Source organism: Xiphophorus hellerii, chromosome 2 (assembly GCF_003331165.1).
Source record: "Xiphophorus hellerii strain 12219 chromosome 2, Xiphophorus_hellerii-4.1, whole genome shotgun sequence".
In the NCBI taxonomy this organism is placed as follows: domain Eukaryota; kingdom Metazoa; phylum Chordata; class Actinopteri; order Cyprinodontiformes; family Poeciliidae; genus Xiphophorus; species Xiphophorus hellerii.
In genome coordinates this window covers 6,043,725-6,145,970 of record NC_045673.1, presented here as the reverse complement: position 1 = coordinate 6,145,970, position 102,246 = coordinate 6,043,725, and the positions used below count along the sequence as shown (strand labels likewise).

General features: G+C 38.7%; 1 protein-coding gene and 3 long non-coding RNA genes across 4 annotated transcripts; 3 read left to right on the top strand and 1 right to left on the bottom strand.

Annotated features, from left to right (window-relative positions):
• The first annotated feature begins 8,593 nt into the window (after positions 1–8,593).
• On the top strand, positions 8,594–9,124 carry LOC116729002 (uncharacterized). Its single transcript, XR_004341052.1, has 2 exons — positions 8,594–8,818; positions 9,063–9,124. It is a non-coding gene; the product is annotated as an uncharacterized LOC116729002 (long non-coding RNA).
• Positions 9,125–15,885: 6,761 nt separating this feature from the next.
• Positions 15,886–16,902, top strand: LOC116729805 (uncharacterized). The gene is made up of 2 exons (XR_004341209.1): positions 15,886–16,594; positions 16,841–16,902. It is a non-coding gene; the product is annotated as an uncharacterized LOC116729805 (long non-coding RNA).
• Positions 16,903–24,931: 8,029 nt separating this feature from the next.
• tspan18b (tetraspanin 18b) lies at positions 24,932–91,363 on the bottom strand. Its single transcript, XM_032546680.1, has 9 exons — positions 91,142–91,363; positions 51,367–51,455; positions 35,379–35,474; positions 32,609–32,803; positions 32,282–32,356; positions 28,316–28,414; positions 27,932–28,108; positions 27,183–27,266; positions 24,932–25,234 (listed from the first exon to the last, which is right to left on the bottom strand). The coding sequence occupies exons 2-9, from the start codon at positions 51,367–51,369 to the stop codon at positions 25,187–25,189; spliced, it is 777 nt and encodes a 258-aa protein (XP_032402571.1). The 5' UTR covers positions 51,370–51,455; positions 91,142–91,363; the 3' UTR covers positions 24,932–25,186.
• On the top strand, positions 59,596–60,285 carry LOC116708720 (uncharacterized). The gene is made up of 3 exons (XR_004336753.1): positions 59,596–59,656; positions 59,739–59,795; positions 59,964–60,285. It is a non-coding gene; the product is annotated as an uncharacterized LOC116708720 (long non-coding RNA).
• Positions 91,364–102,246: the final 10,883 nt, after the last annotated feature.

Here is a 102,246-nt window from a genome sequence, read left to right as displayed (position 1 = left end):
TCATAGGAGCTACTTCTCAGTCCAAAACTTCTAAGAAGTGCGGTAAACGGCATAATGGAGTAGCATTGTGATGACTTGCTGAAGGCAGAGTGTTGGGAAGAGCAGGAGCTTCTTAAAGAGACAGAGGCCCAATTTTACATACAGTATTTTATTACAATAACTCAATGAAACATAGTTCATTGATTGTGCCTATATAATTGCCTGTAAAATACATAACATCCACCCATTAAAATACGTGTAATAGATCTACTACTGGGATTCTGATTGTAGATGACAGTAGATGATGGAATCACTGCAGGTAGATTTGGTGTAAAACAAACAATGTATATGAGAATAAAAGTGTCTCATGCCTATTATTAACTGCGGTATAAGATCTGTGATGCTGTGTATTTCTGTTCAAGTATCACAAACTCTTTGAAATCTGATATAGTCCACCAGAAAACTCCAACTGGGTCATGACTGGACCTTTTAACTAGATAATGATCCATAACCAGAGGTCAGTTCACATAGAACTGGCTTCACCAGACAGAATCAACCACCTAATATGAACTAAATCATAAAGGAAAACTTTAGAGTGAGTTAAAGAAAATCTTATGCTCCAACCTTCGGATATGTAAATAGAAGAATAAATAATTTTTTCCTAACATGGATTTTTCAGTGTGAGATTGTGCTACCGCAGTGAAAATGAATTCATTTTAAGACTTAAGTACATCTTTACAGAAGCACATAATTCCTTGATCTCTCAGTTTTACTCCCTTCAAACCATAATAAAATATCAGATCACACACTACAGCCATTTAAGATTCATGTAGCTTTTTTTCCTTTATTATATTTTCACTGCAGCCATCCTGCTGCACTCATAATGGATGCCTCTTCAGACTCTCTCCTCAGACTGCATAAGCTTGTTTAAGTGTGTTTCTAAACAAAGTTGTCATTTTGTAAGCTGTCTGAGAACAAGTCCGCTCACTGTGAGCATTCCCAGACGCACACACTGGGTGGACAGTTTACCTCCTGTCACTTTCCATTGCAAACTACAATTATGACAGAAAACAATCATTTAGCCCAAACCTGTAGCTGGGAGTTCATCTCCCTGCAGAGAAGGGCAAAGGTTTAGCGCAGTACGGTGAAGCTAATCAAACTAGAAACAGAAATGGTGCGTCAATCGAGTCTGGCTTTGTAGGCTGGCAGTAATTTCAAACCAAGCTGCCGTTTCCTCTCCCAGGGTCGCCTCCACGGGGCTCAGGCCTCCAGTTTCAGGAAACAGAGTGCCTGCTGGCAGACACGCTGCAGCAACCGTCAACACCAGCCTGCCATGCCAGCTTCAATCAGCAACCAACAGGAAGAGACAAACTTAATTAGCGTCAGCCGGCGTTGTCCCACCCTGTAAACACCAGGCTAAGTGACAGCCTGCAGGCCTGCAAACGTTCTTAAATGCTCAATTTATCATTAAATGTTGGTTCTTCAGAGCCTGCCACCGTGGCGCTCCTGAACGGTTTTCTGTAACGCTGGGATACCCAGATCGATAGCGTGGACCGGTTTGTGTTGTCATGCCAACAGAGGTTATAAGCGGAGCTGGGCTCCAGGATGAGAGTTTTAAATGATCTCTCTTATGACATGAGCTGAGCCACATTCACTCTTTACAAGTACACTGCAAAAACAAGAAATCTGACAAAGTATTTTTTGACTCGTTTCTAGTGTAAATATTTTACTACACTTGACATAAGACAAAACTAACTTACAAATAACTTTTCAACACGACAGGAGAAGAAATAGTTCAGTGTTTGTGTTTCTGTTTCTAAAAAAACAGCCAAAGCGCTTAAAAAAAAAAAAAAAAAAGACATACAGCTGGTTTTAGGCAATAAGTTAATATTTTTTGGTGTCTGGAAAATGACCCATTTCAAAATCCTCTGGAGTGTATCGTCACAGATCAGCAGGCAATGCCCGTTACCTAGCAACCCCAGCAAAGCCCAGCTCGTTACCTAGCAACCAAAGCTGTGCTCCAAGTCACCTTTAAGACTCAAAAATATTGATAAAATAAGTACTAGTTGAATTAGCAGGTTTTTAAAAATAAATATGTAGGAATTATTGACTTAAAACAGTCTCTTATATCTGTCTGAAAATGTTCTTTTATGCTAGTTATGTCTTATTTCAATTGTATTAAAATATTTGCAGAAAAACTAGACAAAAATACTTAGTAAGACTTGATGTTTTTGCAGTGTACAAACGTCAATGTATTTTATGAGGATTTCATCTAACCAACCAACATAAAATTGTGCATGTATGAAGGAAAATATTGCAAATAAAGTGTAGCATGCAGTCTGCAAAACCAGCTTTAGTTCAAATTAGTCATCTTTTGTCTCCCATTAATGTCTCTGGTGTTTGACATACAGCCAAAATGAATCCATGACACCAATTCATTTTTTATTTGTCATTTTGACGTTTTTCCTCAGTGCTCCTCTCTACTGCCGCTCCATCTATGTTGATACTACTGAATTAATGCAATGAAATTCAAGTTAATGACGCCATATTGTTTGAATGTGAACAGTATAAATAATATTGTTCGTTTATGTGTTCATGTGTTTTTGCTTCTCTTTCAAATATTGGACATCCAGTTCTAAACCAATGAAGTATAAGGAATAATGCTAAATGTGCCACATTGTTTTCGTTATTCTGAAAAATGCTTTTGTTTTCTGTGGTTTTAAGCAGCTTTTTTTGTATATTAATCATAAATTTTTACTTTTGATGGTCTTCATTATGCAATAAGTTATTGCACTTACTGTGCTTTTTTAAACAAGTGTTGCTGGGGCAGTTCTCTCCAACCTCAAGTCAAAAGTTGAGCAGCTTTTTGTCCCAGTTTTAAGCCCGTCCATAGTAACAAAAACAGGATCAGAGTGCAGTCCTCATGGTGCAGGACTTTGTACAGAATTAATACTTTGTTTTTCTGTCAATGTTGGTTGGAATTTTGAAATAAATTGTGCTTTAAAGAATTAAAGATTGAAGAATTTCTTCTTTAAAGGGTTAATTTTTTTCTACACTAAGTAGATCAGTCAAAGCTGGAAAAAATAAATTGTTTTAGTAAAGGTTGCCTTAATCTCTGAAACATAAAAAAAATAACATGGGTTGTTAATTCAAAAATAAACTGAAATATTTCTTCAGAAAAAGTTTTCTAACCTGAAATTGAGAACAAATTTAGTCCAAAAGAGTTTACATTTTGAACCTGGTATTAGGGACAAGAGGGAACTATTGCTAAACAAATAATCTATGTCAACCAAAATAATAATACAATAAACAACAAAATATACAATGAAGTTGTTTATTTTATAATATTTTTAAATGTTAATTTTTATCAAATTAAAACAAATAAAATAAACAATAAATATAATTTTCATGTGTTAGTTTGTATGATGGCGTAATGGGGCCATTGTAAGATGTTTTTTTTTAATTCCAAGAATAAATTAATATTTCAAGAATAAAGTCACATTTTAAGAATAAAGTCGTAATGTTAAGTCTTTATTCTTGCAGTACTACAATTTCATTCTTGTAATATTTTGTCTTTATTTCAGAATTTTATGACTATTTTTGTAATTTCATATATATATTTTTATTTTCGTAGAATCATCCTGAATGTGTCAGAATTGTATTGTGTGACCTCAACATCTTAAAAAATATCACAAATATTTACTATATAGGTTTATGGGAAAGTAAAAAATTAACATCTAAAAAAAAAATGTCTAGTTCAGGGTTACTTTTAGCTAATAAAAAATAAAGCATGCACCATTGTCTACTTTAGTAACTCTGTTCAACCGTGTTATAGATGCTGACCTCTTCCTCTGATCTGATCCAAAGAAGGCAATGCTTATTAAAGAGACTCTCCCCAAACCCTGTAACTTTTCTATTTCACAGCTAAATGATAAATAAATGCCTAGAATAAGGAAGAAGAGCAAACTACTGTGCCCTGAGAAGAACTCGTTAAAGCTGACGGGTCCCGCTGCTCCAGCTAGGCTCCATTGGCAACCCTATAATATAGGGCTGCTCGGTTAAAAGACTATGAAGACCATTAGGGTACTTCAAAGTTCACCCCTCTGCATTAGGGCCAGACTGATATAGCAAAGAGGGGAAATATCCGATTCCTCATTTACTGCCTTATTTTCCCATCAGTTGACCCGTCAGTCAGTCTGAGCTGCTCGTTAAGGGCCATCGTTAGCAAGACCTACGCTGTAAATCTGCCCTGATATCAGCTTTCAGCAGAAATGTTTTCTAGGTCATATTTTTGGGGCTTGCACTCCAGCTTCCAGTGTTAAATGATCCCTCAGAGGAACGCTGGTGCTTGCACTGTAAATCAGATTCTTTATTCTAATGAAAAGACTCCTAAAACATTAAAGGACTGGCGGCGAAGTGAAGTGACATAAATGAATTGGCACTGGCCTTGATGAAACCAACCGGCTCCTCAATCAAACATTCCCCAGTGACATGAGCTCATAAATCAAAAATCCATCTGACACGGTGGTGCTGTCCAGTGAGACGTCCAAGGAGGAGCGTCCTCCTGTTGCGGTCGTGGACAAACACCACAGCCCTTCTGTTTGGCCACATGCAGAGGAGTGGGTGGCTGAAGATGAAGGCGCACATAGATCTTTGCTCAGTCAAAACTTTCCTCATTACAGGGTTAGACTGCCAGAAAACAATTCATATTTAGCACTCGCTTTTGACATGCATAAGAAATCAATCACACAGAACAAGAATGATGACCGATCCTTGAACAGAGGCGTGTTATGGAAGAGTAGGCCTACAGTACTGTGCTTTAGAAAAGCCTTCACTGCAATTTATTTGGATTTTATGCATTTAAGTAACACAAAGTGGTGCCTAACTGCCACGCAGAAGGAAAATTATACATGATTTTCAAACTTTCAAACAAGAAAATGTTGATTTCATCTAACCAGAGCTCTTTCTGCTAGCTGAATTCCCAACATGCTAAACTGTAAATAGCACTTTTTATTTCTTTCAACATAGCGGTCTTCTTACCAGTCTTGCATAATGGCCAGATTTGCAGAGCGCAGGTCTGAAAGTTAACAGTTTTTCCCACTTAAATCTCTGCAGCTCCTCCAGAGCTACAATGGGGCAAAACTCTGGAGGCAACTCAAGATCCAATTAATGATCTTATTATGGCACGGTATCAGCACCAAAATTAGGAATTTATACTGAGATTTAATTACAAAAGGGTTGACTGTTTACTTCTGAAAGCAACTGGTCGCACTGGATTTTATGTAGGAATATTACAGTAAAGTTTTCTCTATACAGATGCAAGCCAATTTCAGAAGTGTGCTAACCGCAACAGTCAGCGTATGCTAACAAGGTTTATAATTGCAACACTGAGCATATGCTAACAGGTCAAAGGTCACATGGTGGTGTAGATTCTCACATTCATAACATGAGAATCTTCAGTTCGACCAATGCAGGTAATTTTAATGCTGATGCCAGTTATTTTTACATCAGTCTGACCAATCCTCCATATGTGCTGTATTGCTTTTTCTTCCTGCATTTACATAATAAAAATGACACAATGATGACAAATGTTACAAAAGTTTGAAGTGAAACAAAAGTAAATATTTATTACCTCCTACAAAGAGTCAGAAGGTAATAAGAGAATGTGAGGAAAAATAATAAATCTGTTTTAAAGGGATTTTCAGTGACAGTTTTCCACCACTAATAATGTTCCTATGGCAACCAGAAAATTACATTTTGGTCTCACCTTTGGTGTTTTCCCTACATGCCTTGTGGAACATTTTAAACAGGACTTTGACTTCCTTCTTGTCACTTACATAAAAAACAGATTTGTGGAGAGGAAAACTAGTGACTGTCTAATTTACAGATTTACCTTTTGGGTTTCTCTCTGATGAATGACTTCCTGTCTGTCCCTCCAGAAGAACGGCCGTGTCTCGGCAAGACGCCTGCTGAAAGAACATAAGTTGGTTGCTGTTACTGTTATTTATTTCATGGTGATTTACGCAGACATGCCGGTTAAACTGTAAACAAAGTAAAAACTAAATTTGCGATACTTAGTCTGCATAATATTAAAATAAACAAAAACTTTAAAAAACAAATTAAAATATTTAATGTAAACCATGAGCATATTATCAATAATTATGCTTAATTTAACCAACAAATAATTAAGTACAAACTTTCCTCTTTGAACACTTTGCAGTATAATAAACACCATTCAGCATTAAAACCCACTCGAGTTAGCATTGTGCTACTTAGCTGCTAACCACTAGCATTTTCATGAGCTTAAAGCTACTTTGCCAGAACCGGCATATGAAATAACAAAACATATCTCTCAATAACTTAATACATTCAATATACACTCACCAAGTTGGGCAACAATCAAAACCGCAAGAAATACGTAGTTTTAAGGTTAATTAAGCGCTTCCGCTGGCGGTGACATAAACCATTTCTGGCTCGCAATAAATCTACTTCCGGTCCGCCGTCAAGTCACTTAAACTAAAGTAAATAAACTGCAGAGCCCCCTAGTGGAATGGTAGGAGTGAATCCAACAGTTGCAGTTGTACCATGCTCTATTTTCAGATAATTGCTTAAAAAGTTCTCACTTTACCGATTTTTATTTGTAACAAAAACATTTATCACGTATCATTTTCCTTCATTTCACATTCTTCCCCTGCTTGGTGTTGAAATTTCAGATGAAATCTTTACATTTGGGGCTGTGATGCAATTTTTGATGGTGAGTTTCATCCCAAAGTCCTGAAGTTTGTTCAGTTTGTGTTTTCAACCCTTCCAGAGAACCTTGTCGGCCCTCCTCTTTGACAATATGCTTCCAATTATGAATCTCGTGAAAATGGGGATGGTAAAGCACGCTTGTGATTTATTGCTCATTGAAGTCCAGTCTTGCTCAGTGCGGTCGCACATGAAGGCCTCCTGCGGCAGAGCACAAAGGTCAGACAAGCACTACAGTTGACCTCCAGCGGATGACGGTGCACCATGTCACTCTGGAAGAGATTGACAGGCAGAGACGACGGCTCGAGTCCAAACTTTAACGTAAGTAAAGTTTCAGCTACGCCGTGGGTTAGCCTCCAACTGGGAAACTGCATCACAGATCGAAAAGAAGGGAAATAAAGTGACTCAAAAAATCATTGGGCTCATCGCTGACTTTTTACACAACTCATCTTTATTGTGACCAAAGATTACTTTGTGGTCTTTTCACATGGGACAGCCTCAGCTATTTAGTGACGTTCATTAGCTATACTCAAGTCCTGGGGACTGAAAACACATGCTCAACAACTGAGTCACCAGGCACAAGAGAGCTTCTCAGACAGCAGAGCTGCTCGGCCTGAGAAACAGCTCGTCCCTGCAGACCAGTTTTGTGTTCAGCTCACTTCCTGTTTTACTTGAGACCACCTCGTTCTGAGTCACAGAAATTGTCTGGTTGGGTCAAAAACCGCTGGATCTGTGGAACTCGGTACTCGCGGGACATTTTATGATGTTCTGCACCACAACAGGATGCCATTTAAAGCCGCATTACATTGGTTAAAGTTTTTCCTACATAGGTATTGACAATTTGGTAACAATTTGCGTTGTACGTATTCTTGTGCAAAAAAGAATAAGAGAAATTACTTGGAAAACACAAAACAAACAAAATGATGTAAAATGACACTCATGTTTAACCAAGTGAACATAAAAATTTCAAACAAACAAAATGAAAGATTTAGATTGAAGAATTACATTTTGAAGAAACAGAAAATGAACAAAAAATGCACACAGGCAAAAATTTTGAAACATAATCCAAAGCATGAATAATAAGGTGCAAAGCAATTGTGCAAAACTGTCAAGCAAATGGAGACTCCAGTCTGTTTGTTAGTCAACAGAATGAGAAACTGTTGTTGTTGAGGAGATGAGATGCACAAATACTAAGATAGATGCGCCGTGTTGCATGGTGACTTAGAACCAAACGCTGTAAAATAAAACTGGAGACGAGCTCAATGATTTGCTCTAGAAAGACCCAGAGCGCTAACTGTGACCTTATGTTTCCTTCAGCAGGTTAAGGTAAATCTACGGGCCATGAAAAACATCTTCATGTACTTTTCTTGCATAAAATCACTCTTAGAAAACTTTATTTTGGTTTGTTCATTTAGCTTCTTTCAGAGAGAGCTGTTTCAGGACCTCTTGTCACTTTAAACCCAAATAAGTCAACAACAAAACCTTTGTCATTTCCAGCAGCCATTGTACAGCTGGTTGCACACAGCAACCAGCTGACCAAATGTCCTTTGGGTTGCTAGGTGACGGGCTTTTCTCAGCTGGGGTTGCTAAGTAACGGTGCAGTCCTCCTCGGGAAGTTTTTGAAATGGCTCATTTTCCAGACACCAAAAAACATTAGCTTATTGCCAAAAACAGCGGGGTAGTTTTTTTGTTTATTTTGAGAGCTTAAGTTGATTTTAAAAACAGTTGAGACCCAAATAGAAGTAATAAAAATGTGTAAAGAGTGAATTTTGTGTAATAGTTCCCTTTTAAATGCAGAATTGGAAAGGAAACGGGATTACAAAAGGACTGGATACATACATGTCTGAACACTTGTAACAGAGTTACAAATGTGTTTCTTTGTTAAATTATTATTTCTTATTCATTTTATATTGAGAATTTGTGAATTTTATCTTATTCAGTTATTTTTATTTATTTTGTTGTTTTTGCCTGCGGGGGTCGCCCTTCTGCTCTCCGCCTCGTTTGTGTTTCCTGGGCTTCCGTAGTCTATTCTAGCCCTCGTAGCTCCTCTGCCCCCCCTTTTTCCTCAGAGCGTTGTTCTGCGCTGCTGTGGGTAAGTCAGAGGAAAGTTCGCTGCTGAGATGTTTGTTTTTCTGTATGGATGTTGTTCATGTTGAGGTCTTTACCATATGTTGTTTATTATTGTTTGTTAGTGTGTTATTTTGCAGTTTTGACCGTCATTGTGGGGGTTTTTTATAAACAGTTTTATTATAATTTCTTTTTTTATTTTGGCGCGAATGACCGGTGCTAGTCCAGCACAGCTCGGTTGAACATTGGTTTTATTTTCACATTTTTAGAGTCGGAGTGCAGGGAGAAGGAGTTGAGGAGGTTGTTAATTTGTTTTCCCTTCTTCCCCCAGGTATGTGTTTTTATTTTTAATTTATACTTTTTATCTCTGTTTATTTAACTCTGTCCCACTGTATTGTGTTGTTGTGGCCACCAGGTGGCGTTTTTCTCCTCTTGTTTTTAGTTTACGATTTTTGTGAGAAGATTTCAGTTTTTTTGTTAACTTTTGTTAAGTCTGAGAAAAAAAATAAAATGTTAGCTGAGAGCGTTGTTCTGCGCTGCTGTGGAGTCGGAGTGCAGGGAGAAGGAGTTGAGGAGGTTGTTAATTTGTTTTCCCTTCTTCCCCCAGAATAAAAAAATAAAATATCTGGTTGAGACCCACCTGAACGACTTCTGAGACTCATTGATGCCACCTGTTACACTGGTGCCGTGACCCTTTGGATCTACAGATCAGCTCGACGCTCTTCGCCGTGGTTGCTGTGCACCTGACCTGATCTGCAGTTCGGGATCCTTTTGTGGTCAGGTCAATAAGAGACTTGGAATTACAACACTTTATTTTACGATCACTGAGTAAATACAAAAAAAAAAAGAAAACAAAAAAAAAATTATTTTATGGTGTGCTACTTTTTTTTTAAATCCAATTTAAGTGATTGTTCTGCTTTGGTATTTTTCTTTGATTGGAAACAATACTGTGGTGCCTTTTATGGTTACAGGTAACTGGTGTGTCAGAGATGGATCAGTTTACTACTCCTAAATTACCTAAAGGTCGGGGTGTGTGGTTCAGCCGTACTGCTGACAGTGGAGATGTAGGACATTCAAAACTCACATATGATGCTAGTGCAGAATCAGGGCTAGGTCAGAGCCAAAGTTGTACTGCTATTGATGGGTTCATGAGGGAGAATCCCCCTACTTCCACACCCTGCAGTGATGTTGATGCCCTTCATCACCTTACAGACATGGTTGGCCAGTTAGGTGCACAAATTGGTGAATCAATTGTTTCTAAACTAATGTCAGCTGGTGTTGTAAATATGAACAGTGAACCTCAGCCTTCTTGTGTCACTCAGAACTCACGTGGTGACAGTGACAGACATGACTCATCTCATTTGACAGTCCATGTTAGACCTGATAGGGTACTTCAGACATACAGAGGTGACCACACTGACAAATGCTCAATCCGTGACTGGATTGACTTGACTAGAATGCACCTCAGAAAACAAGACATACCTACCTGTGGTCAAGGAGAGGAGATTATGTGCCACTTAATGGGCAAGGCAAAGGATGTGGTGCAGATTGCATTGCGCAGTGATCCTTCACTTGATGTTACAAAGAATCCTGAACTGATATATGATGTTCTTCTCCATTACTTCAGTGAAACCCCATCATGCCTCCCCCTCGCCGATTTCTATGCTACTCTGCCCAGACACAGGGAGAACCCTGTTGATTATTGGATAAGACTAAACAAGGCAGCAGACTTAGCTCTTGAGGGTCAGCGTAAGCGTGGGAAACAGACGGAAAGCATGAATGATGAAGTGGCTCTCATGTTCGTCAAACACTGCCCTGACCCGGAGTTATCCTGCATTTTGAAGTGCAAGCCAGCTCGTGAGTGGACTTCACGTGATGTTCAGTTAAGGATTGATGACTACCAGAGAGAGTTGAGGGCAGCTAGCAGAGCAACTGGTGTTCCACAGCTAAGAAGCCAGGTTGCTGCCATCAGCCCAGAGCTGCCTACTCCGGTGTCACCTGGTCTGGCAGCTTATGAGCCTTGTTACTCTCCTCCTAGCTCATTACTTTCACCCTCCTTTCTCCAATCTCAGCATCATTCTTCGTGCCAGTCTCCAGCAGTTTCCTGTCAGGGTGGTCTCCAGGATACTAGAAGCAAAGACTCAGTGCCAGTTGTTACACAACATATTCAGCAATCAGAGGAGAGGCTTCTCACTCGAATGGTCGACATGTTTCAGCAAATGATGGAGAGAATGCAGCAACGCAATACTTTTCATCCTACCCGGGGTGGGAGGCTCCAGCGTGCGCCTCGTGAACAAAGCAACAGAGTGGCAGGTTGCAAAGTCTGTAATGACTCAAGTCACACCACTACTTCGCACTGTATGTCTGAGAGGCTGTGTTTTGTCTGTTTTGCCCCTGGCCACACCAAACTGAACTGCCCCATGAAGAATCCTTCCCAGTCCCAGTCGGAGGGAAACTAAAGGACCTGTATTCGGAGGGAGGCAGTGCAGGTCACACTAATGACTCCCAAACTGATGACATGTCAGATGCTGAGACTGTGTACACTTCAGAGAAGAACTCATGCAGTAGCTCAGGAGCTGTTATTTATCAGAATATTCACAGAGTTAGCAGCAGTAACAGTCTTTTCTACACTTCTGTGAACGTGGGTGGGACATTTAAAATGGGCGGAATGCTGGACAGTGGTTCAATGGCCTGCAGCATCAGTGAAGCAGCTGAAATGAAGCTGAAAGAAGCTGGAGTGTTAACTGACCAAAACATAACTGATGTGGATGTGGTTCTTGTTGGATGTGGCGGACTTCGTGTTAAGCCTAAATGTGCTTTTGATGTGGAGATGGAAGTGTATGGCTGTAAAATGGTGGTGCCAACACTCGTTGTTCCAGGCCAGCATGATGACTTGATACTGGGCACTAATGTCATAAAACACATCCTGCATCAATTCAAGCAGTGTGATTCCTACTGGAAGACGGTGTCCACCCCGTGTCCTTCTGGGGATCCCGAAACTGAACGTTTCTTGTCCATGCTGTCTGGGCTTAATCCATGGAAGGATGGAAAGGCTCCTGATAAAATTGGTACTGTAAAGTGTAACTCAGCTACCTGCCTTGAGCCTGGACGAGAGTATCTTGTGTGGGGAAAACTACCCAGAAACACTTCTGTCTCTCCAGGCAGCACCATCATGACAGAGCACACGTCATCCCGCTCAGCACCCCGAGGTGTTCTGGTTGCAAAGCTTGTGACCACATTGTGGGGAGACAGGTGGGTTCCATTAAAGCTCATCAATATGTCCGAAAGACCTGTGTTATTGAGACGCAACACAAAGCTAGCTGATGTCTACCCCGTTGTGGCGCTGGAAGACATGGATGATGCAGAGTTCTCAGAGGTTCGACTTGCTAGTTCTGGACAATCTATCATGCCACCTACTGCGGATGCCAGTCTGGTCACAGATGCGCTGAGATCAGTCGGGCTCAGTGATGTTGATATCGAGTCTTGTGAAGTTTCTGAGGACTGCAGAACAAGAATGGCTAACCTTGTTTTGCAGTATGAGGGTTTATTTTCCCGCCACCATCTTGATTGTGGAGAAGCAAAGAGGTTTGTGCACCGTATAAACCTCTCCGACACCCGACCTTTCCGGCTTCCATACAGGCGAGTGCCCCCTGGCCAGTATCAGAAACTGCGGCAAGTCCTGAGTGAGATGGAAGAGAAGGAAATTATCAGAAAATCCACAAGCGAGTACGCATCACCTCTAGTTCTCGTGTGGAAGAAAAATGGAGATCTCCGTATCTGCACAGACTTTCGCTGGTTGAACAAGAGAACCCTGAGAGATGCCCATCCCCTTCCCCATCAGGCAGACTGTCTGGCAGCATTGGGGGGAAACAGTCTGTTCAGTACCATGGATTTGACCTCTGGGTTTTATAATATGCCACTTCACGAGGACGACAGGAAGTATTCTGCCTTTACTACTCCTATGGGCTTATATGAATACAATCGTCTGCCACAGGGTCTCTGCAATAGTCCTGGGAGCTTTATGCGCATGATGACCAGCATATTCGGAGACCAGAACTATCTGAGTTTACTGTGCTATTTGGATGATTTGTTGGTGTTTGCGCCTGATGAGGAATCTGCCTTACGGCGCCTGGAGATGGTGTTTGCTAGGTTGCAAAGCCACAATTTGAAACTGGCTCCCAAAAAGTGTTTCTTTTTGAGGAGATCTGTTAAGTTTCTTGGCCACATTGTTGACGAACATGGTGTTTCAACGGACCCAAGTAAGGTTGAGATCATCGCCAACATGACTGCGGCCCAACTTATGGAACCAGATGGCGTGACTCCATCTCAGAAGCGGATAAGATCCTTTTTGGGGATGATAAACTACTACCAACATTTCCTTCCCGGGTACTCTGCCATCGCCAAGCCACTGTTTGATCTGTTAAAGGGTGACAGGAGGAAAGGCAGACATCATCAGAATAAACTGCCATCCAGAAAGTTGAAAGCCTCTGACTGGACTACGATACAGGAACAAGCCTTCGAACAATTGAAGTCCTCACTGACGCAAAGCGTTGTGTTGGCTCACCCAGATTTCACTTGTCCTTTTGTGTTATCCACTGATGCATCTCTGGATGGCATAGGCGCTGTTCTGTCTCAGGTTCAGCAGGGTGAGACACGTGCTCGGCCCATTGCTTTTGCCAGCAAGTCTTTGTCCCGGTCACAAAAGAACTACCCAGCTCACAGGTTGGAGTTTCTGGCCTTGAAATGGTCCATCTGTGACAAGTTCAGCCACTGGTTGAAAGGCCATAAATTCACAGTCTGGACTGATAACAATCCATTGACTCATATTCTGACTAAGCCTAAACTGGACTGTTGTGAGCAGCGCTGGGTGGCTAAATTGGCGAGTTACGACTTTGACATCAAGTACATCCCAGGCCCGCAGAATATTGTGGCCGATGCACTGAGTCGTGAGCCATTTGTTCGAGAGACTGTCGGCCGCAGGCTGCTCGCTGAACCCTATGCCAATCTTCTCGCTGAAGTTAGAGATGTGTCATACTCCTCAATCCGGACTGCCTTTCGATCATCCAGTGGTCAGAAAGAACCCTCCGCAGTGAGTGTTAACGCTCAGTCAACATGCAACCCACTAAAACTGTTCCCCCAGTCTGTTGCAATGGAGGATGTGTCTGCTGTGTTACACTCACAAGTGGAGTGGGATGCTGGCGCGAGAACCCGTGCCATTGAAATGGTCCATCATCTGCCTCAGCTCATTCCATCTGGTCAGGAAACCTTACCTGCTTACACTGAATGTGAACTCCGTGACAGACAGTTGGAAGACAGGACTCTCTCTCGTGTTCTATACTATGTTGAGAGGCGTAGAAGACCCTCTAGGAGAGAGAGGTTTGCAGAGTCTGTCTCTGTGACAAAGTATCTAAAGCACTGGGATAAACTAACTGTACGAAACGGTGTGCTGTACAGGCTTTCTCGGGACCAGAAAACCAAAGCGAAAAGATTCCAGTACATTGTACCTGACTCTCTCAAGACCGAGGTGCTTCATGGAGTTCATGACAGAGCAGGTCATCAAGCTCAGTTCAGGAGCCTCGGCTTGACAAGGCAGAGGTTTTTCTGGCTGACTCTGGACAGAGATGTCAGAGACCATGTTCGACATTGTCAGCGATGCATTGTCAGTAAGACCATTGAGCCTGAGGGCAGAGCTCCATTGGAGTCTATAACATCAACCAGACCGCTTGAGCTTGTCTGTATTGATTTTTGGTCAGCCGAAGATTCCAGAAACAGATCTGTTGATGTCTTGGTGATTACTGATCACTTTACAAAAATGGCTCAGGCATTTCCATGTAGAGACCAGACAGCTAAACAGGTGGCGAGGGTTCTCTGGGACCGATATTTCTGTGTCTTTGGCTTTCCTGAGAGAATTCATAGTGATCAAGGAGCTAATTTTGAAAGTCAGCTAATAAGTGAGCTCCTCAGGGTCTCAGGTGTCAGAAAGACACACACAACACCATATCATCCGATGGGGAATGGAAGTGTGGAGCGGTTCAATCGCACTTTAGGTGGCATGATCCGTGCATTGTCCCCTGAAGAGAAGGCTGACTGGCCACGACGTTTACAGACACTAGCCTTCATGTATAACTGTGCGGTTCATGAGACAACAGGTTACCCCCCCTTTTACCTCATGTTTGGCCGGGTCCCTCGCCTGCCTGTCGATGTCCTCTTTCATGCTGTCCTTGATGACTCTGCTGTGGGGAACTATGACAAGTATGTGGCGTGTCTTACCAACGACCTGAAGGAGGCCATGACGATTGCTCAGGACCATGCTTCAAAAGAACAGAGAAGGCATGCTCGGTTGTACAACCGGAAAGTTAAGGGCACTGACATTGCCGTTGGTGACAGAGTGCTCTTAGCCAACAGAAAAGAGAGGGGTAAGAGGAAGCTTGCTGACCGATGGGAATCAACCATCTACACTGTGACAGATATTAATCCAACGACACATACGTACAAGATCTGTGACACAGTCACTGGACAGAAAAAGGTGGTTCACAGGAACATGCTGATGCTGGCCAGTTTCCTCCCAGTGGATCCCACATGTGAAGTATCTGATTCTGCTTCTGCCTTCTCACTCTCTGCTAATGCATCCTCAGTCCCAGAAGCAGATGACTTTGGAGGAGAGGAGGAAACGTTGCATGAGAGCTACAACAACACCATGCATGAGACAAGTGCTGGCTTTGATTGTGGCAGTGTTGGGGACTTACCTGGTGTTCTGGAAGGGGTGGTGAACCCTTCGCCTGATCCGACGCCTATGGATTCCGAGAGGAGAACCATTGAATGGATAACACAGCTGTCTGAGCCGAATTCATCAGTGGGGGAGGTAGCTGACTTACAGAGTATGACCTCCAGTCCCAAACACTGCTCAGTTTTGCCCGTGAGCTACACGACAGGTCAATCTGTGGGAGGTGACTCTGCTGCCTTGACTGCTGTGAACGTCCCGGTGGATGTAAGGGACCCAGATCCCAGCGTTCGTATGGTGGGCCATACAGATGGTGCTTCTGACATTCTGCATACTGTTGACCAGACCTCAACTGTGCACTGTGATGACTATACTGCACAGACGGAAGTTAGGTCCAGATTTGGTCGCCTAGTCAAACCTGTGAACAGGCTCATACAGACTATGTCCAGGCAGGATGTCGATCAGAACAAGTTCGATGTTAAAGCTGTTTGTAAATCAATGTTCCAGGCCTTTCCTGATTGATTTCTTCGCCAGCTAAACTATAATCTTCTTGGGTCTGACGTTTTTTTGTTTTGTCTGGACATGATATTTTCATTTTGTATTGTGTGATGAGCCTGTACTACACTGTGTGTTGGGGTTTTGTGGGGTGTACAAGGCACCCTGTAGGCAGTTGATGGATTGGGGGATAAGCGCTACCCTCATACCACTTCATCCTTATGGGATACGTTAGTTGTCTGTGTTCTTAATGCTGACCCCAGGTGATCTGTGATTTATGTTATTTCCGATGATGTATACTGTGTGGTTGATGCTCGTGTTCGATAAAATTCAGTGGGGGTGAGTGTAACAGAGTTACAAATGTGTTTCTTTGTTAAATTATTATTTCTTATTCATTTTATATTGAGAATTTGTGAATTTTATCTTATTCAGTTATTTTTATTTATTTTGTTGTTTTTGCCTGCGGGGGTCGCCCTTCTGCTCTCCGCCTCGTTTGTGTTTCCTGGGCTTCCGTAGTCTATTCTAGCCCTCGTAGCTCCTCTGCCCCCCCCTTTTTCCTCAGAGCGTTGTTCTGCGCTGCTGTGGGTAAGTCAGAGGAAAGTTCGCTGCTGAGATATGTTTGTTTTTCTGTATGGATGTTGTTCATGTTGAGGTCTTTACCATATGTTGTTTATTATTGTTTGTTAGTGTGTTATTTTGCAGTTTTGACCGTCATTGTGGGGGTTTTTTATAAACAGTTTTATTATAATTTCTTTTTTTATTTTGGCGCGAATGACCGGTGCTAGTCCAGCACAGCTCGGTTGAACATTGGTTTTATTTTCACATTTTTAGAGTCGGAGTGCAGGGAGAAGGAGTTGAGGAGGTTGTTAATTTGTTTTCCCTTCTTCCCCCAGGTATGTGTTTTTATTTTTAATTTATACTTTTTATCTCTGTTTATTTAACTCTGTCCCACTGTATTGTGTTGTTGTGGCCACCAGGTGGCGTTTTTCTCCTCTTGTTTTTAGTTTACGATTTTTGTGAGAAGATTTCAGTTTTTTTGTTAACTTTTGTTAAGTCTGAGAAAAAAAATAAAATGTTAGCTGAGAGCGTTGTTCTGCGCTGCTGTGGAGTCGGAGTGCAGGGAGAAGGAGTTGAGGAGGTTGTTAATTTGTTTTCCCTTCTTCCCCCAGAATAAAAAAATAAAATATCTGGTTGAGACCCACCTGAACGACTTCTGAGACTCATTGATGCCACCTGTTACACACTAATGAGCAAATTCAGTCATTTGACGTGGCAGAACGGAAAGCAGGGCAACAATTACGACACCAGACGGCAGAATGACAATGAGAGACCATCAGAGATGGGATATGAAAGGAACAATGTCCGAATGGAGAGTAGGTGGGTTTATCTTCCTTTATAGGCAAATATCCATGGTCACATGATAAAAGCTGTAATACCTGCAATTACGGCATGTTCTGATCCAACTTAGTTTATTCACTGCAGTATTTATACTCTGATTGGATTTAAAACTGCACAGATGTTTTCTGGAATGAGTCAGTCAGACTTTCTTGCAATATTTTTAAGAAGGTCTTCATCTAGTTCTTTAGGAGTTTTTAGTTTTTCTATGAATGTCAGTGTCAGTTTCAGTCTGTTTATGAATTTCTGCCTTGCTATTTACCATTTGTTTATTTTAATAAAGATAAATCGGACCTATGCAAGCAGGGTATGAATAAGGCTACATTCACACTGCCGCCCGAACTGAGCCAATCCAGATTTTTTGCCAAATCGGATTTTTTTTTGTCGTGGTCGTTCACATTTCCAAATATGTGCGACCTGTATGTGACCTCTCCAGCGTAAACTGCAAACGACCAGAAAGTGTCACGCATGCGCAGTAGAGGGCGCAATAACGCCACAGAGCGCGCGCTCAGTGTTTGCGGAAGTAAAAGTAGATGCTAACGTTGGAGCATAGCTTATGATTTTAAAGTTGTTATCCAACCGGAGCCAGCATATTAACAACTTAATCCTCACTATAGTCCACCATGGTTGTTGTTTTTCTTGCTTCTGCGAGTCAGAGTGCAGAATAGTGACGTTTGTCGGTATCAACGACGTTCAGGTGGGATGAACCCGACCTGGACGTTCAGATTCAGGTCACACAAAGATCAGATACGTATCGGACATCCAAGCGGTCTGGGTCCCATTCAAAAAAAAAATCTGACTGTTCAGACTGTCATGAAAAGATCCGATACAGGTCGCATTAAGAGAAAAATGTCAGAATTGGCTCACTTCGGGCTGCAGTGTGAACGCAGCCTTATTTACAGTATGCGGAAATCTTTTAAAGCTTACTTTAGATTCTCGTATGTTCGTAGTTTTGATGTAAATCTGCCTCTGCTGGGGGTGGATCATACAGAGAGCTTCTCTGTGCGCTACGGCTCCCTACCGGACCTAACACCTTTCATGCTGGAAAAACATAACACAAAGGAGAAGCCTAGGTTTTATGTTAGACGGATAGACGGAGGGTTATTAAAAGCAGGAAAAAGAACTCACTCTGATTCCCCTGGGAGGCTGACCACTCATAAATCATTAAGCAATGAAAGTCTCCTCTCCAAACAGAGGCCTAAAACAAACTCAACACGGAACCCCCACGAGTCTCACATCTTCGCCATCCATCACTACTCCTTCCTTTTTTCCCGGTAGGAATTTTTATGAGGTAAGAAACATTAGTTCAACTGCATGAAAATGCAAAACAGCACAAAAAAAAAAAAAAAGAACTTTGATCACAAAAAGGAACAACTTTGCTTGGCTTTAATATGTTCTCAATAAATAAAAATAAAAACTTTGGTACATCCTAAAAGACAACAATCACAAACCAGATAAGTCATAACATACGGGGGCTTGTTCATCTTTTACTAATGATTTTTCTGTCAGTTTAAAGGTAATCTACAAAGTTTTCAACTGTTTGTCTTGGCTGCAACTGTTACTGTGACATAAATAATGAAATACTTGCTGAAAGGAGTTTTATACAATAAACTGTCAAATTAATTCAACTGCTCAAAGAAAATGACCGTAATTTGTTTTTCTATCAGTTATTGAGTAAAAGTAACATTTGACAGGCTTATTATTTTGGTCAGGTTGATATTTACCAGACTTTGAATTACAGATGTTTTGTGTTTTTGGTGGGGTTTTTTTTTTTATTCAGCCGTTTTATGATGTAACTGTCAAATTCAACCCACAAGGGTGTGTTTGCATAATGATTTGATTTCAGAACCAGATATGAGGGACTGTGTGGAAGCCTGTCCTTAGCTGTAAACAGGGCAAAGATTCATCAGGTAAGAAAACTTATTTTACTTTTTTAAAAATTATTTTCATGTGTTTAGCATTAGTGCAAAACATCTGATGATGGCCACAGATTATGTGAAATCTGTAACAACTCTTTCCAGACAATCCCACTGCTGCCAACTCCTCAGCTCTCCTGAATGTTGCTACATGACGTCACCGTCTAATTTGCATATTTAGTCATGTGATCCAGGTAGGAGAGAGGAATATCAATGTTAGCGTGAGAAAACCTAAGTTCAGAAACAGTCTTATAAGTGAAATAATCTACCAGTTTTCATCATTATTAAGGAATTATTGACTTACAGCAAGCTTCTGTTTCTTTCTGAAAAGTTACTTTGTCTTATTTCAAATGTTTTAATATATTTGTACTAGAAACTGGACAAATACTTGGTAAGACTTTGTGTTTTTGCAGTGTACAGCGCTGGCAATTTCCGGTAAGTTTCATAGCGTTGAACTGGCGCTAGAAATGGTTTCTCAGCAGACCCTCTGTACGAAGCAAGTACTGTACAAGAAGACATTAAAGTGCTAATGGACATCACATTAATAATGCTGGTCAGAACTGGAGCAGAAATTAAAATGCTGAGAGTTTTTAACAAGAGACCATTGAGCTCTGGTGAATTATGGGCAGACTGAAATAATGGCAGAGCACTTTTAATTCCTTGCAGTTGCTGTCTGTCATGTCACTGTACAATTCACCAAATAATCTTCACTGGACTCAAATTTGAGAGAACTTCACCAAACGTAACATCATCTCCTCCCTTCCAACATTCTTCTGCATTACTGATTGTTCTTGTTCTGTTACTTCAGACCATTTTAGTAAAATTATTTTTATTTTTCATTACAATTTTGAAACTACCTACTCAAAAAAGGAAAATACATGCTTTTTACTTCTTGCAGGGTTGCACAGGGAATCCTGTCTATGTGGTTTAAAGGTAACGTTTCTATATTAACAACTCATATTTTATAAAGACTGTAATGATGGAAACTTTTCTACTTTGTACTGCTTAGATAAATGTCCGATTTCTGGTAAAAAAAAAATCTCTTCCTGTTGCACGTTGACACTAAAATCAGGTTAAGACTGAAGACTGGGATGCTACCGCCCTCTTGTGGAAGTGAAATGAAATACATCTTCCATTTAAATTTAATTGCTACTATATTGGGAAAGAAGTACAATGCAGTTTATTCAAAATGCAAACACAGAAGTAATACAAAAAAGGCAGAATAAAATCTCTTTAATTTGAGAACAGTAGTATCTTTGTGAGGTGATTTCTCATGAACCTGGGATCTCATGGATCTACTGCATCCTCCGTAGAGCAGCATCTCAGCCAACACCTCCGTTTATTGCCATTTCTCCGTTGCTGTGTGTGTACAGAGCACCAGAAACAAAGCTGCTCGGCTCCTTCTTGTTCAGAGTTACTCTAATGAGCTCCAGTATATGGTAATGAGGCAGGAAAAACTAAAAAAAAGAAGTCAGCTGCCACATTGTTCACTTCACTTTGACCGCAACAAGGATCCACAGCAGAACGGAGGAGAGTTTCTGGAAAGGCTCGTTAAGAAAATTGTGATCACATGTTTTGCTGTGTCGACTTTTCTCGCACTTTCTTTCTCCCGTCACGGGGCTGATCAAAAGGCCCGAACACAAACCTGTTCATGTAATAACAGATGCAATAAAAGTACACTGCATAACCTTTAATAGAGTATTATTGAAACAAATTAAGTTGGAACCGTGAAGAATGTAACACCTCATAAGAAGTGGCATCTATTTGCAAATTAATGTTTTTCCTTTTGTTTGGATTAAAAAAAACAACAACAACTAATGAACATCTTTTGTGCAACACTTAAGTTTGCTGATGTATGTTTACCATTCTTCCCAGTTTGGCCCAGTTGTGGAAAATACAAACTCAGGCTGAATCAATTTTAGGTTTTCTGAGGCATTCATAATCATAATCTAAAAAATAAGTGCGAATGTTTTCCGAACAAAGAGAGGAAGCATAACTTAGTAACTCGCTTCATCTTGCTTGGATATTTTTGTTGAAAGACAAAATTTAAGTACAAAATGTTTCATTCCAACAATCATTTGTGGCTGCTGGTGCTATTTAGATCCCAGGCAGAAATTAATTTAAATCTACAACCTGGGATGTCAAACTCATCTTCATTTTCGGTCATATCAAAAATCTGTATGTTGTTAAAGGGCCGGTTGTGCCAGAATGTATCCATAAAACCCATTAAATTCATAAATTATCAATAAATAGCTGTTTGTTTCAGCATTTAATAAATGTTTCTTATAGAACATCTTTTCCATCCAGGATTTTGATTGTTTTTGTTTTTTTGCCATCAAAATCACATATTTTGTGGCACTAACTTAGAAATATTTGGAAGAAATTTTTATAATATTTGCGTTAATGTGTGATGTTAAATGTGACTTTTTATTCATCGCCGTATCGATCACAGACTGTAACTTGGCATCTAGCAAGGTTGAGGCAGCAGACACTTAAACTCAAAGTTTTTCACAAATTTTGAGAAAAATTTGCAGTAAAATCAGAAAAAATGAGGAAATTTCTTGATTGTGTGAATTTTGCAGATTTGTGAAAAAGTCTAGAGGGCCACATAAAAATCTACGGTGGGCCAGATTTGGCCCGCGAGCCTTCAGTTTGACACCCGTGCTTTAAGCTAAGGGTCCTTCCCTCCCAAAAAAACAGGGGATTTTTTATTTCATTTTGAACATGTGCATATTTAATAAATTAAAACCAAAATATTTAATATGTTTAATTGTGACTAAGAAAGTAGTGAATGATTAGGTAAAATAAAACTGAACCATGATTTTTAAACTAAGTTGATTTTGAAATCATGGATCCTTCCTTCCTTCCTTCCTTCCTTCCTGCTGAAGGAAAAACTTCTCCACATCATGATGCAGCATTTCTAGATTTACTGTGAAAATGATGTGATGACGATGCAAAGTGTTGGTTTCTCACCACTAAAGACAAAAAGTGACATTTTGGTCTCTTCTGATCAGAGAATCTTCTCCGCTGCGCCCCCTAGATGTTTAGCTGCGAACTACAAATTTGACTCCTTTCAGCATTAGTTTTCTTCTTGATTTCCTCTCCATGGACTCCAGATTTGTGCATAACTGACATCCATCCTCCTAGACGGAAACGCTTACAATAACGAACATATTTGTTTTTCACAGAGGTGGATAAAATAAGATGGATAAAAACACCTCAGATGGGCAGCAAAGTAACATATTTCATAAATAAATTTAAGATGCAGCGAAAAAACAAAACGACTAAAGTGCATCACATTCATCTGAGGCAGGACGTTTTAAAGCAACAGCTATTTCAAAAATATCTAAATTATATCACTACGATTCCACTTTGAGGCATCTACAGTTAGTGTTAGTCAAAATAAAGCCAAAATATTGGCAAAATATCAAAAGTGACCTTTTAAAATACACGTTAAACACAAAGCCCGGGGGACACATCTGGCCCGCCGTTGCTTTTTATGTGGCAAAATCAACAAATTGCAAATATTGCTAACTTCCTTGCAAATATATTTGCAATTTATGGCAAAATTACAAAAAAAAAGACATCCTGAATGGATTGAAAAACTTAAATATGGTTTAATTTTAAGAACTTATCAAATGCAGAGACGGTTCTAACCATTTCCTTATCAGGTTTTCAGTACTTTCTAGCAAAACCGGCCCTTTAAGAACATTTGAGAAATACTGAAATAAATTAATGTTTGCAGAATCTAAAAGTTTTTGCTGCTATTCCATATTGTTCTGAATTTGCTCTATTGGTTTGATTTCCACAGGGTTTTTGAAATTACTTCTTCGTTTTGTTGCCGTTATCTTCCCGCTTTTCTCACACGAAGAAAAGGAGCGAATCAAACCACTAAGATAATCAAAGTTAAATTAATTTTGTTACAGTGAACCCAAGAGCAAATTGAGCACAGTGCTGGGATTTTTCTATTATTTGGCCCATTAACAAATATCACGGCCCATCATTTGTGTTTCAGTCCCTCAGATGTCACCAGAGAGCCTGAGAGGAATTACTTGATGAGGAAAACGGGCAAATCATCCATGCAGGGAAAAATAATATAACTGTCATGTTTGAGAAATGTCTCCTTCACTCCACACTGGCGTGAAAATAGATTTTACTATTAAGTTTGAGAGAAAAAAATCTAATTTTTACCTTTTTGTATTAATGATGGATAACAAAACATCTAAGCTGAAGAGGCAATAAATTAATCATTTTCTTAAAAGTAGGTCGTTTAGCTGTGGGATTGTGCAAACTGAACAAGAGACGAACAAAACCAGTCATTTAAAATGCCATTTATGTCACAGACTTTTCAACAATCTAATACAAATTCATACACATACATGTCACCACCTAAAAGCACATTTCTAATGCAAATAACAGTCACCATACAAACAGAAAAAAAGAGTTGTTGGCTTGGGAGGAATTATGGAGAAAATCACATGCTCACAAACATCCAGCACACACACACACACACACACACAGTCAATATGACCCTTTGCAACTGCGTCACTTCAAGGCGCCATGACGGACGTCGGACGTGAGGGACGGGAGTCTTGAACAGAGCGACTGAAATTGTTTTAGCCAGTTTATTCATGGTTTCTATTTGTTAGCGTTGAGCTAATTTGTCTGAACGTAACACACCTGGTTGGGGCTCATAGACGGCGATATTTACAAGAGTTGGAAACAGCTAGCTTAGAGACCGACCCGTACCGCATCCATCCTTCCTGACGTGTTGATCTAATTACCACTTTGTCTGAATTCACACCACATGATTTAAATCACTTTGTCATAAACGGCGTTTCTCCTTTACACCGGAGCATTAAAAACGTACGAAAGATGAAATGCTAACCAGTTTTTTTCCATACATGCTAGGCTACATGGCGGCGCGGCACTGTTTCCATGGTTACTAGTGGTTAGACCGAACCTTCTCCAAGTATCTTTCTAATCACATTTACTCAAAGTATATCAACGTTCTTGCCTTGTAAAATTGTTCGCTGCAAATCCGCGGTTACACCGACGAGGGCTGCAAGTCATTATGATTAACGGCTGCTGCCGTATTTTCCTCATTAAAAGTTATATAATAAAAAAGTAAGTTTGGTTTCTATCCTCTGTTTGTGCAGCCGACCGCGCAGCATCCTGTGACCATTTTTTAAATTGAAATCAACTAAATAAAAGCGATATATTAGATTACAGATGTCTGTTTTTAGACTGGCTTTAAAGGAGCGAATTGGTTGTTTTGACGTCCGTCATGGCGGAGTGGGCGGAGTTCTGGAGAGCGTGACGTCACGTGGAAAGGGTCAATAATTACGAGCCGACATGATACAGTATTTGAGAAGTGGCAGTAAAAAAGGGCATGTGGAGGAAGGAGGCTGCTTACAGTAAGAAAACGGGGACAGGTTGCCATTCAGAGTGTACATGAAACACGGTTTTTACAGTTGAGCCAACATAACTCTATATAAATATTCTTCATCCAAAAGTCAGTGCAGTGCCTTCTGCTCAGGCTTTACACCCAGTCTGTGCTAGACCTGGTCCACTAATTACTGCTTCCACTTTATGCACAAATCATTTTTTGTTTATCTTTGATTTTTAAACTTTCTCAGCGGTTTCCGTGTCTGGTTTTCTTTTTTTTTTTTTTTAATCACCCAGTACCTCAAAAGTCCAGCTGTGAAGTACGAGAGTTTGCCTTTTTTCTTCTTGTTGTTGTTTTTTAAACCAATTGGACAATTAAAAAAAAGGAGATCCACAAATTTACAAATGTCCGTTTTGTTGTTTTCTCCTGAATTCCCTTTTAGTTTAAAAAAAAAAGTGATTTGCAAATGAAGCACTTCTACTGGATTCCCCGGAAGAGACACATGGCAAAGACCATGGCGAAGAGCTGGAAGGAAAACAAAGCAAACAGTCACAAGATGCCATTATTTCAACCAAAATAACCCAGATTAATTCAATTTATCAGTAATCAAATCTCAATATTCCTTCTGGAACATATTTGTAGAGGTTTTTTTTGTCTTTGGTCTTCATTGCTACTTTGACAGAAAAAAGATTTTTGTCCAAAGTTATGAAGAGGCGACTTTAAAACAACTCCAAGTAGCACATATTGTGAAAAAAAAAACTTGTATAGGGTGACATGCATTGTATTCAGCCCCTAAATAAAAATAATGACACCAACTGTTTATAAAAATCACATATCTAGTAAATTTAACTAATTGCAAAAAAACATTAATAACATGAAATTTTATGTCCCTAAGTCTTCATATAAGTTCTGCATATGTGCACAGATATAAGAATATAAACTTACATAAACCTACATATACATCAATGTACCAGCAAATACAAATTTACTCTATAACCAAAACATCAGAGCTTAATATACATAAACACAAAAAACAGAAATAAGTAGTTACATTTACTTTAGCAACCTTTTTGAAAAAATGGACTTTTATTAGTTTATTACTACGCTGTACTTTTTACTCTTACTTGAGTAAAATTTCTGGATTTTCTCCCCACTGAATGAAAAACATTTGTTTTAACCAAAAACTCACCAAACACCTGCAATCTCTGTTAAAGTTTCATAAGATTTTTTTATTGAAAGAAACTGGTTTGGAAAAATATTCTTTTGTTTGTTATTTTTTGTTACTTGTATGAATTATTGTCATTTTTGTCCTTAAAATACCAAAATGTCCAGAAACTTTATATTTTGGTTTTTCTGTGTAATTTTTAAACATTAAATGATGATAATTTGATCAGTTACTCAGAACTTGGTTGACTTTTTACCAAATACTTTTTTTCTTCAGTAATTTCTTGAGCGTCTATTTTTTACCTTTACTTGAAGTAGTGCTACTCTTACTTGAGTACAATGTTTGGGTTTCTGCTTTTTATACACATTATTGATGGTTAGTCACATATTAGAATGGTCCAGTCAAAGTCCACACGTAACTTCAAGCATCAATCTGTGCTAAAATTGATGTCAAGAGACATTTTCCATCTTATGATGCTGCATGACAGATTCAAACCCGACTGTAATCAAACTTAGTTTTATACTTTTAACACTTTAATTGAGAGTTTTCCTCTTTTTCAAACTTTTATTTCTTCCCTCTTTTGGGGGAAAACAGTTTTTTTTTCTTGGATAACTGTTGCTTCTTGTTTTGGATGATGTGCAGTTGGACTGATTTTGTCAATATTTTTTATACTTTTCCATTTTGTTGTGATACAAACAAACAGGGTCGCTATGGTAGGATTTGATTTTCCTTTGGGATCAATAAAGTATTTTTGAATTTTGAAAAATGATTATCATCTTTAAAATACAGCTCTGGAAAAAATGAAGAGGCCACTTTAAATGACCAGTTTCTCAAATTTTACTTCTTTTTATAGGTTTATGTTTGAGTAAAAATGAATATTGTTTTACTCTATGAACTACTGACAACATGTCTCTGACATTCCAAGCAAAAATTTGGTATTTATTAGCAGAAAATGAGAAATGTTCAAAATAACAAAAAAGATGCAGTGCTTTCATGAAAAGAAAACAAGTTTATATTCATTTAGAAACAACAATATTAATGTTTTAACTCAGGAAGAGTTCAGGAATCAATATTTGGTGGAATAACCAGGAGGTTTTCAGTGGGGTTCAGTGCAGTGGGCTCTTTGATTTGTCCAGTGGTACGTCTTCCTGTGATACTGAACATCACCACAAGATGGCGCTCTTTCCACAGCCAGATCGTTCTCTTGACAGGCTAGGTGTCTTAAATTTAAAAGCACAGTGATGTCGTTCACAAATAGACATCCTGATCATTTGGGCAGCAGGAAAACATTTCAAAAGTCCCTCCTACCTCGATGGTTAACACCACAATAGCCAGCGCTCCGGCGACGTAGATGTACAGCTCGAAGTAGTCGACTACGGCAGAGTAGCAGCCCTAAGGACACACATGTGGACGACATGCTCCGCAGTGAATCAACAGGCTATAAATTTGCACAATTACAGAGATAGTTAAGGCGACATCACGGCTTCAATAGAGCGAGGATCGGAACAAAGGCCTTGCTGAACGAGTGGGAAGCGGGGCCTGCAGCCTTTTAATGAGGGCTCTTTGTGTGAATAAGCAGAACGAGTCGAACACACACACACACACACACACACTCTGAACATCTCTTTATCATGATGGCATGGAAACCAACAGGTGGAGGGAAAAGGCTGCTGTTTAAAACCTCCCTATACCTGTTATCACTGTAACTACACGCAAAGCTCGCTCTTGCACACATGAAATACCAGATTTAGGAGTGAATTCTCACATATTTTTAATTCTCAGCACGCTTTATTCTTATATTCTTACCAGGCTTTATTTTTGGGCGGATATATCCTCCACAAAACCCTCCAATTTAAGCATGTATGCACAGGCTCATCTGAAAGCTGCCATCTGCGTGCTGCACATGACCCACCGTGACACCCAGACAGAACAGCACTAATAAGACATGGCAGAGTCAGGCAGTCCCCGAGTGCATTTATCTACTGTTTTATGCTCTAATTAGGCCTGGAGGAGGTCTAGAATGAGGTTGAGGGGGGAAAAGCGGTGCCAAAAGTTACCTTGTTGTTGCGGAACATCATATTGCCTGATAGGCACTGCTCCTGGCCGGAGTAGACCCTCTCTTCGCTCTGCAGAATGCGCTGGCAGCAGGCTTCTGGCACCATGTGATTCTGGTTGTTGAGCCTGAACAGGCTGTCCTTAAAATCCTCTGGGCTGTTCACTCCACAGCAGTCAAACTGAAAGGGAGAAGAAGAAGTTGCATTTGCCGAGCGCCTATTTGTGCAGTGACCTGCGGTCGGCTGTGTGTGGGCGCCGACCGAGCAGAAATATTGACCTAAATATAAAGGGTTCGTCTTTAAAATAGCCGGCTAGCTCTGAGTCTGTGTTTCCATGGACTGTCAGCAGAGTGTCAGGTGGGAGAAATGCTGATGAGTGTTGCTCACTGTGATCATGATGGCGTTCCATGTGGAGGTGAAGACGTCGCTGTTGTTGTAGCCCTGATAATGACTCTTCAGCTCCTTGGTGAAGTACTCTCTGGTCAGCTAAATAAGCAGTAAGAGCAGAGGTTAATCAACGCCACTAAAGATGAAGCCTGAAGCAAGAACGCATGATGAGTCAACATGAGCTCAATAAACTCCATTCTGAGTTTATTACATGCTGCTGTGACTTTGAGTGTTTTCACTTTGATTGTCTGGAAAAACTACCAACTGGGGACCAAAACTGGAACATTTGTTAAATTTTCAGCTGGTGCGGTTTGCTTTCACACAGCACTGAATCAAACAAACTAAACCCTTTAAAAAACCTGTTCCCCTCCTGGCCTGTGGGGGCGCTGTAACAAGAACCACTGAAGGAAACAACACAAAAATCTCTGAAGAAGACACTGAGCTCAACTTCCTTCATCATAAGTATCTGATCTTTTCAAATGTGAGTCTGAACGCGTTCATCCAACCTGGCCGCTTGGAGAACCAGAGAACACTACAAAGGCAGGAAGTGGACAATCGATACTCGACCAACGTCACTATTCTGTGTCCTGACACGCCCAAGCGGGAAGAAAAACAACAACAATGACAAATTGTTATGAGGATTAAGTTGTTAAAGTGTTGGCTCTGGTTGGATAAAACCTTTAAAATCATAAGCTACGCTCCACCATTAGCATCCATGTTTACTTTTGCAAACCCTGAGCACTTCTTTTTCTTCTTCTTCTTCTTTATGGCGGTTGGCAAAACACAGAGCACGCTCTCTGTGTGACGTTATTGCGCCCCCTACTGCGCATGCGGGACACTTTCAGGTCGTTTGTAGTGGAGATCGCATACAAGTCGTATAGAGGTATATCTGGAAATGTGAACGACCACGGCAAAAAAAAAAAATCTGACTTGACAAAACAAAAAAATCAGAATTGGGTCGCTTCAGGCTGCAGTGTGAACGTAGCCTTAGATTTGTAGGGGAACCAGAGTTAAATTTTTTGGTCGGCATCAGAGTTCGATTCAGACCTCCAAAAACAAACCTGACCTTCTGGGAAAATGATCCACATTTTGATTAAAGCAAACCAAACAGGAACTTTGTGCCTTTCACCAACACGTCAACACAAGATGAAGCACTCTTTTCTTTTTCTGTCTCTGTGTGTGTTGTTCTGCCGGGGGTAAAAATCAGCCCACCTCTGTTACAGCCCTGACATGCCATGTCACAGCTGATTACGTTCAGCAAAAGCTGACTACTCCGCCGGAGTGGGGTAGTTATGACGCTTGATTTGTGTGACCAGCCAGCAGCAGAATTTCAAACCAAAAAAAGACTCAGAAGTAATTTCATCAAGAAAACTAAAGATTTATAATTCAAATTTGAAGAATTTTATTTAGTTGGTTTTTTTAGATGTTGACAGGGAGACATCCATCACAGATTTATGTGTAGAGCTGACATTAATGCTGCACCAAACCTCCTGTTCCCCCCAAACTGCCAGCATCGTTTCTAAAGGTTTCACAGCTGTGCAGGAAATTTCTGTCTCCACTCTGGGATCTGTGAATTGTTGGTAGGAGCTTCACAACTTTATGATTGAAAAGTTTGAGAAAGGAAGAGGATTAAGGCTCTTTGAACCAAAAAATAACCAGGTGAGGCTGGAATTAAAAACAGCAGGAATATGTGAGAAACTCCTCGTTTCCAGCAGCAGCTGCATTTTCATTACAGATGGGCGTAAAAATTTGTTGTTATTCTGCTAATGTAAGAAAAACTATTTTGCAATCCAAATAATTATTTCACAATATGCAAGAAATAAAATCTGCCCTCACCGAGTTAAAGAGCCACATTTCTGTATTATTTTACTCACAATATCAAATTAAAATAAATACTTATTTTACTTTAGAATAATTTACATTCTTGTTTCAAACTGCAGGAACAAAATTTCTGATCTGATAATGAATTTTATTAAACATCCCAATGAATTCAGCTCAGAAACATTTAGTGTGAACAGGACATTATCCTCAAGCTTTGCTAACTGAGAATTGCATTAAAATGAACATTTGCCTTAATAAAACACAAGAGTCAGATCAATGTAACGCACTTCCATCTCAGGAGACAAAAACATGCCGCTAAGCATTCTGGGAAATAGTTCCCACTCCTGTCTTTTTCTTCTTTCAGTTTTTTAAGTGCTAACCTAAAACCTCTAGTTTATTCAACTCTTGGAGGTTTGACTAAATTAATAAAAAGTTAACACAACTTACTGCTGTAAGTTTATCTTTCACAAACTCACATTTAGGTTCAAAATCTAAAACTGGATACATTTATTTGACTTAAAGAGTAGAAGATAGTAGACACAACTAAATGTGGCTCAAATGTTTTACAGTGCTCCTGTCATTTTTTTCTGCCGATATTTTAACATCGGGTCGATGATCTCGACTCTTGTGATCAAAAACAGTTTTGTGAAACACACTGATTTTGATAAAGTTGAAAAGCCGAATCAACTTAGCGCAAAAACTTTAATCAGGTAAGTTTTTCTTAAATCGGAATGGTTCCATTTAACAAATTTATTTTTGTAATTCCATTTTATTGTTAATAGAAATGCAGATCCTGTTAACTAAAGTGGAGGACCTGCAGGTCTGTCTGGTTTTCTTCTAAAAGCTCCTGAATCTTGTTGGACAGGACGTCAGAATGAACTCTTTCATATACCAGATTTTAAAATTAAAATCTATTGCAGTACACAGTAACAGTCCTTCATTCATTTAAAACCTGCAGGTTGAGCTGAAAGAACAACACACCAGGATAATTAGAGAAATGTAGATGTATAATCATAGATTTGTCTCTCTGTCAGTTGGTACAGCAGAAGATTAAATGCTCTCCTGTTGGCGGCGCGGCTGCTGACACCAGCGGCACTAACTGGTAATTTAGTTAAAAACTGTTATTTCCTAACACAGGATTTTCTTTTTGTCACAGAGTGAAATTAAAGGTTACATTTCCCAGGTAACACTGAAATGACATGACTGAATTCAAAGTGTATTTCAGTTTATGGTCTTATTTACATTAATCTCACTTAATTCATTTGGTTTAGTGATGGCAACTTCTTTAACTTAAAGGAACTTTTTACTTTGACTTTACTTGAAACAATTGAGGTCAATGAGTTTCATATCCTGTCTGACCAACTTAATTTATTATGTTTTTATAACTTAATTCATTAAGTGTGTTTAATATGACAAATTTAAGTCACTCTTACTCAAATTATTAATTTTTTCCTAATAAATAATTCAAATCTCTTTTGACTTAATTCTACAGAAAGTCAACTCAAATTTTTACGTTCTTCCAAACTAAAAAACTAAAATACTTAAAATACAGCTAGAATTAAAATTATTTTAAATGTATGTTTTAACATGTTATTTTCAAAGATCCTGTACACTGAAAAAAATCTAATAGAATCAACTTAATTGAATTACTTGTTACCAATTGAAGCAATTAATTTAAGTTGATTCAACTAATTTCTTTTTTCAGTGTAGGACGATGAATACTTCTTCTTTTGACAACATTTGTTTGAACGAGGCCTAACATCAGTGAGGAAGCCACAGCTGTGAAAATCCTCCCTAAGAAAGATGTGAGGAGTCTAATAAAGAAGTAAAAATGATGCAAGCTGGTGCAACATCAGCTGGGAACCAAAAAACATTTAATGGAGGAAAGTGAGTTATTCGACAAATCGCTACTCTGCTTTGTCCCATAGAGCCGATGGACTAAGCATCAAAGGTAACAAAATATCCCTGGTTTAGAGAAGAAAAAGGAGTCCAGGGATTGAAACTGCGATCTCTCTCCCTGAGTAATCACTGATGTATTTCCTGAATGCAGAAATGCTTCAAAGTCAAAAAGAAGTGAGAAGAGCTTCGACTTCAAGCTCGTTTGGACTCGTGATTGAAGATAATAAGTTCCCTAAAGCGACTTACGTGTTCCCGGAATATGAAGGCGAGGATGGCAGCGGCCAGCTCTGCCAGGAAGATGAGCAGGATGAGCATGAAGAACTGCAATAAAGTTAAACAACACAAAACCAGATAGTGTGAAAATTACAAGCTAGGTGAGTCAGGAAAACTGCACTCCAGGTTCTTGTAAAAAAAAAACAAATTACACGCCGTCTGTGCCCTCTGAAGTCATCGTTAAAACATCACGATGTACCAAAGCACACAGATGGTTTCGCTTTTGGTTGTTTCAAACTCCAAAAATTGGAACCACCCCCCCCAAAAAGACCGGAGTTGCACATGTTTGCGTGAACTCACGAAGAGAAGCAGACACTTGTTCTCCCGAATGGCTCCGCAGCAGCCCAGGAAGCCCAGCAGGAACAGCATGCCTCCCATCCCCAGGATGATGTAGACGCCGGTGAACAGCAAAGGGTTGGCCGCTACAATTTCCCTGAACCCAGTTGGGTCCACCAGAACCCACACGCCCACGCCCAGGAGGAACGAGCCGCCCAGCTGCAGGAGACGAGAAAAGAGGTCACTTCATTAAAAAACTAAAATTCAAACAAAATATTAGCCATGGGCTGGTTAGTGAGGTCAAAGGTGATCTATTATGCTTCATTGAACAAATTAGGATAGGTCTATGGCATAGGTGTCAAACTCAGGGTGCGGGGGCCAAATCGGGTACACCGTAGTTTTTATGTGGCCCTTTAAAAAATTACATCAAGAAGTTTTTCACAAATCCACAAAGGTTTTGCTGATTTTATTGACATTTTTTCTCAAAATTGGTCAAAAACTTTGGGTTGAAGTATCTACTGCTTATGCCTTACTTCATGTCAAATTACAGTCTGTGATCGATATGGTGAGTAATAAAAAGTCACATTTAACATCACATATTAGCGTAAATATCGTAAAAATTCCTTACAAATATTTCAAAATTAGCACCACAATTTTATTTGTGTTTTTGATGGCAAAAAACACAAATAATAATGATAATAAAAGAAAAAAAAACACAAAAACAATAAAAATCCTGGCTGGACTGATCAGTGTCAAAAGATGTTCAATATTATTTTATTTTAAGAAACACTTAATGAATGATGAAACAGCTATTTACTGATATTTTAGCAAATTAATGGGATTTTATCGATACATTCTGGCACTACCGGCCCTTCAACAACATTCAGATTTTTGATTTGGCCCAAAATAAAACTGGTTCATTACATTTTTTGCACAAATTCTTCTTTGATAAGATTTCAGTCTGCCCAGTTCTGCCTATCGTCTGCCAGAACGAGCTGCTTCAGGCCGTCTTGTCACTTTGAAATCCTAACTCAACGTTTAGACTTTCATGTAAAAATGCAAACGGGAGAACATTTATACGGCCATACATCTTTGAAAAGCAGAAGTGGAGCCTCCTGAACAACCAGCAAGAATGTAGTGAGTTGTTTCTGAATAGAAACTCAACGACAAAATACTTTTCTTTTCCAGCAGCCATTGTAGAGCGGTAAAAAACCCAGTTCATTTTATTTATTTTGCACCAGTTCTCAGCAGTACAGTTAGTCATTCAGAGTAGTTATAAACTTTCTATGTAAGGAAACCCAGCAGATTGAACTGAGTCACTGACTTACAGCTCAGTAATATAAATGTCTTCCAGGGCTAAATAAGAGTTCAGGGTGAAAGAGCAAAGGTTTAGTTTCTCCAGTCACTATGGCTTAGAGGGGGGAGTGTAGAGATATCAGCCCTGCTTCAAACCCCCCCCAACCTGCTAAAGCTCCCATCCTCCACCATCCTCCGTCTCTCCAAAACCCCATCCACCTCCACCACAGGCTAACCCCTCATGTGATTAAGAAAAGTAGATTCTGAGGTGAGGAAAGATCAGAGCCTCCAGCATTTCTCCTGCAATCCTCTCCTTCCTGCAGCGTTTTATGAAACCTGGCTGTTATAACAGTTTTTCCATTACAGTTTAGTTTCATTTAATTTTTTGTTTGTCGAATTCAGTTGAGTTAAATTAGTTTTTATTAGCCATCATTAACTGAACGTTTAGTTTCAGTTTAGTTTTGATTGGTTATAGTAGTAGATCATATTTTGGTAAAGTTTTGGTGCAGAATTAAAAAGATAAAAGTATTGTTTTGAGATTATGTGATTGGGTAATGCTCATCAGAAGAAAACCATTTAAAAAAAAAAAATTAATTATTGTTGAACGACCAACTGACTCTGGCGTTTTATAACAACTTCTGCTGTCGCCATTTTGTGACAGGAGGATTATGGAGCATCATAATTTAAACTGCTTGATTGAGAAAAAAATAATAATAAAATTTCACATTGTGTAATAATGTCACCAGACAAAATGTAACATTTCAATTGTTCTTCCATTACTTTTTATGATGTAAAGCACTTTGAACTGCCTGGTCGATGAAACGTGCTACACAAATAAACTTAATTGATTGATTGATTGATTGACTTCACATCAGATAAACGCATCATATAGTTCCAGGTAGTTATAGTTTCTTCCCATTATTTATTTAAATTAACAAAATATGTTTCCTCGATTTCAGTTTTTGTAATTCTGTTGGATTTAGTTAACTAAAATAACCTTGCTTAGCTCAAATATACTGGGGAATTAATGAAAACTGGGAGTCATTTTCAAAGCTTTGGAGGTAAAAAAAATACATAAAGCAAAATAAAAAAAAGAAACAGAAAACATCCCCCTTCTCTGCTCTACTGGCTGCATCATCAGCCCAGCCTTGAACAATCACATGTGAGTGGAGTCTCTAAATGGTTTGGATGCGCCTAATAAAGCAGGAAAAGACACAAACCTTCCCCACTCTGACTCCCCCCACCCCCACGCGGCTAACGGGATTACCCCTGATTGTCTTATCAAGTCTGATAAACTCAGGTGTCAGTCACCAGCTCCATATGGCACAGTGAGCCTCAGATGTGCGTCAGCACACGAAAATTTAATCAAAAGAGAATTTGATGGAATCAAGATTGCTTTGTCTAATGAAATGCAAATGCGGCTCCATTAGTCAGAGGCCCATCTTAAATCATTAACTTCAGAGGTAGCCACTTTGAGAAAGAGATGAAAAGTACTTACAAAGATGAGAAAATTGAAGACAAACATGAGGTACTTGATGCAGCTGAGGCAGTCGCCCTCCATGGTCGTCCCCCGAGCTGAAGCCTCTCCCTGACCCTGCAGGGAAAAGCAGAAAACGCGACGAATAAATCCTCCATATTGGACGGTTATTAGGCTGATGACGCTCGGGTTGGACCTGTTCACATTTTCATGAGTTCAACAAAACACCGAACATAACTGTAAAACATCTGAGCCACATTTAGTTGTGTCTATTATCTTCTACTCTTTCAGTCAAATAAATTGATCCAGTTTTAGATTTTGAACCTAAATGTGAGTTTGTGAAAGATAAACTTACAGCAGTAAGTTGTGTTCACTTTTTATTAATTTAGTCAAACCTCCAAGAGTTGAATAAACTAGAGATTTTAGGTTAGCACTTAAAAAACTGAAATAATAAAGACAGGAGTGGGAACTATTTCCCAGAATGCTTAGCGGCATGTTTTTGTCTCCTGAGATGGAAGTGCGTTACATTGATCTGACTCTTGTGTTTTATTAAGGCAAATGTTCATTTTAATGCAATTCTCAGTTAGCAAAGCTTGAGGATAATGTCCTGTTCACACTAAATGTTTCTGAGCTGAATTCATTGGGATGTTTAATTAAATTCATTATCAGATCAGAAATTTTGTTCCTGCAGTTTGAAACAAGAATTTAAATTATTCTAAAGTAAAATAAGTATTTATTTTAACTTGATATTGTGAGTAAAATAATACAGAAATGTGGCTCTTTAACTATTTTTTCTTGCATATTGTGAAATAATTATTTAGTTTAAATTGCAGCATTAAGTTTAAACTCACAATTTAAGATTAATGAAGTTAAAAAACAATGTTTAGACAACTTGTCTCTTGTTAAATCAACTTCATGAACTTTAATTTCTGAGTTAAAACCAAAACTATTTTCTTGTTGACTTAAATTGCATTTTCAAGGCAGCAGGTGGACTTTCAGTTAAACCACCTTCAAATGTTTTACAGTGCGTCAGCCGGGTTGCTTTAAATTCAGGTCTTTCTTTGCCAGATTTAATCACCAAACGTTTTCTAAAGAAATTAAACTCTTTGGAAATGTCATGATTCTTATCTTTTCCAAGAATATAAAAGTGAATTAAGCTTTAAAATTCATTTTCAGAGTCAGATGACCGGCTTCCCTATCAGCACTTGACATATGGTGTTATCCTAGTCTATTGCTGAGCGTTTTAAGGACGTAATTCCTGACCGAGTCTCCTTGTGCATTAACCCAATGGGGATGGGCTTTACTTCAGAGCATCTTTTTGTTAATGTAATGAAAGGCAGAAGCTCCTGTGCACCCGTCAGCTCACCCTCTACCTGACATAAACACACTTTACTTGATGAAGGTCCTTCCTCAAAGCACTCCTAGATAATGAAGAGCCCTTCTTGTGCATTAAGGGACGACATGGCGGTGTCTCCATCCCTGACCCCACACATAAAGTCAGCCACTAACTTCCTACATCAGAGGAACTACTTGAAATTTCTTAGAATGGAGAATAATATTATGATTGAAAAATTCAATTGACATTCACTGCAAAAATACAAAACCTTACCAAGTAATTTTGGTCTAGTTTCTAGTGCAAATATCCAGTACACTTGAAAAAACACAAAATTAATTTAAAAGTAACTTATCAGCAAGATATGTGAGCTTGTTATAAGTCAATAATTCCTTGATATTGATGAAAAAGTTCCTGTTCTTTCGGCAGATAAATTCACTTACAACATGGAAAAAATGTCTTGTTATAAGTTAAATAATTTGCCAAAGGAACTAAAACTTTTTTAAATCAATATTAAGGAATTACTGACTTAAAACAAGATCCTATATTTTGCTGAAACATTACTTGTAAGTTAGTTTTGTCTTATTTCATGCGTAGTAAGATATTTGCACTAGAAATATCTTACTACACATTGGTAACTGTGCAGTAAGATATTTACCAAGTAAGTAAAGTTGTTGAAAGTAACAACTATCAAAGACGAGGTTGAGGAAATTTCTGTGTTGGAGAAGAAATTGGTTTGTATTCTGGTTTAACTACTTTAGCAACAGCGCCACTTACAGGTTTGGGGGAGTAAAAACAGCATTTCGGTCCATCCTGTGTTCAGATGTTTTTGAAATAATTTCTGGAATCAGTCCCACGTTGATGTCGGTGTTCTTGAAACCGACAAGCCGCTTTACAAAATAAATAAATACATGAAGGGGGCCTGAGTAAGTTGTTGCTGGGGAAATGGGAGATTTTAGTTTTGTCATGAAATAATGTTCAACATCTTCTTGCTTGCATAAATTTAAGACATTTGTTTCAGTAAAGTGGATAATTTTGTAATATAACTGATGCTACAACAGAACCGCTAACTTTGGTTATCAGGGGAAAGGTTTATATTACATCCTGTTACAATATATTGATAAATTATCAGTACATTTCAGCAATGTTCTATGCTTTAGTCAAAAATACTGTTTCTATTTAGTTTCTTTAAAAATATGAGTGACAACTAGATGGGTAAAAATGATCTTTATAAATAGATATCAACTAATTAAGTTTATTTATCTCACTAATTCAGTTTTATACTATACTACCAGAACACATCTAGTATTGTTAGTCATAAATCTGTAAGCTTCTTTTACAGCTTAATCTTGCTGTTTCCAACATGAGCTAAATGAGTTCGTCTTGCTGAAATAAACAAATCTTAATTGAAGTGGTTGTTGTCCGAATGACAGAACAATTTGCTTCAAACCCTGCATGTGTCAGTCAGTGTTAATTACATCTTCACATCTGAGTGGGTTTCACACCGCGTGTGCACTAATGCTCCCGTCACGCCTCACACCAGCGTCCCAGATGCTGCCTTTTGATCTGCGCTGTTCGTCCATCTGCAATTAAGCCTAAAGAAAGCAGCATCCACGAATTGACACAAAACGGCATTCAAATGAGCCCACAGAAAACGGTCTCTGCAAGTTGTTTATAAAAGTTTAATTCATTTGGTCTGCATCCCTAAATGTGAAAAAACGTCTTTGTGATTCCATGTGTTGAGTTAATTTGTACGGAGTCCCATAGGAGTCATGGGCTATAAATTCATTTTGCGTTACCTCGCCAAAGTTTGGAGGACCAAAACTGACATGATTAAAAATAAAAGCAGAAATCTATATTACTTGTTTTTCCTTGTGCATGGTGTGAAAATAATCAAACAATGCTCAAATGCAGCCACCACTAGGGGGAGTGTTAGCTTCCAGTTCCTGCGCCGATGTTGGAGTTAAATATATTGTGTGAAAATATCAATTGGTTTCATTTTAAACCACTTTCCATCTGCAGTTGAATTAGATTTGTGTTTCTGAGTAATTCCAGTACATTTTATTGATGCTAAATTTTAGCAATTAAACAAAAGTATTTTCTTCTCCTCCAAGGATTTCTCTCTATGTATTCTGCTAGGACTGGATGAGAAGCGATCTGTGGGGCAGCTGTAATTGCTGTGACTTTAAGGGAACACAATTAATAATTTGTCAGAATCTAAACGACTCCCTGCTTTATTAATCTGTTGTTTTGTTGGGGTTTAAACTTTGTGACAACCAGATAAAAAAGCAGCTTCTCAAAGGAGTTGTAATAGATTTAATAACCACCCATTGGAAGCCTCTCAGCAGAAGAAAGAAAACAAAAAACGTCTTCTTTCATTCCCTTTTGTTGGGCAGGCTTTCCACTGCTCTGGCTAAATCTCTCTGCAGAACTGACACCTGGGTTATGATCAATGCTGGTCTGTTTCCTGTCAAATATGATCTCACTTTACACACAGAAATTCACCTTTGAGGTGATGCAAACCAAAAGCATTTGCCAAACATTTGCCTCAAGTCCAGCACTCACAGAGAATCGAAATTGCATGAATAATTAAGCAGAACAAAAGCCTTATCTTTTTGTCTTTTAATATTGCATGCTTGTGTTGGTTTGTTTTTAACTTGCTGCAGAGTATTGATGTGTTTTGAGCCACAGAGAAAGCTTTTTCTTTGTCTCGCTGCCAGCTTGTGTAAGTTGCTGTGACAATCAAATTGAACCAATCTAAAGATACTGCGTGTCTCTGTCTGGTTTGGGGATGATTTAACATATAATGAGAACTATTACTTTCCTCAGTAGCCAGAGGGTGTATTATGTTTTTTCCATGATTTAGGAATCTGATTTAGAGTGACGCTTAAATACTTTCTGTAAATCATAATAATATGCTTTCGTATTGATTACCCTCGGAGTGGTACTCTGAGCTACCAACCACCTCATTGCCTGAGAGGGGTTTTAATTAACTCCATCCTTTCCTAGATCCAACTGAAAGGTCTAATGAGGTCACAGTAGGTTTTAATTGAGATCTGCATAAATTACTGTCTCGCAGAAAAGCAAGTGAAACGGTCCGTTCTGTCAATCCCTGGGCCTTAAGAGAGCAAACAGTATTTTCCACAGCAGGGGATGAGGAGACGGGCTGCTGGAAAACCTCTCAGTTTTTATAACCACAAACAAAAATGTCTGATCTCTTTTCCAGCCTCACCCTTTCTCTCTGCTCTCCCATCTCAGGGTCGGCCCAGCTGTCAGATGTGGGGCCAGTTCTCTTCTGTGCATTAAAATTCATTGCTTAAGTTCGCTTTTACTGTATTTGCCTAGCGAGGCTCCCAGAAAAAGGTGGAAACCAGCACTGTATAAATCAAACTGCCACAGCGAAAGTGCAGAGTAAACAAACTGGCCTTTCCCATGACTCCCATAAGACTGCTGGCCCTCATCGATCACAGTTCAGCCTCACAGATCAGACACCCAAGTCTGCAGATTCTGTTATCTGGAAAAGGGCAACAACACAGAGGCTATGTTCACACTGCAGCCTGAAGAGATACAACTTGGAATTTTTTCAAATCGGATCTTTTTGGCATCATAGTTCATACTTCCAAATATGTGGCTTGTATGTGATCTCCAGTGTGAACTGCAAAGAAACTGAAAGTATCCCACATGCATAGTAGGGGGCGCAATAATGTCACACAGAGAGGGTGCTCAGTGTTTTGCCAACCGCCATCATGGTGCGTTCACACCAAACGCATTATGCCCATCAAAAATGCGTCCGACGTTTCCATTTGGAAGCACTTTGAATGCAGACGCTTGACCGTTTGCTCCACCCTTAGCACTTCGCGCATCTAGTTTACATTCAGAGTCTATGCGGAGGCGCGTCAGATGCGTCAAAATCGCTCTGCCATTGTTTTCTGTTGCCGGCCTATTTGTCGGACACGTTGGACGCACTTAAAACGTCAAACACTGAAAGTGCTCCAAATCGCACTGCGCTAGACATGCGATACGCGGCGCAATGGGCCCTCAACATAGACTTTGAATGAAAACCAGACGCGTCTGACATGCAAAAGCGGTTGGTGTGAACGCATCGTAAAAAAGAAGCAGCAGCGCTCAGTGTTTGCGGAAGTAAACATGGATGCGAACGGTAGAGCATATTTTACGATTTTAAAGATGTTATCTCCAAGCGGAGATTTTCGCAGAACAGTGACGTTTGTTTAGCATCAATGACGTTCAGCTCAGATGAACCATTCAAGCCGTTCAGACTCAGGTCACATTTGTAAAGATCAGATACGTGTCGGATATCCAAGTGAATAAAAGTTTGATCTGTGTTGTTCAGACTGTAATGAAAAGATCAGATACAGGTCAAATAAAGGTAAAAAAAAAAATGGAGTCACTTCAGGCTGCAGAGTGAACGCAGCCAAAGTTTGTGTTTGTGCTGCTTTGCAAAAATGCATGAATTTATGTTGGTATGACAAAACGCAGATATTATAATTAACCAACACCGATGCAGAAAGAAATGCTGTGCTGATGAGATTAGAGAAATATTTTCTTAGAAAGAAACACTGCATGTCATTGATGTGACAATGTAACAACAGTCTATGCCCTGAGGTATCCTGCACAAGCCAACTCAATTTACATCAACTGCTTCTTACGTTACTGACATCATTAAATGCCGCGCGGCTCGAAGAATCCCTTTGTTTACTCCTGGAGATCCCCGGCTGCGGACCTCAGAATGGTGGTGTTTGATGGCGGATTAATGAGATCCGAAACCCAAATCAACTTTATGATACTAGCAGAAGCCAGTGCTCTGTAATGAGGACAAACCCACCCGACCTACATTCCTCCCAGTGGGAGCGTTTTGAAGCGATGCCTTGAGCATTTTTCCAAGCCGATCTTAGATACCAAGAGCTCCATTTTCTTTGCACCCACAAGATCAACAACTATGGCTGAAAAAGACAAAGATTAAAAAAAATCTATGACGACAGGAAAAACACATAAAAGGTGGATGGTTGTTTATCTTGACAATCCCTTTATGGATGCAGTTAAGCGTACACTGCAAAAACACAAAATCTCAAAATCTGTGGTCTAGTTTCTGGTGCAAATATCTTATTACACTGGAAACGAGACAAGCTAACGTAAAAGTAACGTTTCAACAAGAAAACGTGAAAAGATTGTCTGGTGGTGAATAGATCTCTAGGCTACTTTTACAGCAAATTTGGTTTAAACGTTAAACATTTTTTATGTTTAAAACTGGAGTTTTGTTACAAGTCAAAACAAAGATGTTTTTAAGCAGACATTGGAAAACACTGGTCTACAACTCAAGACCTCTAGATTACAAATCCAGTGTCTTTTCAATTGAGTAGCATTATTCATTTATATTTTATGCAAACGATCTGAGTGTTGCCTCTGGTGGTACTCAGGAAGTATCTTGCTGAGATTACTAAAAAATCTGATTAGATTAGATATAAAGTATGTCTTTTTTAAATATGCAACCACAGCAAGAAATATTAAATATCTAATCATATTTATCCATTTTTAATACATTATTCCACTCAAATACACATTTTAAATATCACTGCAATATCACAACTGAAAAAAATAACCTAAATGAATTTTGGTTCATTGTTTTTGACATGTTTTAGACTTTTAGACCAGGCACTAGTTGGTTTAAACATAAACAAAAAACATAGTTCTAGACTAGATGCATTATTAACTCATGTTGAAATTAAGTGTACATGGAAAAATGTTCTGGTTTATTTATTTATTTTTTTGTTTCCAGTCTTTATCTGTCATGAAATAAGCAGGATTTGGGAAAAATTGGCACTCTTTTCGAAATGTCTGAGTCTAAGTAAGGGTTTATATTCATTAGGGTAATGTTTCATAAACTTTTTACATGAAGTATCACCTGGGTAAATACTGAATTTTTCAAACACAACAATACTGTCTGACATTTCAAAAACACAAACACAAGAGGAATTAGAAAATGGAAAATATTGGTACTGATTGCAATGTAACAATGACTTACATCTTTACTCAGAGATAACATTTTCAAGATTGAAATTGAGAAAAATCTATAATCGTCAAAGGTTTCTCACCAATACCGTCCACAACATCCAATATGGCCGCCTTGCTTAAAAATGTAGGGATGCCTGCATTAAATAATAGTTTACATGCATTTTTAATGATTCGTATGTCATTAGATTTTTCAGAGTATATTTAGTATGCTGCTCAAACGCAACGTACAGAAATACTGCATTAGTTTAATTACTGTTAATTATTGCTAACAATAATAAGCTTAGATGTTACAGAGTAGATTTTTTAAAGATCCAAATGATTTCTGTTCAATTGGTTTTGAGCTCATTTGCAGATCCAAGATCCAAATTTTAATCAAATCCAATAAATGGAGCCTCCAGAGCTGCAATTTGTTTTTATTTAGGTGCAAATAAAACCAAGATTTCTTCTGAGTATAATAAATGCGGCACCTTTGAGATCCATGGGGACCAAACATAAAAACCAAGGTTTAATGCAAGCTGCAATAATTGTGCTAATTGCTAATATAAGATGGTTAATCGACTTTAAAATTACAAATCATTTTGTCTTTGTTTAAAGACCAATTCTCTGTTTTACAGTGACTGCTCCCTCTCTCACACAGTGTGCGGTCACCTGAGCTCCTGACATAAATAATTTAATGTCTGCTCACAGAAAAGAGCTGGAAAAAAAATATTCTGAAAGCCATAATAGGTCTTAAAGAGAAATCACACCTGGCTTAATCAGCCATTTGCAGGCCAAAACCTTAAAAATGGTCACAAATGTCTCATTTGGTACAATTAATAAGCTGAATCCATATGCCTCTGCTCCAGCAGGCTCCCCCCTGGATAAATGGATTACATTGACAAGGACATCCTGTCTGCACCTCCACCAACCACATGTTCAGCCAGTCTACTTCATCTTGGGTGCAGGTCTGCATAACAGATAATCATTAACAATGAAACCCTCTTGAAAATGTAAGAGGTAAAACTTGACCTGCTCTAATTCCATTGACCCTCTAAATGATCACCTGTAATTGAACCCTGGGGTCCGCCCTGGGGTCCCAGGTGCCTCGATGTGGCGGGGCGCGCTAATGCTCCCTGCGCTAATACCCTCAGACGACACTGAGGGACCGCACGCATGCCGCATCACCCTTTATCTCAATTAAAAACCCATTTTCCCATTTCTCCGTGACTTCCTAAATCATCCACAAGTAAACACCCGAAATCCTCTAGCAACGAGCTTCCCTAGAGGACCAGCATGTCCCTTAATGAACCTCCAATTAGGAGGGAATGAGCCCTGGGCGGGGCCGTCGCACCGAAGTGCTTTGAAGTTCACTGAAGGTAAAGCAGCTGTGAGAGTTTTCTGTGAGCTAAAAATGAATAACTGGGGTTTGATCCCTCCCGTAGTTCTAAGAGGGTTGTTTGGATCCCGCCTGAGCGGGTCGCCGGTTTATGAACTTTTTTTTTGTGGTTTCGCAAACTGAAGAGCTGATGGGTCACCCAGTTGGTCGACCGTGACATCTGCCACACTCTTCTATGAGCGTTGCGCTAATAGTGCGGGTTAAACTGGTAGATCTAGTCAAAATGTTTGCCAAGAGAGTAGAAAAAGCAAATACAGTTGCTTCACCTTCTCCTCCTCTGGATGTCAGACACACCACCTGAATCTGAGAATCTCCATCTTCCTCTGTGGATCACACGGGTAGGCTTTGCTTTTCTGTCTTTGTTATTTAGCATAATTGACAAGCAAATACCACAAAAGAACAACCCTTGGGTCTGAGAGTCCAGGAATCTGCCAGGCTATATGAATATTTCTTATGCTGATTAACAGCTAAGGGACACATATCAATAGTTCATTCTCAGTGAACCTTTGCCTAATGAGTCTTTTTACAGTATGCATAATATAAGAGTAGTGCAACTAATTGGCTATAATGAATTAGCTCCAATCCACTAGATCATCTATTATTTAATACTGTTGCTCCTGTAAGAGCTGAGCGGCACACATCCCATCCATTCACATGGGAATGATGTTATAGAAACCCTGAGGGCTGAAGTCCTCTGACCAGGCAGCTGATGCTCTCCTGAATTACCGGCTGATTAACCAGAAAGCACATTCAGAACGAACAAATGCACAGACAGAAACAGAAGGGCCATGGAAGTCAACATTACCGCCGGCCACATTCCTGACATCCCAACTGGGCGCGGATCCAGCTGTTAGTGCAGGCCAAGCTGTTGCTAAGACTCAGCGAATCGATTTCCCAGATCCTTGGATTAGAAAGATAGGGCCAACGTAAAAGGCATTGATTTCTTCTTGATATTTAACATAAGTGGTTGATTTGTGAGGTAAACAAACAGATTTTTTCGTCTACACTGAACATGTGTTTGTGATCCTCACTTTGTCTTACCAAAGACTTTTATTTAATTGCTTCACCGCCTCTATCTGGGTGAGTGAAGACACAAGCTGGGATCGATAACAGCTGGTCATTGATGCATTGATCGCCTGGAGCTGCAGCTCCGAGTCGGCCGCTGGTCCTGCAGCAGTGAGGGCATGTAATACTCCACATAAACACTTCCACTCTGACACTTCTGAACGCTTTTACAGTTTTTTTCCTTTTTTAATAGAGGGGGAGGATGACACATGATCCTGGGGGATTTCCAGAAAACTGGGTTATAACTCAATTCAAAATGAAGTGATTCATAATTACACAACATGGGAATTATTTCTCTGCAGATCTGCTTTTTCTTTTTTGCCAAATACTACTTTCAGTAGCTTATTCTTCGAGTTCCTGGTATTATGCATTTTTCCCCTCCATATCAAGCACGTCAAGATCACCAATGCTATCAAATGTCGATTGTGCCAGAATGTATTGATGAAGCCATTAACAACCAGTTCAAATATTAATAAATAGCTGTCTCTGGATTCGATAAGCGCTTCTTATAATTAGTACTGAACATCTGTTCACAGGATCTTGTGATTATTTTTAAATTTTTTATGGTGCTACTTTAGAAATACTTGCAAGGAACTTTGTAATATTTCCACTTATGTATGATGTTAATTGTGACTTTTTGTTACTCGCTAAACCGATAATGGACTGTAACTATTTTGCATAATATGCCCTCTTTCAGAAACTGCTAATCTTACCGACAAATTGAACTCACGTCAGAGTAGCACTATGTAAACATATTATTACTGAAGTAAAAGTAAAAATGTATTTGGTAAAAAGTCTACTGAAGTACTGACTGACTAATGAAACTATCAATAATTTAATATTTAAATATTACATTATGAAATGGACCAAAATGTAAAGTTAAGTGGAATTTTTGGTATTTTAAAAATGAAGATGACAATAATTCATAAAAATAACAAAATCATGCAAAAGAAAATGTTTCCACATAAGTTTCTTTAACTAAAAAGAAATGAAAAGTTGACAAAAACTGGACGTGTGTGTCTGTATTTGTTGATTTATTTTTTTGGCTTGTTTTTCATTCAGTGTGTAGAAAATACAGAAGTTTTACTCAAGTAAGAGTAAAGATACATCATGATAAAATTAATCAAATAAAAGTAAAACATAATAAATTCTCCTTAGAGTACGCTTTTTAAAAAAAATACGCAAGTAAATGCATTTGAGTAAATGCAATTAGTAATTACCCAACTCTAATCTAAAGGGACTTCCGCAAAAAAACAAAAAATCAAAAAATCAAAAAAAACTCTCAGGTTTGCAAAGATTGGTGCAAGAAAAGAGAAAATATCCAATAAGCAACATTTGTGAGAATAAAATGATCCGGTGACGTCAGAGTCATTTCTGAACAGACTATCTTTGAGCACATCTTCTACCAGCAGAACAATCCACCATGTCACGAAGCTCAAATCATCCAACACTGGCTTTCGAACATGATAATAGGTTCACCATGAGCCAACAGCAGCAACTGTGTTGCCATCATGTCGATATGAAACAAAACCTCTGGAGGAATGTTTCTGACATGTTGTTCTGAACTGCCTCCGAAAAACAGAGGCAGTTCTGAAAGCAACAGGGGGTTTAACACGATACCAGCAATAAAAGTGGCTGGTGAGCATATCCTCACAGCAGACCGACTTTCTCACAAGCAGGGAAGGCTTCTGATGGCTGAGCTCTGCAACAACACAATGCAGGCTCTCATTATCTAGTGAATGGCAGAGGAAAAGTGCTGCTACTTCAGTTTTTCCCAGTCTACCATTATAAGATCAGAGTGTGGATGATTGCAGGTGGAACTTGTATTATATTAATTACCCATATTACAGAAACCACCTGAGTAACACCCATACTAAGAAATACAGAAAAGTGTATCATAAGATACGATAAGATTTTAGAAGTGCAAGCTAACCCAACTTCCAACATCTTTGCTGGACTCAAGATGTTGCCAAATGATTGTGAGTGAGTTGCTCCTCTTCCTCCTCAACACTTCAATATTTGAAATGTTCTCCTTTTTCTCAACCTGAGTTGCTGTATCATGCAACCAAGTCCTCTAAAAACTGTAGCTATCACTTCCCTGGCAACATTTGCTCACCTTCAAATGCTTGCTTTCTCAACTTCCATGTTGCTCTCTATAAAAAGTAATCTCTAAGGCCACCCAGTCATGCTGTTAAAGTGGCCTTTGTCTGCAGGACTGTGTTTGGCATCTCCTCCTAACGCTAGTTCCTGTTAGAAAACAAAAGGGAGCACAGGGGAGCACTTTACAACAGTGGGGGGGAGCACAGTTTGGCCCGCCATTTGTCTAATGAACAATCAGTCACACTTTGGTACAAGGCCATATGTTAGTTTGGATACAGCTCGCTCCCTTGTGTAGAGAGACTGAAACCTGTTTCATCACTCACAGATGGCTGCGTGCCACGCACACATATCCAAAACCTTGAGAATGAAAGTTAGTGAAGGTTCAACAAGATAAGGGAGAGGGGAATAGAGCAACGGCGTAACCCAGTTTCTGATACGAGTTGGAGTTTAAAGCGATCAAAACAAAGCCTGGAGGGTAACGGTTCTGAATGTGGTTTAGTGGGAGATGAAAGAGATAACCGTATAAAAACCAGTCTCTGCTGCTAATGTTTGCAGAAGAAAACAAAGTGGGTTAATGTCTCTGGGTGGGTTAATAAGCACTGACAGCTTGTACTGTCAGTGCTTATTAATATAATGCTGAGACAGTGTGATAACAGAGCAACTGGTTGGGGTAATTATTATTTCCTGTATAACAGCATTTGATGAATAATTCAAGTTTGTTGGTTTGTGCATTTTATGTTCACAGTTTATTCCTTATGTTCGACCCACTGGTCTGAAGCCTGGAGCATTAATGCGCCTCTCAGCACTGTATCAGACATTTCTCTGCCCCGTGTGATTATAGGTCCATATTGTTGCATGGGGCGGTTCTGCTGCCGCTGATTAAGCCTCATAGAATATGGAAATGACAGGAGAAGTTTCAGATGCCTTTGTGGTTACGCAGATGTCTGGTGTCTACCTATGACAACAAGCTTGGCAGCTTCAAAGACGGGGACGTAATTAGGTCTGTCATGATTACAAATTTTACTGGACGATAAATTGTCCCAGAAGTTATCGCGATAAATGATGATATTGTTTTGAGACCATTTTCAAGTGATATAATGGTAAGGGCATAATAATGCAAGAACACATTCTCAAACACCAATAAACTTTAAATTCTAACTAACTTTTAACACTGGAACTAAGACATTTTAAATATCCAAAATAAACTAAACAAAAGAAAGAACAAATAAAATGAATTATAAAGTCTGGTGCAAATATCTCAGTACGCCCACAACTAACTTTTTAACAAGAAATAAGAGCTTGTTTTAAGTCAACAATTCCTTAATATTGACAAAAAGTACAGGTTAAACTGAAAAAGACATTTATCCTGTATTATAAGTTAAATAAATAATCTGCTAGTGGATCTTGTATTTTTAAAAAAATTACTGACTTAAAACAAACCACCGTTTCTTGTTGAAAAGTTACTTGTAAGTTACTTTCATCTTATTTCAGGTGCCAGGATATTGCAGAGGAAACTCGACCAAAATTACTTGGTAAGATTCTGTGTTTTTGTAGCGTTAACAGTGTATTCCTATAGAAATGACAAACAAATACTCATTTAAATCCCTGAAGAAGCGACCTTCCTCCTGAGTGCTTCCTTTTACTTTCTGCATGAAATCATCAGAACAGCAGCGCTGTCATTATGATTCCCTTCCACTTCTCTCTCACTTTTTTCACACTTTGAATATATTAAACTTCAAACGTGTCAAGAAAGGCACTGACTGAGGGGAAATGATGAACTGCGTCAAAGAGAAGCCAACTCCAACCTGATTTATCTGTGTCGAGTGAAGCTTGTTCTTTTGAATCTTAGGTGGTAATTTAGACTTTAATTCAGTGTTTTATTGGAATTTCAAAGCAAGTCTGAATGTATTCATTTCAAAGAAAATGACAATCGCCCAATTAATTTTTAATGGTAAGGATTTATTGTTCAGTACACTGTTTGTAGTGTGTGTTCTGCTTGTAGTTTTCAAAACCAGAACAGTGACATAAAACCCGATCCACCACCTGGGACTGGATCCCTGAAGGTTCCCAGTAAGCCAAAAAGTGATGGCTAAAACTTTAAAAGCAGCAAAGGGACGTTTAAATAACAAAAATCCAGCTGATTTAGACAGAAACAGTCTGAAGATCCAATCTTTTAGAACAAGGTTACCGCTTTTACCAGTTTTTAAAAAGTTGCAGTTTCAAAACTGCTAAAACTTTAGTGCCGCAGTATATTAATGATTTCCATCTAATGAGAGACCAGAAAGTGCAGGAGGGAAGTGCTGAACTGGAAAATCCACAAGTGGGTTTCCAGTGTCAAGTTATCCAGAGATTTTAAAATCCAAAAAAAGAATTTATCTCATGGCGTTCCAGATGTTGAGATACAGTCGAAAGTGCTGGATGGGTGTCCAGCTCCAGTCCTCGAAGGCCGGTGTCTTGCCAATTTTAGATGCATCTCTGCTCCAACCCAGCTGATTTAAATGGTCCAACTACGATCTGAGCATGTTAAGGTTCTGCAGAGGCCAGGTAATGAACCGTCATTTGATACAGGTGTGTTGAATCAGAAAAGAACTAAAATCTGCAGAAAATCAGCCCTTGAGCACTGACTTTGGACACCACTAGACCAGAGCTTTGTAAGTTTTTGGGTTAATGCTGAAAAACCGCACTAATCATATCTACTTATTTTTTCACGAATCAGTAAATCATGGATTATACATTGCAATTTTAAGAAAAACAAAATGACATTAAATAAAAGAAAACCTTTTAAAAGGATTCCTAAGAGCTAAATGACAAAAACTCATAAATAATTCAACAGAACTTTAATGTTTTAATTTAAATGCACCATCAACAGAATGTTGATGGTGCATTTTCACCATCCCTGTTTAGTCCGCTTTGATCAAACTTTAGTTTCTTCATAGGAAGTCTGATTTGTTTGGGAAGGTGTGAATCCACAATCAAACTCTGATGCAAACCAAAAAAAGCTACAAACGTAGGTTTTGATTCAGTTGAAGTGAATTCTGGTGCGGTTCGACTGCATATGTGAACACCAAGTGGACCGGACACCACTCTAAAAGCAGGAAGTGGACTACAGTGCAGGGCATTCTGGGTAAAAACAAATGCGAGAGTCTAGAGTTAGTAAGAGAAATGGCTCGTCACCTTTTACCGAAAACAAAAAAGAAATCCTACAACCGCCAAAATCTGACATTACTCCATTTCTGGTTACATTTCATAAAGAAGGAGGTTGTTCCCATGTCTTCTCCAGGTGTTTTTGTCTCATTTCCTTCAGTGGTTCTTGGTGCAGCGCCACCACAGGTGAGGAGGGGAACAGATTTTTTAATTTGTTTAGTTTGTTTGACACAGTGCAGTGTGAATCCAAACCACACCAGCTAAAAATTTAACAGATGTTGAAATGTTGGTCCCCAATTAAACTGAGTCCACCAGATTGTCAGGTGTGAAAAGTCAATGTTTAGTCAGGCGTCTGTAACAAAAGTAAACACTGAAAAGACCAGCATTGTTTGTAGTTTATATTATCATCAGCTGACTAATGTCAATAAATTTACATGCCTTAATGCATGTAGCATTTGTCTGTTATGTCTTACGGCTGTTAACAGCTGATCCATCCAGACCTGAACTCCCCTTTAACCTCTCAGTCTTTACATGTCTGCTGCTCAGCCATGCCTGGAATACTAATGTTGCAAATGTCAATGCAAATCAGAGCCTAACAATAAAGCAGCACAAGCCTGCTGTGATGGTTAAAGGAAGAAAGCCTTTCTGTCTGTTTTGCAGCCGCAGCAGCAGCTCTCGCTCCGGCGCTCTGCCTCCTGTCGCTGGTAACAATGGCTTTTCGCTTGTGCTGTCAGCATCTTGCTGAAAAGAGTCTGTCAACAAGCTCTTTCTGCTGTGATTCTCACTGATTTTACAGATGTGTGCAGAGGCTGGAATCCCTCAAGGCAGCAGCTATGCATTACTGCAGAAAACCAAAGGGCACCAGTATGTTTGAAACACAAATGTGTGTTGGAGATGAAAGTGGTGGATTTTCTTTTTTTAACGTCACATGCGCAGCATTTGAAGATGAAACTCAGCCATACCATGCGGATCCCTTTGTTGCTCGTCTTTGTTCAGGTGAAACTGATTGTGACTTGTCCTGCTTTTCTCCCCCAGCTCCCGTTTTCATGGGCTGTAGGACAGAAACACAAGACAAAAAAAAGAACCACAGGTTAGGACCGAGCTAACGAGGTGAATAAATAGCAAAGGAGTGGAAAGCAGAAATAAATGTGGCAATTCTTTCTTATAATCGATCTGAGCAGAATGAAAGTGGGAGAAAAAAAAAACACAGAAAGGGAAATTCTGGGCCACTTAAAATGACAGAGTTTGCATTTATTATGTATGAAGCTTTAGCCCCGAGCGCCGCTCTAATATAAGGCAGAAGTGCTTCATCTGTGTGAATACTTCACTTCTCACCAATGTTAACAGCATTAGAAGGAATAAAAGACAACTTTAATAGCAACAGTTCAGACTAATGTTGCTTCCAAATAAAAGGCTATTAACGGTTTTGCGGTACTAAAGTAAGGTTAAGGTTAATTGTCCATTATTAGTAAACCCAGCACACCAAACTATCGTCATACGGCTTCTGGCTTGACCTTGAGGAGCGTCTGAACTCATGCATTATTCACTTTCCTTCCTAAGCACACGTTGCTGACTTTAACTGTCAATGCAAGTGTCTCCAGCCATGTGTGTCTAATGAGCATAAACGCTTTAAACTTTTTCTTGTCTTTAAATTGCTTTTTTTTGCCACAACTGTCTCCCAGCTGAAAATAACGATACGGCAATGAGCGCCAATTAAACCGCTGCTCCTCCAGCCTCTGTGTGCAAAAATAGTCGGCAGCCCAATTTTTTGACTGACTACTCTTTGGAGCCAGTTTCAAAGCGCTGGCACTGACAAGCTGGTACCCAATAATGGAGAGTGCTGCCTGTCTTTCTGAAAGACACGAAGCAGCGCGCAGTTAGCTGGTGCAACCAGCTGGCAGGGCATTTTCATCCTGACGAGGAACAGGACGGGAGAAGATCCCTGGAGTATTCCTGCACATGGAGTTATTGTTTACATCCGGAAATATCTCGCATGCGCACAACGCCAGAGGGCAAAGAGACGATTCTCTTACATATGCTGTCCATAGCCGTGCTGCCGGGTTAGAAAAGCTCTGTTAACTAAATGAAACCTGGAGATATTGGTATTATTAATTTATCACAGTGAGACAGCAAAGGGAAAATAATGCAGAAAAACCGTTAAAGAACAACTCAAAACCACTTTTTTCTCGCTCTTTACGCTGCACGCAGATTTGTTGTCATAGCAACTGACAGCAACGCCACTCTACAGATCAGGATTCAACACTAAAAACTCTCAGACGTTTCTCACACAAAGAACAGAATATTAAGTCCGTTAGTTTTATATTTTTAGGCTTCGTGTGTATTTTGCGATTATTAGAAAGCGAACGTTGTGGCAGATTAGCTTCCGCTGCTATTAGCTAAGCTAACACTGCGGTGGTTGGTTAGCTAACTTAAACACCTGCTCTACTGATGATACGTCAGAGTTGTTGTTTAGATCGTCTTTTTAAAAATCTGTTATCTAAACCGAAACACACCGAATTCCACATCACATCTACAAGATACGATTGTTAAAGTCAAGCTAGCCTAACTGAACTACTTCCCTCTTCCTCACAATTTTTTTTAATTAAAATTTTATACTGACGTTATCTAGTAATCTTAGTGTTGACAATTAGTTGCAAAGCAGCACTGTGTCCCTTTTTCTTTTATATATCAGGCGTACATTTAAGATTTAGCACGTTATATTGACAACTTGACAGCTAAAACCAATGCTAATCATTGGTAGCCAGGAGCTTTTTGTCCTCCAGCAGGGAGGTGCTCGCTTGACGTTTCTCTCCAAGGGTCCATTTCCAGCTGACATCACATTCGGCAGGACACTAAACCCGAGCGACAGTGAAAGCATCACGTCCTCTCCTCCCATGGAGAATATGTGACTCTGATTGCATCTGGAAGAGGCAATCAAAGCCAGAGTGACGAAGAGGGACAAATCTCAGAAGTGGGGAGATGCACTGGAATGATACAGTCTCTTATCGTGGGAGCTTGAAAGCGCCCACGCTGAGAGAATCAATAACACCGGCTTCACACATGCAGGGAGGGTGAGGATGTACTCTGTACGCTGAAAGAGTCATTTACAAAAAAACAACTGTCTTTAAATCACCATATGGCCCAGCTATCATATCCCCAGGTAGTGGAGTGCAGTAATCCCAGTGCCAGCTTGTTTCAGACATTACAAAAGCAGCAGATGAGTAAGTAATTGTCATTATCTCGGTCTGTAATGGCACTGAGCCACCGCATGATCAGATTTTACCCTGAAGCCTGTTGCAGAGGTAGGCTCTCTTGAACCCTCTGTTTAGGAGGACTATCAGTGGGTGGAGAGCACCAGTGCGGAGGGTCCTGCAATATTTTCCCGGTTTCCATGGAAACCCCTTCATATGAAAGAGGAGAGCCGATGAGATGCGGCAGCCCTCATTGAATCGGTTATGGGGGTGCGAACGGAGATCGGCGCAGACGGCTGAGAAAGCACAACAATAGGACGGAGTCTCTGGGGGGGGAAAGGCCAGGCCGCCCGGGGCGCCAACAAAGGTTTCATCTACATCCATCCCAATGGCGTCGCTTCTGAACAAATCACTCTCGCCAATTTGCCAATGACATTTAAGCTCAGGAGTATTGTGGGCGATTGAAACACCAAGGCAGGCAGTAATTGATTAGAGTCTGCTGATATTTCAGGTTCTGACAAAAGTATTGCATCATTAGGGTCTGTCTGTCAACGTGGTTAAAAGCAGGAGCTTCCGCATTTTTTTATTCCCAACAAATCAAGAAAATATCCTTTTATTGTCACGGTAGTGATTATATTCCATCAATCTTTATAAGCAAACAGGATCAACCCTCTGTGTCATCATTACGGTGTGGCGTCTGAATAGAGATTTTATTTGCTTAAAGCAGTTTTTATCTTGTTTCTCCACTGAAAACATTGGAAATTAAAATAATTCATCCTAGCTCCCACTACCATTCTCCCACCAAAATATGTGCCGCCCTCAAAATCCCATTAATTTTCATTATGCAGGGTTTCCCCCGGTGGTTGGGACGCAAAGGCAGTCATTCATCCAGCAGCCCACCGTGTTTTTGAGTTAAAAATGTTCAAAGTTTACAGGAAATTTGAAAATATCACTTGACAATTATGTCTTATTGGAATATTAATACCAGAACACCAAATGTAAACTCCAAAAAATGCAAACATAAAAAAACCCTGAAATAAATAAGCAATGCTTAGCCTGGTGGGGGCAGAAGTAAAGCCTGGTGGCCAGGCCTATAAAACCCTATTATAATAAACCCTATGGAATAAAAACCCAATACTGGAGCTAAGCTAACAGCATGAAGACAATAAAAACAGTTCCTTTGGCACAACCACCTGTTTGACGTCTTGGAAGTAATTGAGAGTCAGTAAGTCTATTGCTGAGCTGCATTTTTTGCTTGTTTTTATAAGTAGCATGTTTGCTGCTGATCTCCTTTAACAAGCATGAAGGTCAGGGATGCATGCTGATGTGTGCAGTAATCAGGGGGTTGCAGTTGAGTAAAACAAGAAAAAACTTTAACAATTTTGGCAAGAAGAATAAGGATTGTTCCTTTTAAAGAATCTGTGCAGAAATATATGTTTTGTCATGAAATGTATTGGGATTTTTCCTTGATTTTAAATGGAGAAATAAGAATTTCTCCTAGTTAAAGGAAAAATGTATTTGTTCGCTTAGAAATATTTCATATCAGAAGATATGTCTTTTTTTTTAACTAGTCAGTAAATAATAAAAACATACTTTTGAAGGCAGAATGTTGAAGCAGTTGCTCAACAGACCTTGAGGTAAATGATGTGTTTTTTATGTTATGTTTTTATGCTTGTCTTTTTATGTTATGTTTTTATGCTTGTCTAACTCCAAGTGGTGCTCACCTATAAGAGGTTTTGTGGGAACAAAGCTCTAAAATCTCTCCTCCAGGTCACTAAAACACTGCAACATAAACTATTTAAAAGAGAAAGAGGTTTGTTCACCTTATTATCAGCCAGACCAAATAGTAACAGACCGTTTTAGCCGACTGTCAATGAAACAACTCTAAAATTACGTCTGTATTTCAAAATAGAAGTCTCAAAAATATTTACAAACTTATAGCACTCACTTTAACAGCCTGGGCGCCATATTACTGGCTCAAAACAGAAATTATAAGGTCCTTCATGCTTTTTGTTTGACAGGGAATGTGATTGTGACCAGTGTTGTATAAAGTACTGAAATCTCAGAGTCAAGTAAAAGTACAAGTACCTCTCCAAAATATGACTTTGGTAAAAGTCGAAGTCACTGACTGAAATGTTACTTGAGTAAAAGTCTTAAAGTATTTGAAACTTCTTGTACTTAAGTATGGAAATTACTGTAAAAATGGATGTACTCAAGTAATGTAATGAAAAGTACAAGTAAAAAGTAAAACAAAGCAAATGCAGTTTGAATGACATTTTTTATATTTTGGTAAACTTGTCAAATACACTTAAAATAATGTACACAACCAAGTGCAGGCAAAATTAAACCTGCTAATAGATATACCTGCAGGCATCATTTAGTTAAGAAAATTAGGTGCTTTACCTATAGCACAAGGTTAACTTAACCTGCTTTACAACTGAACCAGCTTCTTAGTATACCCTCCAGGACAGAAAATACAAAGTTTTTGTAAGCCTTAAGTTTTCCCTTCAAGTAAGGTCAGTGCTGAAAATGAGAAAAATAAATAGTACAGAAAATGCGGCCAACATGAAGAAAAAGAGCTGTTACGATTACTCTACTTCACAAATCAGTGAATCAGTCAATCCTACAGTCAGTAGGTGGTGCACACAACTGGTCATTATGCAAAAGAAAAAAAGAATTGGGAGGGAAATGCAGCTTATTGGCTGTAAACCTGGTTTTGAACTTGCATGCCTTTCCTATATTCGTTAAATTTAGTCTAAATTGCTATCGCTATGGCTTCTGTCCCCCTTGAACAGAGGAGTCTAGGTAGCCTGCTACAGTCAACATTAGGCCTAAGCTAAATACACCACATGTGGAACTGAAACAATGCCAAACAAAGTTCATTTATGGTCAAGATTTCACAATACAGTAGTGCCTAGTGACCAAGCTATAGTTACTGAAACAGGAGGATTATAACCATTTCATAAGAAGTTACCTCGATGTGTTTCTTCAAGTTGGACGGGGAGTTTTTGTAAGATAGAATTTCCATGTGACTGCTACTGATTGCGAGACTTGCTTTGTGTTTAATGGGAGAAGCGAAACAGGTGTATCCTAATTGAAAGTAAAGAAATCAAGAAATGGCAAAAAATGTGGAATGAAGATAAGAAAGGAAGAAGATTATATGAAGTACAAAAGTCAGTTTGAATTCGAAGCATTAATGAACGAAACAGAAGAGAAGAAATAATAATTAGTAGATTAAGAGTAGGTCATACCTACTTAAATGACATGCTTTATAAAATAGGGAGGAAAAATAATGATAAATGTGAGAGATGTGGAGAGAAAGAAAATGTAGAACACATATTGATGAACTGTAAGTCAAATGAACTCGAAAGGGAAGAATTAAAGAGAATAGTTAGAAATATGGGGCATGAATGGAATCTTAAAGGTATATTAGGAAATGAAGGAAACATAACAGATATTCACAAATTAAGGAAAGCATTGTTTATTTATCTTAAGAATACAAAATTAAAAAGTAGAATTTAATAGATATGAAGTAATGCTTCTACACACTCATGTACAGTAGGTGGCGGTATGCACCTTAAAGTTGCTTGTGATCCGCCATAATAGAAAAGAAGAAGAAGAAGAAGTATCCTATTGGTGGTGATGAACAAGCCCAGGCAAGCAGGCTACGGACTTTGTTCGGTAGCCTGCTTGCTACTTGCTAATCAGTAGGTGGGGTCAAAACACTTGCGTTTCTCTCTCTCGCTTTTTTGTAACGAGTAACTAAACCACACATTGAAAATGTATCGGAGTAAAAGTACGCAATTAAGTTCGGAAATATAGTGAAGTAAAAGTGAAAGTCATCAAAAATTTTCATACTCGAGGAAAGTATGAAGTACTCCAAAATATACTTAAGTAAAGTAGTGAAGTATTTTTACTTCATTACTATACAACACTGATTGTGACTTCACATCTCCATGCTAACGGCTAAAAGTTCTCCCATACTTCACCCAAAACCGACAGTCAATGCGCCATCGATCACGTGGTTGAAGGATGTTCGTATTCACACACATTTTTCACGCACACGGGGAGACATTTCACGATCTTTGTAGTAGTGATGTTACGTGATGTGCCGAGGCTCCGAGGCGTGTGTCGAGTAATGGAGGGGGCGTTTCCGTAAAGCGCGTATCGAGGCTTGCTTCATTTAGGGGAGGAGCCGGAAACGATGACGTCCGAAGCCTCGCTGCCTGGCTGTACCACGTGACTGCTTCGGGAAGTGGCTCAGATGTTGGCGCGGGGTTTGACAGCTTTAGAAACCCCACAGGCTCCATTCAAAATGTGGGTTGTTGTAGGCGAGTTGCGGTCAGTTGAGAGAGTGGATAGAGTTTTGATAGTTTGGATAGCAGAGTTTGGATAGTGGTTATTTAGTTTGAGACAGTTAGTTTGGTGTTTGGAGAGTTTAGGAGAGAGATAGATAGATAGGAGATTTAGGAGCGCGAGGACAGGATAGGAGTAGGATGGAGCCGGCGAGAAAGAGGAGGATTTCCCCTATGTGGGAACATTTTGATTTGATAAGCCCTAACAAGGTAAGGTGAACTGAACATTTGCAGATGCATTATGTTTGCTTATGAGGAACTGTATTTTTCACTGTTTCTTATTTTCTGTAAAGGTGAGGTGTTTATTGTGCTCCAAGGAGTTGGGGTACAATAATAACACCTCATCCATGTAGTGTCAAAAAAGAGAAATCGTTTGAAACCAAAAACTGTGGAGAAATTGTTGTTTCTTAATAAAAATGCATGAAATCATCCAAGTTACACAAGCATTAGCCTATTCACTACCCCCTCCCTAGTTCCACAAGCACTTTCACTGTCCTCTGCCTGATTAGGCCCAGGCCATTTTTCTAGAGTCACAGAAAAACTTTATTACACAACATGCCATATCACATGACACTACTATTTTGGGAATAATTACACACAGAGGATACATTCAAACAATATTTTATTATACACATATGTGTATACATAATTTATGTAGACAAATGATTTCGTCCTACACCTTTTGTGAAGTCATTCCCAAGAGCCATAATAGACAAAAATTCAATGCATCACACGTGTTAAGATACAGCTGGCTGTGATTATACACCTGGCCAGTAGGTGGTTTCGTGTGCACATGAAGCCTCAAGAAATGAACCCTTTCTCGAACCAGTTGGCTCAAGTGGTTCAATGCCTCATGAGGCTTCATCTCACCATCACTACTTTGTAGGTATTTTATGAAGAATTATACAAATGTAATTCCTCATCATATCTGATAAATCCTCCGCAAAGGTATTCATGTCGACTGGTTATTGTTTACAAAGAGGTTGAAGCCAACGGTCAAAAGACGCCATTGACTTGATAAACTCACAGCGCCATCTGGTGGCCTGGCATGACAACTACAGCTGACTACATCAATGAGAATTTTTATGTTTCAAATAAAACCTTATTTTATTTGTAAAATAAATGTATTTGTTTCATATAGTAAACATGAATACTATAAAGCTATAAAGGTTTTTTTTATACCACCTGCAGTTTTTCTTAAGAGGTACGAAAACGTTTCTGCTGCTGAGTGTAGTAAGTTATAAAATATTAAACATATAGTTACATTAAACCATATCATGACCTTTTCTGTATATTTTGGGACTGAACCAAGAACTTCACACTGATTTAAGCACAGAGGTTTTTCTTGAAAGTTTCATTAGTCTCATCAGTCGAAGTTATTTAAAATAAATTCTTGACAGCAGAAGGAACAACACAGCACTGTAATCACTAATGTAACCAGGATAATTTTTCTATATTAGATGTAGTTTAGTTATTTTATTTTCTATTTTGTTAAATCTAATTTTATTTTGTTTTATTTAAAGATCTAATTTAAAAATCCTCCTTTGTTTTACTTTTTCGACACTAACCGGGCGAGAGCAGGGTTGTTCTCGCGAGGGTTTAACATCATATGACAGCTGCACGTCAGTCCTAAATTGACAGCTACTGCTTATATTGCTGCTAAATCGCACCTTGGGTAGCAGACGCTGTGGGACTTTGACGTGCAGGTAGGCTTGGGTGTTGTTCCCAAAGCGGTTTTGCTTTTGAATGTCGATTATACATCAATCGTATACCTCTGTTAAATTACAGACATATGGTCGCTCATCTGAACGCTGAAACGATCTCTGGTTGTCAAAAGAGGAACTGGTAAGTGTTGCTCGGGAGCTAGAATGCTAGCGCTAGCCTCCCAGCCTGTGATTACACACCTACATAAAAACACATTTGGATTGAAATTGCATGTAATTATGTAGGCTCAGATTCGATTATTAAGAAATGCATGTACATGTACATTGATTGTCGGGCCTGTTTGCGCAGGCCAGGTGTGTTCCAGATCCCACCCCCGCTCGGAGTAACTGAAGGATCTGGGACACATTAAGAATTGTCTGGTTTTTGTATACTGACCGGACTGGCGAGCTAACCATAGCGGATTCAGAAAGTCACCCATAATCTGAGGAAACATCTCCAAACCGGAAGGGAAATTCAACCAACCACTTCACAGCTGGAACTAAATGACTATTTTTGTTTTTTCCCTTCCGTCACCGACAGAGACTTCCTTGGTTTAAGGAACTGGACTTTAAAGCTGTGAAACAATTTGTATATATTGTAAATATAAATACACCTCATTGATTTTGCACTCTCCAGTTGTATGTGTCTTGCAATTTGCCACTACCTCCAGTAGACGAACCTGGAACCTAGTTTTTCACTTAGAGTGACGTTGATTTGGGTTTTTTAATAATCTTAAAATGTAACTCGGGTTACACTAAGTAAGACAGCCAGATCCCTCCAAAGATTAACAACATCGTGACAAGGAGAAAATCAATTCGGCTTCAGATAGAGCTTTTCATTTGTGGCCAGTCATCATTAGTTTCGGACCATCCAATTTCCAAAACTGTCAGCTGCAGGTATAACAACAGTTGATAAAAGCAGATAAAAAAAAATGCTTACTTAAAGATGAAGATGTATTTCCAGTTGACCCAGTATTCTGCCACTCTGTCTTTATATTAGCTGCCACCTAACAGATCGTTTCCACTGAGAAATTCTCCAACAGACATTTATAACATCGGTTTTTAGCAAAAAGAATGAAGTTAATTTAAATCTGTGTGCCCATTCACAGTGGTTGTATTTTCTCTGGGTCTCACTCTGATCAGGCAGGAAGCTTTGTCGGAAATGTCAAAGGTCACACAACAGCAGGTAGTTTGGTCAGTTCTCTTCCTCTGAGGACAGGAAGTGGCAAGGAAACAGGCAGGAAGTGATTGATGTTTGGTCTGGAATCAGCTTCTCTCTAGTCAAAAACAAACTCTTAAATTTTTCCACTTCACATCCATGGACTTATTTTTATGGTTATTGAAGGCTGAACAGTTCTAGCCTGGAAAAATGTGTTGAAAATTAGGCTATATTTCATCTATTTAATTAACCCGACATTGTTTACACACAAGGTAAAGTTATCCTTTCTATACAAACTAAACAGACGCTTCCCCTGGGGTGTAATGCACCTTCACTGTAAAACATTGGAGCAGCATGTAGTTGTATCTACCATCTTTTACCTTTTAAGTCAAGTCAAATAAATTTATCCAGTTTTAGATTTTGAACCTAAATGTGAGTTTGTGAAAGATAAACTTACAGCAGTAAGTTGTGTTAACATTTTATTAATTTAGTCAAACCTCCAAGAGTTGAATAAACTAGAGTTTTTAGGTTAGCACTTAAAAAACCGGAAGAAGAAAAAGACAGGAGTGTGAACTATTTCCCAGAATGCTTTGCGGCATGTTTTTGTCTCCTGAGATGGAAGTGCGTTACATTGATCTGACTCTTGTGTTTTATTAAGGCAAATGTTCATTTTAATGCAATTCTCAGTTAGCAAAGCTTGAGGATAATGTCCTGTTCACACTAAATGTTTCTGAGCTGAATTCATTGGGATGTTTAATAAAATTCATTATCAGATCAGAAATTTTGTTCCTGCAGTTTGAAACAAGGGTTTAAATTATTCTAAAGTAAAATAAGTATTTATTTTTAACTTGATAATTTGAGTAAAATAATAGAGAAATGTGGCTCTATAACTTGGTGAGGCCAGATTTTTTTATTGCATATTGTGAAATAATTATTTGGTTTAAATTGCAGCATTAAGTTAAAACTCACAATTGAAGATTAATGAAGTTAAAAAACAATGTTTAGACAACTTGTCTCTTGTTAAATCAACTTCATGAACTTTCATTTCTGAGTTAAAACCAAAACTATTTTCTTGTTGACTTAAATTGCATTTTCAAGGCAGCAGGTGGACTTTCATTTTCAGCTTAAACCACCTGTAAATGTTTTACAGTGTTCAATAAAATCTTATTAAACACCTCAACAAAGAAAAGAGTCTGTAGCCATTTGGGTCATTTTTCTTCAGTCTGGTCTCACCAACCCCCAGCAGTTCATATCTATCCAACTGCTGTATTATAGAAATGGGAAAAATGGCACATGCCGGCAGCTATATATCTCCTGAATGTCCGCTTTAATGAGGGCAATGCTGAGGCAGAATTATCGCCTAACTCCATCTGGATTTATTGATCCAACAGTGTAAGTCAGCCACAGGAGATAAAGATAAACTACCACAATGGAGAAACAATCCCCACACTGATCAGAGGGCACCACACTGATAATCACTCATTCTTCCCTCTCTGGCCTTCGCTCCCCACTGTTTTCTTTGTTCTTTGCTCCACTGCAGACTCTGGGGGGTTCCACACAAATAGCATACAGAATCACTTCAGCTAAAAGGTGGAAGTTGGACTCGTTAAGCAGTTTCCACTGTTTTCTAGGCATTAATCATATTGGGCTGAATGAAAAGTTGAGGAGGTTGTGTTGCGAGTTAGGTACTGTGATGCAAATGAAAGGACGTTGTTGTGTCGACCCCTTTGTGGTGAGCGTTGGCCAGATCGCTCGTCTGGCTGGCAGGTTCTTCATGCAGCAGATTGTCTCTCACCTCTGCAAAAGATGCCTTCATTAAAGCCCAGCACTCAGAGAAGATATGGGTGATAAATCAATTTAATCAACTCATTTAATCTTTGGTTTTTGAATATTTTATTTTTGGAAAATCTGGATTTTTTCCCCCCCCATCAAGTCACTCCTTGGGTTTCCATTGTTCTGGCCGCCATCTTGCTTGAGAAGCATTTCTTATTCAGGTCAACTCTACAACAAAACCTAATACAGACGTGGCAATGTGAGAATAAGGTCTTAAAATCATATGATATTAGAAGAATGAAGGAGTAATTTTATGAAAACTCCAACACAAAAAATTTTTAAAAATTAATTATCCAAGCTATTTTCGTCTCAACTTTAAGACGTTCTGGTAAATTTTCATCTAATGTTATGACTCACAATTAAATAGAAATTCCTGCAGTCTGGCCTTGACACTTCATCATACAGGGTGAAATAAAAACACTTTTCAAAAATATTTTCTGTCATTTGTAATTTCTTTTTTGAAAAGAAATAGAGAAAAAAATATCCACTGAATTCAGAAATCAGCTCTGGTTTGATCCACACTTAAGAGTCTCGTAAATATGTTCAACTTGCTTCTAAACCTACACCAACGTCTCTCTTCACTGCAAAAACACAAAATCTCACCAAGTATTTTTGGTCTAGTTTCTAGTGTAAATATCTTACAATGCTTGAAATAAGACAGAACTAACTTACAAGTAACTTTTCAGCAAGATATAGGAGCTTGTTTTAAGTACAATTCCTTAATATTATTTTCTGGCAGATTATTTCACTTATGTCACTATCAACGGGCGCTTCATCGTTACCTAGCAACCCCAGCCAAGCCCAGGACGTCGCCTAGCAACCAAGTAAAAGTTCCACTGGCAGATTATTTCACTTATAACGAGACATTTTTCCCATATTATAAGTGAAATAAGCTGCCATTTGAACTAGTACATTTTCATGAACATTAAGAAATTACTGACATAAAACAAGCTCAGATTTCTTACTGAAAAGTTACTTGCATGTTAGTACACTTGAAATAAGATAAAGCTAAGATATTTGCACAACAAACTAGATCGATATTACTCTGTAAATTTTGTGTTTTTGCAGTGTTGTGACAACATGATGCAACCAAGCAACTTTCTGTTAATAACTTTGGCTGTGGCCTCATGTAGCATCACACCTTCAGCCAACTTCCCAGGCCCGTAAGATTCGCCCCGAGTCTCTGAAGAGCTCAGCGCCCCGGGGGCATCACAATGCCGCTTTGAAGTCAGGCGATTAAAGAGGAAAGACCTGTCGAATAGGGATGATGGGGTTAAGATCGGGAGAGGAGGAGGATCAACGTGAGGGACAGGAAAGGCTGTGAATACCAAGCGCTCCGAACCCGAGGGACGCAATTAAGAGCAAGGCCTTTTTTAGCGAGGGTTACGAAAACACAGCGAGGATATCAGCGCCGCTGCCTTCCAAGCCAAGGTAAGAGTTCATTACTACACACACGGTGGGGGCTGTTAAACCTGGTTTGTTCCCTCCCGCCCACACGCCCCGCAAGCTGTCCAACAGACGCACGATAACAATTTCCATCTCTGTCAAATCCTGAAGCCAGGAAAGCTTGAGAGCTGCCAGCGAATTCAACGGGGCTAAAGATCCCATCCGGCCTGTCTGCATCTCAAACACAACAAAATGTTTTGTATTCTGTAATAATAAGCAAATAAAGAGAAAATGTGATGTATTCCTGAAAATAAGAAAACCACCTAAAAAACATCCCTTATTCATCATGTAGGTCAACATACGCCTTGAACTTAAACCTTACAGTGAAAAATGAACTGAATTCCACGTTTATTTAAAGAGAGTTGAGTAAGGTGAAGTAAGGCATAAAATGTATGCAGAAGGCAAATGATAAGTGCTTTTTAACATACAAAAATATATGAAAACTGTTCAATTCAACCCCCCACAGTCAGTACTATGCACTGTAAAACATTTGAAGGTGGTTTAATTTGAAAATGAAAGTCCACCTGCTGCCTTGAAAATGCAATTTAAGTCAGCAAGAAAACTCTTTTGATTTTAAATCAGAAATAAAAAGTTTATGAGTTAAAACATAAACAGAAAAGGTGTGGTAGACAAATTATTTTACTCTTGGTTAGGTTTTCTTTGTCCTACTGAGTGCTTGTTTTCAAAACCCGGTTTGAAATAAATAAATCACAATCTAACCAAACTATCAAAATGTCTGAAAGTCAGAGCTGTTTGAATACCTGCAAGGCTGACAGACTTTTAGGTTTTATAGATAGTGTCAAAATAATGTATTTATAAAAAATAGCTGCCAGAATAATCAGTCATTTTCAACTCAGATATGAAAGAGTTTCCAGAAAATTACCTCTTACACAAGTGATGATTGTATGAAGAGATTTAGCACAAACCAGCAGCCATTAAATCCAAAAATACCGACATGGCTAACTATGGGACATTTTTCCAAACACATCAGATGTAGAGATATGTGGTCTGCGCTATTCTGTAAGCCATGCCAGCCACTTACATGTGTTAAGAGCACATCTGGTAACAATTTCTAGCTCTCATTTAAATGATGCTAAAATACCATAGAGTGGTTGGGTTTCCTGTACAGTTGCTGAAATCAGATTGCTTAGAAAAAAAAGAACACTGTAGCATTAAATTTTAAGGAAAAACATTTTAGCAGGAAATAAAGTGTTCTTTGTCTGCAACATAAACTGCAAAACAACTGTTATGTCATCACACAATCTACAAAGCTGCTTAGTGTGCTGACAACAATAAACAGTGGAGTTGTGTGCATAAGAAGTAGAAAGAGACAATTAGCAAAATGCCACCAGATTAAAGCTATTTTTTATTATTAAAAACTACTAAAAGCCATTGAGTCTGGGCTCCTGCATAAGTTTCTCTGAAATGTTTATGGGCTGAACAACACGAGCCAAAGCTCTGATGTTTGATTTGTTTTTATATTGCCGAGGCTCCAAGGCCACTTTCCAACAGACTGTATATTAAATAATAGTGCATGAAGGGAATGAATGGGGAGTATAAAATATAAATCCTGACACAAAGGACTCAACATAAAAAAGGAATAAAGATACTTGGACGGCTGCCTGGTGGTTACAGAATGAGTCTGGCCCAAATTGCAGGCTGGGGTCCAAATCCTAATGGTTTACATTCTGAGTTTGTTGCCGAGAACATCCAGTGATACAACAATGTTCACAAATCCCTCTGAAATCAGCTGGTTAGCAACGAGTACGACTCACAGCTGTGGCTGACAGAAACGCAAAACAACTTTACACCATATTCATCCTAAAAATGCCAAAAAATACAAGAACTTCAAAACAGTGGTTGAAGATACAACTGGCTGCCATCACAAGAAAACAGTGTTAGGTTGTATGTGTGTGTGTGTGTGTGTGTTTGTTTTTAAGGTGACCAATTATGTTTCCCTGAGCAGGTCAGGATAGGTTCATACAAAACATATTTATGACATTTTTTGCACAAAATCATTGTTATCCTACATTCACACGTAAGTGACCCAAATCCAATTTTTTTTTCTTTCTTTCTTTTTTTTGGCGTGGTCGTTCACATTTCCAAATATATGCGACTTGTATGTGATCCAGTGTGAACTGCAAACGACCTGAAGTGTGTCGCATGTGCAGCAGAGGGCGCAACAACGTCACAAGTAGCGAGCGTGCATAAAGAAGAAGTGCTCAGTGTTTACGGAAATAAACGTGGATGCCAACGGTGGAGCACATCTTATGATTCTGAAGTTGTTGTCCAACCAGAGCCAACACATTAACCTCTTAATCATCATTATCGTCCGCCATAGTTGTTGTTTTTCTTCCCGCTTGCGCCCATCAGGACGCAGAATGGCGACGTTCTGGACGGATGCGACCTGGACGTTCAGATTCGGGTCACATGAAGATCAGATACGTATCGGATGTCCAATTGACCTGGGTCATATTTGAAAAAAGTCTAATCTGTGTTGTTCAGGCTGTCATGGAAAGATCAGATACAAGTTGGATTAAAGCGAAAATATCGAAATTGGGTTACTTCAGGCTGCAGTGTGAACGTAGCCTTAAATACTCTCTCTCTCCCCCCAAACCACACACAAAATGTGTGTTAAAAATTGACTCACATCACCCGACATCAGCCATCAGCCGATATATACTTCATCTCTCATTCAGCTCAATGCTGTAGCATTGCTTAGCGTTTGTTTAGAGGAAGTTTTACGTGCAACATTCCTCATCCCCAAGACTGGAAGGAGAACAAAGACGAGGAAATGTTAACATTTCTGGTCAAAATATACATTTTGGTCTCCAAAGTTTTTACAACAGCTTTCCATAATCTTGATGTCTAAGAACTATTTGCGTGTTTACGTCTTGATGGTTTCCAAAAACATGCCAAGACAACAACATATGGAAACTTTATGTCGCTGAGCAGTAATTAAGTTCTACTGAAAATCTTCAATCAGTGCTAAGAGGAAAGCCGGTACACAAACACCACAGATGCTTCACAGAAAATCAAACTGAACCTAAGAGCGCCTCGCTGAGAGCAGCAAGGTGTTTGACTGTGTGGATTTATCCTGCGGCAGCACAGGAGCAGCAGAGCAGAAGTCCCACTGGGTTACAAGAGCCAGCAGCTCTGCATCTGGATCATTTCCTCGGCACAAAGACGCCACACTGGGACCTCCTCATAAAGCTGCACCTTTTCTAAAACCCCAAAATCCCTCAGAATCTGCAAGCGCTGTCAGATGACGCAGCAGCTTGCAGACACAGTTAAATTACAGCCAAAAACTAAGTACGTATGTAAATATCATTTTTTACACGGTAAAACATTTGAAGGTGGTTTAAGTTGAAAATGAAAGTCCACCTGCTGCCTTGAAAATGCAATTTACGTCAACAAGAAAATTGCTTGATTTTAACTTAGAAATTAAAGTTGATTTAATAACAAGAGACAAGTTGTTTAAACATTGTTTTTTAAGTTCATTCATCTTGAATTGTGAGTTTTAACTTAATGCTGCAATTTAAACCAAATAATTATTTCACAATAAGAAAAAAAAACTGCCCTCACCGAGTTTAAGAGCCACATTTCTCTATTATTTTATTCACAATATCAAGTCAAAATAAATACTAACTTTACTCTAGAATAATTTAAATGGCAAAATAATTATTTGATTTGACTGAAAATATAATACCTAAGCACACAACGGTTATACTTTCATGAAAAGAATTGATTGCACTGGATTGAAGTTGGCTGAAAACAAAAGCATTACGCTACTTTGTGTTGGTTTATCATAAATTGTAATAAAATGTGAAAAAGTTCACAGGCTGCAGGTTAAACTTAACAGAAAAAGGGAGAACTAAATGAATGTTTATTTTTTGGTCCCTTACCCTGTCAAATGTATGTACAATAATAGCCAAAAATTCAATAATGTGCTTCAGCGACACGAGGGAATAAACTGGATTTATCACTTGGGCAGGGTGTGAAAGGATGTGGAGAGGAAGAAAAATGAATTCTGGACAAAGACAAACTCTAAACTGTGAAAGCATGAACTCTGCTCAGTCCAAAACCTCAGGATACACTCCTTCCCTCTACCAGTAAGCTCCGCACTGGAGAAAGAGTTGAAAGATTTTCTTTGACGAGATATCCTGCCTCTAGTTAGTCCCCAGAGCGAGCCAGGAAGACGCTGAAATATGGGGGGAAAAACTGGAGGAGCGAGGGGAGGGTGGGGGTTTTAATCTTGTGAAAATGCAGGAGTACTTTAAGAAACATTTGTTCAAACAGCCAAGGGAGCCGCAAGCAAGGAGACGTCAGGAGAAATCAGGCTTGGCTCGACACAAAAAGCACTCAGAGAAATGAGATTTAATCTGCGGAGCTTAGAACGTATTAGCTGCCTGTAAACAGTCAGTGCTGGCTGTGAGAAAGTTCACTTCCTCAGCTGTGCTGCCTGAAAAACACAATGCATAAAACATCAGGGGTTAAATGGGAATCTGAAATGCGAGGACGTGGGGGTGTCGCGGTTTTAAATTGAAATGGATGGGCTGCGTTGTGTGTGGATGCCAAAATGTGACATCATCTGGAGAATGTAAGGAAACTAGCTGACAAAACCTTCTGGTTTGGTCACTAATTGCAGCCGATTTACAGAGCCGACATTTGTGTTTGAGTTTTTATTGTTGCTGTTGGTGCGCACAGTCAGCGCAGCCACAAAAACCCACAGACAGTCCGTTTACAGAGGAGGAAATACTTTCACAGATGAGCGTGATTATGCAAATCTAACAACATGATGACCTTCTAAAAATATCATGGAGTCAGTGAGGGACGACCAACAAACACACAAACCTGAACTTGTTGCAAAAGGTTTGGACACCGTTGGTTTAAGATGCTTTTGGTGCTTTTTAACGGGAGTCTCAATTAGTTTGTGGGCTGTTGTGATCCACAGGAGTCCACTGTAGCAGTTCGAAAACCTCAACAGAATGATATTTCCAAATTCCTAAATGAATCGTTTTGTTGTGCTGATTAAAAAGTTTTATGAGACTAATAGCGATTAATCACTGCAAAACACAAAATCTTACCAAGTATTTCTGTGAACTTTCTAGAGCAAATATCTGTGCACACCTTAAATAAGACTAAACTAACTTGCAAGCAACTTTTCAGCAAAATACAGGAGCTTGTTTTAAGTTAAACAGTCATTAATTTTGATTAAAAAGTTCCACTGGCCGACAAATACTTATAACAAAACATTTTTCCCATGTTATAAGTGAATTTATCTGGCAGTGGAACTTGTACTTTTTCATCAATACTAAAAGACTATTGATTAAAAAAAAGCTTCTATTTGTTATTGAAAAGTTACTTGTAAGTTAGTTTTGTCTAATTTCTAGTGAAATTAGACATTTGATCTAAAAACTAGACCAAAAATATTTGGTAAAGATTTTGTGTTTTGCAAGCTTGAAATGTAAAATGCATATTTTTAAATAATCATCTCAATAAGATGATTTTAAACTCCAAGAAGAAAATCAGTGGAAATGATTTAAACTCAAACCTAATGATAAGATATAAGATAAGATATAAAATAATATCAGAAGGCAACAAAGTTGGTTGGAATACACTGTAAAACATTTGAGCCGCATTTAGCAATAAGATTATTCTGCATTATCTTTTTCTCTCAGGTTAAGGAACTGCCTTGCGCAGCTAGGCAGTTCATTAGCATTAGCCTTTTAGCTTATATAAGCTATTAGCTATTTTTCTGACTTATTAGCCTTGTCTAGTAGACTGAATGGAGTAAGTGAAGTATAGACAACATGCTAATGATGCCCCACATGCTACTGAAAGCATTCATGCTAACATTAGCATTTTCGCTAATTTTAGCTGATACACTTACTTTATCATACTGAATGGTGCAAGTCCATGTTGGTAAACATTCTTGTCAATCTCCTCATGCTATTGATTACATTGCAGCTTTCTTTAGCATTGATGCTAATTTCTAGCATCAGAACGCAAACCGACGGGCACATTTTGGCAGGCCCCGGTTAAATTTCTTCAGGAATTTTCTAGTTGTGTCTACTATCTTCTACTCTCTAAGTGAAATAAATTTATCCAGTTTTAGATTTTGAACCTAAATGTGAGTTTGTGAAAGATAAACTTACAGCAGTAAGTTGTGTTAACTTTTTATTAATTTAGTCAAACCTCCAAGAGTTTAATAAATTGAGTTTTTAGATTAGCATTTAAAAAACTGAAAGAAGAAAAAGACAGGAGTGGGAACTATTTCCCAGAATGCTTAGCAGCATGTTTTTGTCTCCTGAGATGGAAGTGCGTTACATTGATCTGACTCTTGTGTTTTATTAAGGCAAATGTTCATTTTAATGCAATTCTCAGTTAGCAAAGCTTGAGGATAATGTCCTGTTCACACTAAATGTTTCTGAGCTGAATTCATTGGGATGTTTAATAAAATTCATTATCAGATCAGAAATTTTGTTCCTGCAGTTTCTTTCTTTGCGTTCCTGCTTTCCTAATTCTTTAATTTAAAGGTGATTGTACTGGCAATATTACTATCGTAACGGTTGCCGTGGGAACAAGATCAAGTTTTAAACATCTGGAGGCAAAAGGCGATTTGTGAATTAAAGGTTTAGGAAATTGCTACACTCTCCTAGAAAGCAAACAGGTAATATTGGTTTATCAAAAACCTGTGGTTAAAGTGGGGATGAGTTGTCAGGATCATGTTGTCATAGAAACAACTAAAAAAAAAAAAAGAAAAGCATCTTTTTGAGAAAAAGCTGGTAGGCAGCGAGAGAGGAGAGCTGTGAGGATCCACACCTGCATTTTCCTCCCATCCACCCGTCACTCAGCTGTCAGCCTTTTTTAAAATAAATAAATAAAAAGGAGACTGTCTGGCGGTGAACTGAGGTGTGGGAGTGTTTTTACTCCAGCACGGTTTACGAAACTGGGTAAAAAATTTTTTAAAAACTCTCGTTTACAACTGCTAATTATTCCTTTAGTCACACAGTTTAAAGCAACGTATAAAAATGGAGCGCGTTAACACGGCTGCTCAATGATTCGAACGACTATTTTCACAGGAAAATCACCAGCAAGGCAAAACAAATCTCAAAAATATCAAGGACGAATGGCTTTCTAACATTTTTACACATAATAATCTAAAAGTGTGAAATCCATTTATTTTCATCCATTTTAAATCTTTTACATCTGCAAATCCTGCAGGGTTCATTTATCAGCTCTGACCTTCTGGAAGTTGAAAATGCTGATCAATCTTCTGAAAACAGCTCAAGCTTCATCAGTTTAGACAGAGGACCATTTTAACGTTTGGCACATATTCTTAGATGGATTTAGAGCTGGACTTTGACTAGGCCGATAAGGATAAATTCACACCAATCTAACTCTAGTTTGTTTTCCTCCAAAGTCCGGTTCGTTTCGGAGGTATGAATCCCTAATCAAACTCTGATGCAGTTTTGGTTTGATTGAAGTGAACCGATGCAGTTCGAATGGATATGTGAATGCCAAGCGGACCAAAGTCCGCTCCAAAAGCAGAAGTGAATTACACCGCACTGCATCCTGAGTAAATACAATCAAAAGAAATGGATGAGTTTAGAAACAGTAAAAACATTTAATCTTGTTCTGTTTTGAGCAGAACTCCTTTCCTTTAACAGCCGTCTTCGACCAGATTAGTGCAGCGCATCATTAATAGATGTCACATTAGCATTTTCTCCAGCCTGACCTGCAGCTCTGTCAGATTTCCCATGAGCCTCTTGGATGGTTCTGTGATGAACGCTCTGCTTGGCTGACCTGTCAGTTCAGGTGGACGACTAACGGTTATATTTATTCTCAAGGTTAAATTAAATAAAACTCTGATCTATTTAATATTTAGTTTAAGGTATTTGGTTGCTTCGGATTTTGTTTAGGGGCATCAGAGTAAATGTGGGTAAATACAAACTGGTCGGATTTTATTAACTTTGTTGAAAACATTTCTGTTAGTTCACCTCAAACAATCTTGTTAAAATAAAATGTGGTTTTAGTGTGGAAAAAATGTAGAGAAGTGGATTACAGCCACTCTTCTTTATTTTTTCCCTGAGGAAAACAAAAACTTTTTCTCAGAATTGTGACTTTTTTTTTTTTTTTAGCATTTTTGACTTTTTCCTCAGAATCCTGACTTTTAGAATTTCATAATTCTACAATTTTTTAAATTTCACATTTTTTCTCAGAATTCTGACTTTTAGAATTTCATAATTCTAAAAAATTTTAAATTTCACATTTTTCCTCAGAATCCTGACTTTTAGAATTTCATAATTCTAAACATTTTTAAATTTCACATTTTTTCTCAGAATTCTGACTTTTAGAATTTCATAATTCTAAACATTTTTAAATTTCACATTTTTCCTCAGAATCCTGACTTTTAGAATTTCATAATTCTACAATTTTTTAAATTTCACATTTTTTCTCAGAATTCTGACTTTTAGAATTTCATAATTCTAAAAATTTTTAAATTTCACATTTTTCCTCAGAATCCTGACTTTTAGAATTTCATAATTCTAAACATTTTTAAATTTCACATTTTTTCTCAGAATTCTGACTTTTAGAATTTCATAATTCTAAACATTTTTAAATTTCACATTTTTCCTCAGAATCCTGACTTTTAGAATTTCATAATTCTACAATTTTTTAAATTTCACATTTTTTCTCAGAATTCTGACTTTTTTGTTAGAATTTTCTAACAAAACAGAAAATTTTTCAAAATTTTTTTGAATTCTTAATCAGACTTTAAGAATTCCAAGATTAAAGACAAAATTCTTAGAATTCTTAGAATTCTAAAATTTTCGATAATTTAAAACTTTTTACTCAGAATTCTGACTTTTAATATCGACAAATTAAAGTCAGAATAATTTTTCCGTCAGTGTTTCCTAATCCTCTCGCGTACAAAATGTGAAAAGTTCGAGCAGATCCTGTTACGGCACCTCATGATGTCATGAGGTGCATGCTTGGCCCTGAGGACCTCCCTGACAAACTGAACAAATGCTAAACACCGCTGGAGCAAACACACTTGTTCTTAAACAGATATTTAAAGAGCAAAGTCTGTGTTTCACAAGACGGGGACAACAACACTGTGGGAATCAACAGGCTGAGGTTAGCGGGTCACGCTGAATCACTTTCTCCCTGAGAACGTTGTGCCTCCAGTTCAGAGCTGTGGGAAAAGGGAGTTTATACAATTACATCACATTGATTTACGGGGGCCAGAGAAACGATGGGGAGAGGATGAAAACCGAGCTGCTTGGAGCGGCTCCAAAATGAAGTCCCTACAGAAACACAAGTCAATAGATTCAGGCCACAAAACATGATGGATCTGAGGCAGTTTGAGGGTCAGAGATACATTGGCAGCACGATGAGAAAACAGTCTAAAAAGGTGCCTTTAGGATTTAAAGTAAGGCGATTAAAGCGTGTAATAAACTAGAATAAACACAAGATCATCTCTGTTGATTTTCTTGAGGTTGTCTCAGCAGATATAGGAGGGAAATGATGACAGTTCTTGCCTGAGCAGATCCTGCTGATGCCAACTTTAGTAATTATTGGGCCGGTGATGAAACTGTGAGCAAACGCTCCAAAAGGTTGAGCTGCAGCTTTACTCAAGGGTAAATAATTCAATCAGCCTCACCACAAACATAAAGTTCAGAATAAACAAGCCATGTAGCGCCGCATGGCCATAAAACAAAGACCTGGGATTTTCATAATGAAGTAAGTTTTTATGTAAAGGTTTAAATCTGACCTGGTGTATTGTTTAAGGCTGCCTGTAAAGCTTCAGCCCCAAAAGATGTTCATCCAGACTGCTTTATAGCTATTCTATAGGAGAGCATTACTCTAATGCAGCGGGTGTATTATTGATGTCAGAGGAAGGGAAAACAGACGGATTACCATAAAGACAAAGCAAAAATAAAATTGATCCCGCTGATCTGTATTCACATGCAAAGGCAACAAAAACGAACACGACTTCTGGTATTTGAAAAGAAATTGTTTTTCCGAGTCGACAATCGCAAGTGGATAAAAACAAAAACAAACAATCTTAGTCTCAAACATCAAAAACTATTTATATTTTCCCAGAAGAAATGCAACTTTTCCACAACTCCACACAAATTTAGATAATTCAGTTGATGTAAACATAATGCTTTAAGGTTGTAAATAAGTTTTAACCCTTTCACGCACAGCGGTCGCTGCAGTGCAGCTAATTAAAAGACATTTTCTTGTGTTTCTTGTGGATTTTTATGTTATAAATGCACACGGACCATAATACACTGCCAACTACTGGCCATCCACTGCAAGTGCAAGAAAAGTTTTGTTAAATCCAATATGGCAGACAAACTCAACTCAGAAACATCCAGTCCCTCCGTCCACAGTAGCAGGTAAAAAAATATCGTGACATCATGTAACCCCTAATACTACTGATGTATTTTCCAAATTACTTGTGCTTAGAGAAAATTACAACCGATCCCCTAGAAAAAAAAAAAAATTTTACAAAATATTTTTTCCACCTTTTTGTATGCCTTAAGAAAATCAAAAACATTTAGTAAACAATAATAAATCATAATTCATGCATGGAAGGGTTAAAATGATTACGATATAAAATGTTAGATCATTTTTCCTCCTAGATGATGAATGTTTAAATAAAAACCGGTATGTATTTGGTACCACAGGCTGAAGAACTGCAGTGGGAGATATGTCTTTCTTTCTTTTGTTTCCTTTAAAATCTCCAGCTGTCAGTAATGTCTCCAGCTTCTTGGAAGAACAACAGACCGGCAGTTTGAGCCAAAAGCAACAGAATAAGTGCAGAGAACTGGAGAGCGGGCTGAATACTTGAAGTGGGTGTTTTAACAAGCTCACAGCACCGACTGCACGGATGTTTGAGACGCTCCTCTAGATACAGCTTCAGAAACTGCAGACATGTGCTCTTTATTAAATAAATAGTGAGGTGTCCATTTTTCAAACTGGAGTAAAGCTGCGTTTCCAGCTTGGATTGGTTTCCTTGTGTTATGGTTTGTCTTTGTGGAAGAAATCAGCTCCAGGTTTAGGAATCAAACAGATCCATCTGAGTAAATGTCTGTTCTGTCATTTGTCTCGTTCAAACAGCAGCTTGGATGAACGAGCTGGATGATTTTTTTTAATGCGTCTCTTCATAGTTGTGAAGCCAAAAGAACATCAACTCAGCTGAGGGGGGTGGGTTTTCAAAAAGAAATCAGCAACAAAATTACTTTGGCTTCAGCATCCGAGCATTTCATCTGGGATCTGCGTCCTGCCAAGTGTTATTGGGAAACATAATCTGAGCCCATTTCTTACAGGCGCACGCTTTTGGAGGCATTCCCAAAGCGAGCGTTTGCTTCGGGAAACACTTCCGAGAAGCGGAGACAGGTGGCCGCCGGCGGGAAGCTGGACGACTCGACACCTGGTGCAGGTGAGAAATCAGCAGGAAGGCGGCCAGGATCACCTGATGTTCTGCTGTTATTTTTTTTTTTTTTACCTTCCTTTCATTTTTATTATCAACTTAAATCAATCGTCACGGCAGCCAAATTAAATTCAGCGAGTAGGGACACCTGTCGGTGCTGTGCAGCCTCTGATAAACACGCGCTGGAGCAAATTTCTGGGCTCTAAAGCGTTTCGTGATAAAACCAAACTCCGTTAATAAACATCAAACGGTTTATTAAAGGCTGGATGCGTTTCCAGTGCAGTGGATTCTATTTACTGCGCGCTTCAAAGGAAAGAGCGCCCAGAGAATTGTGGATTAAGTGAAAAAAGGGAACCGACTTCACAGTTCGAATGCATTTCCTCCAAAAGCTATTAGGAAAGAAAATGAACTGCATCTCTTCTTGGAAAACCACAGTTCCTTGAGGAAGTTTGAAAGAGGGAGCTAAAATGCGAGCACGCTCCCTCCTTGCACGCTAATGGCATGGTTTGCTTGTGGCTGTAACACTTCGGCTGGCGCTGACCGACTGTTTGCCCAAAGGACAGAGGCCGTGTTTTAGTGCGCTGGCCCGCGAACGCCGTCTGGAGTGCCACGCTTTCAGAACGAGCGGAAGGTTAAAAATTTCATAAGCCACTATCAAAAAAGCATGAAGCAGCGTGCCACTCTGTCTTTCTGTCGAATTGTTTTCCCCTGTGAGAAGCAGAGAGGGAAAAAAAACAAAAAAAAACCATAAAACAGAGCATCTTTTGTTAAAAGGCTCTTATTTAATCAGACTATTCAGATAAAATAATTCTTGAACTTTTAAAAGCATGTCCTGAGTTTGTCCCAGAATGCTCTCAGTAATCTGAACAAAAACCTCCCAGCATCACTGGAGGATGCTGGGTCACATGAGGAGTCTCATCTGACTCCTCCATGACCCTGCAAGTTCCTCATCACATGCAATCTGAGGCGAAGCGCTGGAAAAAATGGAAAACAGCAGAGACATTCACGCAATCACGCACACACACACACATGCACACCCACACACCCACACACACGCCCACACACACCCCTTCACACACACGCCTACATGCACAGCTACCAGTTCATATCCATTAAAAATCCTCAGTTCTGATCCTTAAGGGTTTTAACTGAAGAACACTGCAAAAACATAAAATCTAAAATCTCTACTGCAAATACCTTAGTTCACTTGAAATAAAACAAAACTAACTTACTAGTAACTTTTCAGCAACAAATAGGAGCTTGTTTTAACTAAATAACTGAAAGTGAAGTAATCTGCCAGTGGAGCTAGTATTTTTTAATCAATATTAAGCAATTATTGACCCAAAATAAGTTTATTTATCTGCTGAAGTTATTTAGTTTTGTTTTATTTCAAGTGAACTAAGATATTTACACCAGAAACTAGACCAAAAATACTTGGTAAGATTTTGTGTTTTTGCAGTGAAGAGAGATGTTGGTGTAGCTTTAAAAGCAAGTTGAACATATTTATAAGTGTGGATCAAACCAGAACTGATTTCTGATTTCAAAGGATTTTTCTCCATTTCTTTTCTAAAAAAAAAAATTACAAATGACTTTTGAAAAAGTGGCTTTTATTTCAATCTTCTATTCTTAGGAAGAATAAAGACGCAAATTTATCAGTGTCTTAAAATTAAGAAAAAAAGTTATTTTAATTTCAGTTTTTACTTAAAACAGAGAGAAAATGTCTTGTTATAAGTGAAATAATCTGTAGACCTGGTGCTTTTTCATCAATATTAAGAAGTTAGCATTGATGAAAAACAAGCTGATATATCTAGCCTAAGTTACTTTTAAGTTAGTTTGTCTTATTTCAAGTGAACTGAGATATTTGCACTGGAAACTAGACCAAAAATACTTGGTAACATTTTATGTTTTTGCAGTGAATTCATCATTTTACATTTTCATTTCTGAGAAGGAGGCATTTTATCCTCTCATCCAAGTCTTTTTTTATTTTTTTACCTCTGATCAAATTTACTGCACATAAAAGACTGAATTCTTACAAACAACATTAGCCTCCAATTCCTACTAACTTAATCAAGTTAACAGAAATGAAAAAACAAGACAACACAAAGAGACTACGTCTAATTCTACAGACTATTACGGCTCCACAGGAACGTTAAAAAAAACATTCAAAATATTCTCTAAACTGGGGCGTGCTGTGGTGGCGTAGGGGATAGCGCGACCCACGAGGCCTTGAGTCCTCGACGCGGCCGTCACGGGTTCGATTCCCAGATCCGGCAACATTTACCGCATGTCTTTCCCCCTTTCCTGTCATAAAAGGGACACTAGAGCCCACAAAAGACCCCCTGGAGGGGAGAAAAAAAATCTCTAAACTGATTGTCGTATCAACCTTCCAGAACCTCTCAGGTCTTCTGGTTCTGCTCTGCATCCCCAGAACCAGAACCAAACATCATTCAGCTTCTAAGCACCAGAAATCAGGAACAGACCTCCAGAAAACTGCAAAACAGCCGAAATACTGAGTTCCTTTAAATCCAGACTAAAAACCCACCTGTTTAGAAACATCAATCAACATTCAGATGTTCAACGAAGGCAAAATGTTTTTTTGAGAGATCTTACTGCTGAAATGTGCTACACAAACAAAACTGGTTTGATTTTAAAGTATTGTGGTGCCAAGTCATTGAGCAATATGTAAACTAACACTATTTAAAGTCTATTCTCTGAGCACATCTACTCTGAGGGCTTGTTTTTAAGGTATTAGGTAACAATATGAACTTCAAAAGTTCTTGAACAACGTCTAAGTGGGATCATTAGTCTCCTTCTCTCCGCCAGATTCTCCAGATCAAGGCTGCAATCTGATGAGGGACAAACTCTGATCTTTTCCTCTGATTCTGTTGATCCAACAAAGCAGCCCATGTGCGCATCAGACCTGTGGCAAGTCTCACTTTGTGGGAGGGACCGAGGCTTTGCTGCGATCCCAGCGGAGCTGCAGGGAGCCGCGCTGTGGACGAGGTGTGCGGGCTACAAAGGCAGCAGAAAAACGCAGCAGGCCTAGAGGAAGGAAAATTCAGAGCCTTTTTATAGCTGCTCACCGGCTTCAACACATACCGGCAAGACACGCAAACACAAACGCACATAATAAGTTAGAATAAAATTAGCCCAATTACATCTGCTGAGGTTTGAAATATTCACTTTCAAGTAAAAACGATCATGTCTTAAAACATGCAGCATAGATTGGGAGTTTTAAATAGAAAAGCACGCCGGTTCCAGTTGTTTCACCCGCAGGCTGTAAGGAGAGGCAGGGGGGGGATCATTATCACTGCCTGAGACATTAAAGTGCTATTTACCAGGCAGGATGCACCGCGAGTCATCCTGGAAATAAATCCCTCAGAAGGACAAGTGAAGAAAGCTAATAAAGCTGCATCATTTATTCACAGCGACTGTCCTCCCTGTGTCGATACGTCCGCAGCTGATTCATATCAGAAACAAAACAATGGGTAAACATCCAGCATCAACCTGCATTTTATTGGTACACGAAGATAACGACCTCATTACCGGTGTCACCATTAATAAACCCGGCCCGACTATATGTTCAGTCCAAATGACCCAATCAGTTTGTGTCAGGAGCAAGAATCATCCTGAGTACGCGATCTTCAGTGGATTGAAATCAACAGGATATTTTAAAGAGTTCAGATCCCAAACTGGAGCAAAAAGTGAGACATGAAGTAAAATTGATCATTTTATGAATTCATCTGATGACCAGACAGAGTACACAAAAACTGTAAGAGTAAGAGTAGCGATACTTCAACATATTTCTACTCGAGTAAAGTCAAAAGTATCCAAGGTGTGACTCAAGTAAGAGTAAAAAAGTATTTAGTAAAAAGTCTAACCAAAATAGCAATCATTTAATATTTAAAAGTTACATAATCAGAAGAACCAAATTATAAAGTTAAGTGGAAATTTTTGTATTTTAAAGACAAAATTGCATAAAATTCATAGAAATGACAAAAAATAATAAAATCAGGAAGACAAAAAAGTTTCCAAATCAGTTATTTTCAATATAAAACTTATTAAATTTTAACAAAAGCAGACACAGATACAGCGTCTGGTGAAGTTTTGGTTAAAACATGTTTGATTGAAAGTCCAGAAATTGTACTCAAGAGTAAAAAGTATTTGGTAAAAAAATCTACTCGAGTACTGAGTAACTGATCAAAGTATCAATCATTTAATATTTAAAAATTACATCATCAGATGGACCAAAATATAAAGTTATGCGGAAATTTTTGTATTTTAACCACCAAAATGAAAATAATTCATAAAAGTAACAAAAAAATAACAAAATCAGGCAAAAGAAAGTTTTTCCAAAATCTGTTTCTTTCAATATAAAACGTATTAAACTTTAACCAAAACTGCAGGTGTGTCTGTTTTTGGTGAATTTTGTTTGTTTTTCATTCAGAGGGTAGAAAATCCAGAACTTTTACTCAAGTAAGAGTAGAGATACTTCATAATAAAAATTACTCAAGTAAAATTAAAAGTACAGGGTAGCAAAAATACATATAAAAGAAAATGTTTTCAAAAAGTTACTCAAGTAAATGCAAATAGTTACTACAGCACTTCTGTATTCACATTTAGTGTTATTTCAGATAGGAATGTGGAGGAGAGTCCAGGCGCAGGGAGGGACAAAGAGAAAATTTTGGACCCAGTTACGGCTGATGCAACCGTAAAAAGCCAGAAGATTGGAGAGAGTCCCAATTTATCTGGAAAATGCTTGAGTCAGGAGAGGAGAAAAGCTCTGGGCCTGGTGAGTCACAGCGAGAGTAGAAACGGCTCAAAGCCAAGCAGCGCGCCGGTGTCATCCCTCACAAACAGCCAAACAGCATCAACAAAAGGTTGTTGTTCATAAATTTTCATCAATTTTATTCATCCATAAACCTCACAAACCTTTTCCCTCCTCAGAGAATCCCCATCTTATTGAATTATAATATATATGATTATTATTTTGATCCAGGTTTTGTGCTTACATTTACAATACACTATAAAGTCGATCTTTCCATATTTTCTTTATCCAAATGTGGGATTTACAGACTGTAAAGCAACAAAACAGAAAACAAAAAAAGGCAACGTTCATTTGTTCAAAGCAAGAAGTTTACAAAAATAAGAGTTTGAAAGTCATCAGAGACGGACAAGAAGCTGAGTACAGAGAGCTTAATTTGGATTAATAAAGGATCTTTGTATTGAAATAAATTGAATACCATACTTTTGTACAATTACATGCATGGGCTAAGACATATTTTTCAACAACAGACACTATGCTCTTGTCAGCAGATTGTGACCCTGATATGAAATGATACGAGTTTATAAGGACTTAAAGAAGCGTTGAATTGCATAAATCTTCCAGTGTGAATTTATGACAAGGATCATCATAAAAGTTTTGATAACTTTTTTATCCAGATCGCTAAACGACACCTTTAATCTCTGAATTTAGCTTCCAAAGATCTAGCTGCCTTTCCAGCAGCAGCATCTGGTTGGACAGGAAGTTAGCCAACACACTGCTGCAAACACCCCATAAGTGAAAAACTGTTTATAATATCTGATTAAAACTATTTAAATCATAAACGGTTAGAGATCCTTTCATGGTGAATTAGCGGTTAGCTGCTTGAGTTCAGCTGCTGGGTAAATTTGAAACATTGGACAGGAAACAGAAGCTTGAGATCACATTAGTGCCAGCAAAGACTCGCCTTGTGAAGGACGTCAGTCAAGTTAAGCATCGATGCAGCATCACAGTTTCTAACGTTTCTTTTTTGGCAGGGCAACAATGAAAAGAGACTAAAGAAAACATCCAAAAAGGGAGACTTTCATGCTCAGAAAAGCTTAAAACTCTATTTATGTTGCATTGTTTGTTTAGATTAAACACTCCAAATAAAGGTATGTGCATACAGAATTTCACAGTAAAGAAGCTAAAAACCCAACTCCAAGCCTTTTCTTTTTTAATCTCATTGGACTGGGCTTTCTAAGATCCAGAGTCCAACGAAATAACAGTTACGATTTATTTTCTTTACCGTCACCAAAAAATAGAAGCAAAAAATCTGCATGCGGTGTTTTACAGAGTTGCTCTAAATGGTTTTAGCTTAGTCACAGACATGTGTTAATAACCGAGAACTAATCTATTGAGACTGTTTACTTGATGAATCCAGGAAACTACATTATTCATTCTGCAAACAGATTTTCCCCTTCCCAGTCAGTTCATAAGCAGAGCACAAGCCTCCATATTGGGTAATAAATAAATCATGTGACAATGGAAACCAGTTAATGTATGCAACAAACACAAGCAAGAAGCAACTCCTAACAGGGCATTGAATATTGAAGGCTGAGTGTTAAGCAGTGCAGAAAACAAATAAGAACAATGAGATGAGAAGCTTTTTCATGGAGTTCCTGCACATTATTTCACCTCTGGGTTTAGAAGGATGCAAACTTTAGCAAAATCATTCAAGATTTTGTAATGAAAACAAGTTTCTACCTTTAAATCTCAAACTTACCCCATTTAACAAACACTCGGCTTGAAATTGCCCCAACAATAACACAACAAATTAAAGTATTAGTCTCTTAACGTGTTGTCTTGTTCCTCCTAATGTGAAGGGTGGCGCTGTTATGTAAACGTGACTAGCCACAATGAAACCATGAACACGTCTATACAGTGTTTTGAGTTATTCCTAATATGGATTCTAAGCTTTCCGATGAAAACGCATGGAAATCAAAAAGGTTTCTTACTATAACTGTTACTGCTATTTTTAATTTAGAAGCATAATAAAAAGAACATAGACTTAAGTTGCTTTGGAAAAAACAAACATTATCCTTCAGCTAGTAGCTAGTCCAACATAAATAATTTTATTTGAGGTGTTTAGATGCAGTTAGTCAGCGCGGGGCGCAGCTCTGTTCACCGCCTATTGAACTCAGCACAGCTGCAGACTGTTACGATACGTAGCAGTCTGCTTTGTATCGTAATGCTGTTCAAAAATAACGATTCTGGAGCTCACCCTGAGAAACTTTCCACTTCAGGTTTTCTTTTTAGTAAGCTATTTATGCATTTTTATTTTTAAACACAGTCCTCTGGTAAGCCAACTGTAGCGTCGCACTTTGAGCTCACATCCTGGCAAACAAACGGTTGTTTACATGCAGTAGCTCGCGGACCACCAGTGGTCCAGGGACCACAGTTTGAGAAAGACTGCTTTAAATCACTGAAGTGACCAGATGGAACATGGTTTATCTCTGTGGCGCCCAAACTTCAGCATCATTCAGTGCTTCAGAGCCAGAGCTGGGTAGTAACTAGTTACATTTACTTAATTACATTTACTTTAGTCGATGTGAATGTCAAATCTATTTACATACCACTTTAAAAACTGCACCAAAGTTCAAAAAGGAAAACACACAAGATTAAGTTGGTGAAAACAGAAAGAAGACAAAAAATAATAATTAAAAAATAGTAATACATAACTAGTGCTGAGTATCGTTTTTGAAAACAAGATGTACTTTTAGGAGTATTTTTTTTCCATGATGTATTTTTTACTTTTACTTGAGTAATTTTATTAGTAAATTTCTGGATTTTCTACCTACTGAATGAAAAACAAACATGTTTTAAGCAAAAACACACACCTGCAGTTTTTGTTAAAGTTTCCTAAGTTTTTTTATTGGAAAGAATTGATTTGGAAAAAAAATTATTTTGCCTAATTTTGTTATTTTTTGATACCTATAAGAATTATTGTCATTTTTGTCCATAAAATACCAAAATTTCCACTTAACTTTCTTTCTGGTCCATCTGATGATGTAATTTTTAAATATTAAATGATTGATCATTTGATTAGTTACTTAGTACTTGAATAGACTTTTTACCAAATGCTTTTTGAGTAATTTTTTGGATAGCTACTTTTTACTTGAGTAAAAATATGCTTGTTATTCTTCCTGGAGTATAATTTTTGGGTCCTCTGCCCGCCTCTGATCAGAGCTCCTGAGGTAATTCCCCCCACACGTCAGACCCGTGTCACGAATCCCGACAGCTGGCCCGCTTTAAGCCCCTCGCAGAGCTTTGAATACATCTTGGGGATGAAAAGAGCATGAGGTGATGAGGAATCCTTACGGGGAAAAAACCCCTGAGATTTACCGAGCGTGCTCGCTCTGTGCAATGACCTCAGCCTTTAATGGATACCTGTGTAAACTGGTTTATTAGTTCTGGAAAAAATACGTAAAGGAAAATATGGCTGTGGGGAAACGTCGAGAACATTTGTCGCATCCTGAGATGAAGCTGAGAGTTCCTCCCCCCACCGGAGCCGAATCCTAAGCCTATTGGAGGGTCCGCTATCTCCCGCCGCAGCTTGTCGAATACATACCTTTTACCTCATTACCTGCTCAGCACAGCCGTTATTAAGGGGAAAAGGCGTGAATGCGAGATAAGCACAAGGAATTCTTGGGTTGAGCACAAACAGCCATCCTGCTTCCTCCTGATAAAAAGGAAGCGAGGCCCCTCAGCTTCCTGCCCTCTGTGAACTCTGGAGCTGCCCCGTGTTTGGGTCACTCACAACTTCCAGACCCTCATGGAGACAAGCAGCGAATAAAGATTTCCGTGGAAGCGTAGATATATTCTAAAACAGATTATAAAAGCAGAAGTCCTGCAGTGTGTAAGATTTGTCCAAAATGCTTCATATATCAACTGTGAAAGGCTTCAAAATCAGAAATACCGTGTGTGTTTTTGGGTGCTTATAAGGACTTTAGATTACATTAAGTCAAAAATAAAATCCTTCATGTACAGATGAAACCTGAGATTTATATGCTGCATTTATTTTTTTCTATTTACGTGACTTTATTTATTTTTGATAATTGCCAAAGCAGCATTTTTTCAGATTTTGTTACAACTGCCAGTGCACAGCTGGGGAAAACTCCTGTGACTCTGACACATTATTTGTCAGTTCATTAATCAATCAAGTTTATTTGAATAGCACATTTCAGCAACAAGGCAGTCCAAAGTTTAGATAAAAGCATATCACGACGTATGGGTTTCATATAGGTCAATATCTTCAGTTATTGATTAGTTTTTTGTTTTAAACATCTGAAATACTGACACACTGATGGCCTGACTTTTCCTGTTTTATCCACAGTTTTCACTCAAAGCTGTTTTTTTATTTTTAAGCAGTTCTGAGGCATAGTGGACAAACCTTAAACTGCTGCTGCGCAAGTTACGGAACAGTTTGTTGCTAGGTAACCAAAGAATGAGTGAGTTGCTAGGTAACCAGAGTGAGTGAGTTGCTAGGTAACCAAAGAGTGAGTGAGTCAGTTGATTCCACCAACCATACTTAGCAAAGTTGAGCGTTTCTATTTTCTCTGCCTACATCTCCCAGAATGCTGTGCGGTTCTGGATCAAAGTTCAGTGAATATTCTATATATTAAATATTCTAACAAAAGTGTTATCAATTGATCATGTGTTTATCATGATACATATTGTTATTGATTTATTGTCCAGCCCCTGTAGACTGATTAAAATTTGTTGTTGTTTTGAAAACTTAGATGTAACCAGGGTAACAGGTAACCAGGTCATGTCTAACATTAATAATTTTGCCTGTCTGTTAATGTTACAGCAGAATTAAATTGACCAAGTAGCATCAAGCTAAACATAGACTGTTTAACTGAGTAATTGTTCACAAACAGGGAGGGTTTATGAATTTCCAGGAATAAGATTCCAAAAATAGGGAAATAAAATGCTACTTTTCACTCTGTATCCTCCTAATTATGTCAAAAAAACAAGAAACATCTGAATCATTTAACCAGTAAAACCTCTAGGTAGACGGACTTTCTTCTGTCTACATTCTTCCTAAAATTATTTGAATAAGTCTGTCATTAAAATCTTCCGCAAAGTTTGCAATTAAATATTTTAGGAGGAAGTTAAAAACAGGAAGGAAGACCTTAAGGAGGTTTCTGCGAACGGAGGACAAAACATGTGAGGGAGAAAAGGAGCTGGGAGAAAGTCTCTCTGAGCTCTGAGCGAAAGCAAATAAATGAAAAGCTTACAGATAAGATGGTGCCAGGATAACGTTTGTGGTCGATCTCATTTGAGATGTGCTCACATTTCAGCCAAACACACAAAGGCAGCAATGAAAATGATCTATACTCACACGGTTGATAAATGCATGAGTGAAGCACTGACACGTTTTATGGAAGACTATTATTTCAGGCATGTCAGCTAATGAGGGTAATGGAGGCAAACACACAGGCTGGTTTACAGTAGAGCGACTGGCAGAGCAGTAGAGTTTGGTGGATGATTTTACATGTTGATGCAGATTTAAAAGTTCAACGTGTTTAATTTGAGGTATCAGTAATAATTTGTACTAGAAGAAGAGGCAAAGTCACACTGTGTGAGTTGGAGAGCCGTTAACTAGTGATTATGACTCAGTCTTGTTCTCTCTTGCCTTCTCTCAACCACAAACATGCATACATGTCATAAAAATACATTTTCTATGTAAATTGCTTCTTACAATTTTAATGAAGTTTAGTTGTGGTGTATTCTCAAGTTTTTGAGTTTTCAGTCTGTCAATGAGGCTAAAAATCACACCTTTCCAGTAACTGGACGACTTCACTGCAAAAACAAAAAACTAATGGACAAAACTAACTTCAAAGTAACTTTTCAGCAAAATACAAGTTTTAAGTCAATAACTTCTTAATATTGATGAAAAAATACTTCCACTTGCATATTATTTCACTAATGCTACTATCAACGGGCACGTTGTGGTTACCTAGCAACCGCAGTCAAGCCCAGGACGTCACCTAGCAACCAAATACTAGTTCCACATTTTCCATTTATTATAAGTGAACTAATCTGCCAATGGAACAAGTATTTTTTCATCAATATTTAGAAATTGACTTAAAACAGGCTCCTGTATTTTGCTGAAAAGTTACTTGTAAGTTAGTTTTGTCTTACTTCAAGTCAACTAAAACATTTGCATTAGAAACTAAACTAAGGGAGGTAAGATTTGGTGTTTTTGCAGTGTTCTCAGGGAAACTCTAGCATGTTGACAAACTGTTCTGGCTCCAATATGGCAGCCCAGAGGGTCCTGCAGGGGACAGTGAGGGGAGCTGAAAAGCTCATTAGAGTCCCTACCTTCTGTCAAACCCTCAAACCTTTTGAACTGCTATAATCAAAAAGTACTACAACATTAAAATAGAGAATTGCTTCCAGTGTAAATAAATAAGCTGAACTTGCTGTTATTTAATTTCTTCCATTAATTTTTTACACTTTTTACTATAATTTGAGGTTTTGTCGCTATTGTTTATATGCTTACAAGATCTGTTAGTCTGCTGTATGATCTGAAAATCTTGTTTCCTTTTTGATTAAGTGATGGTAAATTGATCTGGTTTGATGGAAGATGCATGACAACATGCAACATAAAAAACAGACACCATTTAAATCAAGGCAGCAAAGTTTTTCCCTCTAAAAACATTCTTTGGACTATTTCAGACACAAACCCTTAACACGTAGCTCTGCTGTGTGCATGCTTTGGACCAAAGGGTGAACAAAAACAAACAACTTAGATCAACTTCTTAGGCAGTTGCCCGACAACACCAAAGCTTTGATAAATAAAGAAAAGCGCTGCTGCATCGAGGCGCTCAGGCTGTAGAATCAGACCTTGCTCATCTCTTGGCTCCTGCACAGCTGATGAAAAACACACCTTTCAGAGAGTAAATTATTTCTGCCAGCTGAAAAGCAAATTTCATTTTCTCCTGTCTCTCGACAACAAAGATGCTGAACCCATTACGGGCCAAGGCGCGTGCATCACACACATTAAATGAAGGGTCCTCTTGCAATTGAGCAAAAAAAAAAAAAAAAAAGCTATTTTCTCATTTAGCCAATAGATACTCCATTTAGTTGTGGCTCTCTGTGGATTACTGCTGCTGTAGAGTAGAGAGGATGATTCAAAGAGAAAGCGAACATAGAGAACTGACCCTGTCTTGTTTTCTCTACACATTTCTGGTGCTCCAAAGGCTTCGGTATGAATACAGACGTGCTCTGCAAGTTGGATGAGAGAGGATGTGCAAGTTTCTAGTGCAAATATCTTAGTTTGCCAAACTAACTTACTTAAAGAGCTTAAAAAACACCAGGCTTGTTTTTTGCTATTAGTTCATGTTTTTGGTGTCTGGAAAACGAGTCGTTTCTAAAACCACCTGAGTGAAACGTCACAAAATCAGCAGGCATTGCCCCTCACCTAGCAACCCCAGCAAAGCCCAGTCTGTTACCTAGCAACCAAGGCAGAGCTCCAGCATGTTTAGTCACACAGCAAAAACACAAAATCTTACCAAGTATTTTTGACTTAGTTTCTACTGCAAATATCTTAGTTTGCCAAACTAACTTACTTAAAGAGCTTAAAAAACACCAGGTTTGTTTTTTGCTATTAGTTCATGTTTTTGGTGTCTGGAAAACGAGTCGTTTCTAAAACCTCCTGAGTGAAACGTCACAAAATCAGCAGGCATTGAATTTTGTCTTATTTCAAGTGAACTAAGATATTTGAAGTAAAAACTACACTGTTAAAAAAAAAACTGTTAGTCTCTAATTTATGCTGGTAAAATACAGACAGAATTTTACCATATATAAAATGGTAAAATATTTTATATTTTATATTTGGTAAAATACTCTCTTTTCTATATTTTACAGAAGAGAATTTTACCAAATTTCTCAGAATTTTACCATTTTAATACGGTAAGATTTCATCAACCACAGCTGCCGGTATTTTACTATAAATTAGAGACTTTTTTCTTTACACTGTAGACCAAAAGCACTTGGTAAGATTTTGCCATTTTGCAATGGAGTCGTAACAGAAGACAAAGTGGAAACAAGGAAAGAAAGCTGAGAGAGGATCTGGTTAAGTCGTATTAAATGTCCTGCCAAAAAGAGATCCACCTCATCTGCAATCATGCCAGCTGAGATCAAGAAGGGAAAAAGTGGGAAAATGACGCCGAACGGAGAGACCACTGGCTGATTAACGTCAGGCCTTTAATGCTGTGCCAGGTCAGGCGGTGTCACCTATTTTTCAGCGGATTCTGCCAGGCTAGCTCATAGATTTTGCAAAGACCTGGATGAAACGGCAGCTTTGAACTTATCACTCCGTCACATCCTGAGGCGCGTTTTTGCTTCATTGTAATGTAGACGGTAAATCAAAAGCAGCATATCAACAGGGATACTATTAACACCCTAGGTGTTGTGTGTGGGCGGGTGGAGAGAAAAACCCACTGGAATCAACTGAAATGTTGAACCGTTTAATTTGTCGCATTTATAAATTTCACTACCAGTTCACTAATGCAGCTGTTGATGTTTATTGTGTAAAAACTATTTCTTTTTCCGTATATATTCTTTTAACAAACGGAGGAGTGAAAAGCTGCACGCAAAGTCTAGTCATCTGTGTTGGCAGCTCCTCCAAACACATCAATTCAACTGTTTCTTTATCTTTTTCCGCCTTTTTTTTGACAAAGCAATTGTTCTCCAGCAACATGGTGAACAAACAGATCTCTGTTTTCTTTCTGTCTCCACCAACCTCTTTGTACTTGGTTAGGAATAATGATATTAGACTAAAGAATAGCAGAGAACAGAAGGAAGCAGAGCTCTTCTCTCAGTATAATGCAGCAGTGCTGACAGTCTGTCTGTCTGTCAGTGTGTCCAAACTGACTGGCTGTGATGTGATTTTCCTCTCCTCTGACATGCAAACGTCAGGGAGCTGCAGGGCCCCAACTCCAGGCACACTCACATGGACACCGCTGTGTGTTAATGAGTCCCTCGGAGACAATCTCCTGGGGCAAAATGTGATTAGATCCAGATTCCTAGCAGTTACTGTAACCAGAATAAATGCTTGAGTGGAATATAGAAATATCACTTTTTTACCCTGACGAAAACAGGGAGAATTCAATCAATAAAATTGGAGTAATAATTGGAATTGGACACATTTTGATCAGCATTTTGGTCATAAATTACATAAAATAAAACAGCTGATAGGTAGTTGAATAAATTAAATTCAACCAATTTTGAACAAAACTGGTTAAATTGTAGGTAATTATCAAGATCACTACACTCAGCTTCACCTTAAAAAGAAACGTATATAAGAATTGGGCCATGATTATTTCATAAAATGTTGGTGAAAGCTTCTAAATTTGTCCTAAGATGGCATGTAAAGGTTCCTAGCAAATTTGACGTTAGCATTAGCATTGTCATTAACTACAAGTTAAAGCTTAATACTAATACATTAAATCTATTTTAACAAGATGGCATGCAGGCCTTTCAACTATCCTAACATAACAGCAGATTAGATTCTGTTCATTGGTAATAATTGCCTAAGGGTTGACAACCACAGCTGGCTAGATATTTTGCTTTAGTGTTAGCATTGTTGCTAACCCACTTCAAGCTGGATGCAAGTTTTTTAAAATCAATTCTTACAAGTTATTAAACTTTTCCTATCCCCTGAAAACCAGATTTAAACTGTACTATTAGTGTTAGCATTGTTGCTAAAGTAGTGGAAACCTGTGGTGAATGTGGACCAGTGGTGGTATAGTGGTCTTGTAATTGGAAGGTTGTAAGTTTGATTCCAGCTTCCTCCTGTGACATGTTGACAATAAGGTACTAAACCCAAAATTAGCATATATTGACCTGTGTATCAAAGTGTGTTGGGATAGACATGCTCTGAGTGAGTTCGATCCAAGTAACATGATACAAATTTAAATTCAAAAGCTTTCCGAATTAAATATAAACTCTGAATAAGTTGATATAATGATTCATACCACCTTTAATGTTCTCTGTTAGACACAGAATAGCTAATTGTTGACTAAACCATTACCTAGTGGATGCTAAAATACTGAAATTATTTTCATACTTTTGTTTTGCAATGTATTCTGAATTTGAACTTTAGCCCTTTTCCTTACAATAAAGCAGCTTTCTGAGCCCGGACACTTGGATAAGTCACATGTCTGATGTATAAGAAGTGACTCTGTCCTTAAAAGTATTGACTTTCTCTCTCTTTTTCCTCACAGGACGCATTGCGCTCGCTTCAGCGGAGATCTGACAAGACAGAGGGGAAGAGGCTGCGGAGGTTTTTGGATGATGCATCTCTCCGATTAATGCAAACTGACAGTGAAGTTCTGCCCTGCAGCAAAGGTAGTGCCGTCAGAGACATCCATCTGGTGACCCCCCACGTCCCGGCAGACAGCCTCTTCGGGTTGGGGCTGATCCGCCGTGGGAAGGGTGCCAGCTTGGAGAGGAGACGGACGCACGGCGCTCCGGACCGGACCGGACCGGACCGAGCGCCTCCTGCCCGGCTTCTCACCACGCAAAAACACAGAGTTTACGGGGAAATAGGAAAGACTCGCAATAAAAAAAATAGAAGAAATGCGATTTGAACTGAGTCTGCACGGACCCGAAACATGAATGTAGAGCTATTTTTTTTATTAACTATTCATTTCGTTACTTTTTTTCAGCAAGTCATTAAAGGTGGGGGAAAGATGCAACTTGTTCCAACAAAGTATGAGAAAGAATCCCCTTTAAATTCCCAGAAACATTCAACTTTAAACTCAGAAACAGGGAGCTGTTTCTTACCTCAAGGCGCAGCCGAACCTCAGTCTATCTGTGGCGACCCGCTTCTCCTCAGAAAACCTCAGTAAAGACGCGACGTGGTTCTGGATGCTCCTGTTCGCCAAACACAAAGCGCCGGTCAGAGTGGATGTCCGCCGGAGAGAGTCATGCCCAACAGCGCCCAGCTAAAGCAAAATCCACCGCTCCACTCCTGCGAGCTGCGACTGGAGGAAGCAAACAGTTTGTTGGAGCCAGTGGAGGCTGAGCGGCTGATCCAGGAGCAGCCGGTCCGGATCCGGAGGGCGGAGACTCTGCGGAGGCGGACACGCCTTCAGCCGAACCGCACTTTACGTTAGCAGAGCTGGGTAGGTGTAACTAGCAGTTACATTTACTTAGCTACTTTTACTTAAGCAACTTTTTTTTGAAGTATTTTTACTACGCTGTACTTTTACTTGAGTACTTTTATTATAAAGTATCTCTACTTTGACTAGATTCTATACCAACTGAATGAAAAGCAGACATGTTTTAACCAGAAAGCCACAAAAAGCCTGCAGTTTCTGTTAAAGTTTCATAAGTTTTTTTATTGAAAGAAACTGATTTGGAATAATCACTTTTGCCTGATTTTGTTATTTTTATTAAGTTTATCAATTATTTCAAATTTCAACCTTAAAATACCAAAATTTTTCACTTAATTTTATATATTGGTACATCCAATTATGTAATTTAGGTAATAATGTTTCAAAAGCAACTGCAACCAGGTGGGTTTTTTAGTGTAGATTTAAAAGTACTCAAGTGTTTCAGATGTTTTGCAGTTTTCTGGAAGTTTGTTCCAGATTTATTGTGCATAGAAGCTGAATCCTGCTTCTCCATGTTTGGTTCTGGGGATGCAGAGCAGAACCAGAACCAGAAGACCTGAGAGGGCTGGAAGGTTGCTATGACAACAGCAGATTTTTAATGTATTGTGGTACTAAGCCGTTCTGTGATTTATAAACTAACAACAGAATTTTAAAGTCTATCCTCTGAGCTACAGGGATCCAGTGGAAGGACTTTAGGACTGGGTGATGTTCTCTATCTTCCTGGTTTTAGTCAGAACGCCAGCAGCAGTGTTCTGAATCTGATGGATTTTTTTAGGCAGACCTGTGAAGACATTGTTGCAGTAATCAATGTGACTAAAGAGAAACCCATGGATGAGTTTCTCTAGATCTGGCTGAGACATTAGTCCTCTAATCCTGGAAATGTTCTTCAGGTGATAGAAGGCCGACTTTGTAACCGTCTTTATGTGGCTCTGGAGGTTCAGGTCAGAGTTCAGTCTGATCTCTAGTTTCCAGCTGTAATAACTGAAGCTGGGTGTTGACTCTAGAAAGCTCCTCCTGAGGTCCAAATATAATAACTTCAGTTTCGTTTGTGTTTAGCTGGAGAAAGTTTAGCTGGAGAAGGTCCAATCACTGAACATCTGTTCAGTGATTGGATGGATTCTGAATCACCTGGTGACATCATAATGTAGAGCTGACTATCACTACTAGACCAAAAATACTTGGTAATATTTTGTGTTTTTGCAGTGTGGAAGGACAACATATTATGTTTTACTCCGTTATACCAATAATGTAATGGAGAAACAATAAATTCTGACAAATGAAGCCTCAGAGGACGGAGCGAAGCTCTTACTGTATAAATCAGCTACTCGTCTGCAGAGGGCTGCAGCATCTGAACTCCAGAACCGACCCAAACACAAAATGAAAAGTAAAACCGATAACACACATCATAATGTTCACAGGCAGCATTCATAGCCAAATGTAAAGATGGATACTTAGCATGTAGATACTTAGCATGTAGTTATAGTTCATTTTTCCGTAAAAGTGACAAAAATAAGAAACAAATGAGTTCCCCTGTTGACGACCAGCCCCAACTTTTCAGATCTACCACCTGATAGCTGTTGTTTGTCCCTGTTAATTATTCATGCTGTGTGCCTGTCGCTCCAGCCAGAAAAACAGGAGAAGGGCTTTTGTTCCACGTTTGGAGTGGGCTTGAAGTGTTTTCTCTCCCTCTGTGCTCCTCGTGTCACAGAATCTACTGCAGATGGAGAGCAAGATAAGCGCTCCAGAGGCTGATCTTTTTGCCTTCTCCTCCGAGGTCGTGACACTGACATTCTCCCTGGCAAACGCGATACTTTCAACCCCCCGTCTCCTCGTGTTTTCTTTTCATCTCGTCCTTATTGCCCCTTGGGAGCTCTGCGATTTAAAACGCATTTTGAAAGCAAAATGCAATGTCAAAACTGGACAAAGATTAGCTTGGAGAGTTTGAGAATGTTGTCAGGATTGAGAAGTGTGGCTGAGTAAAGTGAGGCATCACAGGAGTGAGTTGGCAGCAGAATGAACAGCTGCGAGGTGTTTTCTTTTTGGCTCCTTGGGTATTTTCAGAGGACTTAGAGAGTAAAGAAAGGCTAAGAAAGGTGACTAAAAAAGCCCCTCCTACCATCTGAGCGCTCGCATGGATCACTGGTTAGGGGAGGAAACCTCTCCAAGTCTCTTGTTAAGTAAAGAAACTGTTTGTTGTCTTTGGCTAATCAGTGATTGATCAACAAATGCAGCTTGTACCCACTGATAAAGTAGCAAAATTCTTTAAGACTTAACAAATGCACATTAATTTCAAGGTAAGAATATAAAAAAAAATCTGAATTAATTTTCAATTTTAAATCCAACATTTCACCGGCAAAAAATAAACTGCTGGTGCTGATAGCCAGAAATAAAAGATTGTCTCCAGTCGTGGTGGTTTTTACATAAATTGGCTTAAGATAAAATGCAGTTCAGTTTCACACTAAACTCATAAAATGTAACCTATTAACAACCAGCAAAGAGCGATACTCGGCTCTGACTGCACACAGTGCAAAAACACAAAATCCTACCAAGTAATTTTGGTTTAGTTTCTAGTGAAAATGTCTTAGTTCACTTGAAATGAAACCAAACTAACTGACACGTAACTTTTCAGCAAGAAATATGAAAATACAAGAAATAGGAGCTTTTTTTAAGTCAATATTTTTTTTATGTTGATGAAAAAATACTATTTCCATTGGCAGATTATTTCACTTATGAGAAAAATGTCATAAGTGAATCTGCCAATGGGAGTAGTATTTTTTTAAAATTAATATTAACTAATTATTGGCTTAAAACAAGCTAACAAATCTGCCAGTGGAACTATTACTTGGTTGCTAGGCGACGTCCTGGTCTTGGCTGGGGTTGCTAGGTAACGACCAAGTGCCCATTCATAGTGACATAAGTGAAATAATCTGCGAGTAAATAATATTAAGGAATTGTAGCTCCTATATCTGGATGAAAAGTTACTTATAATTCAGTTTTGTCTTATTTCAAGTAAACTAAGATATTTGAACTAGAAACTTACCAAAAGTACTTGGTAAGTTTTTGTGTTTTTGCAGTGCACCTGTAGAAACCTGGTCCCGTCAATAACTGGTAGATTATATTTTGGTGTTTCTGATGCTGCCTTTACAGACCATAGAAAACAAACAGTTTTTACTCACTCCTCTCATCAAGCAACACTGGTTGCCCTTAAATTGGAGGGACACAAGATTCAGACATTTGTTTGCTAAAATTTTGTCTCTCTTCCAGTCAGAACATCTATTACCAAGTCAGGCAACATATTTTCATTTCTCCTCTTAAGTTTAACATGAACAGAAAAACATAAATGTCTTCATAAATGCATTTGCAAACTTTTTACTGTTTCATTTCACTGTTTGGTAACAGATTCAAGGTGTTTTGCTCTCATTCTGGAGTCGATTTTTCCGACTCACCAAATCCAGTTGATCTCTGGGACACTGAAGCCATCTCCTTTCTGATGCCGTTTCTACTTGCAAATAATCGTTTAAACAGATAAATGTGGCACTTCCCAGCATCTATAAAACACTTCTAGGGATCCAAAGTCTCTTCCTGATATTTGGTCTTAAAACAAACGTGTTTGAGATGTTGTCTTGAAACGGTTAGCGAAGGTTTTCAAATGTCGCAATCTAACATATCAGAAACCCAGATTCAATAAATGTACTAGTTTCTTTGTTCATAATTCTTTTTTAATTGAAAATAATCTAATTAGGTGGCAGGAAGTTTGGAGGAACTGCAACTTCTCTAAATCGGATTCAGTGTGTCCTGTTTTCGGCTGCTGTGTGGTCGTCTTGTTTGTCCCCCATAAAGCAGCGGTCAGTATAATGTCCATTTTGTTCTTTGTCCACGCTAACCACATGATGCACACAATCCCAGACGGCCCACGCTCTCTCGCAGAGTCTTCCTCAGACTCACATTCTTCTGGCACACTAACCTGCTTAATTTAATTTGCACTATGAGCGCTTTATTTTCACACACACAGTATTGGACCACATGCTGTCTCATTAAATAGGCCATGGTCATGCCTCACAAGTTTTCACACAGTGCTCCTTGTTGTTGTGCACACACACACACGCACACACACACACAAACAAAGAGAGAGAGAAATACACACAGAAACACAAATGAAGATTTCCCCTGGCAGGAGCAGCAGAATATTTTAATACAAAACATTTCTGTGGAAAAGAGATGGTGATCTGCTTTATGTTTAAATGTTGTTGTTTTTTTGTAAAAGCATAAATGTTTTATCCTTGGTGATATAAGTTTAAACGATGGAAAGGTTCAAAAACCCCACAAAAAGTGTCAATTTACTGAGATGCTTAGGATGTGAAAACAGAAAAAACAAGCCTGGAATCATTTAATTTGGAGTCTTTCTTGTTCTATGAATTATTAAATGTCTTTCATCTTTTTGATAACTCCATAGCTAATGTGACTTTGAAGACTACAGCAAAAATCATCTACAGTATTCATTCAACTTGAACTTTTCCACATTTTGATAAAGTCCAATCACAACATTTAATGTATTTTATTCTGATTTTAGACGTGTTAAAAGGTGTTTCCTCATTTATTTATCTTTTTTTGGAAGGACAATTTTGTTTTCAAAGTCTTCATAATTCATTTTGTTTGTTGTTTTGTTTATTTATTTTGGATATTTAGAATGTCTTACAGTTCCAGTTTTAAATGTTTGTTAGAATTTAAGGCTTATTGACCTGGAAATGTGTTCTTGCATTTTTATGCCATTATTAGCGTTATATCACTGGAAAATAGTATCAAAACAGCAATATTATCGTTTATCGCGGTAACTTCTAGGACAATTTATCATTCATCAAAATTTGTTATCCTGATACACCTATATATATCACATAAAACCCCAATTAAAGTCATTAAAGTTTCTGTTTGAAATTGGTAACACTTTATTTGACGGGTTGTGAATAAAACTGTCATGACAGCGTCATAAACACGACATAACGCCCGTCATGAACATGAGTAAGTCTTCATGAATATTTATGACTGTTGTCATAAAGTGCCATTCAGTAAATCATGACACTTTTAATACAAAGTTGACATTATTCAAATGTCTTCGTTATGACAACTTGATATTAACCAAGAAATCATGATCTGACATAAATTTGTTGTAAAAGTATTACTGATTAATACTTTTTATGACAACAGTCATAAATATTCATGAAGACTTACTCATGTTCATGACAGGCGTTATGTCGTGGTTATGACGGTGTCATGACAGTTTTATTCACAACACGTCAAATAAAGTGTTGCCATGAAATTTAACAAAATGTGAAACCTTTGCAAAGGCTTCACTGCAAAAACAGTGAAGCCTTTTTGGTCTAGTGTCTGGTGCAAATATCTCAGCACACTTGAAATAAGACAAAACTAAACTTCAGCAAGATATTTCTTAACATTGATGAGAAGTACTAGTTCCAAAGGCAGATTATTTCAATTATAACATTTTGTTATAGATGACATAATCTGCCAATAGAACCAGTACTTTCATCAATAATAAGAAATTATATACTTAAAACAATAATATCTTGCTGAAAAGTTAATTGTGAGTTAGTTTTGTCTCATTTCAAGTGTACTGAGATATTTGCACCAGAAACTAAACCAAAAATACTCGGTCAGATTTTATGGCTTTGCAGTAAAAATAAATAAAATCTCACAAAATGATGATTTGGTTTAGGGAACTTGTTTTCTTGGCTTTTTTTTTTTTTGCTTGAACAAACAAATGAAGCTGAAGCGTGCGTCTCCAGAGCTCTGCACTTCGTTTCCCCATTATTTTGATTCTCATAAAATCCTCAAACATGAACCTACAGATAGGCGGTAAAGACGAGCTTGCAGCCTCAATCTGTCAGGGGACATCATCCGGCGCCCGGAGGAGACGCGCCGTGCACCCGGCCCCCTCTGTGACTCCACAACTGGAAGATCAATCCGTAAAAACGGGGTTGCATGTTGGCATTAGTTGTTCTCTAAATACCTTGTGGGGAGCCTGTAACACCCGTACAGAGACATTGCCTCTGAATAAGAGCTGCTGTTTTAATTTTCCACTGTAAAGCATGAGTCATAATCCCGTTTTCCAGACTTTGACGTCGCCCATGTCTTTGTCTTGAGGGGGAAACTTTTGTGTGATATTTTGGTGTTTTCATGTAGTTTCTGGTGAACCAACACCCCAAACCCCTCAAAGACTTTTGTTAAGACACTATTTAAAATCAGTGAGCTTTCACTGGAAATGATGTGTGAATTCATGCAGCTCCATCTGGCTTACAGAGCCTGTCTGCATCTGTCATTTTAACCGAGAGGAGAGTCAGGCAGCGGTGACACTACAGCGTGATATTTTCACTCTTCAGCCAGCAGCTAACAAGTCATCTTTACTCGGAAACACCTCGACTTAAACAGATTTGCAGCAGCGCTACCTGTCTGTAACCTAGCAATGAGCCTCAAGCACTTTTTAGAGGAATAATCAGGCAAATCTGCAGGAAAATAAAAACATAGATTTAAAATGGAATTAGAAAGCTGCAATAAGGCGGCTTGTTTTCGCTCTGTTTTTGTGTGCATTCCTAGGCATTAAAAACAAAACACCTGTAGGCAATCCAGGGCGATCTTTTCCTCCACCTTAATAATTACAGATGTCTACCTGCTGCAGCTCAGTGACAGCAGCCCGGGGATACGGGTACGAGTGAGGGAGAGGCAGCAGGAGGGGGTGAACTGAGTGTCAATCTTTCCAGATATATTATACACCGCCTCTGTCAGGAATCCACACAGCAGAAACATCTGCAAGGTCTAATCTTAACCAAGCGCAAACACACACATGCACCGAGTCACACACAATGCACCGGGGGAGCAAGAGGAGAGGAAATAGAGTGCGAAGATGGAAACGAGGAATGACTGGACCTGGACCAATCGTCATGTGCTGATTCTCCACCAACCCCCCAACCCACAGAGGGTGCAGCCATTTCAGGGTTTTGTCTTATGGTGGCTGGCCAAGCGTGGCTGAACTCTCTCTGCATACTGTACATCCCAGAGTTCCCAGGAGGAAGAAACTCGCTGATGAATGGAGGAAAGTAGGCCAGGAAATTCACCACTGCGTCCCCTCCTCCTCCTCCTCCTCCTCTTCCTCCTCTCCTTCTCCTTCATATCTAGAAATTTGGTTCACTGGGAGCCAACAATCTATTTGCATGTCCAGCGAAATATTCCAGTTTCATTGTTTTCCTAAAGTGATTTTGTTTATCTTGGAACTGACTCAGAACAAACTCTCCTCCTCATATTCTGTGTTTTTGACAGATGCTACTAAAACAAGTGTAAAAAAAAAAAAGCTTCATTCATTGGAGTTGCACATTTAAAGATTTTAGAAAAAAATCCAGCCATTAATTTGAGGATATTTGCTTAAAATTGTTTTAATTTAAAAATAACTGTAATTTTACTATGCAAAATTCACATTTTGGATGTTTTTGTACTTCCATTTGCTCAAAACAAACATCTTGGCAATTTTGGCTCTACATTTAGGTTTTTAGGTGTCTGGAAAATGAGTCAGAAAAAAGCAGGAACTGCCCGTTACCTGGCAACCCCAGGGAGGCCAAGTCCGTTACCTAGCAACCCAAACAGAGTTCCAGCACATTTGGCCAGCTGGTTTTATGCTGCGTTTACACCAAACGCGTTTCAAAAGCGCACTCTGAAGTCAGAAGCTTGACATGCGTCAGATGCGTCAAAATCGCTCTATGCGAGCGTCGGGATGAGCCATTGTTTTCCGTTGCCTGTCTCTTTGTACTATGGCGGATGAAATTGAGAAAGTGACACTAAAATATTATGTGGCGAAAGCTTCTGCAATCATAATGGAGGCTCAGATGTCTTAGCTGAATATTTTGTGTTCAGTTTCTATTGAACATACAACGCCGACAGCTGGTAACGGCCCGACGTGCGTCGGAGCTTCTTGCCTTCTTTTCCTCTCCCAGTTACTTTGAACAACGCCAGACGAAATACTGAGTGTCTTGGTTTTGTTTACTGAAATCAACAGAATGTTGCCGTCGGACGTGTGTTTGAATTCACCAGATAATTCAGAGATGTTGTGAGTTTCACAAAGTAGCTGGGCGCTAACAAGGGTGGCCATCAGCGCTGCTTTCATCTCAATCCAGCCCAGTTTGATGATCTGCTAACCCGCATGGGTGCCAATATGTCTTGTAGCAAAGTCCCTCTGATTGGTTGACACTCCGCATCTAGTGGTTCAGATTTTCCAACTCCAGCGCTGGACACGCTTCAAACGCTCAAGACTGCACCGCGACACACCCTGGACGTGCGTCCACGTAGGTTTTGAATTTAAACCAGGCGCTCTTGATGCTCAAATCACGTTCAGTGTGAACATTACCGCTATATGTGCTGTACAATGGCTGCTGGAAAAACCACTTGCTCACTATCTGAAAGGAGCTCAAAATAGGCAGAAGTGACCAGACTGAAATCTCATTATCTGACAAAGAATTTGTGCAAAAAGAAAATGTAATAGACATGTTTTTGTATAACCAATAGTTATCCTAACCTGTCCAAGATAAACAAAAAAACAAAAAAACATTAACTTATTGCCAAATTTGGGTGTTTTTTATTTTATTTTATTTTTTAGAAGCAGCTGAGACCCAAATGGAAACACAAAAATGTGCCGAATGTGAATTTTCCATCATATGTTCCCTTTTAATCATTTATGAATAAAAGCCAGAGACCATAACTCTTTTCTGCTGTCCTCCAGGTCTTTCCTCATGTCCTGTGAACCATAAATGACATTCCCAGACTCCACTTTGGATCTGCAACCTTCAACCCTGCAACATTTTGACAGACATCGAGCCAATTTTCCATCTCCACTCAGAAAACTATTACGGATAAATGAACTATAGATGTAGCCTGAAATCAACTCCAGCGGCATCCGATCCATTGAATCAACTTTAGCAGTGTTTTCCTGCCAACTTCTGCTTGGATACCATCATTTCCGTAGCAACTGCCATGCCAGCAGCTATACGTGTGCATTAAATGCTGACGGGAACAGCAGGGCTCAGCTGTTGATGGAACACAGTTATCCTTTTTCTCATTACTGCCTGCTCTATGTGAGATTTACCAGGACACGGGGCAGCCATCAGAGAATTACGCATGTGTTTGCACAGCATGGCCAAGAAGGAGAACAGGCGTGCAGCTCGGAGACACCTGTCGGGTCCTCTGAGCAGAAATTTGAGCTGACACACAGAGCTTTTTTTTCCTCAGTTAACACTCCAGATGTCATCAGATACGTCTGTAAACACGCCTCCCAGAGGGAAACCGCTTAGACATGTTCAAAGCGCCAGAACTTGCATGCATAATTTTATTTGAGATCATAAAACACAAATTAGGACCCCCATCTTATGATGGCTGTGTTTGCTGCGATGTTTCGACATGCTGAGAAACTTCAGGCACAAATACCTATTATACCTGATGCGTGCCGAAGCTCAGCCACTCCGTGTTGGTTTTGTTTCTGTATGCATAAATAAAATCTCTGAAATGGGAAAAAATAAAATCCTGCTAAATGATACGTCGCAACATGAGATGTTTGGTTTTGTTTTTTTGGATGTCTCTCCTTTCTGGAAAAGACAATCAAGTCAAAGCTACTAGATAGAAATAAATTTATGAGACTGTAAGAAAAACAAAACCTCCCAGATTAACTCCAGTTGGTGTCATGCATTAAATTGCATTAACATGAATTGATAATCAGGAGCTTAATCAGTTTAACAATATATCTGAAGGATGAATTCATTACCTATCCCACTGAACAGCTGCATCACATATTTAAAGAAGCAATCACACTCTTAATATGTTTCCAATTAGGATTTATTTAACAGCAATCAAAGTAATTACCTGTAACTATTAGTTATGTTAATTATTAATCACACTAAGGTGTAATAATTGAAGCAGGTACAAATACAGAAAGAAACAATAAAAAGAAAAAGAAAAGCAAGTTTTTTGTCTTCATTACAAAATGGACGACTTATTTGTTGTAGAGGACGGACGCAGCAGACTTTTGTCTCTTGGGAATTATGACCAATTTAAGAGTAATGTAAGCTGAATGAATAGTTGGTTTTGAAAGTTGCTGGGGGGCGCCATTGAGCTATTTCTACTGCAACTTTTGCAAAATCCTTAAAATAAGTAATTTCCCATATGATTGACACGTGTGGAAAGATTGGTGAGTTTTTGTGTAGTTTAGACCTCAAAAAGCCAATTTATTTGATGGAATAATAATAGTAAAAAGCACAGATACAATTATTATATCGTGGTTACCTAATTGTAACATTGTATCGGCCGATATTAGTCATTTCTTAACACATCAGTATCAGTAATAAAACTGGGTCGATACTAAGACCTGATATTTATTTCCATCTTAATGCCGACTGTTCCTGGTAATCTTCCCCCCCGAAGGTGACAAAATAGTACAGAAATATAACATCTGTAAATATTGGAGATTGGACATTATGGCAATATTAATATCGGATATCGAAATTTCCCTATCGGTGCGTCCCTAGATATAAAATGTGATTATTTGAGGGTGAACACACTTATGTAGGAAGTTTATTGCAACTTTTTCTATTATTATTATTATTATTTTTTCTCCTTACAGATTTGTTTTTCAGAAAAACCATAAAAGTGTCGCTGCAACATATACAGTATCTGCCTCATTATTCAAAAATTGTACGTGCTTTAGAAGTTCTGATATAAAGGGTGACA

Excerpts from the sequence above, each read along its gene's own strand:
- tspan18b (XM_032546680.1), bottom strand. Across the intron at positions 32,357-32,608 it reads ACAAGTGTCTGCTTCTCTTC|TTCTTCATGCTCATCCTGCT; the intron begins GTGAGTTCACGC and ends ACTTTATTGCAG. Across the intron at positions 25,235-27,182 it reads TTGTGGTGTTAACCATCGAG|CTCTTCGCCATGGTCTTTGC; the intron begins GTAGGAGGGACT and ends TTTTCCTTCCAG.